The sequence below is a fragment of the Onychostruthus taczanowskii genome, unplaced genomic scaffold (genome assembly GCF_017590055.1).
Source record: "Onychostruthus taczanowskii isolate IOZ18803 unplaced genomic scaffold, ASM1759005v1 scaffold68, whole genome shotgun sequence".
NCBI classification, from domain to species: domain Eukaryota; kingdom Metazoa; phylum Chordata; class Aves; order Passeriformes; family Passeridae; genus Onychostruthus; species Onychostruthus taczanowskii.
In genome coordinates this window covers 1,350,680-1,494,858 of record NW_024504566.1, presented here as the reverse complement: position 1 = coordinate 1,494,858, position 144,179 = coordinate 1,350,680, and the positions used below count along the sequence as shown (strand labels likewise).

Sequence of the window (144,179 nt, the reverse complement as noted above, 5' to 3'; positions counted from 1 at the left end):
ATTCTTCTTTATTAGTGCCAAGTAGGGCATCAGAAGAGTTAAAATCATGTTTTGCAATGTTGTTCCTGTTACTGCAGTTTGTCAATGGGAAGAGGTTAAGAGAAAAGCAATAAAAGGTGAAAGAACACCAGTAAGAGGTGAAAGAGTGCTTTGGAGTTGAGATAAAGGGCCTGTAATTAAGAGTTTCATTAGTGTTCTTGAAATCTAAAAGAAACAGCCTTACTGGCAAAAATTCTTTCTGAAAGCCTGGAACACACTGAATATGACTGCAATGAGATGTAAGTTGTGTGTAGACATTGCCCATATTTTTGTGTGATGCTGAACTCAAAGGAATGCCAATGCATTTAAATTACATGACACATTCTCAAAACATCACAGTAAAAAGTTTTCAAGATGCATAGGAAAAAGGCTGCCTGTTCCTTCTCCACTAACTCTTTGCTCTCTTTTCCTTTTCTTGAGAAACGGTGATTATTTTAGCAAGCAAGAAAACAGGATGCATACCTAATTTAATATGCTCTCTAAGGTCCCAGTAAGCAAATAAGAAGGTGAAGGTTTTAACCTGCTAGGTTAAACCACTCCAGCATAGATCAGTAGTCCTTACCATTTGTCCTTTATTAAGGAGCCTTTTTGAAATTAATTGTTTTAATAAGAGTACTTTTGAGTTTGTAGGTGTTACCTCAAATCTATTACCTCTGAAGTCTTCTATTGGCACGCTATAATAGAGAGAAGACAAGATGTAATTGGTATGTATTCTGAACGCATTTTCTAAGGGCAGTCCCCATTGGCAAGTCTCATGGTACTCAAAAAGTAAGATAAACTGAACTGGTGCTGCCTTAGCAGCACTTTTGACAAAGTGGTTTACCCTTCTTATCAAGTACCTTTCATCACATTCATAATAAAAAATTGTAGCAAGAGAGTTTGAACTTTTGCCAAACACATCAAGTTAAGGACCAAGTATACTGTAAAAGCCACTGAGAGATGTGAACTTGCAGAGTTTGTATGTCTGTGGAAACTTGCCACTAAATTTGAAGTAATTTTAAAAATGTGACTTCCCTAAGGATTATATTAATTGGAGGTTGTATTAATTAAGGCAGGGATAATATGAATATAAATGGAAATTTGTAGGTTTTAATTTGTAGGTGGTACGTGGGTTTGCAAAATCCTTTTTACTGATGGTATGAAAAATGGGAAAGGAATGTGACTTGATTTTCAGATATTTAGGTTGAAAAATCAGCATTAATAGCCTGCTATATGCAGGGTATGGGATTTTTGTTTGATTTTATCACAGTAAATAGTAACTTAAGTAATAACTTGAAAAGTTAAGCAGATAAAACCTCTGGACAGTTGAAACAGGAATTTTCATGTTTAAATGCTATTAACATTGAACAAACTCATCCTAAGAGAAGGCATTCCTCCAGTCAAGGCTACAGAAGCAGGCCTATTACAGTTATTCGTGTTTATAAATAATCAAGCATCCTATCACATTTGGGTGGGTCCAGTAGTTCATGAGTTTTGAAACCATACTTCCATAACTTTCAGTTTTACCTTTTTGTTATGTAAGATAGATATTTTTCTAGTTAATTCATGTGATCCTTCAATAGTTACTTAAGAGTCTATAAACACATAATGACAAACTACCTTTGTGAGATTACCACTGTCTAAGTAAACACATGCTCTGATTTGAGAGACACCAGCTGCTGATGAATGTAATGTTTAACATGGCATGCAAATAGAGGAAGTGTTTCCATGTGAAATTAAATTATATAATAGTATGAAAGGAGTTTGTGGTCAGATTCTGTAGGGTTTTGAGCTGGGTTTTCTGGGAGTGGAGGAGATTAATTTTTGTCTAATAACTAGAATGTGGAGAGATTAACTATAGAAAGAGACACTCAATAGTCCAAGCCCAGGTTTGTGTTCCCATGTGTTCAACATCTCCTTAAAAAGGATGGTATCCACCCTGGGGGGAGAAGTTTGCTGCAGTGCTAAGAATGCTCCAAAACAGAAACACATCCTTACATCCCATGTACTGCTCCAGCTCCTTTTAACTGTGCTGATTTTGGGTTGGTTTTTGTTTGGTTTGGATTTTTTTTTTCTTTTTTTTTTTTTTTTTTTTTGGGTCACACCGATAAATCAGTAGGTGTTGAGAAGTTCTGTCAGTGAGTGAAATACTTTGTGCTGTGATTTCGAGCATCGCTTTCACAAGGGGCAGATTACAAATTGTGTGGAGGAGAGGAGCAATAAAGGGTTCAAGTGTGGAACAGAGTGCTTTGTGGCATGTAAATCTCTACAAGAGGGTAGTAAATGGTAGCTTGGTTATCTAATCGGGTACATATCTATGATGTAAATTATTTGAGAGCCAGTGACTTAACCCATCTTCACAGCTGGGGAGGGCCACTGGCAAGTCAAGGTGAATTTATCACATCCTAATATAAACAGCTAAAAGAATATAAATGCCTCTTTCAGGCAGGCAGTCCACATAATATGTCAGAGATTCACAGAATATCCTGGGCTGGAAAGGACCCACCATGACCATTAAGTCCAACTCCTAAGGCCGTCTGGGGACTAACCCCCAAACCTTGGTGTTTTTAGCACCATGTCAAACCTCCCACTACCAGCGCTGCACCTCAGACCTGTGGCCCCCAAAGCTGGCTGCCTTTGCTTTTTCCATCCCACACTGGTGTGATCTGCTGGCCTGCACAGACTCTTCTAACTGAAATTCTTATCTGTGGCACAAAATCATTGGCAGATCAGCTGTGGAGTGCAGACAGTGAATTTTCTGGGTGAACTGGAAGTTAAGAGGCTAGAACAGTTTCTTTATAGCAGGAGAACACCTTGATTAGAGACAAACTCCCAAATGCACTCACTTCAAGAAGTTTATCAGTGATCACATAAATATGTATAACAGACCCGCCCCCCCTGCAACGTTTTTTGATATCATTTAGTTAAAAAACTGTTTCAGTCTCCCCATCCCTTTCCCTGTCTTAGCTACAGGGCTCTAGACTGCTTACTTTGGATGTTGTCGTATCTTCTGTGTCTTTTCTGGAACCATGTTTAATTCTCTTACCCTGCATTTAACCTACCCACATGCAGTGCATTGACTACTTCACTTTTCAAAAATCTGTTCCACAGAAATATTTTGCCATAGAGAAAGTGAGTTTTGCCAGCATTCTTCTGAGTTTTGGGTGAGCCTGACACTCTGTTTGAGGTCACAAACTGTTGCAAAACCAAAGCTTATGCTTTTGGATCTCAAATCTTTTATAAATAGTTCAGCTAAAGTCTAACAAAAGCCTTGGCTTATAAAATCATGGGGAGAGCGAAGAGAGTTACATAAATAAAGTAAAATTTTAAAAAAAATCTTATTTGAAATACTTAAATAAATCTGGTTTTCTGGATTATTCATGGGAAAATGAGGATTCAAGTATGTTCAGGCTGGTTAACTAAAAGCCAAGATGTAAGAAATTATTGAAAATTCTTCACATTTTAAAAATTCATAGAAGTATTCTGTAGTAGGTATGAGTCTGAAACACAAGTCTTGATTTCAAAACTTTAAAAATTCTAAAGATGATGATGATGAACAAAGAAGTACTTCAGTAGCAATGAGAGTAGGGAGATTTTCTGGGAACTGTGAAAAAAGCATAGGAAACGTTAATGGCCATGAAGTAAAGGAAGGGGATAAGATTACTGTAGAGGTGTCTATAATAAAAACAAAAGATAAACAGAGAACTGGAATAGAATGAAGATGAAATGCAGAAAGTCAAGACTGCTGCTCTGTTCCATTAGTTTCATGACTCTTTTGTCTTTTATGAGAGAAGGCAGAAGAGAGATGATCAAACCCCACACAATTAAGGACAAATTTAGGGAAGAAACAGAAGTCACATAAATAAAATACTTAGGTTCTAGCATTAGAACTGCTTGAGTAGTTTGAGCAACCTTGGACATATTAAGAAACTCTTGGTTCTTAGAGACTATTTTCTGTCATGCTTTTTTATCTTCATTGTTGCTAATGATTTATCCAATGATTCTGATAACAATTAATCTCTACAGAAAAGACTTGGAGTGTGAAGTCCATTCTGAGGTTTCCTTTTTTAATAAGATCTTATTTCCTGTTCACCCTGAACCTATCCTGGCTGTATTCTTCCTTACCAACCCCAAAGGTATTATGAGGGCCATCCCTTTGCTGTTGAGGTAGATGAATATGGCATTTTCACTGCAAAAAGTGCAAATAGCTATTAAAAAGGGTGCCTTCTCCTTGAGTGGGCAACTTTATAACTCCTGATATTAGAAGCATCCACTAAAGTAATTAATGTCTGTGGGATCTGTAGGGGTTTTCATATATGAATAGTTACCAACCAGTTTCTCAATTTAAGCATTTAAAAATAGATATGTTAAAGAAAATCCAGTGCCTGGTTCATATTTCATTAATATGCTGAGTCTTGTGCCGTTCAGCATCATTACATTAGGTTTGTCCCTGGCTTGATTTCACTTCCTGCACAAAATGACAGCAAGGATGTATTGGGACCAGCCCTATGTACTTTTTTACAATAGGTCATGCATGTTCCAGCAACTAGCATTGTGTGTCTATTGGACTTCATTACTTTGTTTACGCCTTTGAAAGAAATTACTAAACATTTTTTAATTATTATAATTACAGCCTGAAAGGTTCTTTGTCTGTTCCATGTCATATATTATTTTGAGGCGAAGGGTAGAGGAGAGCAGAAGGGGAACTCATTAAAAGTCTGATTAAAATTCCATGTTGACACACCTGCAAAGAAATACATCTGATGAAATCCCACAACCTTTAAAGCAATGGGAGCCCTGAAATGAATTTCAGCAGAGCTGGAGTTTTACCCTGTTTGCAGGAGAAGAGATGCTGGGCCCAGTTCTTCACCTGGGTTTTTTGGGAAGGAGTAGAATCAGGAAACAGCAAGGGCACCAGCACCATTACAGGCTACAGTGCTGGTAAAAATGGGAAACAGCTTAAATCAGCTTGGAGATCTGGATGCTTAATCATGCAAACCCCTATGTTAATGCCAAACTTACAGATGGTTAACATGACTCCTGCATACATAATGAGACAACGAGTGATCTGACCACGTTGTCTCAAAGAAATGCCAAAAAAATTTTATGCCAGAATTTCACGTGTTCTCTTGAAATACTTCATGACTTATAGGAAGGTGATTTTGTCACATTCAGAAAATTTTTCTTTGAAACTGCTGCTGGCACTGTTTTTCACACTTCTCCTCTTTCTGCAAATACTTGAGCTGATTTGTTAATACCAGGGATTTGCTTTTGTGACTCCATTTACGAGAGGGAAAGAACTAGTTAATGTGAGAATAATTTAAAAATCACCTGCAATAGATTTTCCGTACATAAGAGCATCTTGATTTTAAGGTCAGAATCCTCTAAGTCAGGAAGTAAATGCTATTATCAAATTAAAGAGTTGTGAGAATTTCCCATTTCCTGACAGAGCAGGCAGTCAATTTCTAGCTCTTGAGTGGTTGGACCCTCCATGTGTCACTGTTCCAAGTCTGAAAAGCATTGTTCACTCTGTTCCTGAGGTTAGGGCAATTTGCAGGGGAGGAAGAAGGAAACATTTTTTGGAAGGATATTAATTTTTTTTTTTTTTTTTTTTTTTTTTTTTTTGCAAAACCTCAAAGGCCTGGAATGCCAATAGGCTGCCTAACAGAGAGTGTTTAACCATCAAAATCACAGCAGGGGCCATCAAAATTGGATTGTATGTGCCTTCGTATCAAATACGAAATTACACAGAGCAGCTCAACTCAGAATCCCAGATGGTGTTGCTCTGATAGTGCTTTGTGTGTCTTCCAGTGTGTAAGCCATAGGATTGTGTGGGTGCTGCAGAGAGCATGCAGACAGCTGATTCCTGCCTGCCTCTTGGCTGCCCACAGGATGAGACTCCAAAACAGGATACCCCTTCCAGATCACAGCCTAAAGATCCCTCTCAGAAGCTCCGTTCTGAGACATAATGCATGCCACCCTTTTTTCCCTGAGAAGCTGCATTGAAAGGAAAACATGTGTGGTGCATGAGCACACTGGAGCTGATTTTGTCTGGTACTGGATGCCTCAGTCAGCTTCCTTGGCTGCGGGGTCCCTGCCTTGGGAATGGCAAGGTGTGCACAGGCACTGTGGTGCTGCTGGGCTGTGAGCACAGGCACTGGGAGCTCCTGGCACAGTCAGGGATCCCCTCTCACTGCATGGCAAACTGCCTTGAGATTGTATCCTCTGGAAGCCTGGGTGCCATGAGGCACAGGAAGCTCATCCAGCCTGTGTTTCAGGGAAAATTCTGCTGAAAATACATCCACCACAGTGATAGTAGTGTCACTGCATATGGACATAGGTCAGGTAAGGCTTGAAGGCAGAATTAATGTGTTTTTTTAGAGCAACTCTAAAAGTATAAAAATTAGACAACCTTCAGGTACATGAGCCATTCTCCTTGTGTCCACTTCCATGAATTTCTGTAGTTTACATGGATCATCAATTTCAGCGCTAAATACTCCTCTCCAGAAAATTTCTGGCTACCCCTGCCAGTAGGACACAAGAGCGTCCATTTCTCCTTTCTGTGTCTCATATGAGAGTGAAATGGTATTTTCTGCTTTTATCCCTGGCTAAAGATCCATTTTTAACATAGTCATGCGTTCTAAATAACTTACAGCCCAAGAAGTGGAACTTGGTTCTCAAACCTTTTGCAAACCATGAGATTCCTGGCTAGGAATGCTTGTCAAGCCTTTTTTAATGAACCTGCCTGAAGTATATATTTCTCTGGGTTTTGAAGAGCTCAGAAACAGAATTTGCTTCTTGCTTTCCCTAACTTCAGCAGCAAGTGCATTTATCATTACTTGACAGAACCCTTGAGCAGTTAATGTTTTGGACTGATATTGTATGAAGGTACATTGCTTGGTTTTATGGAGATTAACTATTCAGACAAATATTTGTTCTTAAGATCTTGCAGCTTGTGATTGTTTTCTGCAATAGAATGATATGTTTTCTCTTATCACTATTTCTGATTATGTAAACAAATGAAATAAAAAAACTTCTGCGGGAATTTTTTTTTTCAACTGCTGCCCAACCTGTCTGTAGACAATTGTACACTATGTTTCCATCAAATCTCTAGCTTGAGTTTCTTGGATATTGAAAATACTGATTTTTTTTTTTTTAAATTGTTAACAGGATATTTCCAAGTTCCCAGAAAAAGATTATACGCTGCTGGGTGAAGGTGGAATCATTCTGAGTGGAGGTCAACGAGCACGGATCTCACTGGCAAGGTGAGTATTTTGCTCTTCACGTAGAGTACTGTTTCACAGACATGAAATGTATTGTGACTAAGCATTTAAATACATGTGGACTATGTCCTGCCAAATAAATATCTTCCAGATATATCAGGAACATGATTTCACTATTAGAAATATGAATTCAGCTATGTAATTTTGTTTAGGATACACCTGCATATTAATTTATTGAATTTTAAAAGTTTGATGTCAGACAAGTGCTATGGCTTAACTTAAGATGAATATTTCCCGTCCTGATGCAAGACGTCTTTGCAAATTCTGACCTCTAAGTGTAGCTTTTTATGTACTGAAGAAACCCATAGAAAGATACAAATAAATATTCCAGAATGTTTCCCTGTTATGACATTTCTTCAAAGTGGTTTATGTGTTGATCAATAACATACTGCCTGTCTGCAGGTAAATGGAGGGAAAAAAAAAAAGCAGCCATGTTCCAAAACATTTTGTGCTAACACTTTGGGCTTCTGTTTGTCATAAGAAAAAAGAAAAAATAGAAAGAAGTGACTAGTTAGTACGTATGAATAACTGCCTTGTCTGTTTGACCTTCCAATGTTAGTAAGTAATTCTGAAGGTCCACGGAACAATAACATAGGTGTTTGTCTTATAAATTAGCTATGTGTTTCAGCAGAGTCACTTAGCTATTGTGAGAAATCCAGTAATGACAGCTCTGATGTGTAAATGGCCCCATTTATTTCTGTGCCAAGTGCAAATTGTGTTGATTCCCATGCCCAGAAACACTGTGTAGAAGTAAAATCACATTATAGTGATCTGTACTGGCATCCCATGAAAGATGTGCACATCTGTGTGAGGCTAAACGATGGGATCATTAAAATAGAGGATCTTTCAGTGTGGGTTTGTGAGACTGAAGAGGCATATGGATGGTTCTGGTTTATGCAGTAAGAGGAAAGAGAAGGTGAAGATTAGGCAAAGCTTTCAAAGCACGTAACCCCAAAACAACAAAACCCACTTAGATTTTCATTTAAAATTCAACATTTACACAAACTGTTTCCTAGATGTTATGGATTATCGTGTCTGTCACTTTTCAGATGGTCGTAGCTTGTCTCCTGGAGGGTCACAGGACTTATGTATTTATTGTCAGCTGTAGAACAGTAACTTTTAAAACATTTACACGTGACTGTCTTAGATTTTGTTTGGGCTCCAGTCCAAGCAGTGTGCTACAAGGTATGTGGGTATTGAGGTGTGGGTTGCAGACGAAGCTCTGAGAAGTTAGGGGTGTCAATTTAGGTTTACAGCCCTGGGCTGTACCTAGGTAATAAACTGGTGATAATCTGGACATTATGTTCTTGGACTGGCTGCATAAACTTACCTGGTGTAGTCTGTGCAAGGTCAAGTGAAAGGAGAATCCATGACAGAAGTGATATCAACCAGCCGTCACGAGAAGCCAGTGGAGATTGCATGAGGCTGTCTTTCTTCCAGAGCACTGTCACTGCCTGCCCCTGCAACTGGGGGAAAGAAAGGACCAAGGGAAAGGCACAGTGCATGTCCTGGACTTGAGTCAGCTTGCTGGCCTGGCACCCTAAAGCCAGTAGCTTTGTAGCTACTACGTGCGACGCACAAATTATAGCAATAAAACCCTATAAACTTCTTGCTGATAAAAGCACACAGAACAGTGTGAATTTTTGTTGCTGTGCAGTCACTCCTTAATGTATGGTCAGTGAAATCCATTGCGTTACAAGATGTTTCAATAAAGTTGCTAGATTTATTAACATAATGAGCTAATATTGAGGGTTTTTTCTCTTGGTGGTTAAATACTTTCACACTGATTAACATACTTTAAAAATACATAAATTCAACTGGCTGTATTTCTTTATTAATTATACTCTGATTGATATCACATAATGATTTTCATTCTCACAGAGGAAGGCAGGGGGTTTTTTTGAACTTCCATTCAATTTTTTTTTTTTTTAAATCCTCTTAACCAGAGCTTTAGGTCTCAGTAATCCATGTCCAAGTACATACAGCTTAAGGTCCTATTTCATGTCTTCAAATTGAAAATTGTACAGCCCCATTGAAAGTGATGTTTGCAAGACATTAATACACTTTTATTTGCTCACCATTTTGTTCTAAGTACCTTTGGAATTAAGTGCTGAGACCTAAGTCTTTTCATGTATTTATTTACATATATGCAATATTCTCTCAGGCACCAGTAGGTGTTACAGTAGACATTAAACTCCCATTCAAATGGTCATTGTGCATCAATGGGGACTGTCAGATTCAGGCCATAAACAGATTTCTTTTTACACAGAGTAACCTGTGTAAAAGACAGCTTTGTTTCATTGCATCAAAATAATGGAAAACTGAGTTAGTTTGTAATGTGGCCTGCAGCAAGAAAAGGCTTAATTAAAAGATGTCTTATAAGTATATTTCATGTTAAACTTCAGCTCTTTATTGATGCTGTAGAAAGCCTATAAATTAAAAGTTTTGAGGCATTCTTCTTAAATTATGTTTATTTAAATTTATAAGAGATGCGAAAGTTAATGTCATTTCTCTTTTTTTCTGTTCAGGGCAGTGTACAAAGATGCTGATTTGTATCTCCTGGATTCTCCTTTTGGACACTTAGACATTTTTACAGAAAAAGAGATATTTGAAAGGTATTGTATGTTTTGAGAGACTGTATTTAATAATCTTGCCAAGCAGCACAAAGTAAAATGAAGGGTTTTTAATAGCAGTACAAAAATACTGAGGTAATCAAAATTATGCCTGTTGGGATGTTAATTTTTAGGGTTTCTCATAGTATTATGTTGTAGTATTATGTATATATTTTGAGTATTTTTTTGTTAGTACTAGGACAATACACTGTGTGGGAAACAAGCCTGGGCCAGGTGTGAGCATTACTGCTCCCTCTTCCATCTTAACATATTGAGCCTGCTGGAATCTTGTGCTCCCAGTGTGTGTGGCTTTATATCTGACATGTCTTTGTATCAGAAAAGCTTTCACTTTAAAACAATTACCAACTTTGTAAGTATATATATTTTTTTTACAAAAAGCTATATTTTGACTTGTTTTTCTAATAACTGAACATTGAATCACCTGAAACTGTCTGCTGATGATTGATGCAGGTTGGCCCAAGTCAGACTTTTAGCTTATCCTTTTGATGAAAACAGTAAGGACACACACAATCATCCATGAGCTTTTCAGCCACTGTAATTTTGAAGTTTTGAAATTGGAGTAATACTCTTAAGTCTCAGATCAGATCTGAGTAACCCTAAGACGAAAAGAAATACTTCATGATGAAGTGTGCTTTTTGGGTTGACCCAAACATGATTAAATTTTGCCTCTTTTTTGGTTCCTGCAATAAAGTACTCACCCTTTACACATCTCAGCTTTACCACCTCCTTTGTAGTTTGAGGAAGCACCCAAGACTGCTCATACTGGGAGCAGGGCAGGTAAAAGCAAATTGAAAGTGAAACGGATGAAATAATTTAATCATGAAAACAAAAAAGTCTAAATGTTCACACTTCCATCTTTTACAGCTGTGTGTGCAAGTTGATGGCGAATAAAACGAGGATCTTGGTTACTTCAAAACTGGAACACTTAAAGATTGCTGACAAAATATTAATCTTACATGAAGGGAGCTGCTATTTCTATGGAACATTTTCTGAACTTCAGGGTCAGCGGCCAGACTTCAGCTCAGAGCTGATGGGATTTGACTCTTTTGATCAGTTCAGCGCGGAGAGAAGAAATTCAATCCTTACTGAGACTCTCCGACGATTCTCCATTGAAGGAGAAGGCATGGGATCACGCAATGAAATAAAGAAGCAATCTTTTAAGCAAAAATCAGATTTTAACGACAAAAGGAAGAACTCCGTAATTATGAACCCCCTTAACGCCAATAGGAAGTTCTCAGTGGTGCAGAAGAACGGGATGCAGGTCAATGGGATGGACGATGGCCACAGTGAGCCAGCGGAGAGGAGGCTCTCGCTGGTGCCTGACGTGGAGCAGGGGGACATGGCTCTGCTGCGGACAGGCATGCTCAAGGCCGACCATCTGCTGCCAGGGCGCAGGAGGCAGTCCGTGCTGAACCTGATGACGAGCACCTCTGTGAGCTACGGACCAAACTTTTCCAAAAAGGGCAGTACAACGTTTCGGAAAATGTCTGTGGTGCCTCAGACAAACCTGTCTTCTGAGATAGATATCTACACCCGGCGTGTGTCTCGGGACAGTGTCCTGGACATAACTGATGAAATCAGCGAAGAGGATTTGAAGGTGTGTGTCGATTTGAATTCATCTTGGGTTTGGTTATGGTGGTGGTTTAGTGCAATATACTCCTCATCTGTTTTTCTGCTGGACTCTTTCTCTCCTAATGCAGCATTTCTCTGCAGAATATGTGTTTTGAATACTTGTGAAAAATTTTCAACTCAAGTATCATCTTGAAATCATTGAAATCCTCAAAAAAATTATATTGCTTTATTTTTGGTTCATTTTTCAGTGCTAAGTGTAGGGAATTTCAATACAAGATTTACATCTCCTGCATTCTACCTTTCAGATTACTTAGGTCAAATAAAATTTGAAACCATAACTTGGAAAAACATTGTTTTAGAGCATTTAGGTAAAATACACCTTTGAAACATTAAGGCTCATAGAAAAAATATAATACATTTGAAGTATTAGCACAGTTTTTAGAGCTGGTATTTGATCAAATTTGATAAATTTGTCAGACTGCTTAGTTCTTGTGTCCTGACACAGACAATGAATGGAAGAGTAAGCTTGATTTTACTCTGGTTTTATGGATGTGCAAAAAATTCAGAAGGTTGAGATTTATACAAAAAAACTGGACCTAATTTTTTTTTTCTTATGGTTTCAATTGGTTATGATGGACAACTTTCATTTTCAAAATGGACAGCTGATTTTCTCAGGATAAGAAAATTTTCTGGGGAACTTTCCTTGGTGGAAACAGAAGTCCAAGGAAAATTTAAATTCAAAATTTGCTGAAACACTGCCCATTTTTCCTTTTGAGCTCAACAGAAAAATAAAAAAACTCAAAATGTTTACAAATTTACTCTAAAATCACAATAATAATTCTCCATTGAAAGAAAATAGCTGTTGATTAATCATTTCTGATTCTGGTAGTGCTGGACAAATCTTAGCTTCTCTCATTGTTGTCTGAAAATTCCAAATAATCTCTTGATTGTATTTTTATATCAGTGACTCAACCAGTCAGTACCTTCCTCTCTAGCCATTATCAGCCAATTTAATGCTTCAGCTCAATTATTTGCAGTGAGTTAGCAGGAAGAATGATAGCATTGTTGTGTCAGTAATTCTCATACAGAGATATTATTAGCATTCTTACTATTATTTCACTGTTTTTTTGACAGGAGTGCTTCAGTGATGATGCTGAGAGCATGGGTACTGTTACTACATGGAATACCTATTTCAGATACGTTACTATCCACAAAAACTTGATTTTTGTTCTGATTTTGTGTGTGACTGTCTTCTTAGTTGAGGTAAGGGAATCTGTGCTTGGTGTCATGTTGCAGCAAATGATGTTTGTTCCAACTGTTCTTTGTGAAAATGGATAAAGCATCAAGACATAAGCTCTTGTATGTATCACTTACTGACAACTGCTGCTAAATTAGATTGCAGGGATTTTCTACTGCTGAGGTGAGAACTTCTTCACCAAAGTTAGAGGTTAGTAAACAGCAGCAGAAGACCCATCTTCTCAAATTATCCAGGTTATTTTCTCTATGTGGTACCATAAATAAGAATTATTGCCCTATGCAAGTCTCTTGTTCACAGGTGAATAATCTTCCATTTTTCATTTAAAATTAGCTTTGCAGAGCCTTAGGCAGTTAACAACAATAATTGCCATAATATTTTTTAATCAGCACATACATGAATTCTGGAAAATTGCTTTGAAAAATGAGTTACTATCTTTGCTCCTAGTGAAAGAAGAGTGGTGAGTAAGGCAGTGTGCTGAATGCCTGTGGTGGCAGTGAAAGATGGAAGGGGTGTTCCTGCAGCATGCAGAGAAGAATTTTCGAAGGATGGTGCAAAATACCAGAACAAGTACTGAAGAACATCTGGCTCTTTGAAGGCATTTGGCTGTTTCTCATATATCAGAAATTTTTGCTTTTTGTCTTGCCTCTCAATTCAGAAAAGCATATAGAACCTCTTAATGTTCTCTTGTATAGTAACTATCCTAAATCAAGTATTTTTTAAAGGGAAGTAACATGTTTCATAGGGAGAAATCAATGAGACAGTATTCATATATCAATTTACAAAATATGGTGACAATTTCTCTTGGTGTTTTTCAACATGAACTGAATGGAGAGAAGAATAAATTAGGAATATAGGATTATTTCCTGGTTGATTGTCAGCAAAGGGGTTTTAGCAATTCTCTGGTGAGATTCAAACTTCTAGTATCACCACAGCTGGAGAAAGATGTGACTGATGGTATTCTGAATTCACAATAATGGTATATTGCAGATGATTTAAGACCAGGGATAAATCCTGGAGCTTAGATCTAGTTTAACATACTAACTTTTAAATCAACTCCAGAAGCAAGGCAGAACTTAGATGTGTAGCTCTTCTTATCATGTAAGTTGTATTTTCATTGTTGTGGAAAATGACTATGTAAACAACAGCAGAGCTGAATGTGAGTTTTAGAGGCAAAGGAAATTTTAATTTTAAGATATATCAGATTTATTCCTGTATATTCAGCATATATTTCTAATGCTGATTGCACATTTTTGCTTTTATTTTAGACTAAACCTTTTTTAAATGTTTTGAAAAGTTTCATCTTCTAACTGAAAAAACAATCTTATGACTGAAAAAAAATCTTACATATCCATACAATTTAAAGTTTCCAATGTGACTGTCATTGAAGTAAAAGCCTATTGGTAAATGAATAGTCTAGAAGATACCCAGCTGCAGCCCAGACTTGAACAAACCTCTGTGTGTGAGCTGAAACACCATTCCAAGCGTCCAAGTGTCCTGTGCTAACAGTTTGAATCCTTCCAACTTGAGACAATGAAGAGAGGCTAGTGATGAACATCCAAGTAAATTGAAAGTGGTGGTTTTACACCCTTCAGATCTGGGTGGGACTACTGAAGAAATTCTAGAGATGCTAGTTTGGATTTTGACTAGATTGCTTTGGAAGGATTGCTTTTGAATGGATTTTTGCAGATTCCAAGATGAGTTCACACAGGTCACCATAAACCGGACATCAACTGTATTTATTTCCTAGGTTTGTGGGGTGTGTGTTGTGTAGCTCACTTAAGCAGCTCAAAACTGTGTCTCATGGATGTAATACCCAGAGACTGGGGCTGCTGAACTGCAACAAGAGCAGTTTTGGAAGGAAACACAGAGAAAGGCTTTGTGAAACTATTCTGTGACAATGCTACCTACCATCATCTTCACAGCTGAAAAAACTCCTCTCTTGTGAGGAGTCAAGATGAGAACAGGATTCTGCTGGGAGATGTAAAAATATTATTGTGAAAGAAGCCTGATTCTTACAAATACTTAAATTCAGGACTGTCATGGTCAATCTTTAGTTATTTACTGTAAGACTTGCAAAAGTTGGTGGGTCCCATAGAGAAGCCTTCAGTTATGCTTATCAGTTGGGGTATTACCACAATATATTTCTGTACCGGTGACACAAAAATATATGGGAAGAAAATTTAAAAACTGTTTCAACCCTTAGAAAAGTGATCATGGTCAGGAACAGAGCAAACTAAAATGTGATAGACTAGATGAAGAAATCCAGTATCTTGGTACAGAGGCAAGAATATATTACAGACTAAATTCTTGTTAAATGCTGAACCATCTCACAATGAAGAGTTTAATTGTACATTTTAAAAATATTGCAATAGATTATGTGGAAAGTTGTGTCAAACTAAGCAGCAAAGCAACATCAGTCAAATGAGTATATCAAATGAATACACCAGATATCAGCTAGCAAGAACAACAATGCAAAAATAATAATGTTAAAGGTATGGCATTAATATTTGAAAAGATGCCTTTGAAGATATCGAGAGACTTACTCTTCTAGAGTCATAAAAATATTAATCTTTAAAACTAAAAAATTGTTAAGGCTTACAGTTATCAGCAGGAAGACATCAGCAAGCCTTTGTCAATAGTATGGTAAAAAAGAGCACAAGAATTTCTAGAATTCAAGAATCTCTCGGGCACTTGAGAGCCTGATTGTAATACAAGTCTAAATGTAGCTTTCCTGGTGGGATGCTCTAAATTGTTTCCGTGGAGAGAGAAGCAGATATTACAAGGTTTTTGCTTTAAGCAGGTTTGACTTCCACCCATTTGCTATTCTCCCTCTAAATACAGGTATAAAGTCAATTAAAAAAAGATAAGAGAGAAAGATTACATAAAGTGATAAATCAAAATCTGACTCTGTTTTCTTTGGTCACAGGTAGCTGCTTCTCTTGGTGGGGTATGGTTTCTTCAAAAGTAAGTAGTGGTGATAATTTATTGAGAAACTGGGGTATCCCTTATATTATTTTTTTCTGTAAAGAATGAATAAATTCTGCCAGAATTCTATGTGGATAGTCACTATCTTATAGTCAACAAAATGGTTCATAGATGGATGATTTAGATACCTTGTGTAGGTGGTATCTGGTACTTCTTTATGTGCTAACAGTTGAGTGGTTTATGCCTTTTTATTGAGTACACAACAATATTTTCCTGGGTCAGCTCACTCTGGGGATGCAGGCACCTGATTATCTTCAGTACACCATGATTCAGAGGTGCTGGTAAGACTTGCTTAGGAACATTTCTGTAAGACCCCCATTTGTAACATTTCTACAGCTCATCTATGAAGAATTCCCAGAAGCGACAGCATCAGCAGTTGTAGGTTAAAATGTGCTGAGCAGCAGAAAAGACCGTGGCTTTTCTTGGTTAATGCTTTTAATCCCTGTTTTTGTCCTCCAGCAATGAGTGTGTGTGAGTATAGAAGCATTTGGTGTCATAGGTTTCACTGGAGGTGGAGTGATTTATGTTGATTTCCATCTATGTTAAGTCACTAAGGGCTTTGATTTTTATAGCCTACTTAAATAATTTTACTTCCATAGTAATTCAGTTTTTTCAAGACTTAAACTAATTTTTCAGTTTAAAAGAAGGGGGTGTACTTTCCTGGATTAGGTTAGGTTTGTCAGTGATTAAATAGGCAGCTGATTTGCAAGAGACTACCAGAGCAATTAATAATTTATATTTCGTACATTCATAACAATATTTTTAAAATACTGGAAATATCTATAACCATTAGCATAGTTTTAAAACAAATGGACACTGGAATACTGTTTGGTTTTGTTTAGTAAATAAAAGAGAAAAAGCACACAATTCCCAGTAATGCATTTATTTTTAATTTCCATCACAGGACAGCTTTGAAGGTAAATTCAACACAGTCAGAAAACAGCACCACTGACAAACCTCCTGTGATTGTCACTGACACTAGCAGCTACTACATCATTTACATCTATGTGGGTGTGGCAGATACCCTGCTTGCCATGGGAATCTTCAGAGGTTTGCCCCTCGTGCATACACTTATAACAGTGTCTAAAACTCTTCATCAAAAGATGGTGCATGCAGTTCTTCATGCACCTATGTCAACCTTCAACTCTTGGAAAGCAGGTAACTGAAATGGGAGGTGACTGACTCATCTATGCATTTAATTTCAGTTTAATTAAATTGAAATTTTCATCCTGTTAAAGGACAGTGTTACCTTCCATTTACATTTTCAGTCAAGTGGAATGTTAGAAGCTTGCCACACAGGGTAATTTGTGAATCTTTTAATGAAACTTGAATGCACTTAAGTGTGACATATTTCAGTTGTCAATTCTGATTCTGAAATATCACCCCGTAAGAAATAAATTTGGAGAAAATAAACCATTAACTGTTCTAGGCAATAAAAGTAGAATAACTTCTAAAGAATAGACTTTGTCAAAAACTGCAATAGCAAACATATTGTCAGCTATGTCGTGAGTGACAAGGAATCAGATGCGGATGATAAATAGTGCCTTTTTTATGAATAGTCCTACTAAAATGGCATAAAACATCAGTTAGTGTGAATGATGGTATGCATATTCAAATTTGGGAGTTGATATAAAGCTCATTATGTAACTGGTGCAACAAGTTCCATCTCCCATTTTACACGAAAGTCCTATATCATGTTTCTTACTGAAAAGTACTGGATCACAGGAGACACTGCTAAATGATGATACAACAATGAGCTTCTCCTTAATTTTCCCTTATATTCTTAACTTTGTTGTTACATAATCTTTAATACAGTAATTCCACTCAAAAATTAAGAACCAGGTTGTGAACCCATGCAAATGCTGATACGCAAATTACGTGTGTATCATCAGGGCCTGTTGAATGAGAGGTACTGACCTTATGTTTTGTACCTCTATTTCTGCCCCTTTTAGTTGTTTCTTTTCTTAAATTACATTTTCCTGGGTTTTTTTTCAAGAACTGAAACAGAAGTTGTGTAGCCGAATTCCTTCGGGGGGACAGAAATGTAACTCCACTAAACTGTAATGGAATTGGTTATCCTTAAAAAAAATCTTGTATTTAATATTTTGTATTCAGAAAAAGTTCTACCTTTTGTTAAATTAATAAATGTGGTATTTGGGGGGTATTAAAAGGTTTGATTTTTTTTTCCTTAATCCATAGGTGGTATGCTTAACAGATTCTCAAAAGATACTGCAGTACTGGATGATTTACTTCCACTTACAGTATTTGACTTCATTCAGGTTTGTAGAATAAAAGTTGTAACTTTTGCTGTCTTATAGCAATGTGATATTTCTGCTTTACATCTTGCAGAAGAAATCATATGAATTTTTTTTCAATCTATGTATCCACGTAGCTGCTTATCCTGTAGTTCAGCTGTATTGCTTCATTTTTGAGTGCTTGCCTCTGTGTGTACTTACCTCCACTGTTTATGCAAACCACTCTTTCTACTCAGGCTCAGAAATATTTTTGCCCTTCAGACCCCTATAGGACAAGTATCCCTGCTACTGCCCAGATTCAACTGTAAGTCATAAAGGGCATTCCTTAGTTTTTTCTGTTATCTTGGGTCAAGCTAGCTATTTTTTTAATGCTATTCTTGGATTGCATTCAGTCACTTTCATAACTTCCCTTCCTTAAGCTCTTCTGTTCCCAGTTTGCTAGCATCACCCTTAGCTTACTTCTCTTCTGTTGAATACATTATTGACTTTTCTGTTCCTTTATCTTCTATAGAAATGCCAGCTTTTTCTGGTTCCCAGAACATTTTAAAAACAGAAGCAAGTCTTTCCTGGTGTTCCTGTTTCTCTCTACATTATTAAGGTGATATACAGGCCCAGCTTAACCAACACAAACACTCTGCTGTACAGATTGCCTGTCTCCATCTGTGAATTTGCCTGCTTTACAGTCCCTACCAACATGATTGTCTGATAAAGACAGAATTTCTTTCCCTATATCTTTGTGAGGAATTGATAACTTTGACTCATGACTTCAGAGGGGCCAGTGCAGCTTGACATGAAGAGGTTCAAGTATATCACAGCTTTGCTTCATGTCATGAGGACTTGCTGAATGAGTAAACACAGACACTGGAACTCTCTGAATTAACAGTATAATCTTCAGTGTGAACAGTAGTCATTATTGTCTTTTCTGATATGATTGTTTTGTTTCAGATATTTTGGATCTGCCATGGGGGTGTTATTCCAGAAGCATTTTAATTAGTCTGTCTCTAAATTTCAAACTTTCGACAAGAAACTGACTAGTTTTTCATGGTTTCAAGAATAAGGAAAATCCTAGTATGTGGCTTTTCTATTCTGATGCCTTTCAGAGGTTTAGCTATACCCTACTGTCCCTTAGATTCACCTCTCTCTCCTCAGTCTCAGCTGCAGATGCTTCTAGACATGCATGAAAAGCTGCCCTGTCTTTCCAGATTCTTCTGCAGAATATCATTGAACCTACCCATCATCTTGAATAATTTGAAGTAATTCCTTCACAACCAATTTCTTCTGGTCCTCCATAGATTCAGACTTCCATGGACTCTGCTAAGGAACAAAGTCAGATTCCTCTGAAAGACACAGAGAAGTTATAGCTAGGACTTTTTCCTTCTGATGACTATTGAAGAGTCACAGAGTGTGGAAGGGATACGTGGACCTAGAACCTGGAACCTCTCCAGCCCCTCTGTTCTAAGCAGGTTCAGCAAGAGAGCCAAGGTCAGCTAGGGTTGCTCAAGGCCAAGCTGGGTTTTGGATAACTCCAAGTTCTCTGAGTAACACATTCCAGTATTTGACCTTCCCCATGTTAAAAGTGCTTTTTCTTATGTTTCAATGGAATTTTGTGCATTTCAGCTTGTGCCCATTGCCTCTTCCCACTGTGCGCCATTTAAAAGAATTTGGCTCAAGCACATACAGTCCACAAGAAATACTATTATTTATATAAACAGAATATATTTTAATTATATAAATATTAACAAACTGCATACACAGACACATTTATAACTTATATAAGTATAATAAACATAAAGTCATACAAAATGATGAGATCCCCCTACCCAGTTCTATCAGCCAGTCCTCATTTCTTGAAGATCCTTCCTGTGAGATGCTGCTAGCACATATGCTTGTCCCTAAGGTTTAATATAGTCTTACTCAAAAGTTCATAGTGAACTACTGAACATTCATGCCTGTGATCATGACTGGTTTCCCCTAAATTAAAAACTCCTGTTGGTTAATCAAACTGGCTGTTGCAGTCATTGTCACCCTGAACGCTTGCTGAGTTAATTCTACTACCACCTGCATTTTCCAAACTGGGAAACAGTGGGACATGTCTCCCCATCTGGCCTCTGTACCAGGGCTGAAAGCTCAGCATCTGAGGCACTGAACTGGGCTGCATGAGCCCTCTGCTGCCATTCCTCAACTATATGCCAATACAGTTGACTTGTAGTTTAGATTTTTGCTTCTGCCTTTTTAGAGAAAATATCATCTTCTGTCTAACTTCAGGCTTACTTTGGAGTTTATAACACAGATTTTCATATTCAACTTTTAGTGAAATAACTGTGGGACCAGCAGTTAGAACAGTATGACATCATGGTGACCTTTACAAAATTCGAGTAAATGACAGAAACGGGAATTCTAACAGTCACTGAGTGACTGTAATCTCAAGTAATGTGAGAACTGTATAACTTGGCTCAATATCACTTAATAGCTTATTTGCTTCTTAACAATTAGAGAGAGATACAAGTGTTATTAATTTCTGCAGTTTGAAGTAATGAGTAAACACAAATCCATTCCTGCATTGCTGCAGACCAGTGCTAAAGAACCTGCCAAGCGTAACCCACACACATCACCATTCCTTTAAGAGAAATGAGGAAAGTAGTGAAAGAACTCCTAGGATCATAAAATTGTTATGGCTGGAAGGGACATTAAAGGTCATCTAGTTCTAACCCCTCTGCAAAGGCAATGACACTTTCCATGAGATCAGGTTTCTCAGGGCCCCTTTCAACCTGGCCTTGAACAGTTCCAGGGGTGGGGCATTCACATCTTCTCTGGGCAACCTGTTCCAATGCCTCACCACCCTCCTAGTAAAGAATTTCTTCCTAATATCTAATCTAAACCTGCACTATTTTGGTTCAAATCCATTCCTCCTTTAACTAGTTCAGCTGTAATGTAATTTTTTTCATATAATGTGATGCTGTTATTGCATTGCTCAGATTTCTGATGAAAAAAAAAGTTATAGGAAACTTAGAACATGCTTACCTGTTCATAAAAGACCTCTGACTTGGAATACTGGGAATTTAAATCCTTCCTTGAATTTATGTGGATGTAGTAGCAAAAGGACCCACTGCAGGTTTCTTCCTAATGTGAAATTAGTTTTGCTTTTCATCTGTTTCTTTGCTGACTGGTCATTTGCAGTGATGTTTCAATGTTCATAATTTTGTCCCAAATTGTCCATTTTCAGTTGGTTTATGCTGCTAAGTTTGCAGCTTGAAGTAGTTGTTTAGTGTTAGAAGTAACAAAGCAGAACTTTGCTATTCTATGTACACTGGTATACTTGATTTTTTTTAGATTTAGACACAAGAAAAAAAGCAGTCTACCTGCATAAGTCTCTTCTAGAGTAAAGATTAAGACCAGATTTAGCTAAATCTGTCTGGAGCTACTGAGAATGAGGTCTTAAAATGGTAGTAGTCTCTAGCAGGTTAAAATAGATAAACTCTGAAACAATTTCGTTCCTTTTGTCATCTGACACCTTTAAACACCTTTTTATTGCTCCTGAATCCAATAATTTGTCATACCACAGATTCTCGTACAATTCATTTCCTGTCTTCTGATCAGGACAAGCAGTAGTGTAAGTTTCACGTATGAATTACAGTCCCTTGACCAAAGAAGTACAACTTCCCACTTTTTCTGATCCTCAGCAAGACTGCTTTGCCCAGAACCTGCAGGAGACTGTCACTCAGCTCCTGACAGTCTTGCACACCTAGTCCAGACAAGGCAGGGACAGCACCGGTAGGTTTGGTGGGCGGCTGCAGATATTGGAAGTGTTATTCTTACATTTTAAGTGGAGAGTGAGTGCCTAGCTGCCATTTCTTTTGTGTGGCTTCATATTTTTGAAGCCTGCAATACAGATTGTACTATAGAAAACATTTTTTCCACCTATTAGAAAAGATGGCAGCTTGTTGCAACAGGTTATGGATCTGGTCCAAGTGATTCATTATCTTTTCATGGAGGTTTGTTCTCAGCTGCAAATCTTCTTAGGTTAGCACTTTATGTTTGTTGAAACAATACGTAGTTGCCATAGGCAGGAGATTCATCACCAATCTCTAGTCTATAAAATGACAAGTTTACTGTATCAATAGTATTTTTCTTTCATTCTACAGTTAATACTGATTGTGATTGGCGCTATAACAGTAGTCTCAATATTAGAACCCTACATCTTCCTGGCATCAGTGCCTGTGATAGCAGCCTTTATTCTGTTAAGGGCATACTTCCTCCACACTTCTCAGCAGCTGAAACAACTGGAATCTGAAGGTAGGAGCAGCAAAATTGGTAGACTTTTAAATCCACAACAAATCAATTGAGAAGTGATTCACTCTTTCTACTCTTTTTTGTGTCTTCTCTTGCAAGATGACATTGTCTTTGGGAGCAGAACACATATCTCCTTAAAACCAGGGTTGTTACTGATCCAGCCAATACTGAGTGCTCTGCTGCCAAAGAACAATAAAAAAGGCCTTTTAAAAGATGGGCTTTATCACCACTGCAGCTGAAAACAAATAAAGTCCTGACATACAGTTTTCTTGAGAGTAAATGTAACTTGCAAAATTGTGGTCAGACTTGGTATGTACCCTTTCAGTTTGTTTCTTTTTAAGAAAAAATTTCAATGTATATGTCTTAATCACAAAGAGCTCTGATTTCTGAATAAGTTATTTGATTAAATTTCCTTCCTGTCCCCCATTAAGAGACTAAACTGTTTCAAATAAAATTGAAGACCTCATTTGGAAGTGTGAATTTGCTTGGCTTTGCAGCACACTGGCAGATCCTCAGCAAATCAGTCCTGAATTTTAAACAGTGGTGATCCTCTTCCCTTTTACTTAAGTGTAATTCTGGAGTTCCTCAGACCTAAATTTAAATTTCTTTGATGTTCACAGGGATCCAGCACTGGCTCACCACTTTTTATGTAATGCAAGATCTGCTTAAAATTACCATGTCACTGCAGTTGAATCTGGAGCATTAAAGTACTCTGCCAATGCTAAGAAAGCTTCATATAATGGAGTTATCAAAATCGCAGGAATTAATTTTGGCTGGGGAGGAGCAGCCTTTCTCTTGTGGCATCCTACCAGGATGCCAGGAGCTTCCCCTAGTAGATATGAGACAAATAGTTATGTGCTAACTATGAAGAATTATTGTGATCCCTTCCTGTCAATACACTGAATGCAATTTCAACCCATTCTTGCAAGGACTGCTGTTGTATATCCTTCGTTAGGATTACTTCAGTCGTGTAGTTAGCACCATATGTAAATTACTCGCTGGCAGTAGCTGCACTGCTGTGAGGTGGAGCATGGCGGGGTGTTTGTATTATATCAAAGGCATTTCCTCATGCATGTTTATGTTGTTCTAATTTAAACACTTTGCAGCTCGGAGTCCAATTTTCACCCATCTTGTTACAAGCTTGAAAGGGCTGTGGACACTGCGAGCTTTTGGGCGGCAGCCGTATTTTGAGACCTTATTTCACAAAGCTCTGAACCTACACACGGCAAACTGGTTCCTCTACCTGTCAACACTGCGCTGGTTCCAGATGAGGATAGAAATCATTTTTGTTGTCTTTTTTGTTGCTGTGGCATTTATCTCTATCATAACTACAGGTATGGTAACTTTACCCGAAAACTGAAGTGGAAGTCTGCTGGTTCTTTTTAATGGCTCAGCTTTAGAAAATTCTGAAAAAAGCTGTTGTGGAATTTAGCATACATTGCAGTCATTGATTTAAGTATGTCATAGTAGCAAACACAATTTAATTAAAGTAGAAGTAACACCATTATTGCCTGCAGTCTGATATTGTAGAGGACTCTTTAAAGGGATTAATCTGAAAATAATAACTGAAGGGACAAAACTTTCATTTTGTTGATAGCAATTGCTGTAAAATTATCTCATGAGTTTGAAACCACATTACTGTTCCAACACACTTGGGTGTTGATCACACCTGTAGAGCTCAAAGATTTTTAGTAAATAGAAGTTAATATTTCTCTCACTTGCAAATGGCTAAGACATGAAAAGCTTTAATAATCTTTTAAAGCCCACACCATTAGGAGAAATTGTCATCCAGTTCTTTAATTCCCAACCCACTGACCCATTTTCCTATGTGAAGTTTTGCAAATTCTATTCAAAATCCCCTGAAAAATGGCTCATCACTCCAGTAAACACAGTATATGAAAGAGAATCACACTATACCTTACTTATATTTGAAGTGGGGCTCAAGAGTTTCCAGGTGTAACCAGCCTCAAACAAGCAAAAATTAGGAATATGATGTCCCAAAAATGTTAATAATTCATTTATGTGGAAAAGTTCAGCTAGCGAAAACTTCAAATCCAGTTTGTTTTACTCACTATGCTTTTGTTATGTTTGGACATGGTTCTACCTCTCCAAGTTTTACCCTGAACTTTGTGTGCAGGATCTGTATGCAGTTTCAGTACTATGGTCGCTGATGAACAAGAGTCTGAAGATTTTATGGAGGAGGTTTTTAAATCTAACAATATTCAAATTTCTTTCAGCCATCCTTCAGTGTTGAAAAGGACTTATATAAGAGCTTGTAATTTATCACATATTGTACAGTTTATGAAATGATATCCTCTATTTCTTGTGGAAGGAGCTCTGGCTCTCCTTACAAAAAGAGACACCATACAAATACTTCTGTATGAAAACAGGCACTTACAGTTCTTTTGTTACTAAGGAGACTTCTAGTTCCCCTACCATTCATGGGAAATAATGTTCCCTGTTGTCCTTCTCATTTCTCACTCTGTGTCCTTAGTAGTTTGGGGTTTTAGGAAAATAATTTCTTGTGTTAGTTGTCCTGTATGTTTTACTTGAGAAAAGGAGTTAAAAAACTTTTAAAAAATATTAATATTTGTCATCTGGCCACCATTATAACCTTTACTGTTATAAATAATAGGCCCTTGGAGCAACACTAAATTTTTTTTTAATGTATCAGCTTTCATGAGGAATATTTTGCTTTTATTGCTTACTTTTATATTTACTTATGTAATGTGACATCTATAAGAAAAACAGGAGGAGGTTTATTGAAGAAAACTATATAAGGAATGGAGAAATCATAGAAAGGCATTTGGCTTAAATTTTCAATTCCATTTAACATGTAATGAGGTTAAAAATCAACAGTGTGGTAGATTAAATGCTTGTATGTATTGTATGAAGTCAAAAAGGGAAATCCCATGCTTTTAACAGCCAACAATTAAAGCTAAAAATTTTGCATCTTCATCTTTGTGAAACACTAAGGAGAATGTCCTCTATTTGTCAAAGAAGTGAAAACGTGAGCAATTTTGAATTTTAGAGTTGTTAGCTGTGTGTGGTGTTTTAGTTAGATAAGAGTAATTTCACAGACTCATGTGTGCTGAAAAAAGGAAAGTCAAATCAAGATTGCAGAGACCTGATTCTGTTTGCAGTTTAAGTACCAAGATTCTTCTGCCAAGCAAGATTGGGGTTTCTAACGAATTCAGCACCAAAGCCAAGTGTTAAACTATGATTTAGCTCTTAGTCCCTTTTATGATTAACAAATCCATGTTTTCTCCATGAAGTAAAAGAGGCAAGAGTAGGAATATGCATCTTAAGATACACATGTTCATTTTCTGATTTTGAATGGCTTTTTATTTGCACAGAAATTGAATTGTGTTTTTCTCTCCACAGGTGAAGGACCAGGTACAGCTGGAATTATTCTTACTTTAGCTATGAACATCATGGGAACCTTGCAGTGGGCAGTAAACTCAAGCATAGATGTTGATAGTTTGGTAAGCAAAAAATGCACAGCGCTGTGCTTTCTTTTGAGGAATTGCCTTATTTTGTTGATTATGATTGTGCAGTGAATTATCTTCAGAGTTGAATATTATGCAGATGCATCAGAAAAGTTTCTCTCATACCTTTAGTAGCACACTGCTGGCTTTGGGATGGCACAAACTGTATTTTTCCATGATCAGAAGTTTTTCTGGCCTGGAATAGGCAACAGCAAATACTTGCACTTGAGGATTCAGATTGCAGATGTAGCAGTGATAGGAAAACCTTGAAAAGGCTTGGGGTTGTTATATTTCCTGTATTTATATATATAAAATATACCTTCCTTGGTAGGAAGCTTTGTACAACAGATCACAATGAATGTTTTTGAGATCCTTTCCCTTATCATCAATAGTGATTTAAAAATCTGTCCTTGACTTCCCTGGCAGTCTTTTTCTGGTTTTATGTAAAATGCTCTCTGACATAAGACTTTGCAGTCATGCATAATTTTCATAGGTAGGACTGGGTTTAAAATAGAGCATTTAATGAGGTTAGCTTCTCAGCACCTCTTGAGATATATGAAGCAGACAGGAAACTCATAAAATAATATGTTTGTTCTTACATTTTTCATCATACATTAGCTCAAATGTATGAAAATTTTAGTTTTTATTTTAAAATTTAATAGTTACTGATCTCTTTCCAATTCATTCATTCTAGGATTTATTTTAGACAGAATTTGTGTAACAAAATACCGTAGTCTTATAAACCAAAAAATACTTCTGAGAAAAAAGATCTCCCACATCCTGTCTTAGCCATTCTGAACCCTAAATCAGCTTCTCGAGCCCAACCATTTCAGCATTGGAAAACAAAATTTTACAGCAGATTTCAGAGTCCTTTAAATCCTGATTAATTGAAATTAATTGTCATATAAAAATATATAATTGGGGCAGACGGTGACAGTGAAGCAATATTCACAAGTTTAACATTATTTTTTTAAAATAAATTATTCAACTAGATTCACCCTGAGGGAAATCATTAAGAGCCTCAGAACAAGGAATTAACCACTTACAGCATCTAAGCTCTTGTTTGCACATGTGACTGCTGATAGCTGAGGAAGCTGATGGCCATTCAGCAGCATTTCCCATCCACCAAATATTTTATGTTCACTCCTTCTTTGCTTTGTTATGAACAGCCTGTCTGGAAGGGCAAGCACTTTGTGAAAGGGCTTCATTGCTGTAATTGCAAGACCTGCTGAATAGTAGTTACATGACTAAAAATGAAACAAAATGTGATGTTGGTAAATCACAGAATTTTTAGGGTTGGGAGGGACCTCTGGAGATCCTCTTGTCCAACTCTCCTGACAAGGCAGGGTCACCTAGAGCAGGTGACACAGGAACTCCCCACAGGTGGGGTTTGAATGTCTCAAGGGAGGGAGACTCCACGACCTCCCTGGGCAGCCTGTTCCTGTGCTCTGTCATCCTCAAAGTGAAAAAGTTCTTCCTTACGTTGAGGTGAAACATTTTGTGGTTTAGTTTATAGGCACTGCTCGTCATTCTGTCACTGGGCACCACTGAGAAGAGCCTGACACGATCCAGCTGACAGCGCCTTCGAGATATTTATATGCATTCATGTGATCCCCTCTCAGTGGTCTCTAGACTAAACAGGCTCAGCTGCTGCAGTGTCTCCTCATAAAAGAAATGCTCCAGACCCCAAATAACCTTTGTGGCCCTCATTGGACCCTCTGCAGTAGCTCTTTGTCTCTCTTGTGCTGAGGAGCCCAGAACTGAGTACAGCGCTCCAGGTGTCGCCTCCCCGGGCCAAGCAGAGGGGCCGGAGCACCTGCTGGCCACACTCCTCCCGATGCAGCCCAGGTTACCACGGGCCCTCCTGGCCTCAAGGGCACACTTGAGGTCAACTTGGCATCTGCCAAGACTCCCAGGTCCCTTCTCTGTACAGATTCTCTCTAGTAGGTCAGCCCCCCCAAAACCACAACAGCAACAAACATGTTAATTCACTTCGCTCTCATTTGTAGACTCCATCCCCTGTAAGGCAGAATGTGATAACTTTAAATATAAAAATCTGTATAAAAATAATATATGCATATTACATGGCTTAATACAAACTTAAGGTGTTTCACAAGAGCAACAGGAAGTCCTGCTGTAGGATTCAGAGGGTGCTGCACACAATAGTGCTTCAATAAAGGTGAACTTCCCCTTTTTAAAAGTGTTAATATGTCATCTATTAGCAGCAATAAGAAAGTAACTCTCTTTCCCTTGGAAAGGGAGTCTCAAGTTGCTCTAGACATTTCTGAATACTTTGCTCTGAATTAAGACAAAGGACTGCGCTGGAGCACTGGTTATGTTATGTGTTACATTGAATTACTGACAGCCTTCTAAAGTCCATGCGGTTATAGAATGGATCCTCTGGATAACTGCTCATCCTCATGACATGAACTTTTAGGTATTCCAGAGGAGACACTAATAGATATTGCTGGCAGGATGGTTTTCTTGACACTCAAAAGCTGTTCCTGTGCACAAGTAGACAAAAATAGCTTAATGGTGTCAAGATAATAAAACTGCTTCACTGGGTGATACAGATGTAATATTTCCTACTTTGTAGTCTCTGCATTTAGCACTTCCGTCATCAAAGTATTTTACAATTATTTGGCCAAAGATGTTTTGCAGAGGGTTGCCTGACTTAGTAGCCTATTTAGTTATACTCTATTTTTCTCTCTAGAGGTAGTTTGAAGCTCCCCACAGGACCAGAGTGACTAGAACTGACACATCTCCAGATGTCTCCAGTTACAGATACGCACACACCGCTCTAGTTGACACCACTCTTGCCCTTCCTTAAGCAGCTATAATATCTGTGTTTACAAGCCTGCAGACAAGCATGCCTGAGTGAATAGCACATTTGTACATTTGTAGGTAGCAGTCTTTGGTTGTCATATAAACTGGAGTTTTCTGCCAGTGGTTGAAAGCCACATCCAAAGGAGTAGCTGGCCAAACAGATGGGTAGGTGGCAAATTTGACTTTATTCCACACAATCTCCATCTTGAGCTTTCCATGACACTGGCACACAGATTGAAGAAATCTGAGTTCCTAGGTTGGTTTTTATTTCTACATACATAGATACTGTATTTGAAGCAATTTTTTTGTACGCGTTTGGCTTCAAATTAAGAATCCCTATTGTCTCTTAATAGTCCATAATGGTTTAATGGTTTTGGCATTTCATTCTCTACAGCCAGCCCTGATACTTTGTCTGCTCTGCCTTTATTTGAAAACAAACAACCCCCTATATCCCCCTTCCTCCCCTCCAAACATATGTGGTCACTCTGACAGCTATCCATTACTTAATGTAATGCTACAAATTAGGTTAGATTTATTGTTTCCCTTTGATCATTTCTGCTAATATCCCTTTAGTTGGTTTTCAGTCTTTTTCTTCCTATCCTTCTAGGCAGTCTTGTGGTGTTTTGCATTTTTTTTCCTTCATAAGGAAACAGAAAATAATTATTTTTTTTCGGTAAGTGCTGCTTTCATAGATAAGCATTAGCTAGTCCCAGTGGGCTATTTCAATGCTTTCTAACCTCTTTTTTCACTGATGTATATCCTGCAGCAGCAGTGCTTCAGCTGTGAAGGAGAGTTCCTTTTATCAGGGAAACAGAAAATGCCATGCTTTTACTGTTGCCAAGATTACTTATATAAGGAGATACAAAAATAATCTCCCAAGGAGATATTAAAACCCAACGTGCTAAATGTCACAGTGTGCCTCACCCTGTACATCAGGGATGCTGAAGAATTAAAGTAATATAGAGTAAAGAAAATGATCAAATTTAAAATCACAGCTGTGAAAAAGAATGGTGTTTTTACAGATTATTTTTAACTTTTTTTTTTTTTTTTTTTTTAATCTAGGACATGATCTTAATACAGCTGTGAAAAAGAATGGTATTTTTACAGATTATTTTTAACTTTTTTTTTTTTTTTTTTTTTAATCTAGGACATGATCTTAATATGGTTTTTACTTATGTTGGTAGGAAATCTGAGAACACTTAAACACAAGTTTGACTGTAAAATCTGCATCAGAATGGCAGTCCTCAAAGTGAGGTGTTTGCCTTCTGGAAAGAAACATAATGAAGAAAATTCTTTAGAACCTTCTCTTTTCTGCCTGCTTGCACAGCAGTGTGAAAAAGAGAAGAAAAAAAAAATCAGTAAAATTTTTAAATGAGCTAGGTATTTCATTTTTGCAGTTCAGAAGAGAAGCATACATCCTATAAATGCATCCAATATGTAATAGCAGATGATGTGGAACCTCAGTAAAACCATAAGTTCTGCCTACAGAGCCAGTTTTGGCAGTGACCTCATGCACAAGAGTTTTTACAACATGAACCATTGGAGCAATCTCTCACAGATCCCCCAGCTGCACAGTGCACTTTCCAAGCAGTGTGTTTGTGAGGAGGTGATGTCTGGCAACACAGCCATTGAATACCGTGTGTGTCTGGTCTGAAGAGGGTGATTGCTCTCTTTTCAGTAGAAGATAGCAAAGAGCCTGATTAAATTAATTCTCTTAGCTTACTTGTGAAAGAATTACTTCTTCCACCTTCTGGAAATATGAATTATATAATTATGTAATGAATTCTCCTTTAAAGTTAAGAAGAGTTTAAGTGATATTAATGAGGAAATAATTAAAAGAAGTTGCAGTGCTATTAAAATCTCAGCAAAATACAATTAAGCAAGGCTAAAAATAGTGTACTATGCTATAGACTTAGGGATGAAAATAGTAAATATACTCCTTTATTCAAAAGTACTAGTCAAAGAACACAAAGATAGCTGGCACAGTTCTGATGGAAATAATGGATAAGAAACTTGCTGTCACCTGTCCTATACCTGTCATTATGAATGACAGAACATTTCTACCTCTGAAAGGAAGAATGGATATTTTTGTCAAATGTTCCTGACATGCTACATTCTGCCCAGATTTAAATCATAATTCAAGCTATAGAACAAGGAATTCAGAATTGATTTAAAATTACTAAACTGTCTAAAATACATAACTGATGAGTCTGTCAGGGTAGCTAGGACATTGGGATGAAATTTTCTTTTGTAGAGAAAGGCTTTTCACCCAGCTGGCTTCACAGCAGACATTGGACAGTGTGTAGTGGTACGGCCCCTTGGGCAGTTGTGGGGAATCTCTGCCCATATAAACATTCACAGCTCTTGATGAAAACAAGAAAGATCTGCATTTCTAAAATGACTGTATTTCTATAAAGTGAAGATTTATGAAAACAAAGGTACTACAAACACCAATTAAAATAACTACATGGTTCTCATTGTGGAACTTACTATTGACAGTCAGGCAGGGAGAAAATTGTCAACCTGATCCAAGGTCTTCCTGTTTGTATCACCAAAGAGAGCTGGCATGTATACATGAACTTGATGATGACCATGATTTTCCATCTTGCACAGTGGTTGACATGGAAATAAGAATTGATAGGCTTGTGTGTTAGCATGCTTTTTAGAACTTCTGTCACAATTGTTTTTCAAGATGCTGAGATATAAGCTATGATCCCAGCATTCCTTTGCATTTGCTTCCACATAGAAAATCTGCCTAACAGCATTTCAATTGGGACTGAAGAGCAAAAAGGAATTGTATCTAATATATAAACTAAAAGCACTTTTCAGAAAAAATATAAAACCAGTAAAACAAAGATGTACAAAGGGTTTTCCATGATACCATTAAACAGAAATCTATTTCTGACAATACAGATTAGAGAACAAATGTTGTTTACTGGAACAAGCTTTTGTAAAACAAGGAATCTAATTAATTTATTAGTTGGAATGGGGCACTTAGGTACCTGAATGAAAAGGGAAGTCATGTCTTCTTCAAGTAAGGAGCTGAAACTTTTTTTCTGAACAGGAGAAAAATAGGAACATTTTGAAGACTCTTGGTCTGCCAGCATGAACAATATTCTCTGATAGTATGTTAGGAATTACAGCCTCTACAGAATGGACTTTAATGTTAACCCAAACAAGCTGCGTGTTGGAGATCAAGGAGCAGATAGATAACAGAAACTTGACAAAATCAGAGTTAGGCTTGCAAATGGCTCAAAAGCTGGATAAATACTTGATCTTAATTTTCACTAAAAAGGCAGTGCTTAATCTGTGGACATAAAAGTGGAACAGAAGGTAGAAATGGGATTTATAATATCTGAGGTAGAAATTACATGCAAACCAGCTAGAATCCTGGTCTCCCTAAACTGTACAGCTTGTGGAGGGACACATACCTGTGAGTCAGTCTATCTAAAATCAGAATCTTCAGCTAGGGGTGATTTGGTTCTGCAGCTGGACATTTCACTTAAACTTGTGCAAACAGACTGGAGCAATGCCATCCATACCAGGTAGAGCAGACCTCACATCCAAGTGTTGAGGAAGAACTGGCCAGGAAGCTGGAAATCTTATAATGGCCACTTCAAATAAACGAGCAGGCAGTGGTGGTGGCATGTGATAAAATAACAACCGTCAATTTTTTGTTGAGAAGGAGAAATGAGAAGTCATTGATACCACCATCAGTTTGTTAGTGTGACAGCAACAGTCTTTAGAAACCATTTTTAAGAATTAATTAAAAATGTGATGCTTACAGATTAGAATTACTTAGGTTTGCTGACATTAGGGCTGCATCACACTACCCTCATAGTTGTGAGGGATGATATATTTTCTGGACACAAGTAATGTAATAGATCTCATTTGCCTTCAGGAAAGCATTGGTTGTGGCTCTGTTTCAGGAATTATATAAATGAAGGCTATCAGGATTATTACAAGAACTGTAAACTAGTTAATGAGTTGGCCAGAAAGGAAATTACATTAAGCTGTAAGTATTAACCTGTAGGGAGGCTACTCAACAAAGATTAGATTGCTGACTAAGCTCATTTTAATCTTTTTTAAATGCTCTCAATAAAGTAAAAGAGTGTTGAAGAAATCCATCAATGACACAAAGCTGAAAGGCAGTGTTGGTATAAAGGATCCTGGGAGTTTAAATGTATTAGATAACCTCAAATGGCAGATATTAAATAGATTCCAGTAACAAAAGCACAAAGGCTTGGATTTATGGACTGCTAAGAATAACCTCAGTTGTAAGCGAGGATCTTAGTTAGAAAAGGATAAATTGGAGGAAAGCTTGGCTGACCACCCCCCACTCAAAGGCTGACTGTAAGATATGCCTGCAAAGAAAATAGTGTATGATCCTAGCATGGGTTAATGCAGATATTCCTAGTATAGATAGGGAAGTAACAAAATATTTGTATAATGTCCTGGTAAAATATCATCCAAAATTCTGTGTGCATTCTGGTCAGACAGGAAAGCCTGATTTGAACTGGGGAGTTTGGAGAACATATATTATGAAAGAGGCTTAAACCTGGATTTTCTTTAGTCCTGGAGAACAAAGGGTGATAGGACCTAAGGTGTCCCTCCATAAATGAATGGGGAAAGCAGCTAGCAAAAGGAGCTCTTTATATTTTAAAATTAAGACGGTTATAACAGCAAACTTGTCCATAAAGTAAAAAATATGTTTTCTGACCACCTGATCAGTGAAGTTGTAGTGAAGGAGATTAATTATTCATTGACCCTTGACCCATTTAATAAAAAGATCAGGAGGATCCTTTCTAGTCCCATGTTTCTTTGAAAATGCACCAAGACTGCTACTAGCAACTTTGGTCTAAAGTTCACAAACTACAAGGTTTTATTATTTCACCTGATGTTACAATTACTGATAAAAAATTCATTATCATGGAAATTCCTACAATTTTTTTTAAACTATAATTACTCATAAATACTCAAATGTTAGTGTTTAATGATTGTTCCTTTTTTACTTAAAGCTACTGCTTTGCATTTTTCAAGTCCCATGCAGTCTACTGATCTTTGGAGATCAGTCATTATTCAAAGAACTTCAGGTTTTGGGCAACCCCATACCTTCCTGTAGGAAAGAGTTTAAGTGAGCCATGCTGTTTTTATGATTATACTTTGTTTTCATAGATACAAGTCATCACTTTTCAAAACACAATTTTTAAAATAGAAAGAGCCACAATGTCCATTTAAAAAGGAAGCAAGAGGAATCACATGTTGGACCAAAGTCAGTAGCAGAAGTGCTATGGAATCTAGAGCTCTAGAGGAGAAGCAACCTACCTTTGAAAAATATACCACAATAAAGTTTTGGGTTACTCATGACAGTAGCTAACAGAAAAAAAGATTCACTGTTCTGGCTAGGAATTTGTAACAATTTAATTTCATTTGTTTTGATAGTTTAGTATGAATTACAATTAGAACACCGTTTGTTTTGATTTGCAGATGCGGTCTGTCGGACGAATATTTAAATTCATTGACATGCCAACAGAAGAGACAAAAAGCATTAAGCCACAGAAGAATAATCAGTTTTCAGATGCCCTTGTAATTGAAAACAAGCACGTGAAGGAAGAGAAGAACTGGCCATCTGGGGGCCAAATGACTGTGAAAGACCTTACAGCCAAATACGGTGAAGGTGGAGCTGCTGTACTAGAAAACATTTCCTTTTCAATAAGTTCAGGGCAGAGGGTAAGACACTGTTTTATTGTGGTTTTTTCTGACTTCTATTAAGCTTAAGTATAAAATTGCCATAAACCTATTCAATGCCTAAAAAAGATTTTGAATCCTGCAAGGTTTCCTAAATGAAATTGTTGCAAAACAAAATATCTTCTAAACTAACTGAAGAACAGAAATGACTTAGGATAAAATACACGTGCAACACTTTCCCAAGCTGTACTCCTGTGCATGAAATTCTGCTGCAGTGGAGAGGGAAGCTGGCTGGTGAATGCAGGTGCTGGGGGCAGCCTGACCCGGCGGGGCAGGGCACAAAGGAACACGGCCAAGGGAAACGCACCGCTGGCTCCGGCGGCTGGAGGGTGCAGGTGCCGTCTCACCCATTCCATGAGGGCTCTGCACCACCCTGAATTATTGCACTGCAGACCGTAAACAGCTCTATTCTTTACAGGATTGACAAACCTCTCTAACCTTCACATGTGTTTGGGGCTGCGTTTAGGAAAGGGCTTTAGCTTCAGGACAGCATTTAGGTAGAAGTTTAACACTTTGCTTCAAGCAAAGGCTAAAGGCCCATCCTTGGTGGAATGGGAAGAAGGGCTTGTGATTTCCTGAGCTGAAGGCACACACAGGAAGCGGAGATTTTAACTGTCCCAAGTAAATGAGAAAACAGGGTCAGTGACAGCTCCCTGGCCTTGACATAGGCACATATTCACTCCTAATTTGGATAGCACCAGTCTCTGCCAGGTTTGGTAGGTTTGTCTTGGTTTACATGAACTAATGTTTCATCTACTAAGTTTGAGGACATTAAAATTTTGAACCCAGAGTTATGACTTCCTCTAGCACAATCCTGAAGGCACTCTGCCTTTGAAAGAGGGATACCTGTGATTCCTGGAACATCAAGATGCAGGTACTGCTGCAGCCTGGTAGATTTACTTCCTGGAAGATCCCTTGAAGCAGTGGAGTAAGGAAAAGGAAAGACACTTTTGTACTGTACAGAGAGGGTGGAGAGCAGTAAAAACAAAAATCCTTTTCTCAAGGGCTGTGGTTCAAGTTTGGTGATCAACCCTCAGATGCTCCTTAAACTGGAAAGAATTTGCCTCTACTGCTTAGGTAGTACACCAAGAAGGAACAGGAGTTCTCCTCTGCTGAGGGATGGAATGGGATGGAATAATCATCTAGTCCCACTACCTCACCACTTAATAGCTGTCCAGAAGTTAAAATGTGTTATCAAGAGCCTTTAAGACTTACAGGCTTGGGGCATCAATCACCTCTCTAGGAAGCCTGTTCCAGTGTTTAAACACCATCTTAGTAAAGAAATGCTTCCTAATATCCAGCAGCTTCAAACCACTTCCACATGCTCTCTCACTGGATCCCAGGGATAAGAGATCAGTTGCCCCTCAGCCTCCTCTCCAAAGTAGACAATCCCATGTTCCTGTCCACTCATCACAGGACGTTCCTTCCAGCCCTTTCACCAGTTTTGTTGCCCTCCTCTGGATGTATTCACTCACCCTCACATCCTTCTTAAGCTGTGGAGCCCAGAACTGCACACAGCACTCCCAGTGAGGCTGCTCCAAAGCTGAATAGAGTGGGACAGTCACCCCTTTTTCCCAGCTGGTGCTGATGCTGTGTTTGATCACCCAGGATGGGGATTGCCCTCTTGGCTGCCCGGGCACACAGAGCTGACTCACGTTGATCCTGCTGGCAGCCAGCCCCCTCAGATCCCTGTCTGCAGGGCTGCTCTGCAGCCATTCCTCTCCCAGTTTATACTTGTGCCTGGCAGTGCTCCATCCCAGGTGCAGAATCTGACATTTGGATTGTTAAATTGTAATTAAGTACTGCCCAGTGTTCCAAACTATTTAGATTTCTCTGCAAGGCCTTGTGTCCTCAAGAGAGTCAACAGCATTTCCCAGTTTGGTATCTTCAGCAGCTTTGCTAATGGTGCATTTGACTCCTGCATCCAGATCATTGCTGAATATGTGGAAGAGAGCTGTCCTTAGGACTGAGCCCTGAGGAGTACTGCTAATGACAGTCACCAGCCAGACGCAGCCCTGTTCACTACAAGCCTTCAGCCATTCTTCAGTATGGTCACACTACAAAAGCAGCCCACACTCAGGCATTGTTAGCTGTGTAAACCCAGATGTTGGAAAAAAAGCAGCATCTTGGAGTTTGTTGGTGGTTACTGTAGATATTTGCTTGTTCTTGGCATAGGTCGGTTCCCCTACAAGGGAAACACAACTTTAAACAAACCCCAAAACCTGTATTATTATGTTTCTCCACACCTTAGGGATAAGGAAAATCAGCATCAACTGGGAAGGCTGAGGAATTGCACAGATGCTTAGAGGTGTCCAATGGGATGATTGCTGTAACCACTGCCTCTGCCCCAAGCTACCCCACTAATCAGAGTTAGGCCCTTTATTTTCAATCATATGAGAATGGAGTAGCTTACTATGGTAATCCAAATGCACTCCCTACTTATTTTTTGATTTCTGGATGTGATTTTGTTGATGAGGACTTCATGGCAAAGTGAAGGGAAAAGAGCTGGGCTGATCAGTGCAAGATAATAACCAAGAAAATTTGTGACCTTCAGCTTAAGAAGGCTATCAGATTTTTCATCCAGTTAATTCTAACAAAACAAAGAAGAGTCTGCCCAGTGTTTGATTCCACCCTTGCTGTAGGCTTTTATCATTCCCACATAAATGACATTTGCTATCCCATTGAGATCCATCTGGACTGCTCTCCACTTCTGAGACCTCTAAGGTTTTTGCCTTAGTCTATGATTAATATGTGAAAAGTATTACATGTTTGCTCTTATGATGTGCATTGCAGGTGGGTCTTTTAGGAAGAACAGGCTCAGGAAAAAGCACTTTACTTTTTGCATTTTTAAGACTGTTGAATACGGAAGGGGATATCCAGATTGATGGAGTCTCCTGGAACACGGTCAGTGTGCAGCAATGGAGAAAAGCATTTGGAGTGATTCCTCAGGTAATGAGATTATTGAATATTTATGTGCCTTTATTTTCATTGGTTCTGTAGCTGTATGCACATAGTTGCTTTTAAAATGTTCCTTATTGTATGCTGAGAAACAAAAACCCCACAGATTTTGTGAAAAGGGGAGTGGCATGGATGGGTGGAAGGATGCAATGATTCACAGCAAACTGCATTTTTAGGGTTTTCTTGCTGCTCCCACAAGAACTCTTCTAGAAATGGGAAGGTACAGCATGCTCAAACAGAAGTGTTCAGAGCCTGCTTATCCCTGCCTCTCTGAGACAGTTTGCATTTTGATTCAGGATCAGATACTTTGCCACCTCAAGAAAAAAAATACAGTCAGTGTTCTCAGCTGCTGTTTTCTGGAGCTCTATATCACATATGGTTAACATGTGGATACTGCACATTGTGTGTTTTCCCTGGCAGACTGGTAGCAAACATGTAAACCTAGGGCTCCTGAGTCTCTTGCCAATGTTCCTGCCCCTGGACAGCATCTCACATCGGTTACAGCTGTGGATTATCTGTCTGAAAAATGAACATTATTGTCTGCATACAGTAACACTAAAATGTGATTGCTCACTGTAAGGGTACAAACGAAAACTGACGGAATGTGATTGCTCACTGTAAGGGTACAAACAAAAACTGATGGAATGAACAGCAGAATTTTAACTTTTTTATACTTTTGATGTCTATCCTTACCAACAACACTGATACATGAGTAACACATATTGGCCATCTCTTCTTTGACAGTTATACATCAGATAGTTCTTCAGTTTCCAAACATGCACAATCTCCTCCATAACAGTATTCATTCCTTTGGAAGTCCTGTGACTGTGGCAGACTAATTCAAGTAACACTTGATGGCAATCTTACCAATGAGTCGCTCGTCATGTCAGGCGGCAGGGGGAGACCGACTGCAGATCAGCCTGCCACACTGAGGGGCCATGCAGCCTGTCCTGCCTTTATCCACCCATCCTTGAGGGTAGCTACTAGCCCCAGAGACTGAAAAATATGCTTTGATTCTCAATCGCCTTGGATGATCTCCTCCTTGACACACCCACAAAGGAATAGGCTGATCAAGGCGGCCATGCAACCCCTTTTAACTGTTGGCTGTCAAACCCTAACTGTGCAATTCCCTCCATCCTGTCCCCACAGTAAAGCTGTTTCCATCTTGTTGCTGTAAAGATTTCGTTTGTTCCCTGATAATTTCCCATCTGAAGAAGGTGGTTATTGTCTTAGAAATCTGGTGGTTTCATGTGTAGTATGCTGTTGTTGCAGTGACTACATGAGGCACTTTAAAATAGTTGGAGAGACTCTGGGACAGACAGACAGTTTAACATAAAAATTATCTAAGTTTTACATCTTAGGTCACTGTTTTAAAAGACACTGAAATATTCATGCTGGAAGAAAAATGGCCTTGATTTTGCAAACACAAGGAGGACTCAGAATTCAATTTTTCTGTGAGATGATCAGTTTTGATAGCTTCCCTTTCAAATATGTTATTCCATAGCAGCCCAAGTGCTATTTATTTAGAGTAGGCATACAAAGAAGGCACAAGACTCTTTTCTTTGTGCATTTCATGCTCTGAAATTTTCTAGAGGCAGAAATTTTTTAGCACTTTGACCTTGTCAGAACTGACCCTTTCTTCTCTGCCACATTACACCCTTAACAGACCAAGCCTAACAGAGCGGTGTTGAGTCCACGGCTTGCATTCATTTCTTACCTGAGCTCTGCCAGTCACACACTGCCTGCTGAGCTGAGGCTTGCTTGGCAAGCTGCCATTTGATACCTGACCTCTTGTCACCATTTCTATCTTCTCTTCAACATTTTCATATCTATCTATTCCTTTAAACTTTTATTTCTTTATAAATAGAAAGGACTGCTGGTTCAGTTCTGCAGAGTGATTGTTGCTTGCGAGTATGAAAAAATGTCCCCCATTCAGATCAAGGCAGCTGTGCAGTGAATTGCTGTAGCTGCTTGTATTTAGTTTGGAGGACAGACCATATGTGCTATACAGCAGTCATCTGATGCATGGTTGTATAGCATGAAGGATGCTTTTACCAGAAAGGTATGTCTGCACTGGAAAATTGTCCTATGCAGCCAAGTATAAATTTCTGTATTGGAAGGGGCTGCCTTATCTCTTCCACAGTCATCTTTTTGTCTAAGCCTTTTGCCCTTTGAGATGTGGTTGCCCACCAGAATTTCTGTGTTCCGTCTTCAGCTGTCCTTGGGAATGCATGGACTGAGAAGAAATCTGAGTGCTTGGTAACAAGTAGCTTCATTGTCCCAGTGAAAATATGAGGGATAATTCTCATAGCACTCATCACCTGAGCACTCACCATAGAGTCACTAACGGTATGGAAAATATCATTCTGCAGCCATCAGCAAAAGGCAAGAGACATTTATTACATGAGCATATAACTTGCTCTTCTGCTAGTGAGGTGCATTGTTAGTTCATTGTTAAAATTACACATTTAGCTCACATTTGGAAGTCCCTGATACATGGATCAATGTCAAAAAATCTCAGCCCTCCATTCTCTGTAAGGTCATGAGAGTTGCCAGCCTGTTTGCATGCTTCAGCTCACAGCACTTGTCCCAAAGCCTTGGCAAAGAACTGCACATTATGCCTCAAAAGTTCCCACATTCAGAACAAAATGAAGTTTTCAGCAGCACTTTCCCAGCAGGAAAGAGAAATTGCATATGCCACCCTGCCTTTCCCAGCAGAACAAAGGGAGCCTTTTGTTCTTTGCCATTCACCTAAAGCTTCAGAATAAAAAAAAAAGGTGCCTTTCCTTTCCTGGGAGCAACACTCTCCTACAGCAACACCTGGATATTCACTGTCTCCAGGAGAGGCTTCGCCAACAAAAGGAGAATGGAGCTCTATCTGATGCATGCTTCCTCCTGAAAATTTTCCAACACTCTCCTTCTCTTCTTTAACCCTAAGTTTCCCAATTTAGTAGAAAATAAATGCTTTTCCACTTCAGTGGGAACCTCACTGAAGCACAGCCACATAGCACACACAGAGTCCCAAGACTCTGTGGTCTGCTCCATGCAGGCTGTGCTGGAATGACTGCAGGTGGTCAGGGATCACACTGAGCAGAAGCAAAGGTAAACCCCTTGTTTCTTTCAGTGTCTCAAATCTGGCTGTCATGCCTTGTAGAGGTGTGAAGGGTTAAATCATATAAAATATATTTCCTGAAGCACCCACAAGCAAGTTCCTTGCTGTAGCTTCTCACAGCCTGCCCAACACTGCTCTTGTCATTCTCCCAAAAACAACTGCTCCACTGACACCAAGCTGTACTTTTGCACCCATTATCTCTTCTTCCTGGACAGGCCTTTCTGACAATTCTGCAGGTATTTGCCCGCCACATTTCTAGAGTGAGGATTTCCAGCTGCATTTGGTTTCAACACCGTAAGGCTTTCTTACATGAGTCCGCATGCAGATTGCATCCTGAAGTATTTAATGGAGTCAGATTGAGGACATGCCTTCAGAAATTTGTCTTGGAATGGAGAACAGGAGACCTGCAGTTGATTTCCAGTTAAAACAAGTGATAAGACACCTGAAACCCATGAGGTGCTGCTAGCTCCGAGGAAGGGGATGACTTCTGATGTTTTATTTAGTGTTATTCCATGCATCCTAGTGGATCTCACACTGTTTTCTACATGCAAATACTCCATATAGAGTTAAAATCGAGCTTAACATGGAGAACAAGTTTTCTAGAGTTTGCAGGACAGCCAGCCGACAAAAAAAAAAAAAAAAAAAAAAAAAAAAAAAAAAAAATTGTTTTGCTCCTTTATTTTACTGAAGAAGTGAAATTTTGCAACTTTTAGCTTTGTAGTTCCAGTTCTTCAGCAGTTATCACATTCTGTTCATTGTATATGTCTGTCTCTGTCTGTCTGTCTGTCTCCAGCTCTATGTCTCATTTTCTCATACCCTTCAGGCCTGCTTACTTTTGGAGGTCATGGCTGCTTTTGGTGTGCCAGCACACTCCAGCCTGGTGCAGCTGCTGAGCAGGGCCACTTCCCAAGTGCTCCCACAGAGGGTCCTGCAGGGCACTGGGATGAGTCAGCACCACCATAGCCAGGAGTGTCTGCTGCATCAGACCCGTGCACAGAGCAACTGGGGACCTTAATTAACAACCCCACATGCTCATGCTCATTTTGGGCACTGTATAGTTTGTTTTCTACATCATGGGTTCAGTGTTGCCAGAGGCACAGCACTTATATTTACCAGTAAGCTCTATGGGAGGCAGATGTTTTGGCATCTTCAAGGGAGAATGTTACAGAACTGGTCCCAGAAACCTTTCAGGTTTTTATTGTTTCTGTGCTCTTATTCTTATGTCAATGTCAAGTCCCTAAAGGACAGTTATGAAAACAAATCCTCTAACTTTGCATCTAGTGCTAAAGCATTCACACAGTAACTTGATTTTACTTCATGTTGATATTGCTGCTATAACACAGGCAAAGCAGAGGAGGCTACAAGGAGGTCATGCTGCTGTTACTCCTGACTTCTCCATGCATGGAGCTGCTGCCTGGCTCCAGCTGATGTTACATTTGTCCTCCAGCCCTGGGGCATGTGGGAAGAAGGTCCATGGGTCTTGCTGAGGACCTGCACACAGGTTGCAGCATCAGCAATTCACAGCCAGGATACTCTTACTTCTTAGCAGCCTCTTGTCAGCTGATCCTTAACTCTTCTGTAAGCATTTCCTTAGGTACCCTGGGGTCTTGATTCTCCACATAACACATAAATTGCTTAGGAATCTTATTGCCACAGACACCAATACACAGAGGCTGTAGCCACTAATGGGGATTAATGCCCTTCAGAAGGGATGATTTTCAATATTTGGGGTGCTCAGAACATAAACACGACCATATTTATGTTTCCAAATGTTTTGCTTGTGGGTGGATGTCAGGTCTAAGAAATTGTTTGTTGTATAATCACACCCACTGTTATCCTGTGGGAATTTGAACAAGTGACCAAGAAGGAAATTATTCCAGATTTGCTGCCCGTCTACCCAGCCATCCACTCACTTTTCCAATGCTCTCCTTATTTCTTCTTCCACATGTATGAACAATGTAAGTCCTTCATATTCACTTTTGGGTGTTTTTGTTTCATTTAGACTTCAAGTTTTTAAGAATGTGGAGAGATTTGTTTCTGCTTCTCTTCAAGCAGACTCTTAACTGCCCAGGTGACTCATATGGTATTTACTTAAGTGAACCCTATATGGTTTCTAATGAGTTAGGAGGAAGGAGGTGTTGAAATGCAGAGAGAAGTACCAGAATTTAGGACAATGAAATGTTTACTTTGTGGGGATGAAAAACCAACCCTGCTTTTGGGAATAGCTTGCTTTTAGTGCCCTGCTTCTTAAAAGCACAGTTCTTAGAAATAGCAGCAGCTTCAGAGGAATATTGTACCCCTTATTGCTCTGCCTGGTGCACTTCAGCAGGAATGTTATTCAGCCCTATCTTCTTCAGAACTGGTTTGTTCAGTTAACTATTCTTTAGCACTGAGAAATGAAAACGTGCATTCCATTAGTTAAATGTATGGGGCTCGCAGTGTGAGCAAACCCACGTCTGACACTGTTTCCACAGCATTGCTGTTTCCACCACACCCACTCCTTGGAAGAACCTAATCCTGCTGCAAATATGTCACCCCACTCACGCCACCTAACCAGCGCAGGGCATGGGAAAAGGACTGTGCTGTACTTCACCTGAACTTTCACTGTTTTTAACAATAACAATTATAAGGGAAAGAGTCTACTCTTTCCCTGTTGTCTCTACAAAAATTACTTCAGTGATTAATTTTTAGCTGAGTGTGGTTCTGCAGCTCTGTCAGTCTGTTGTTTGCCATGTGTTGAAGGTATCATTGCACTTAAATCCACCCCATTGAGTGTGCAGCACCACAGCGCAGCTGCTTCTCTCCTCTGGTTTCTCAAATTAGTTATTTCCTTCTCTTTTACACCAAATATGTTGGCAATGGCGTGCATATATTAATATAGCAAATTAATTAATGTAATGTAATTTATTTTCCTTTGCAATGTTTACACTTTTAATTAATCATAATTAAATGATTAATGTAAATGTGTGTACAAATCACTTTGAATTCTGATGAAAGAATACCAAGTTCCCAGGTTGGGTCAGATGGAAATTGTGGTAGACAGGCCAAACTCTGGGACAGCACTTGCTCAGTGTATTCTCTCTGTTGTTTTCTGCTGGTGCAGCTAGTCCTTCACTGCTTTTGGTAGTGTTTGACTACCAAGACTCCAGGAACTTGCATCGCTGTGAATCACTGGCATTTCAACATATTTTCTCTAAATAAATACTTTGTTTAGAAAGACGGGAGAAAACAATTGTCTCAATTTTTTCCCCTTGGTATTTGTTGTGTACGTACACAGAAAGAGCAAGCAAATGGTAATATTTCTCAACAAGACAAATTCTTTGAGACCAAGTTCTTCCCACTACAAGCAGTGGGTGTACCTTACAGCATAGAAAAAAACAGTTTCTGAAATGTTGTACAGCCTCAGTGTCCCTTGAAGAATCTAATTTCTCTCAGAATCCGCCCCATGTAAAGAGAGATTCAACAAATATTTAATTTTGTCTGAGTCACTGCTTCTTGAGCTACAAAACGTGTATCTAAGGTGTGATGGCCGAAACCTGCTTGCCTGAACTGATGGGGAAAGCAGAACGGAGCAGTAAACTTCACTTGGAGAAGGTTCTGAGCGCCAGGAAATGTGCATCCTCCCCAGCTCCTGCAGCGGGAGCCGGCACAGCCCGCGGGGTCCGGCGGGAACGCTCACGGAGCGGGCTGTGACAGTGGGACAGGGAAAGGACATCTTTAGAGGTGGCACTGGGACACGGTGAAATGCCAAGGAACAGAATGATGTTGAGATGTGTGTTTGGCTACAATTTATTAGAAAAAGAAATTCATTGATGAAAACCAACTTTGGACGATGTCCCTTTATTTTGACAAATAGTTTTTCCTCTCTAAGCAAAATTGTGGAAACATGCACTTTAGGTTGATAATTTTCTTTTGGTATGTTTGACTATGTTTCACATAGCCAAGAATCAAAAATAGTTTAAAAACATTTATTTCAAAATGAAAATGCAGGAAATGTTTTATTCTGAAAACTGCTGAAATCTGGGGTTTGCTGGTTTTCAGAAAAGTTTGGCTATGATTTTATTAAAACAATTGCCAAAATCTTAATATATAAACATTTTCAAAATCACTTTTTTTGGAAAAGTATTTAAAAAAAATAGTAACCTGCAGTTAGATCTATCTGGTAATTGCAGAAGCTTATTCTTTTGTATGTATGCTTGATAATTTCCAATGCTTTATACAATGTTTCAGGTTATCTATCTATCTGTGTCTGTATGTCTTTTTTCTTGCAGAAAGTGTTCATATTTTCTGGAAGTTTTCGGATGAATTTGGATCCTTATGGGCAGTGGAATGATGAAGAAATATGGAAAGTTGCAGAGGAGGTAAAGCTGTTCAGTGTTATTTGTCTCCCTCTGGTGATGTCGTTACAGCAGGGTGCAGTGTAGGCCTAACGATTGTCATATTTTACATTTATGTAGAATCTTGGGAAACAAGTGCAGGGGAAAGGTCATGCTGTGCTGCAAACCATATCTATTATGTTTTATATAAATAGTCAGTTCAATTCTCAGGCCAATGGGAAGCAGGTTGAGAGGAGCTCTCTCTGACAAGGCATTCAGGCTTTTGTTCTGCTTGTGTCATGGAGCTTTCTGTGCCATGGAAAATAAGAGTCATGGAATGTTAGAATTCCAAACCTGAAGGTTGTCTTCCAATATTTTGTTGAGGTTTCAACAACATTTTTTTTTTCTAATTCCCAAGCTTAGGGGCCAGATTCTCTTTCCATGTTGCACTGGTGCCACACGTTGCAGTTGTCAGGTGCCACCTCTTGGCTCTGACAGTGCTTCGTGGGCTGCAGAGGTGTCTGTAATGCCCAGGAAAAGTCAGGTGAGCATTACAGGAGGGAAGGGGCTGCAGCCCAGAAAGTGGGTACCTTTTCCCAAGGTACAGATGACCAAATTGATACAGATCTAACCATACCCTGGTGGTGCCACTTTCCTTCATTACAAGTTTCAAGTATCAAAAAATGCTTACAGGTGTGGGACTTAATCTGAAATCTTCCTCCTTTCCCATCCAGGAGGTTAACTCTGTCTCTGCTTTCTTTCTGGGGTTTTTCTAATTTCTTCCTTATATTTGAAAAGGAGGAAAGCAGACACGTTCTGTGAGTAATTTACTGTCAAATGAAAATGCCATGACATTTTTGTTTAGACGGTGTGACAGCAGCTTTTCAGACAGCCCTAGTGGAGGCAACAGCACGCTCAGTGCTATTTCTCTGCTTCTCTAAGGCTCAGGAAAAAATTCAGTGCGGATCAATATCCTCTTTCTTGAAGCAGATAAGCTCTCCTGCTTTGGAGGATTGTTTCCACTGTGTGTTTGAATTGAGCTTGGGATTTTAAAGAGCTAAACCTCGTTTACAATGGCATGAAAAAAATTTTATTTTGAAGTGTTTATCATTAAGGAGTTGGGCAAATCTGTATTTGATACTGGGGTTTTCACTGCACAGGCAAGAATGCAAAGCAAATAAAAAAAAGAAAGAGCTGTAATGCTTTTTACTAGGAGTGATTGGATTGTTTACCAAGTTCATGCTCTTGAAGTCTGGCTCGGCAGTGAGTCAGTGTAACTTTGGGAGCACTGCACAGAAGCGAGCTGTCAGCTTATTCCAGACCCATGTTGACTGCTGAGGATTTAGAGGATCCTCCTGAGATCAGCCTCAGCTTTTTACACTCCTTGTAATCAACTGCAGAGAACAAGGCCTTGCCTGATGTTGCATTTTTTATTGCCCCCATATTTCAGCACCTGAATCTATCAGACTTGTGAGCTTAAGTCTTACTTCTGCAGTCAGCTGTCTGAACCCCACGGGTACATGGAGCGACCTTGTGCAGCTTTAAGAAGAAAGGACCTTCTCCATCCATTGAATGCAAAATCTCATTAAGGACACAATGTGTGTTCAAAAGAGATAGAGGAACAAAACACTGCCTTAATTTGCATAAAATTTAAAGCATGAGCTTTTCAGAAACACAACACATATACCCATATACCACAGTTTAATATTGTTTCCATGCAAAGTGAAAACGCTTTGTAGGAGTTCCGATTTTTTGTTTTCCCTGGGATGCAAATTAGTTGCAGATCAGTAATAGTTAAGAAATTCAAAGGAGGTGGCCTTTATAAATTTCTGGAGCTTCATTACATTTTTTGTAGTGTTTTATAGAGCTATGCCACTCACATATATTTCCTAGTTTTCATATTTTGTAAAAATGTCCCTTGAAACTCGGCTGATCAGGCCATGGACCACAGTTGGTTTGGATCTATGGAAGATGGAAAGCTTTGCTGGGAGGTGTAAATCTCCCAAGGAGAGTAAACAGGAGCACTGGAAGAAACAGTCAGAAAACACCTCCTGGGCTGGACGCTGATTTCTGGTCCAAAGGCAGCAGCTTCATTTGGCATGGGCACACCTTCTAAACTCTGTCACCAGTGCCAGAGGGAAGCCCCTCATGCCTTTAGTATAACCAAAGTGCACAAGACCTTTGGGGCAGCAAAAGGAGCACCTGGAAACACTGTCAGAGCTGTAGAGACAGCGGCCATGGTGACTGGTGTTACGTTTTGTTGCTATAATGTAGCATATAAATTTTGGTCATTTATTTTTAGCAACCAAAGTGGCCTGTTTTCCTTTCAAAAATCACTTTCTGTAGCATGTACGATGACGTAAATGATTACCACAGTCACCAATAATTATGTCTTGCTAACTTTTTGTGTCTTTTTTTTTCTCTGGCAGGTTGGGCTGAAGTCTGTAATAGAGCAATTTCCAGGCAAGCTTGATTTTGTTCTTGTGGATGGAGGCTGTGTCCTCAGTCATGGCCACAAACAGCTGATGTGCCTTGCCCGGTCAGTTCTCAGCAAAGCTAAAATCTTGCTGCTCGATGAACCAAGTGCTCACCTGGACCCTGTGTATGTTTTGTTCATTTGTTCAGTTTTCTAATAATGGAATAAGAAAACCATCTAAAGAGATCTTTTGTAACTTGTCTGGCCTATTACTAAAGCTAAATTCAGTAATGCATGTTGGTAATTCTGGGTCAGTGAAGCGTGGTTACAAGCCTTACTCTATGGCTGATAGGTACTTTGACAGCAGAGATGCAGCTGAGGCGCCGCAGAGCTGTGTGCCTGCTGGAAGCTCTACAACCCACAGCCAGGCTGTTAGACACGTGTGTTATGGGCCTGTGCAGTTATGGGCATGCACATTGCATTGTTTGTTTGCCTTTCAGAACTTCCCAAGTGATCAGGAAGACCCTGAAGCATGCGTTTGCCAACTGCACGGTGATACTCTCTGAGCACAGGCTGGAGGCAATGCTGGAATGCCAGAGATTTTTGGTGAGCGTTTCTCATAGGATCACTTACTGCTCTCTCACTACATTTGATGAACATGCAAAACACACTAAGTGGAAATGATGATGTTTTCTGGATTGATGGGGGTCATTCAGGGCAGCTGAGCAACCTACCCACTGGCAGAACTGCAGCAGGCTCCTGTTTGCTCCTTCACCTGATCTGTGACAGACATCTGTGTTCAGATGAGCTGGGTCATGTTCTGGAGGAGCAAGAAGGAAAGTTTCAACCAGAAGGAAAGCTGTGTAGGCTATCCAGCTGCTGATCCAGGTGCCTTATATTTTTGATTGGCTAAGGAGATTCAGAAAAATCTCAGGATCTCACAGAGTTTTACAATTGCAAATGCAGAACCTGCTGCACTTGAGCAATAGGAGGCTGCCTGGGAAAGAGAAGTTTCCTAGTATGTGATGATCAGAATTGCTGATTTCTTTCAACAAGCCACGTAAATATTCCTTTCATGTGTAATCAAGGGGACAAATTACTGGAGTCCTGGGGTATTTCCTTTGTTACATAAAAATGGTTAGTAAAGAAAAAGCAAGTTATGTAAATTGTTCTTAAAAAAAAGGTTATTCTCTCTGCATTTTTTTCACTCTTCTGTGAGAGGGCATCTAAATTTTATTAGCAGAGTGAAACACGGGTGCATTAGCACAGCAGGAGGAGCAGTGCCTGGAGTTAAAGCAGGCTAGTCAGTAGGCAGGTTGTACATTCTTTTGGATGTGCTGCTCCTCGGTGTGTGCTGGATTCAGCCTCACCCCCAGCAGGCAGGCAGCCTCACCTCTGAAAAGGCTTCCCAGCCTCCAGATCACATTTTAGCAACAGAGATGCTAAAAGTTCTCTCCTGTCAGACCTGTGTCCTTACCAGAGATGTGCTGACATTGCAGTGCCAGCGAAGGAGCCTGATTTTTCCTTGGCTCCTGCCTGACTGGCACAACCCTACAGGGTAAACTTGTCTCCTTCAAACAGAGGTGAGCAGTACTTCCTTGTTTAGTGAGAAGAAAGCAAAGAAAGACTGGCACCTTGCTGGCAGCCTTCTCTCTTTACTTGTGATAGAAAAATTAATGCTTCCTTAACTGGGCGGTCTAGCAGTGCCAGAGAAACACCAAGGTACTGGGAGACTTCAATAAAGGGACTCAGAGATAAAACCAAGTCACAAGGAGAAACCAGCCAGTGCAGCAGCACTTTGTAATTTGGGCAATAGGCACCTTTTCTACACGTTCAAATTTTAATGCATGTTTTTGTGGTTTTAATTAGAAACTGCAGACTAGAAATTAGAAATTGCAAATTGGGCTTTTTCTGTTAGAAGATGTTTGCCATGTCTTCATGTCTCTTCCCTGCTCCATTAGTTGCATTAGCTGAATTCTGTCAGCACTGCTCATCTAACAGAGTGATGTTTCTCCAGGTAATTGAGGACAATAAACTGAGGCAGTACGAATCCATTCAGAAGCTGCTGAACGAGAAGAGCTCCTTCAGGCAGGCCATCAGCCATGCTGAACGCCTTAAGCTACTGCCAGCACACCACAGAAACTCCAGCAAACGTAAACCCCGACCCCAAATCACTGCCTTGCAGGAGGAGACGGAGGAAGAAGTGCAGGAGACAAGACTGTGAGATGCTGTGTAGAGACCTTTGTGGAGTGAATGGTCAGCAGTGCCCCATCGTGACAGGACCAGCACTTCTGAAGCTGCCTCAGCCATGCACAAATTCAGCCTTCCAGGAGGTGTTTACTGAAGCGGCCACATGAGATTGTGGGAATTGCTTCCCTTCTGTGGTTAATGGTGTGCAAGTTAGCACATTCTTTGAGGTTTTGCCACTTATAGTGGTGAAACCAGATTTCCTTTGGAAAGCTGCTCTGATTGGATACAAACGAGATGGCAAGCAGAAGTAACCTGCCTAGCCTGACGTAATTGTTTCAGAAAACTTTTAGAAATGTTCTTGCTGGGGTGAGAGGACTAGACAACAGGAAGAATGTGAAAAAAAAATCAAATCTGGGTGGAAAATAGAAAAATCAGTATGTAAAAAACTTCTGTGGATTCACTTCCTGCAACTGAATTAAGGGACAATATCAGCAAGGCACACAGAAAACTTCCTCCTCTTTGTTTTCCATGCAGCGACTGTAATTTCAGCTTAGCAGGAAAGGCCAAATGCCACATGCATAGGTGAAAATGAAGGAAGAGAGGATATTGTCTTGGAGGCCAATCAACATCTGTCATGTCTCCACAGTGAAGGGAAAATTGGTATTTCCTCTTAAAACCTAGGAGACTGTTAACCTGACCCTGCACACCCTCACAATGGATGAGTGCAGGCTGACATCAGTATCTAGCAAAAGGTAGGACTCCTGACAGTGGATCTGTAATAGTCAGTGTAGGTCTGGCATCTTTATATGTGTTCTACTTTGGCCTAATGAAAAAAAAAAAGGGGGACGAAACCTCTCAGAAGTAGACTTTAATAATGAAATTAATTTTTATACTCTTCTGGTTTGCAGTTTTATTATGGAACTGAATGTTCTCTAGGATATTTTATTTATTTTAATATTGTCGCAAACTTTTGCTAAGGAAATGATGTATTTTAAGAGTGATTATGTACTATAAAGAAAAATATATTTGTACAAAAAGTTTTATATTTGGATTGTTGCAGGGATATTTTGCTACTAGACTTTGATGTCTCATTATGCTAGAGCTGTTGAAAACGAGGGCAGCCCCAGAGTTTGGCCAGGTACTGTCCAATGCTGTTTTTGTGCACTAAAGTATTCTAGTGATATATAGGTGTTTTAGATTGTTTTTTTCTTTAAATAAATTTTTAAAAAGAGAAACTGCCTTGTACGACACATTACAGCCCCCCTTGCCCCCCCTTAATGGGACAAGCACTGTGGACCGATTCTGCTGCTTCCACTTCAGTCACTGCTGCCTATGAAAACCACGGCGGTAGTTTTCAGCAGCCGCGGGCTCTCCTCGCCGCAGGCTGCGGCTGTCGCGGCTGCCCGGGCGGCACTAGGTGGTGCTGCGGGCCTCGAGCGCTGCGGCGCGGCCTGCGCTCGGCCCCGGCTCCCCCTCAGCGCTCGGCCCGGCAGCGGCCAAGAGCAGCACAGGCAAGGCTTGGACTAAACTCCTTCAGGCTTGGACTAAACTCCTTCAGGCTTGGACTAAACTCCTTCAGGCTTGGACTAAACTCCTTCAGGCGTCCTGGGGCAGCAGCTGGCCTGGGCTGCCTCCGGCTGGGCGCTGGTGCTGCTCAGGGCGCCGCTGGGTCTGGCGGATCCTGCAGGCCCTGGGGCTCGCTCTGGAGCTGCTCACCCTGCTTCACGCTCGTTTCCCTCCAGCTCTGGCCCCCACTGTATACTTTCTGGCCTTCATTACACATTTACTTTGCAAATATTGGCGGTTTTTTTCCCCTGCCCTGTCCCTCATACTGTACTTTTATGCTTGTCTATCTTCTACCACTTACCTGGGTCTCTTTCCTTTCTTTCCGTGGGGGACACCTTGCGACGCCTGATTTTCTCCACAAAGCAATACCTCTTGCTCACAGAGCATTCTGGATACCCTTGTGTCTCAATTTTGCCATGTCACTGTTTCTTTGCCACTAAGCTGTGCTTGATTTACAACAATGGAAAACCAACTTCCTTGAGGTATCATCACTTCTGAATTCCATCTCTACTCCCCTTATCCTCTCAAACTGTTCACCTCACACTGTTTGTCCATTTTCTGACATAGTCAGTTCTCCATTTGTACAAGTCTTTACAGAGTACGTGGCCAAGGCTGGCTGGGAGGCCAGGGCTGCTGAAGTGTGGCCAAGTCCAAGGAGGCGTGCCAAGGGTCGCTCTTGTTCAGGATGTTACTCAGAGTTACAGCAGACACACCAAGTGGGGGAGTTTGTAATCTAAATAAACAAGATGATCAGAAAGATCAGCAGAAAAGAACAACTGTCATTTGAACTAGTGCATGCTTCAGAGCTTGTGAAACTGTTCATGTTTTGTGTGGTTGCCAGAGTTAGAAGGTGGTAGGTAAGCTGGATTCAGCAGAGGACACATTTCAGGAAAGAAAAAGATAAATACACCAGGAGCATGTAGCGGATGGGACATATGGAAGCTGCTGATACAAACACTCAAAAGGAGGATTTTGAAGGAAAAAGTAAATCAGTTGACTGATTGCCTCCACCCTGGGCTACAACACTCACCAAAACAGCTTCTGCCATCAGTGCCCAGCTACCACCATCACACTGCCAGTCCCAAAGAGCCCAGGCAAGATGCTGCCCTCTCAGGGCAGCTGAGAGAAGAGTGTGCTATTTGTTTGAGTCCCAGAGCACTGCTTCAGCTCCTTTGGAGTTCAGGCTGGGGCAGGAGGTAAGTTAGTACCAGCCTCCATGAGGAGGATGACACAGCCTCTCCTTCCCAACACAGGTTGAGAAGAGCACGTTACCTTCTAAAGTAAGTGTTGTACTTTCTGTCAGGGGTAACAGCTCCCAGGGATGTTTGCCTGGAACTAATCTGGGAAGTTGCACATGCTATTCGTGATGGAAAATGGAGCACAAGAGGGAAAGGAGAAAATAAAAAAGAAGAAAATGAGCCCATAAACAGTGGAAGAACAAACAACAACCTTCATAAACACAGGCTTAGCATTACTTAAGGAAATTTTTCTTCTCATGTGCTTTGCTTTGCATGCATTTGATAAAACAGAACAGACTCTTACCAGAGCACTTTGTCATTAAAACCACCTATACAGAAAGGTGGGTGTGTGCAACACACAGCCAAAGAGAAGAGCGTGCTGACTGTAATACTACATGTGGAGATTTAATTTTGCAGCCTGCTAACAAAAAACATTGAAAGAGACTCTGCAGCTGTACTTAAGTACAGTGGAGAAGGGTGGCTACGCTGCTAGTACAGCACTAAGAAGCTCTTGGGAGAGCAAAGGCTAAGCAAGGATAGCCTAAACAAACTTGAACTATGCACACTTACCCATTTTCATAAATCTTATATACAAAATAACTACACAAAGTAACTTGATAATTGTCATTAGCGGGAACTGCTCAGTATCTCACTGGAGTCAAGCCTGCTAGTCTGACAAACAACTTTGTTTTCACAGTTGCTTAACTGGTGTCTTACCAGCTGTGCTTTATTCCTTCAATATCTGTTTCCAAAGTCTTTCTTAAAATCCACCTCCTCCAGTTCCACAAGCCTCAAATCTCTTAGGCTGTTACATCAGTGCTGCTAAACACCTGATGGCATCTATACTTTTTGAATTCTATCTACCCTGTTTAAGCAACAGGCTTAAGTTACTTCTTAGTAATTTCAGGCCTTTTAAAGCATTTTTCTGTATAATAATTTCAAAACTACATAATTTGTTCCATTTTATTTACCTAAAAAATGATGATTATTTTTTTCCTCATTTCTCTATTACAGATTTGGTATTTTAGGTCTATGATTACTTGGCTATGATTTAACATTTGGAAAAAAACCCACACCACTTTAGAACTGACGTACAGTTGTTCACTAATGGACCATTAGTTGCTGTCTAAAAACATCTTGCAAATTAGGCAATACAATGCAATACAGTAATACGTTTCCTTTACAAACCCCCATGTTCTCTAAAACCAATTTCCTGTTCCTTAGTATAAACAATATTTATACTAAGTTCATTCCCCAGGGCTCACTTCATCCTCAAAACACAACCCTTGTAAAACGCAGCCAGAGGTTTCCGAGTGACGCTACAGCCTAGTAGCACCATTCCTTGTGCTCCCTTAAAGTCACTTCTTCAAGTTTCTTGAAGAACAGCCCACTTAGTAATTCTCAAGTCTCTTACCTATGGTTTCATCACCATAAACATCACTTTGGCCAGAGTTATGACCTAGAAAGTGATCCTTCATCCTTTCTTCAAGCATCTTCCACCACCAGATGTTGTTTTGCTTCTCCAGTTCTACTGGAAAGTTGAAGGGTTTTGGATGTCTTTTGTAAATCACTTGAGCTGTATTACAGGAAGAGATGTGCCTCAGGCCTGCTGGTTCTGCTGTTGCTGATGAATGTTGCTGCCTTTGCTGAATGATGGAGAAGGTTTCTTCATAGTTTCAAGTCTGGGGTTCATGCTCAGCAACCCAAAAAAAAAAGGCAAATATTGTCCGATAGATTCAGACGTTCACTTAAGGAATTCACTTAAGGAACACAGTGCATGTTCTTGCCAAGAAATAAGACCCATTGGAGAGATTCTGAAAGCTTTTTATTTTCAGGACTGGCTTGAAGTGACGAGCTGGAATGTTTAGTACTTACCAGAGTAGATGGATGAGGAGTATCTTTCATGTTTCTCTGGTTGAAGACATTGAGATGTGTATAAAGAATGTAGTGTAGTCAGATGAGGGCTAAATTAAAAGTCTTTCACTGCCCCAGTGGCCTGTCAAATGGATTCACCAGTTGAAGCTTCCCTGTACTTTCTGAGATACTCCTCCATGGAGATGGGGTCTCTCTCTTCATTCACTGCTTTCAAAGTTACAGGGTAATAGCTGGGAGCACATGCAGCATGGATGGGTGTGGCCCACCACAGCACACTCCAATCCTCTCTGCTTGAGACATAGAAAGCAAGGAAGAGAAAGGATTTTGCCCATTACAAACCCAAAGTGAGAGTAGCTGGTATGACAAATCACTCCTGAGGAGTGCTGTTTGTAGCATCACAGGAATAACCTGAAGACAGAGCGAAACCCTGAGCTCATGAACAGAGCCTGACCTTGCTTCAGCACAAGCTATCACAAACCAAGTGATAAGCCAGCAGAGAAGCCAGCATGCCTACAGCAAACTGTGTCATGGTTTTGTGGTGTTCACTCTTTGAGGGCAGGGACTGTTGTGGCCTAACAGGAGAGATTAACAACACTTACTGCAGAACAGAACCACCAGTTAGGAGATCTACAACATACTGTGAGATTAAAGCTGCAGGGAGATCACAGACTGTGTTGAACTGACAAACAAACAAAATGACAGCAGACAGAAGTCACAAAGGTGAAAGATGCAGATAGAGACTTTAGGACAGCAGGCTGAAAAGGAAGGATAATGAGGGCATTGAAAGGCAATGCTAAGTTTAGCAAGAGACCTAACTTTCACACCACGACCCAAGTTACTCTGTCCTCTGCAGATTTTCATCCACAGTACAGTACTGATTAGTTTTTACTCTCACAGACAATATGCAGTTTTAAAATATGCCTCAAAGCATGCTTTGGGACACTGCCCAGTATCTTTCCACACAGAAGATACTGTGAGAAGATACTCCACACTGTTAACTCTTGATCTAAATAAAGTGTGACATTTCCAAGGTGTATTTTAAATGCGGAACAAACCTGGCTTAGAAGCATTCAGGGTTTTTCTTATCTTATAGCTCTTAAAAAAAAAAAAAAGAAGTGTTATTACAAATTCTGATGTTGAAATTTATGTGATCCTTACAAATAGTGTCTTCCACTTGTGTTCCTCCTTGGCCATGAAATCCATACCTGAGCTTCTCACACAAGCTACCACATCACTGCTCGCTGCTTCAGCACATCAGGGATCCTACTTGCTGAGACTCACTGCTCCGACCTGCAGTGCTTAGCAGCTGACTCATTCTGCTAAGAACCACCAGCAAAAGCAGCATCCATTTTTCAGCACAAAAATAAATAAAAAAAGTAAAAGTCGTTCTCTAGAGAAATGATCTGTATTTGGTTACACATTACTATCACAGCAAACTGAAGTCTTAGTGAAACAGCAATTGCCTAAAACCAAGGTACTTTCTAAATATACTGTGCAGGAAATGATTTCAGAAATAAGCTTCTACTTCAATATCTATAGAGCCAACACACACAAACTCAAAGAAAGACAATATGCCATACAAAGATTTTATTGACATGAGTCTGGGATAACTGTTTTATATACAAAGGCAAAGTGTCAGGAAACAGTTAATCCTTTCCTCCTCCAGGCTTATTTTGAGAAAAATGCGCTTTTGGATATTAGAGGCATATCACTGTCCAAATTCTCCAAACCATCTCCCACTAACCCAGCAGAAGGCATCTAAATCTGATCTTCAGAAAAATCTGCACTTTCCCCTGCCTAACAGGTGAGTTATCTTGACAGCAGACATTTCCACATTCCTACAATTCACAAGGATGTAACTGCAACTATTGTAGAAAGAGGCTGGGGAAATATGCCCTGCATAGCAACTGTCCCTCATGGGAACATGATCTACCTCAGTGGTGGAGAGAAAAATGACAAAGAATTAATTTTAACTGCAACTCAAGTATCATTTTATAGCAATTACATCTTAAATCCACAACAGAAATTGATAATTACATAGTAACTCATTGCTACTCCATTATCTTGGATAATACTGTAGAGTTAAGCTTTTGCTCAAATTCCTTGTCAGTAAAATCTGTTTCTGTAAAACACTTCTATTTCTTGGATGCTTTTAAAACACTAATGAAGCATATAAAAGTTTTTACAGTATACAAGAAAAACTAAGTTAATAAATGATCACATTTTCTTCAATTCTATCAAAGAGTAAGAGTCTGAGAAAAATAACTTTTGTTGCATTTTAATTTCTCAATCTCTTTCCTTTTTTAAGAGATGAAAGTTATAAAGGAAATTCATTACATTTTAGATGAAGAGAAGCTTGAGAAAAACAAAATCACAATTCAGCAGGCAAATGATGATGATGAAATCAAAGTATTTAATATGGCTTGTAGCTGAAAGTAATCGATCTGCAATTCCAAACATTTCAGTTATTGCCACATTCACTAATTTTTTATTAAGTGAAGATAAAATGTCCTTAAAATGCATGAACAATAGCTTTAAGCCATTGTTATATATATTGTGCAACTCATCTGAATGCAGGTTAACATGTGAACTTAATAGAATATATTTATGTACAGTATATATACAAACAGAATCCTGTGGTAGGTACCCCTGAATATTATCATTTAAATAAGTAATTTTCATATTAAAAGAAGAAAAAACCCAACCATCTATGGAGGAGGCAAAATGACCATTTCTGAACTTTAAATCAATATAATTTCCAGCTGATGTACATAGAAATAAAACTGTGGTCCTGTACAAACTTTACATTACAGGGTAACAGTTTGTTTTTAAAAAATATTTACATATTTAAGTACTTGGTTCTTTGCAATAGAGATTATATGAACACAAAAATTGTAAGATAGGCAGGTTTATTTATTGGATTTTTCTATTTGTTCTTTTTTGTGCAAATTCCAAATCTGTCTTTTTGTGTTATTATCTGCCTCTATTTGCCTTGTATTACTGCTGCTGCTTTTTTTTAGTATTCTGAGAAGGCTGGGTGACTTTGCTTCTAGGAACAGGAAGAAAAGATTTAACTCTTGAAACACCCAACTCTGTCTTTGATTTACTGTTGCTGCTTTCCACAATTTGACTGCTGCTGAGAGGATGCACTCCATCCTAGAAATAAAGGAAAAAAAAGCATTTGTATATAAATATCACTATTTGACATGGCTGTGTTGTGTTTCCTTCATTTCGGCCAACATCTTCCCAGAAAAATGTTTTTTTATATTCTGTATAAAAGTTTTGACCAAGTTTTCCACAAACCTCCCAAGTATTTAAGCTTGTCTACTTGCAAGTCAATATAGTAATGCCTTCTGTTGTTAGCAGGAATTTTTAAAGAAAAAAATCACTAGGAGAAATGTACAGTAGGAACAGGTAGGTAAACTGACTTAGCCAATTATCCAGGCATCACTGCAGTGTGAAGCTCTGATTTGGGATGCCTGAATGTGTTTAGAGAAATATTCAAAAGGAGTACACCTACTTTGGATCTGCAAGGTTAAAATTATTTCTTTTAGTGGAGACTATTCTATGGATTTAAAGTAAAATTACAAAAAGTACTCTGACTTTCTGAATTATTTGGATATGAAGAAAAATGATTGCAAAGCTGTTAAATCATGTGACCCTGAGACTGGCTCAGCTGGTCAGAGCATGGTGCTGATTACAGCAAGGTTGTGGGCTCAGTCCTTGTATGGGTCATTCACTCAAAAGCTGGACTCAAAAATCCTTGTGGGCCCCTTCCAATTCAGAATATTTGGTGGTCTGTGAAAGTCAGCTCTTTTAATGCTAAGGTGTGCTACTTAATCCAGTTTCAGGGATTTCACTGTATCAGCAGAAAATGGTATCTCTATAAAACAATTTACTGCAGTCAGATAAAACATGAGGATTGGTCTCCAAAAGACCCATATCAAAGGAACACAGAGGGCCTGGTAAGGGAACACAGACCACAGATTATGCCCTGGCTAAGATTAATTGAGCTCAGAAGCCCTCTTGATGTTCACAAACACAAAGAACAAAAAAGAAAAGGGAAAAAAATGTAATAACAGAGAAAACATAATTTTCCAAGCAGGACGTAATTTCATCTTTGTATTTAGTAGTGATGGTAGCGCCCACAAACATTAATAAAAATTTCTGAAAAGAAGATGATAGTAGACTTACTATCTCTTCCAATAATATTCAGCTTATCTTCCCACTCTGAAAGTACTCTGAAGTTACTGAAGTTTATTTACATCTATAACATAGCAAGATGACTGTATATTTCAGCAAATAGTCAGGTCAAAAATAGGAACTGAATACCCCTAAAAAAATGCTATTCTTCACAAAATTTGGTAATATCATGTCTTCTCAATATTTTTGCCTGTGAGAGCTTTGACATCAGAGCAACCAGCAATTTTACATCAAGAATTTTAAAAGTGGTGCTTTTGCAAACTTACCGAATGACATTAATTGAGAGGAAACAACAAACCCAGGTTTTATTTATCTTCATATCTGATGGAAATAACTTGTAATGTCAAAAATACTTGGCCTGGGGAGATGGCTTTATGTAGAAAGCCAAAACTGAAAGCAAATACATCCATTGTTTTAATAAATCTTTAGCTTCTATTAAGACACATGAAAGAAACTTGGCATGGTAGTCTAGCAAGTTTCCTAAGAATTATGATGGTTTTTCTTGTAATAAACAGGGCACTAATTGTTAGGATCCAATCAGAAATTCAGATTTGGAGAAACTCAAGACACCTTTCCTATCCTACTGTAGAACTCACTTCACCTACCTTTTGTGCTGTTGTTTTATTTGGGTTAGTACCACTTGCTGAAAATACAGGAATGTTCTGGGAGTTACTAAACACCAGTAACTCATCCTTAGAATCTGCAATCTAAAAAAAGATAAGGAAATGGTGATTTTTTTAGTTATTCACAGAGATTATGTTTACATTTGCCAATTATTGGAGGCTTGATTTTATTTTCATTGTTTCTGTACAATGCAATGTCATAAATATCCAAAGAACAATTAAAATATCTCTTTACTCTTGAGTGCATTTTTAGAAGATGAGAGATGGAGATTTCATATCAACTACAATCAGAGGAAGATTAAACATGCAGTTCCAGAGTAATACTTCTCAGTGGAGCTTAAGGGCAGTATCCCATCAAATTTTACCCAGCCCCCAGGAACATCAGAGAAAGGAATGATCGCTTTCTCTTTCTCCTGCCATGTTTCTTCCCTACTATTTTTCCTTCCCTTTATTCTATTTTTCCTGACCAGAAAGTAACAGACAGAGCCTGCTCAAGATGCTGTCCTCACTGAAAACTAGGTATTTTATCCTGGGGCAAGCTGATCCAATTCAATTCTGCAACTGCAAAAGTATTCAATCCCAACCCAGTGAAGGAAGCAGGAACATATTCGAGTGAAAGGGCAAATTAAAGAGCAGAAGTACTTTTTCTGTTGGCATCCTGAAATTACATCACACAAAGAAAGCATGTAACAGCACCCTTAGTTCTGCAAGGCTCTACTAGGCATCTGGGGAATTAACAACAGAAATTCCAGCCAAGGATGGTTCCACCCATGGTGAGGAAACTGAACAAAAGAGTTGACATCTATCTCCTTCCTTATCTAACCCGTATTTCCTTGAATTGTCATCAGCAAGCAATTATACTTTGCATGTTATTAAACACAATTTTAAGTTGGTTACCATTTATTTAAGCACATCCCATTCTTTTAAGGATAGCTACAGAAAATCCCTGCTAATTGACTAGTGATTAGCTTGCCAGCTTGGTGCATGTGACTCATGCATGTACTGTAAATACTTTACGAAAAACAATCCAAACCAAAACACTATAATAAAGGGTTTCAATAAACAGGTTGAAAAATCTTCCCAAACACAATATTTTTTTTTTAATAAAAACTTGGTTGTCTTCTAAGAATAAACAGAATACTTAATAAAGCAAAACTAATGGAAGCGGTGTTCAGGGAAATCCTAGAGGATGTCATGCACAGCCTAACTGGGCAATAGCCTAAGACTGACTCTATCCATGTTTCAAAAGATGTGGAACAGCTGCTCCAGTGTGAACACAGCCTGCTGTCACAGGCATCCACATCAGCTGTGCTAGGAGGAAAGATGAAAAAGAATAAATAGCTTGAGCCACAGGGAAAGCTGCATGGTATCAGTATAAAAGGAAAAATGAGAGAGATCCACAGCTCCACACTCAGCCTCAACATGTCTCCCATAAACACCCACAATATAGAATTTAGCCCAAAACCATGAGCCTTGTAAGCATCCTTCACCCACTTTTGCCACTGTTAAAGAACTAGGCCAATCCACCCCCTTCCTTGGGGCAGTAAACTGTATTTTGCCTATGGAACAGAGGAGCTTTGAGCCAGTTCTGTGAAGGCTGATGGGATTGTATTAAAGAAACCAAATATTCAATGCATATTAAGGAAAACTTTCTATGTCTTTAAGCCTACACAACAGTTTCCCACTGGGAGCAATGACAGCATCAAACATAACAAGGGAACGGTAATGCAGGGATGGCTGTTCTCAGGGAAGTGGTCACTGACAGTTCAAGAAGCATTTGGAAAATGCTCTCAGGAACATGACGTGACTCTTGGTGTGATCCTGTGCAGAGCCAGGTGTTGGATTCCAATGATCCTTGTGTGTCCCTTCCAACTCAGGCTATTCTGTCATTCTATGGAAATTTCATCCTTCATTGCAAAATCTTTACATGAAAAATTGGTCAAGGTGTAATTTAAAATAGTGTATGTTAAACCAGAACACTTACCCTCAAATGTATCATATATTAGTTGACTTTGGCTTATTCCCAAATAATTGAATAATTTTCTTCAGTTCAAGCAGGGCTTGTAAATCAATAATTTATTTTAAACACATAAAAAACAACTGAATATGGTAATGTAGTGAATTATTTAAAAGCCTTGTGTTTACCTTGCTTATATCAGGCTCAGATTTGCTGGAACACATGCTTTGAAGTTCCTGCACAAGATCTACTTCATCATCAGAACCAACAGACAGCCTTTGCTCTAGATTTAATTTTCTCAAATGATCCTTCTCTGAAGATCTGGTTAAAAAAACCCAAACAAACAATCAGAGAGAACATTTACATTAAGCTATTATACAGAATTCAAAAATAAATATTATAGGCACCTCAAAAACAGTAATTTTTTTCCAAATGATCTTTACTACTACAAACAATACCAAAGTAACATCTGACAAACTGACAGCAGTAGTTGTCATTAATTATCTCATAATAGATCTTTCTATACAAATTCTCTCTATTCTGAAAATCTAACAAAGGATTCCTCTTTCTAGTATTTTCAGACTCCTCTCTTTTTAAGATGCAGCAATCAATTTCATTCCACTCTACTTTTTGGAAATAATTCCAAACACTTAAAAAAACCTCTGGCGTACTGGAAGCATAAATATTCTATTTTCTCTGTGCCTGTGAATAAGATAGAACTGAGGTTGCAGACTGAAGTCTCAAATGCAGTTCCCTCTAGCTAATTCATACATTTTCTCAGGGAAATTCTGTATCAGTGGAACTAAAATGCATGTACTGTTCCATCTTGAATTGCCATTCAGCAAGCTGAAATAGCCAGAGGAGTTTTTAAAATATAATGCCAGTTGATAAAAGCATACGGTCAACTTTTCAGGGCAGAGTAAGTGTTACATAATATTCTTAAGTCATAGACTATTCTGTTACATAAAAAGACATGTATTGCTGCAAGGCTTCAAATAAAGAAATGGATTCTAAAATTATACCAAAGTATATAAATTTTATTTCCTCTCAGAAATGAAAATTATAAAAATACTTCCTTTCTTCAGATATGGGACCAAAACATTACCAAAAAAACTACAGATCTATTAATTATAGTGTGCTGCTTTACAACAGAATGCCATAATCTTTATTTTTTGCTAAGTGTCACAAATACCAGAAATAAAAACTTACTTTGTGGTGAGAGAAGCTCTTTTCTTACAGTTTGGTTGCAACACAGTCTTCGATTTTATACCTGCACAAAAGAGAGATTGACTTGTTAGTGTGTTACCATGTGTGTTGTTTTCTTTATTCTAAAATCTATGATAAACAGGGAAAATGTGTTCCTATTTACTAACTAATTACATCAACAGGGTTGGTCAAAGATCAGAATACATCCCTTGAAAGTGTTCAGGGGAGCATAAGGAACTGCTGAAATGGCAAATAGGGGATGGGTTGTCTAAGCTTTTGTGAAAGATAGGACATGAGGTTTCTGTGTTAGGCATTTGAACAATCCTTACTGGTTCTTCCCAAGAGAAATTTCTTGTCAACAAGAAAATATTTAAATTTGCTTTATGAGATAAAATTAAACAATTTACCTTTACTGGAAACAGCAACAGCATTTGATTCCAAACAGAAGACTACTAAACTTAATTGACTGTTCCATTTTAACTTATATTCACAGATATTAACTGGATTCCAAGAACATTCTCAGGTACAAAATACAACATCAACCATCCCACTTCAGGTTATGTTCATTATTTCTTAAATCCTCTTAGTGGGATTAGATAAATTCACAATTCAAAGAGAGAACTGGCAATCAGGACATTAGAGTTGCAGTCAGAAACAGCAGACTTCTTTCTGAACAAGGGCTGAATAAATGAATAGCTCATTTTAGTGCTGCAAAGTAGCAAGCATCAAGTATTTTGGTTCTTTGTATATGAGGTAATTGAGGCTAGAATCTTACTCCTCCTAAAATATGTGTGTGTGTGTGTGTGTGTGTGTGTGTGTGTGTGAGCCTTCTCTCTCTTCCTAAATCCTAAATCTTCCCTCTGAAGTAGTCACCTTTATTTTCAGAAAGCAAGTTTTTTTTCCCCTGGAAGTTTTTCTGTTTTATATTGTATTTAGTTACAATAATACTAAGTTTTCCTTCTAGAAAAGGAAATTTAGAATTCTTCTGAAGTCTCCTTTAGAAGAATTATGTTGCTTCTGAATATATGCATACATTATCTCTAATAATGTGTCTCTAATAATCCATACATTATCTGTGTAATAAACTGCTTATTATATGACTTATGACCTTGAGGTGAAAAGAATTTTCAAAAGCATCAGCCACTAATAACTTCCACATTTATACAGATGCATAAACTCACTTGTACAAAGCCCCCTTTATCAAGCAACATACTGAAGATGATTGAAAATCTTACAGTATCTGTGACTACACACCATTATTTACATTTATTTTTTGCAATTGAAGTGAAAATCAATTCAAAATCTTCAATTTACACCCAAAGATCTCTTTCTTCCACTACATGGCTTCTAGATTATTCTACTCAATTTTTCTAGTAAGACTGAAAAAGGGATGCATGATCTGGGGAGGAATGTATTTATTTATTGCTACCTGGATTCACTTGGTAGTGATTATTGTAGTGAAATTATAAAGTAAGGAAACTCAAAAAAATATGTATATTGTAAATTTGGAGCAAATCTAAGGAGTACCAATAAAGTAATGAACCTTTCTCTCATCTGGCGTTGGAGAAGAGACTGATTCAGTGTCATTCCATACAGTCAGAGGTGGAACCACTGCTTCTAATTGCACCATCTGAGCCAATGCCTGCCTCATTATTAGGCAACAGAAAGGGCATTAGAACAACCAAACTTACTTAGGACACCTCACAGTCACAAAGAAGTAGTTTTTGGGAGAATGTTTTACTGGTGAACATAAATATAAGTGCAATTTAATTGAAAAATTTTAATTCATTATGTAGGAGAAATGTTTGATTTGCATCTACACTGTTTAACCCCCCACAAATTTCAGAACTGAAAATGAAAAGCTTTATTTACCTTCAGTATTTGTCTCCTGCTTATTCCATGACTGGGAGGACAAATGGCCTGACTTTTTGCGAGGACTTGTGCTCACTTTTCTCCAAGAAGCATTCTCACCTTTTTTCTTACCGCAATTTTTGTAGCTCGAAGCCACAGACAAAGGAAAATTTCCTCCCTTAAAATCTGCTATATAATTATCTAGCTCTGAAACAAAAGTAAAACAGTGTTAAGAAGAACTGATTGTTGCAAATGGTTCTTGGAGTACCTTAGACAACTACTTAGTTTAATGACAGCAAATGCTTTTAACCCCACCACCTCCCTTCAGAAGTACAGCTGTGTTTTGTGCAAGTTTTAAAAATGGAAGGAAGCAGTCAAAAGCTCCAGTTCAGCAATGTACAACTACTTGGCTTTCAGACAGTTCACTCTTACCTGGTCTGGGTAGAGGACAGCCATGCAAAACAGCTTTATTTAGCAAGATACTGAGAGCAGCTTTAACAACAGCCTGTTGCCCTTGGCTAGGACTTTTTTTGGCTATTGCTTGTCCTGGTACAGATGGTCTTTTCACAGAGGCTCTGGAGAGTATGGCTTCTTGTACTCTGGGAGCTATCACAGCATTCCATAGCTTGGACATCCACCTGTGGTACAAAACCAATCCTTTAATTTCAAAAGCAATTATCAAAACCTGTGATTTTATACTTTGGGAACATATTAGATTTTGCATTTTAAAGAAGAATCCCATTTCAGAGAGGGACTGATTTTATTTAAGGAAGGGTTTACTTGTTGTTTTATATTAAACTGTTTGATCTAAATTTCTTTATCTTGCCTTGACAGAATTACCACCAGATGCACTTCCTCCTTCAGATAAAGACTATAAAACATCCTTTTCATTTTAAGGCTAAAAAATGTCCCAGAAAGTATATACAATTTTTTTTTTTAAGTGCATGGCGAAATTTCCATGCTTGCAGGTGTTAATTCCTAGCCTATTTGCTGCCAGCATGGAAAAAAGGAGGCATTCACTTATGGTTGTACCCCTTCCAGTATTCTTCAACTTCCAAACTTGTCCAGTTTACAAGATATTTCTATTCATACAGCTGCTTTGCTCTTACTCCTCTTTTGTTTATTTGATCTATGGTGAACTGTGTTTCCAGGATGCTGTGCATATTCCAGATTGTCTGGTTTACAGACTGGGTCTGATTTTTTAATTCAAAATTTGATTAAAGAGTCTTCTGGGACTTTTGCTTTTTTTAAGAGACAAGCATTAAGTTGTATTAGCAAAGAAGTGAAAAATTTTGGTTAGGGAGAAAGAAATGCCCTTTCTCATAATTTAGGAGTTCTCTGGGGATAAAGGCTAGAAATTTCAGACTTAGGGCTCAGCTCACATCTACAGAGACACTGAGACAATATTTATTTAGATCAACTCCAACTCTTTTTTTATTCTTATACCCTCTTACTGGAGGAAGATTGTAAGATTGGGTCAGATGGTTTGTATTAAAGGTCTGTAAGAAATTATAGGCTATCATGCTGTGTTCAGCTTTGCAGAAATCCATTCAGAAAACATGAAGGCTAAAATGTCTGTTTGACTTAAATGGATGATTTTGCTGGATACTTTGATACACTGAAGCCATCATTACCTGAAGTATTATGATGGCTTTTTGGGGTTTTTTTTCCATTTTTTAAAAAAGTTAGAATGCATGAGTTATTTGAAAGATGTATTATTTGTCAGTTGTGAAGCATAAGATTGAGCTTTTATGATATATAAATGCTCAAAGTGCTTTTATAAACTTGATGAAGTGACATTACTTAGAAAAATAATTAGTAGAGTTGTTAAAATACAATGTAAAATGTGAATTGCAGGTGGTCCTTGAAGGACCTTGAATCTTCCTTAGCATAATGTTGTAGATATTATTCCATATAGTTACAGTCTGTTTCTGCTAGCTAAGCTACCAAAATAAACAATTGCTTGTATTTTAGTCATAAAGAACTCTCTTTTCAATTTCTGCCTATGTCAGCTTTCAACATTTTGCAATACTGCCAGTATAAATGGTCAGAAATGAAGACTGCGAAGATAAAATTAATTGAGGCCATTCTAATCTAACAAATAACAGTGGATGGGCATGCTCTCTAAATAAAATTCCATCCTGGTATTTAAATTCAATTTTAAGTTTCTGCTCATCTTGATCAAGCCCCCCATTCTTTGATATAGCTGATACTTAGGAAAGGTAAAACACACCCCTGCCCCTCAAAAAGGGCTGGAAAGTGAGTCATTCCTGTTGGTACATCATCTTCAGTTCCCTAAACCTAAACCAAGAAAAAATGGAGTTACAATTTTCTTCATTTATTCACTCTACTCACCAAAATAGGTGAAGCTACATGAGACACGCAGCAGGAAACAATTTCCTGTCACACGCTCTCTGCCTGCCCTGCTGCTGCTTCCTCTTGTCTCATGCTAACACTGAGCCCAGACTGAACCCAATTTGTAGATAGCTGTCTGCTGTCCTGATAAATTGGACTGACTCAGAGAAGCTTTACAAAATGCAAAAAGCAGCAGAATAGCACAGTGGAGAGGAGGGGCAAGAGGAAAGGAGTGGTTAATTAGACTGAAATAACAGCAATCAGTGAGCTGCTAATTAAAAGTTATTAATTACATGACCACACTGTTAGCCATCATGCTTCTAAACTAAAAGTGCCCAGTAAGACCTCACTGGAGCTGTGCTTTTCAATTGTTTATTAGTGGACAAAAAGTACATTAAAATGAAAAGTCAGATGGCATATGACTAAAATAAAAGGCATTTTAGTGCTGTACTCAAAATAAAGCACTGTGAAACCAGTCAAAGTTACACTGAGAAGAAATCACGACTCAGAAATGTATAACTAAGATATCTAAAGAATAGTTTTTCTGTCCTCTATTAATGCCACTGTAATAAATAAATTATTAAAACATTTCAGAGGACATGATTCAAAAGGAAGATGGGAGATAGATGCATGGTCTGCTTTATTCTTTTTTTATTTCCCAGCACCCATACAATTTCAAGTCAATCTTATGTCCACATTTAGACTTTGATAATTACTCTGAAGATTAGTATCTAATCTGTACTTGTCAAGAATAAAAAGGAAAAAAATCCCAGCAAAATGTATCAAGATCTGCAGACAGAACATGAAATCAGACAGCCTCTGCACATGCTAAGCAAAGGCCCCTCCCTCATGTGTTAAGCAGAGGCTCCTGGAAGAAGGGTCAGCAAAAGAGAAACAAGTCAGAGAAGGAGTAGAAGGGGTGACCTGACTGCTGAGAAAAGTTATGTCACATCTCCAGAAATCAATGTTATACTTCAGCTCTGAGTAAGTCTGAATCTTAATTAGAGGCTCATTACCTTTTTGATACAGCCAAAAAATATCTTAGTGTGAAATTAATATAATTTAAAATTCTACAATTATTTCTTTTATCATTTGCTAGCATATGGAGTTGGAATGTGACGAGATTTTTATGCAACTGTAGGCAAGAAAAGCCAAAATTTCCATTATTTTTTAATGCTACTGGCCTGCTAGCCATATGTGTAACTAAACTTATATACTAAACTAACTAAACTTATTGACCAGCACTGAACTCACCATGCTGCCCTACTTACTAAGATATCTCTAAACTGTATGTATGTATGTTTTTTAATTATACCACATATTTAAAAGTGTGAGAACTCATTCTCCAAACTTCCTTTATATAAAAACTCAAAAGAGAGTTTACCAACTTTTCTTGAATCTTTTAACCTCTGTGTCAGAAAATAAATGAAAGATCACAAGAAGACTGACTTTGGTGCAGTGTTAGACACCCTTTTCCCACTTGTGTCCTTCAGAATTGCCTTTCTAGTAACTAAATAGTCAACAGAATTTTAAACCTTTCAACAATTTCAATTAAAATGCTTTTTTAAGGTTCCTGAGTCAGTGGAGTTTTGGGAGAAACACAACCACTACATTTGTGGTAAGCATCTAGCTGGCACTGAACAGCATCAAACAGGAAACAAAAATCTTACTTGACTGTTGCTTGGCTGTGCCCTGGCACCACAGGACAGGAGAAGAAATGCTTTGGCCCCATCAGTGCTTCAGGTGCTCCCAGACGTGATAAGCAAGAGTTCAGCTGGTGCCAAACAGCAAGAATCCAGTCTATGATCTTGCACACAGGATCACATGGAGGAGGTACTTTGCCTCTGAACTGCAGGGAGAAAAGATGTTTGACATGGCATAAGACCAGAACTAAAAACACTTTCCTTGAAACTCCAGGAAGGCTTGGTTTTTGTTTTTTTTTTCATTGCATGTGTTGCTATTAAAAGATCAGGAGCAGTCAAGAACAGGTCAAAGGTTTTTATAGAATATATTGACATTTTGCTGTATTAAAACTTATCTTCCCAACTACACTTCAACAGATATATCCTTATCAATAAACTGACATGCTTTTACTTTCTTGTGGGAAATTAAGGCAGAAATTTTGGTAGCAGTGGTTTTCTACAGTGTTTCAGATTAGGATTACAAGAGATATGTACCATATACAATGCAATGTACATGATACAAATAAGGCATTATGAAAAAATGCCCAATTGCACTGAACAGGAATATCTGATCCAGACATATGCCCAGTGGATTTCCATATTGATTTTAGATCTAGTAGCAGTGAAGAAAAGATGTCTTCCTCTAAGACTTGTGTTTTTAGTCTGCCTTGTTAAGGGCAAATTATTTAGTGCCAGAAAAATCTCCTGTTTCCTCTGACTTCATATTACAGTCTTTCATCATCCTAATCCTAGGATTATCCTCTGTAACAATTTAAATTAAAGGAAGCATTAAAAGATGCACCAGGGATAGCAAATGACAGCATTGAAGCCAGAGCCTCTTGATAGACTCTATAGGTGAACTTAAAGTAGAAAAACATTAAAACTGTTCCCATATAACCTAATGGTTCAAACTAACAGGAAAAGAGCTTTTCACCTGAACACATGAATATTTTACAGCACAAACAAGGTATCATAATACAGAGCAATGATCTTTGAAATAGTCTGTGGTTCTAACAATACATGTGTTTCTACTTTGCTTTAGAGTTTTGCAACAGATTATCTTTCTTTTATTTTTGACTTTGCAATCCACTATTTTAAGTCCTGTACCAACTGGCATTTGAGTTTACATATGGCACATGAATTTCAAAAAACGTGCTACCGCACTGGGCATTTCAATATTTAATTAGGGAAGATAGATACAGGAAGACACATGGCTCTTTTTCTCCAAATAGCCACCATCTGCATCGAGAAAAATTGAACTTAATGAGAATACTACCCAAATTCTGTTCAACTTCAGTCAGAGGTAGAAGCCTATTACATAGTCACATTCTAACCTGTTACACTAAGGATTTCTTTCAAGCCCAAAAAAATAGCCTGAAAATGACATCTGTTATGTGATGCTGCAAGTTCTTCTAGCCAAACCAGTTTGGCAGAGTAAGTCTGATGCAGCCTTTGACTATGAACAAAGGCTATTTTTGACTATGAACAAGTCATAACTTAAAAAAACTTAATTTAAGAAAAGTAGTCTATTAAGAGTTTCATAGATTTCTCATGATTCTTTTTTTTCTATTCTGTATTCTCGTTCTTGCAATTAAAGAATACTTAGGAGTGTTTCTAAATTTCCTCATTATCCTGGCTGAAATGTTCAAATACCACCCATTTCCTCTGCAGGATCTCTTTGAATCAGTAAGCTTTTATAGATGAGAACTGTGGCAAAGGGTACAGGAGATGACATCCTCAAGGACAACCAAGACACATCCAGCTGAACATTCAAAACTGACAGTAGGTCTTGTTGTCGCACAACAGGACTCTTTATTACTGGTAGTTTTTTCTATTCCTAGAACAATCTCCCTTTTTAAGCCTGTCCAAAACTGCTGCCAAGATTATTTTCCTTTGCAGCTGTTTTGACTAAACTCTCTCTGCCAATGTCTAACAGTGCCTGACTGCTGGTAATAGCTGCTATCACACTCAAATGGTATTCCAAATAACTTTTGAAAGTCCACTATTCCTCTTTTACCTACATCTTTATTTTCATTTCCCATTTTTGTTTATTTATTAATTTAAAACAGACTTCCCATCTTTATTTTCTTTCGGACTTTTGTTTCAGCTTCAGCAGATCTATTAGCTCAAAACAACTTTTCTAATTATATAATTTGCCCCTCTTTTGATCTGAAAATCATGGAAAATATTTTTCTGCTTAAAACTTAGACAAAACACATATCTGACTATTGTATTTTAGATATTGAGAATAAATTCTTTGAAGAAGAGACTATGTATCTTTGTTGTACTGATTTTTAGTATAATTCTCAGAAGAATGAAAGAAGATGTTGAAAAAATTACTGAAGGATGTTTCATGCAGTTGACAGGCAAGTAGCCACAGTATCACCATTTGCAACCAACCAATTAGCTATGACCACACACTGGTCTGTGAGGCTAAGCACAACATTTCCAGATACACAGCCTGTATCTTCCCAGAAATGAATGCTTTTTTTCCTGAAACAAGTTATCTGCTCTGCTTTTGGCATTACCATCATACATATTTCACAGACCTGATGATGAACATAACTGTTGAAGGCGATTCGAGTTCTTACCTTGTTTATTACTTTTCTCCTTAACATCCTCTGAAGCAATCCTCGCATTGGCTCCCCATCCCACCTAAGCTGAACCCAGCGGAAATGCTGCTGAACCAGCAGGTCAGAGCCATGAAGATGGCACTTTGCGACGGTCCCCAGTAAAAAGCAGTTCTCATGAAAGTAAAAAGCACCAGAAACTCCATTTGCTAAAAAGGAACCATAAAACACTTAACTGAAATAATTAAAGCCTTGACATGATTTCTTACAGAAGCAAAAAGCAGTGACATAATTAGAAAGGAAAAACAACCCACAAAACACCACAAATTAGCTAAAAAATATGGTATCTTTGTAAAGGGGACAACTGTTTACAATAAAATATAAAAACTGAACAAATTACATTTTTCTCCTGATCCCTATTTGTCATATATTACAATAAAACTGTACTGTAGTAAAAACATCTCTGCAAACCAAATTCTTTAAATACCTCTTTGAATAGTGCAGGGATTTTCTGAACTCCGATTCTCAAGAGGTGCTAGAAAATCTCCGAGTAATTCAGATAAAGAAGCTCTCTCCAGATTTTCTAAAATCACAATTGTTGTCTTGTTTGCAGGAGGCTGTTTCACTGGGATCAGACAAGCTGAAATACAAAAATCCCATTAATGTATACTTAGGAAGATTTACTTATATTTATATATACAGAATTTACTGCTACTAGTGTAACAAAAGATTTTTTTTTTCCATTTTAACTTGTTTACAGGCCACACAGACTGGATAATAAGTTTAAAATTGGAAGCATAAAATCAAATAATAGAAAGAATATCATAATGTATATTAAGAAAAAAATTGAAGGCTATGATTAAAATAAATTCCTGAAATGGCTATAATAGGATCTTCATAGGTAGGAAAGATTTCAGTACATTGAATATAAATACAACAGAAAAGATAAGGAAGACCTCTTTAAACATTTCTATCATTTACTGTACTACATGTTAAACTTTTAACATCTACTCTTTATAACATGTAGTGACAAAAGGTTTAAGAATAGTCCACGTTTGTAAGAAACTTTATCATTCTATGAGATAGTAGCAAACTTCTATGAGAAGTAGGCAATCTTCTCTTCCAAACTTCCTTCAATATCTTTAAGAATCACTCAAATAATCAGAGCTAGTATGAGGCAAACCCAGTAGCACCTGAACCTAAAAAGTATTAAAATGACATCTCTGTATTTTTTAACATTTTAAATATTTTCCTTTAATTTTCCTGATTTTAACATCTTACCACTTAAAAAATACACAGCTTTGCAAGAGTTCTTGCAACACTGAATCCCAGGCGAATGCTTCTGTAACACATACATAAATATAAACACTTATCTTGACTATTCTGTGCCCTGCAGTTTCATGACCTTTTGAAGGTGGTACTAACAACAGTCATTAATAAGGCAAAACTTACAGCAACTGACTGTACCTGATCATTGCTATTTAGTTGTGGTTTCCTGACTATTACTGCCCTCTTTTACTAAGAGGCTACAGCTTGAAAGGAGGGAGGACAGGTACCCTCCCTGTGTCTGATGGATTCATTTAGAGGAGAAATGCTCACAGGAAAGGAGATGCAGCAGAACAGCGGGGAAAGAAGATGGCAGAAAAATGAGAGACACAACTAGAAGCAACATACTGAACTGCAAAACCAGACTACTAAAAAGAGTGTGTTGCTGACACAGAAGAGCATCCAAAAGAAGCAGCTTTCCTAAGAGACAGTGGCCAGTAAACAAACCAAACTACAAATGACATTCTTGCCTCCAGGCCTAGCACCAGGGCCTGGCAGACTTCTGACTAAATGGTCTCTTCTCTCCCACCAATCCCATGGCACTGAAAGTGACATGTGGGAATAATCACTGGCACACGCTATCCTGGGAACTGTAACCAGGATTTCCTTAGAGGAAAAAACTGCCACAGACTGAAGTTACACCAGGCAGTATGAGAACAAACAGAACAGAGCACTGCACAGCCTGATAGGATGGCTCTGCTTTTGTTCATGAGCACTCACAGCAGATCTTCAGTTCTGATTCAGTAGATCTGAACCAAAGCAATCAACTTTTAAAGGATCACAAACAAGGGGAAAAAAGAATGAGACAGAAGTTGGTGTTTAAAACAACTAGTTTTACTGAGACGGCATGAACTTCTGATAGAACTCCTTATTGGGAGCTCTGTTATGCTCAGCTCTCCCTCAGTTTAGACTCACACAATTGGTCCCAAGCACCTGAAAAACTATGGGTTCCATTAAAATATGCCATCCACTTTGCAAAATGGTTTTACGTATTTCTTTACTTTGCACCGTTAAAACTTTTCCTACAAATAACCAAAACTAGTCTTTCTGACATAATCTTACCATTGCTGATGAACAGTTCTGCAAGTTGCTCCTTGGAGAAACCAGCATCCACTTCGACTTTAACAATCTCACATGTAGATCCTGCAGCCACTTGCTTTTGCTGTGTTGAAAATTTATATATTTGGTGAAATAGTGAAAACTCTGGTTTATGGACTAATTCACTTGATGTGTTTGTGCAAATACCTTTATGCAGGCTGCTATCTGATATGCTATGTAATCTTGCAAACTTCCTTCTGGACCATGGAAAATGACATTACGGTATTGTTCAACCTACAGACAGATAAACATAAATATTTATTTCATAAAGAAATTATTCTTGGAAGTTCAGACTTGGATTTTTTTTTTTTAACCTACGTGACACAATCAGCACCTAAAAGACAAAATTGTTTGATTTGCACTACTGGAGTTGATAATCCTTACTATACTAGTTTCAAAGTAGATATTATTTGCATACAACATATTTGAAATATATTGATACATTTATATCCTACTTTGTAGAACTACTAGCAAGGTATTTTGTTACAACAGACTTTAAAACTTAAAACAGTCATCTGGAAGAATAAATTTAGTAATCGAAAATATTTTCTTGATCTTGAATTAATATATATATAACAGAATGATGCCAAAATCATCAATTTAAGTCACTACTAAGTTAAGGATTAAGATTGAGAACTTCATTTGCAGTAGAAATGTGAAATACTGATCATGTTATCAGTATGGTAAAACAATTATTTTTTAATCTGTTTTACCTCTAAAATGTCCTATCTCTGCAATCTCTTGGCAATATGGCTGAATACAGCAGAAACCTGTGGCAAATTCTCCTGACAACATAAAACACTATCCAAGGACACAGCAGAAACTAATTTTGATTTTATGCAGTGTTATCTATGAAAGTTATCTCATATTAGTCTATTATTCTTACATTTTGTGGTATTAAATAAGGTGTGTTACAGGAGATTTCTACATAAGCTAGTAATAAAATTCATGTTTCAAATAATTGCTTATGTGAATGTCATTCTAATTTACCTTCTCCTCAAAAAGTGGAACAAAATAACTTTGGAAAGCAATTAAGACATCAGAGAGCTTTTAATATATTTTTAAGCAATTCAGTTTATCAGAGAGCAGCTATTTAAAGAAGAAAGTTAATGCCCTCACAAGACTAAAGTTAAGAGTAAATTCAGGGGGAACTTTATTTTAAAACAGCTTTCATCCCATTTCATTTTTTTACAAGTATTGACGTTCTTTCAGAGAAAAAACTCCCAATTTTAGTCAACACTATTCCAGAAGTATTTTGACAAACAAGTAGCATGCAGAGAGAAGCTAGCTTATTACTGACCAGGCGGAGATAATTCTGAAGTGTCTGAAGAGGGATCATGGATGCATAAGTCACACTGTTTAAACAGCCTTCTTGAGGTCCTTAAAATGAGACATACAAATAACTTTGGTAAGTTTCTCATGTTTACATGCATGTATGACTGATACATATGATTTTCATGCAGTGTTCTACGGTGACCTTTTATAATTAGAGGCTACACAAATTAAAATGCTGAATAAATGAAAGACATTTATCTAGCACCATAGATTCATGGGTAACCATGACATAAGCAGTATATATACTACTATATGGCTGAAAAAGGTAGTAAGACTTTTATGTGCAACATATTTTCTGGCACAGAAAATCCAGAAAAATGTTGTAGATACTTTAAAATCTAGTTAAACAACTAAACAGATATGATGTCTCTGAGAATCAAGCAACACTAAAGAACAAAATCAGTAGCAAATGACTCTCAAATGATGTATTTCATATGGAGAGTCTTAACATTCAAAACTGAAAAATTATGACTTGAAAATTACCAAACAAAAACACTGTGATATGCTCAGCTCTATTGTTCTTCAAAAAGTCCCATGGTGGCTGGGAAAAAATCTGACCTGTTGACCATGTAATGTTTCCTGTGAAAAAAAAAGGAGATATTCCTTGTATGTATATAAAGTATCCTACACTCAAGCATATTCACTTGCTTACAAAGATTAAGTGCACACACTGACAAATTTGACAAACAAACCAGTCCCATCTATGAGATGTACTAAATCATGCTATTATTTGATATACAACTGAAGTTACTTGTGTCTTCTGCCAGATGAGACACAAGTTAATCAGCTAGCCTATCTTTTTATCTTTACACATAAAATAGAGTAAAACAGAATAATTTGCCCACTCTAACGTGACCAGGGTTCAGTTTTGCTAATGGGAAGGTGAAGAAGGAATGAGATTTAAGATGAAGTACATGGATTTTCAGAAACCTATACAACTGTTACTAAGACCACCACATTTTGGCCAATTTTGCATAATTTTAAAGATTTCTTTTTTATACCTTGCTAAGTGAAGTTACATAAAACAGTAGTTCTGTTTACCTATGCTGGTGATTTACAGTCTGTATTTACTGTATATTCTGGATGTACTGTAAAGAAGCAATGTGGGCTTTGAATTGTTTTTGTAGGACCACACAATATCCTGAGTTGAAAAGGACTCACAAGGATCATCAAAGTCAAACCCCTGGCTCTGCACAGGACATCCCAAGAGTCACATGTACCTGAGAGCATTGCATAAATGTTTCTTGAACTCTGTCAGGCTGGTGCTGTGACCACTTCCCTGGGGATCCTGTTCCACTGTCCAAATACCCTCTGGTCAAGAACCTTTTTCTAATATCCAACCTAAACCTTCCCTGACAGAACTTCAGGCCATTCCCTCAAGTCCTGTCACTGGTCACCACAGGAAAAGATCAGTGCCTGCCCCTCCTCTTCTCCTCATGAGGAAGCTGTGACTGCAGTGAGCTCTCCCCTCAGTCTCCTCCAGGCTGAACAGACCAAGTGACCTCAGCCACTCCTCACACGGCTTCCCCTCAAGGCCTTTCACCATCCTCATGTCTCCTTTGGACACTCCCTAATTGCTTTTCTTATATTGTGGCATCCAAAACCGCACACAGCACTCAGGGTGAGAACTTAGTTTCACCTGACATACAGATTTCTCCTCTGGAATACCAGAAGTACTAAAAGATTAATTAACATAGGGCCTCATAAGCTCCAAGATTATATTAAAGTGCATAATTAATTGTTTCATACACACAGCTAAAAGTAAGGAATGCTTTCATGACAGCACTGTTCAAAGTTTAATTTCTAGTATTAGTCTTTCTTAGTCTGTGCTTTAAAAGATGCGGTGATTCAAAGACATTTTTATCTTACATAGAAGATTTCACAAAGTTGAGAACTCCCCGAAAGTTTTGCTTTTATCATTAACACCAATGTTGATACCTAGTTTGACAGAAAATATACTGCTTGCACTGAGGCCAATGTTGGATTCTGCAGCACTATTAAATGACAGATCTTCTAGGCTCCTCCATCCATCAGAAGCGATTGCTTGGAAATGATTTGTCACCGCCTGACTCACTGCTTTTGAAAAATCATCCCATGACGTCTGCTTGCGGATATTTAAAGCACATATTGTATCAAATTCCTCTGTACCACAATGGACTGGTTCAACGCCACTGACTGAAATCCTTACAGGTACATTAAGAGCATCTGTTGAAAAACAAAACACCAACTATGAGAAAAACTGTAAAACTCAAAATAATCCCATTATTATCAACCAATAACATCCAGTATTACCAAGGAAAGCTACAAAATCAGAGCAGTGATGAAAATACCAAGGCATCTGTAATTTTTTACAAAAAACAGTTCAGTATTATTATGCTTAAATAATAGGAAACAAGACAAAATTTACTTAATCTTATATTTCCTCTTTATAGAATAATTACTTATAAATTAAGACAGATGGTAGGCAATGTCTTAATTTTTCAGTTTATTGTGTTTATGTTAGGTAGGAAATAATTTTCTGGCACTAGTGCACAAATGGAAAACACAGCTGAGCTAAACATCTTTAAATAAAAAGCTAAGAGCTAAGACAGAAAATGCACTTGAAAGGGTATATTTTATTTGCTACAGAGTAAATTGACAAAATGTTAAAAAAGGAAATTTATATTCACATTCTAGAAACTATGAAGTATTTTACATCTTGCTCTTTGGAATACAACTCAACAGAAGCAGCAGTCTCTGGAGATCATTTAGATGACTAAAAATGAAATAAAAAAACCCTATCTTCTAATTTTCATGATGAACAATATGTTTCAGAAATTATTAAAATTAAATTTTAGAAAGTACACCATACAAAACAACCCATATCAGATGATTATGATGTCTTGCAACATGATCTTTGTTTCCCTTTTGTGTCCAGAAGCCAGATCTTCAGCTGACACAAACCAATGAAATTTTCCTGATGTCAGAAAAGTTCTGATTTAAACCCACTAGCCTACCAATGGGAAAAGACTACTCAGAGGCATCCTTCAGATGTGGAATTGTGAGAATGCATCAAAGGCTTGCCCTTCTGATGGCTGGACCTCAGGGAAATGAGCAGACTGTAAGGAGTACAGAGGGCTCTCCACAAGGAAACAGGCCCCTAGGACAGAGGCACAGAATATGCCTAAACTAAATGCATGTGAGCTCTAAGGCATAGCTGGCAATCCTGGCCCCAGTGTTTCAGATCTGTCGGAGCACAGATCCTCCTGTCCCTACAGCAGAAATCTTACTGGAGTGTGAGGAAGGTAGAGGATGGTACACAGACACCTTATCCAAAAATGTAGTCTTGGCTTAAGGTGTAAAGAAGAAGAGAAGGGGAGGCCAAAGGTTCTGACCGGATAAAAGCTGTTGGATTCATTACAAGCATGACCAGAGACAAAGGGTGCTAAGACTGATGGAAATAATACAAGCATTAATTTAACAGGCTGCAGATTCAGCCATCAGAAATTTGTTTCAGTCTGATAAAGATGACTATGGAGGAGTGTCTATTAGAAAGTGAGTTGTATTCCCTTCTGAACCTGCAGTAAAATGGTAAGAACTGGGATTTAAAACAGCTGAAGAGGAAAATCAGAAGCAGCAGACAGAAAAATTCCTCAATTTGTTGATAACCAGTGAACTTAACTACCCACATCCCTATATCCCACAAGACAAACACAAAAAAGGAGTGAAAAAATGGAGAGCATACAGATCTACAAATGCCATAATTCTAACCATGCAGAGAAATATAGGTATTTTTCTCTGTATATATAGATACAGATATATCTAGATTGATATAGTGATATAAAAACCACAAAACTAGTGAGAGGATGAATTAAGTTTTGTCTCAAGAAATACACAGATGAGCCTGCTCTACTGAATTTTGAGAAAACTTACAGACAAGGAAGAAGACAACAGGTTTCAACAGAAGAGCAATCTTCTCACAGAAGTTACTGATGCTGGAAAAAAGAAGTTCTTTGATGTTGTCTCTAAGACATAGTTGAAGAATCAAACAATAATCCCCTCACCAGTAAGTGACAAAATATGCTCTAAAAAGAGATTCAGATATGACTAGATGATATCTTAGCCGGAGGGAATTTGACAGCTACTCACCACTAAGTGACTATTTCTGCAAGAATTTGAAGAAAAGCTAAGAGGAGAGCAATAGCTTTTGAAAAAGTAATTGCTAATATTAAATTCAGAAATTTAAAAGAGTATGGGCATTTGCAAATGTGCAGTTTGTACCATCTTTTTGAATGGTTTAGAAAAAAGACATGAGGAACTTAATAACCTCCAACACAATTTTATCATATGCTTTAGCAAAATTTGGAGAATAGAAACTTGATAGATCAAAGTAACTTAATATTGTGGTGCCAAAAAAGTGACAACTACCCTTTTCATATTCTCATTTTTGCCCCACAAGTTCTTTACTAAAAACATTTTTATGTAGTGCTGATAGCATTTACTTACTTAAGTTTTCTAGGAGATGTTTGCAATCATCAGTAGCAACATCATGCAATGTTCGATTACACTTATCTTTTCTCTCAGCCTCTAGTCCACCATGGCTACAAAGGATTTCTAGACAGTTCTGCAAAGGTAGGAACTGTATTATTTACTTGTCCATTTGCTGCACTAAAGCATTCTACCAATATGCAGTTAGATTCCTAATTAAAATTCTTACACATGCATTTCCAAAGACAATCAGCTACAGAGTTTCTATAGATAAAATGATGTTTCTCACAGAGTTGAAAGCCAGGTGTAAAAATATTTTATAGCAGACTTTAAAGTCTCAAATAATGACTATAAAAAAGCAGAACACATAGAGCCAGGGTTCTACAGTCTCTAAGCATCAAGTGCTGATTAGCTGAATTAAGAAATTCTTACATCTGGCCACTAGTTTAGGTATTGATAAGGAGACAGAAACACACCTATTATTCTGGTTTGAACATCTTGGACTCAATGTTCAAGCAACACTAAATAAGCAATTCTAAATCTTAATACAGACTAATAAATGAATCTATTTAGGTAACAATCCATAAAATCAGTTTTCACTTTGTAATTCACCAAGCAGGAGTTTCCATTGTGACTGACACCAGAGTGGGACAGGTGAAAAAAAGGAATAATTTTAAAATCATCTTGCAAGCCTCTTCTTTGGCAGAATTTCTGCAAGCAGAAACCTGAAATTTTGCAAGCATTGTAGGAATGTAGTGATATAAAAATGCATTTTTATTAAGTCAGAGCACAAACATCTTGTGGATGACAACATGATGCCCTCTAAAAATGTCATATGCTCAACAAAAGGAAAAATCATTGAAATTAGGAACAAGCTACTAGTATTTAAATTTGCTAAGTGTGCTACAGTATGGTTAGATTGATAGAATCATACTGTAACATGAAAAAATATTCACTATATAGATCCTCCCAAATATATGTGGGATAAAAAAGTTCTCATAAAACTACATTCAAATTGGTTGATCAACAATCAGAAAAAGGAGCAAGTCCTTGTTTCTAATGACCATCATTCTGCAATAATACACGCGGCCTCCAGGAAAGCTTTTCTACCTCAGATATGCTTTTAACGACACATCCACATAGCAAAAAAAGAGAAACCAATGGAAATTATGCTACTTAATACTGTATTGATAATGTTTGGGGTTAACCATAGTAGAGAAACCAAACCTTAAAAACACAGAGAAACAGCTACTGAGTATTTTGATGCGGAATAGTGGCTAGTTGCAGGTTGACATAGTGTTACCTATTTTGTAGCTGTTCTACAGAAACTTTTGTCAGCGTATCTGACATCCTCAGACCTTTCATAAATACAGCAGTCACTCAAGGTCTATCTGCCTGTGAGGTGAAGTTTTACCAGGCTGTAGTTATAGCACCTATAAGTACTTCAAAAATATGTTTATCTCACTAAGTTTGCCAGAAGGCTATGAAGCAGAAAAAAACACATATTTTCTTCACAGGTTAGTTTGTTAACACTATCTCTCAAATAGAAGCAATGAATAGCAGAACAGCAGAAGGCTTAGGACTGAACTGTGAGGCTGAAAATGGGAATTAAAGCAGGAAGAAGTGGGACAGAACAAAGAAGTCAAGCTATTTCCTTAGTAAATGAGGATTTTTGTTGTCTCTGCTGCCTATGAAATAACAGCTAAGATAACTGCTAAGTCCTAGCAGAATTAATCTATAAAGAATGGCCCCTACCTATCTTGAAACAAGAGGATGCAAGTGTCAGCACTGCTTATATGCAGCTATCATGCACTGGAATAAATGACATGCAGTGTGCTTAAAGGATTAGAGAATGAAGTCAAAGTGTTAACAGCACTTAGAGATTGCTATTAAACTTTTTTAGCTTTTAAATATCCCAAACATATCTCAAATTGATAAATGCATCAAATCAAATACAATTTTATAGTCTGCAACATCAAAACCAGGAATCAGATTGCCAGCTGTATATCACCTTCCTCACCTAAGAGACTCCCCTCAACCCCAAATGGAGATCCTATTAAACCGTTGACTTGGAATGCGCTTAGAAACTCAAACCCAGGAGTTATTAATGAAAGAACACGAAGACTTCCAGTGTCAGACCTTTCAGAGAGTTCACTAGTCAAAGCAGTTTTAGACAGAAAATGAAACCTAGATTCTAAGTTCCTGAGGATTATATTATTGCAGAAAGAGCCAAGATAGTGCACATTATTTAGGTATTTGCAGACTACAGCAAGTATCTTAAACTCCATCTAAATTTGTAAGAGTGGAAACTGGAATGAGAATCTGCATCTGCCTAACAGACATTGGTAATGGAACACTGACTCTGTAATGAAAAATGTTGAGTAAGCAGTGGCTGTCCCTAAAAAAACTCCTAACCTTAACTGAATCTTAAATCCTTGTCTATTTTGAGCACATCTATTTTGAATGTAAATTTATCAGGGAAAAAAGCAAACATAATGAAGGTATTGAACTAGGCATGTAAACACAAGCTGATTTTTGAAGTCTTGGACTGTATTTTCTTAAAATTCACTCTTCTGTGTTTAGCACCTTCTATTTTCTTACTGGGTACAAATTTTACAGTGAGATCTGACTGACAGCTACCATATAAAAAGAAGTCCTTTAAATGGTCAGTGTTACAAGTGTATAGCTTCTGATGTCAAGAAGTGATATTAAATTTCCAGAAATCCTCCTGTCTGTCATCAGTAGGGCCTGTCAGGTCATCCTGCATGTCATCAGTTATCCCAACCTCATAAAAATATTTCATTGCCTGCTAAAAATGCTGCCCAAATTAACAAATTAAACAATGCATGTCTGCAGAAATCTAGTTCTCAAATTTCTTCTTCTCCCCTCCTTCACAGAGGAAAAATTTTTCCTAGTGAAATTATCTCCATCTAATATCTATAAGCACATGATATCCAAGGAATTGGCATTCAGGGTGGGGGATTCATTTCACCTTAACTTTGAAAATCTCAAGTAATGATGTTTCCTCTTTTTACTAATGTCCCATAAGAGGTAGACATTTAAATATGATAATTCACTCCATTTGACACCTGGATTCTGGGACAAATTGTCCACTGGAGGTCTATCTCTGTCTCTGTTAAATCAAGTTGGCCTATATACTACATATAGGCCAACTATATATAAAGTTGTAATTCTTCAAAGATAAAAGAAAAGGATTTATTTTGCCTAAATTCTATCAGGTTTCTGTAACTTGTTCCATGGACTAACCTTAAAGCCTTTTGATGCTGCTATATGGGCAGCAGTCCAACCCTCTTTGTCAGCATGGTTGATGAGATCTGCAGAAACAACAGGCTTTACTCTACTGCTATAGTCATCTTCTCTCTTCTCCAAATCAGAGTAGTCTAAAGTAGGCTCTGCATCCAGCAAACAGTTCCCATTGTTCGGCTCTCCACAGTACATAAGGAGCTTGAGACTTTCAACATTACCAGAATCCACTGCTGCGTGAATTGGTGACCAGCCATCCTAAAAAAGAAACCACAATAAAGAAGCACACTGCCACCAAACACATAGAAAATTGTTTGCAGACTCTATATCAGCAAAGAATCTGAATGGAAAGCTCTGTCTGGAAATTAAGAAGACAAGCAAGAGTGACATAATAATCCTTTGGGAAAACAGAGTTGCTTGCAGGTGTTTTGGGTGGAAGAAAGGGAAGAAAATGTAGAAGAAAAAATGTTACAGCTTTCTCCATGGATAGTCCAACAGATAAAATCTTCAAAATTTTTAGAAGAGTCTAAGTGATACAGGGCTTACATGCTGTTAGTAAACTGCTTCCTTCCTTGCATCAAACAAAAATGATTCCAACTATCAATATTGTTTCATGTTGCATTAATCCATTTATTAGCCAGTTTCACAGTTTTGACATCACAACTTTCTCTCATTCCAAGTTAAATATATTTACTTTTCCAGTTGCAAAATAAATTAATGATAAAAGATTTAGTGTAATAATGACAGGAGGAGTAGAATGTTCTGTGAAGCTACTACTCTTTGTGCTGTATTTTGGAACAGTCTATAACACACATTTATTGTCATAAGAATCTACAGACATCATAGTTATAAAAAAACTTTAGAAAGCACCTGAAAAAGGCAATTATGTATACACTAATTTTGAGACAGTCCTCCTTCCCTTCTCCTCCAGATATGACTTTTTTTCGGCCGTATTCTGCCATTTGTGATATAAGAGACTCTACAATACTGGCAAGGAAGTTTTGGGGTGTTGTCCCTTCAAGAACAAAAATAAAGCACCCTAACATAAAAAGTGGAAGCATTTTACAAATCCAATGCTGGAGAAAAGTTGTAGCAAATTGCCAATGGAATCTGAAATATGTAAAATGGTATGCAAGTCACATAATTTAGGAGATTTTAGACAAGATACAGTTAAAAAAACCCCAGAAAGTATTATGAAAGTAACAAAATACTAATTTCAAATTATATGGTTTATTTCAGCTTTAAAGAAAAGTTTAAATAAATATTTTAATGTCAATATTCAGTACTATACAAGGTACTGTAACTTTACAAACTATTTTAACTTACACTGGTTTTTATTGTTCGATCTGCTCCACCTTCCAACAATAGTTTAATACAATCGTTATTTCCATTTTTACAGGCCAGGTACAAAGGCGTCTGTCCTCTTTCAGCAGCATGGTTAATGTCAGCCTGATACATAATTAATAATTCTGCACATCTACAGCAAACAATAAAGCAATAAAATTGTCTTATGTTAGACATGCAATGCCTCTTTATAACTTAAGACATTTAAATATTTTAAATAAAGTATTGATTTTACAGATACGGATCTAGCTGTGATCAACCCATATACACAAGTATAAATTATATATAAGTATAAATTTTGTACATTGGTATAAAGACAGGCAACTTCAAACATGTAAATCTTAAACTACTGTAGCTGCATTTAAAAATTGTGAATATAAACCACTCAATTTCACAAGACTGATAAAAACTTGATGATAGCTGCTTAAGAAAAACATTCAGCTGAGCAAAAAAAGAGAAACATTTCCGACTACTGATATTTAAAACAGAATTGAAAAGGGGAAAAATGAAATAATTAGCTTTACCAACAAAATAGACACTCATCTAGGGAAGTAACCTGGTGGAGGCAGCAAAAGGGCTATGGCAGTACCTACCATTCAGTAGGTACCAGAATGGAGGCCAATCTAAGGGATGGCTTGGGTGCATTGCTAGCAGCTACTGGGCTGTGGAGGATGGACGATTAGATGGAGTGCTGAAGAGCAATTCACTTGGGGCTGGCATTCAGATCCAACCTCCTGTACTTCCTCGCAACCCTGTAGCTGCAGGTCCATTTTTTTCCCCAGTTCTTGTGCCAGAGCTGGCTACCTTTCCCATCCCCAACCTAGATATTCAACAACTCTTAAGACCCTGCAAAAATCCTAATGCCAGTCAATTCACTCTGCAGTTCAAACAAGCACTGTTAACAAAGATAAGTTCCCAGCTCTCCAGCTTGATATTTATGAGTCCATTAAAACAGAAAGCATATCAACAATAAAGCCTCAAAGCAGTTAGTGCAATGCCAAATAATAATTGATTAAGAGACCATACTGTAACAAAATATACTGTGACAAAATATTTAAACCAGTGTAAGGTATATATATACCTTAGAATATAAGAATATTAGTAACTATATATAAAATATATCAGATTCTTATAAAATAAGAATCTTAGAATATAAGAATATAAGTAACTATATACTAAAAAATCACAAGCATGTAAGAAAATTGTTTTTGATACGTTTTTGTCCAGTCAGAAAATCACTTAAGTCCAAGGTAAAATGCACAATTTTAGAGAAGAGTAAAACATATGGCATTGATATGAATTACTTATCTGTGCTTTCCAGAAATGCTCAACTGAACCAAAAAAAAAAAAAAAAAAAAAAGAAAGAAAAAAAAAGTTCTGCCTTAACAAACGTTAGCCATACAATATATCCTACATCCTAACCATACAGTCACAAAGTCATCTTAAGAAAGGTTCACAACAAGACACTTCCATAGAGCAATTCAATATTGTTTTAAGTCTGCTAGGTTAGAAATATCTGGTTTGATACTTTACATTGTATTTTGTGAATCTTGAAAAGCTACATCGACTTTCCACCTCAAGTTCAGGGTCATCGTGGCCTAGACCACATGGGAAATGATTCTGGAAGTTTCTTCTCATAAAATTATCTCCTGGACCATCTTTAAAAAATAGTATTTTTTTTTCTGACTACATAACTAGGGTTAGAACAACAATATTGCCTTGGCTCAGCAACAAGGTTAATGAAGATGTCACAGGGGACTAGTTATCAACTCTATGACAGACACCTACTGTGCAACTGAGAGCAGTTTAGTGCTGTCATTAACCCCACATTAGGAGACAGACAATACTGTTGCCCCAAATTCTACCTACTACAGATTTTTTTTTCTGTGCTTGAACTTTGAAAAGGCAACAAATCAAAAAGCCTGAACCATTTGTAGTTTTTCTGACATTTTGGGCTAGCCCTATCATTCCATGCTCAATTTTGCCATTCAGTTCATGTTCAGTATCTAAAAAAGTAAAAGCAAAAAATATGTTTAGGGATAACATATTACATAAGTAAGTCTAAGGCAAAAAGAATATAAAGTCTGCATTACCACAACACAGCAGATGATACATAGCAAAGTGTTGTGAGGGTAAGTCAAGGAAATAAACAACTTCCTATTTAAATGAAGTATGAAGATATTTATTTTAGTGAGAGAATATGAACACAAAAAAAATTAAACCTTAAAAAACCCTTGTTTTGTTGTGTAAGGTATTTGATTATATATATCACTCAGGAGAAAACTCAGATGGTCATTTGCCTCTGAATAGGATATTCATAGTTTTCTATGGCTAAAAATAATCAGTGGAAAACTAATTTCCTTCTTCCTTTCTCTGTTAAACCTATACTATGGCTGATAACTCAAAGAAAATTAAGAAATTCAGTGGTATGATTGCTCATGTAGACCAGCATACCACATTGTAATTGCTAAGAATACATGTTCAGCAACCTTAAGAGCTGAAATTGGAAAGAAAACAAATAGAAAATATTAAAATCAGAATGGCATAAGAATATGAATTTAAGTAGATGCTTTCAATAAATTATAGTTAAGTCTATTTATACATAAGAATGGAACTATAATGTAATGAAAACATACACAGTGTAAAGATAATACAAAATTGAGTAACAACTGACATGCAAAATCTTAAAGGCTTCACTTACTTGACATGTCCCTGAGCAACTGCTGAACACAAGGGTGTAAAGCCATTTTTATCAGCAGCATCAACTTGTGCTTCTGCAGCCAGCAGCAATCTCACACAATCTATAAATGGAGCAGAACCATGGAATGAGTCAACAAGATAAGCATTAAAATTGCCAGTGGCTAAAGTCTGCTCAAGGGGCAACAATCAGCCAGTCTTTTTGACTACACATCACACCTGAGGGGACTGAAATAAAAGCTCAAGAAGAAGTTTGCAGGAGAGAGATGAGAATTGCCTCCCAGGGGCATCACTATTCTGCAAAAAGGGCTTGGGTTGGGTTCTGCTGGCATTCAAATACATGCCCACTGCAGGCAACTCCCACAGTATTAGCTATTTTACCTACCAAGTGGGGAATGTGACTTATCCAGGAGTCCCTAAAGGCATCACTGCCTACTGGCAGTTGTGACAAATATGACAGCCACAGGGGAGATGTTCACAAGCCACACAGACCTCAAGCAACACACTGGCCAGTCCTATTTTAGGGCACTGACTTGTGATTGCAATGACAAAATAAGCTGAAATACTCAAAACTCCCAAAACCATTCCCATTCATATATTTCCAAAACCACATGCTAAAAATAGTACTAGCCTGATTCCATCATCCCTACAGCTAATTTAAGATAATTAATTACATAGTAATTAGACTGCTTTTCATCCACAAATTGGAATATCATTTGATGCAATTAAATTTGAAGAAAACAGTTGATCTGCTTCTCATTCTTGAAATTGGCTTCAGACCAAAATAAAACAAGTCTTTTGTAATTGAAACTACTACTTGGAAAATAAGCTCAGCTACAACACCAATTACAAACTCCTGATCTGATTTCTGAGCAAGCTTAGTGCATGCTCTTCTGGCATTCAGTAAAATCCTGAAGCCAAGTTTTGTTAGTGATAGATATCAGAACCAAACACATATTAAGAAAGACTTGGATATCAGAAAAATATATTAAGAACTACTTATAAATCTGACTAGTCTACACCATTCTTCAACATATTTAGTCCTGTTACAATTTTTTCAAATACTAATGACAGATGTTGTGGAGTTGATTGAATAAAGAATTTAAAAATAGGAAACAAGATTTTAAAACACTCAATTGTTATTTTGTGAATTAGGATTCTTTAATTTTGAAGTAATCTGATGTGAAATTTTTTTCATTGTAAAGTTGGTTATAAAGTTGGTAAGTTACCAGGACTTGACCTGTAAATTTTTTTAAGTCATAAAGAAGCTCTCTGTTAACTAACTTACCAAGTCCTTCCAATTGTAAGACAGCACCACTTAAAATAAAATTGTATCTTCATTCACTTTTTAACACAAAAATACTCTGCTAAGAATGATCTTTTTTTTTCTTCCTTCCATTGTCAACCCGGTCCTATATTAAATTATTAACTTGAAAATACAGATTCCTTCTTGACATCCTAAGATACTTCTAAAGTTTATGAGGGATGTTGAAAAGATTTTCATCTAGAAGTTTCAAGTATTTGGCTGGAATACTCTGCTGTTTATTCATAAAGCATATGTTAGCCATGCAAAAGCCATGAACACACAGAACAAGACTACCTGTCTAGAAAGGCATGGTTAATTCACACTTATTGATTGGCAGATCATTCAGGTGGTAGGTTATGTCTGTATAAATGCTGTTTCTGATGAAGTTTATCTCTGTGAAAATACTGCTTCTGAAAACATCTTTTTCTTCTCAGGGATAAGTGTGACCATGAGGAAATACAGCTACTTGCATAAGGCAGAACATGTGAGCCAGTAAGCTCCACATGGCCTGTTCTGGTGGCATATAAAGTAAAAGAGCAATTATCTCCAAGATGCCTGGGTCTTCTGGATGGATTTCTTACTGGGATTTGGAGAAGGGTAATTTGGATCAGACCAGGCTCATTCACTCCAGTTCACTCTGGTCTGCCATAAAAGTAATAAGCAGTGGGGAGTACTGGATGGAAGGGCAGGCACTAGACAGACATTGGTGCCACTAAGTTATAAGTTTTGGTCATAACAAAAGCAAAACATGGAAGGAAATTAAGATAAACACCTGGAGATTTTACTGCTCTCCACCACAGCTGGGTAGTTAGTTCGTCCAGAGTGATGGCAAACATCATGCAGATACATCCGTGGCTTGACAAAGCTGACTCCGTGTAGCTGTATGTCTCTGCACCTCACTCCTTTCTACACATCATTCCAGTTTTTTTCTATCAATCAGGGTGCCACAGCCTCCAAATACTCAGGATAGAAGAGAATCAATTACACCGTAAATGCATATGATTAGCAAATAGCTGAGTCCAAAGGATACTATTTTCTCCATATCTCTCAGGTTCAGGAACTCTTACTTTCATTCTGTCCTTCTCCACCTCTTTGTGGTGGAGAATGGTCACGATTTGCAACATCATACAGCTATGCAGATCTATTAGCTAAGAGAACTACTGTTACTGTTCTGTGCACAATAGACCCAAAGTGGTTCCTTCTTTGCTAATGGTAAAACGAGGACAGACTGACAAGACAGTCTGTTCAGCTATCCCAATCTAGTGGTTAAATCATGAAATTAACAGTTTCCTCACGTCCATTCAAATACAAAGAAATTGTGTATTTTTAGGGTGAAGTTCTCTCTCTCAGACCTACAGAATTAGGGACAGTATGTATTGGAAACAAAGCATCTGCTATTAACTTCATGTGCTGGAAAAACCCTCTGCTGCAGCTCTCAAAAGGCAACTGTTTCCAAACAGGAAAGCTACACATTTTGCTGTTAGGACAGATCAGACAGAATATTTCAGTGCTCTTTTCTTCTGTAACTCAAATTTTTTCTACAGAATGGGCTAAGATCATGTAACAGCTGCTTGCCACCATGATTACAATGTGCTCTACCACACTCTAGTTAACTAGACATCTCAAATACTGTATTTCTTCACTGAAAATGTGTGGGAATCATTCAGTTTCCATTCTTCCCAGCATCTCCAAAACATGGTTTTTCTGAAGGGAAGTACTCATTATGCTTGCTTTTATCAGTTCTAAAGTTAGTCTTTTCTTTTCGTGAAATCTTCTCCAGGAGAAATAGGAAAATCTGGTTAGTTGACTTAGAAATCTCAAAATCCATTTAGTCACTAAATCCACTTTAAAAATATTCTCAATAAATTAAATCATGGTGTGACCACCCACCAGTGTAGGCTTGTGTCAAGTCTTATGGTTAGACTGAATGATCTTAAGGGTCTTTTCCAATCTAAGTGACTGTGTGATTCTACAGGAAAAAAACCAAAACAACAGAAACTTACCATTGACAACACAACTCAACACATTGAAAAATTTGAACAATAAATTATTTTATCCTGAAAATGACAAAATGACAGCAGTATCATTTCTTTCTACCTGGCTAGTTAAGAAGAGGTATTAGAAAGGACTTTTAAAAAGATTTATTCCTATACATCCATTCTTAAGCCTATATTATTGAAGTAAACTTGTTTTTAAAAGTCTTCACTTTGAATTGCTACATATATCCATTCATTTGAGAACAAACTACAAGTAATGAAAAAGGATTATATATATATTATTATGTATTACATATATATTATTATATAATAAGCACAAAAATCTTTCTCCAAAAATTTTACAGATCTATACCTTTCAATTTTCATATAATTTATTAAGGAGACATCAACACTGCTGTTGTGTGATTCTCTTATTCAGAGTTCATACAATGAATTTAGTTTCTGAAACATGATGATTTGTACAACCAAGTGTTTTAACATCCTGTCAACTATAAATAGAAGAGCAAAACCATAACTTCTGTAATACAGTTTTTATCTCAAAAAATAAAATATACTAAACAATTACAGGGTGCATATGCATATGTTTGTTTTTATTATTGTGTTTGCAGAATTCTGTCAAGTGTCTTTCTTATTTGAAATTTTGACAATGAAACAAGGACCCAAATTGCCTTTGCTGTCAGTAGGAGCTGCTCAGTAACTGAAAATCATTTGCTTTGATGCAATTTTAGAATACAAGATGAATAAAGAAGAATTGGGTCAACTATGGTCTCCCACAATCATTAGCAATGATAACTGCATGTAAGCCTAGAAGAATTGATCAAACATCCGTTCAGTGAGGGGAGAATAATAAATCCACACAATATAATTAACTTGGATTCTTAATACTGCAGATAAGTTGAAAAAAGGAAAAAATCACCCAAGGGAAAAAAAGTACTTTTTCACTATCTTAAAGGTTTGGCAACAGGAAAGAAACTCGGGTGAAAAGGCCCAGATGTTTCTACAAAAAAAAACCCAAAAAACCAAAACAAACAAACAAACAAAAAAAAAAAACAACAAAAAAAACCAAAAAAAAACCCAAAAAAAAAAAAACCCCAAACCAAAACAAAACAAAAAAACCCCAAAAAAACTCCCAAAAAAACTCCCAACAAAACAAACCAAAAACCCATAGCACCTAGGAAGCAAAGACAAAATACACCATTTTGAGCAAAATGAAAACTCCTCCTACCCTATGCTTGCAGCAAAATTAACCCTGAACATGTGAGAAAAATGTACAATATCTGCTTAGCTGCAGACTTTGTATCCTAACTTTAGTTTTATTTTTAAAATATTTCAAAAGAATTATGAAATAGCCTATGTACTATCTGGAACACGGGATCAGGGGTTTGTAATTGTGTCACTAATAAATATTGCATTAAATAAAACCACAAAGTACTCTTGAAAGCAGTGCCTTTAATGGGACTATGTTCCACCTTCTACTCTGAAATAAAATTTTGACTTTACTAAAAATTAATAGAATATTTGCCGTTGGTATTGCTGGATTTCATCTTTAGTGTCCGAAACAGCATAGTGATATCACTTGCAATACAAGAATCTGGAGGTTTTTATGTAGGTAGAAAAAGCTATAGGAATGTGCACTGGACTTTTAAAACAAACTGCTGTTTGAGAGCCTTGTGTTAAGTCTGAAAATTATTGCAAGAAGTTTGTATCCATGAAACTCATATCTGTTAGTAACATGCTGCATTTCATAAATATATTCATAAAATATGAAGACTGACTGTTGAAAGGCTCAGAAATGCTACTTCCTAAATACAGAGGAAGGCTGGGGTCATGGGGAAAGAAAAAAGATACCTTTTAGTTTTCTCAGGAGAGCCTAGGTAACAAATGAAGGCTATTTCATTTAGTTCGAAAGTAAAGACAGTTCATTTTATTTCCCAAGTAACACACTATTCTGACACTAGCATTTTCACTGCTGCTGCAGAAGATCAAAACCCTGATGACCACCTATTCTTTGCTGCTTACTCCCTGTAGAGGAAAGTTCTTTCTTTCAAGCTCCTATTGCTACAGAAGATCTTTAGTGTTTCACAGAATATGGAGTGACAATATCTGGTAGCTTTTTATATGAAGGGAGTGGAGAACTAGAATGGATGTTCCTGCAGAATGCTACCATTTTTTTTCATTTCAAGAAGCACTGCTTATACATATGCTATAGTATGATTTTGGTCATATAATCTATATATCCCACTTTCAATTTCACATTTTTAAGAAGAATGCATTTGACCTAATTGAATATTAAACTTATGAAGTAAGCTTTCACTAGTTTACATGGATGCCATACTGGATCTTAGTATTATTTACCTGTATGTCCATTCGTAGCAGCAGAATACAAGGCAGAATAGCCATCTTCACAAGAGTAATTAATGTCCAGTCCTTCTTCATTAAGCAGCATTGATAATAAAGTGACATTTCCCTGGGCAGCAGCTTGGTGAAGAAGGGTGGGCCTGCCACCCAGGGGGACAGGACCACCACTTGTTAACAAAGGGGTTAGGGAGGAAGACCAGCCTGCGAGTTAAAGCAACAGAAGTTAGAGACACATAAATAAGCCCTGCATTTTCTGTGTTCTTTTAGTGCTAAAAAGTATCTTCAAAATGACTGCATTTGTTAGTTTAGCAAAAGTTTTGTGATGGCACTTTGTCTACACCTTAGAAGGTATTCTGAAAATAAAACCTGTATTAAGGGGTGACACTTGTTAATACAAATGAACAGGACCTCACTACAAAAGGTCAATGTGAAACTTGTGAATGGTAGTAGCATCTGGATGTCCCAAAAAAAAAATTATATTATCAAAGCTAACAGACGTTTTAGACAAGTTTTAAATTATTTGCAATATGCTAGGAATATTTTTTTAAGTATCCATAGAAAAGTTTTCAAAACTAAGTACTTATTTTCATATATAATTTTATCCTCCTTCGTGCAAACTTCAGTATTTATATATTTGGTATTTATATAACTCATGTGTAGTTATAAAGATAAATTGCATAGAGAGCCCTTATTGACTTCAGGTGCCTTTCAATAAGTTTGAAAAAACATGTAGAAATCATTTACACAAATAATAGAGAAAAAATATATTTATTATTGAACTCTCCATTAAGATAATGTTCCTTTTACTCAGTGATACTTAAACATTATAAAATGCTCCAGTGGGAATGAATAACAGGTTATACAAAATTAATGTATGAAGGCTTTCAAGTCACTCCATTAACAAAGAATATTCAATCCAAATCTCTGAAAGCTTAGGAGTTGTGGTTAAATGTTCTGTTTATTACTTATCAGCTTTAGTAGGGACTTTGTTAAGAATATGAAGTTTGCTTCATAAGGCATGGAATATTTTATACATCCTTCCTTGAGCAAAGACTGCAAGAGAAAATACACATTGTATTTATCTCTTGAATAAATAACTTTGTCTTCTGTAGCCACAAATAGGCTACTATATGAGGCTGAAATTTTTGCCTCAACAAAGCAAGTTGAGGCAGCTTTTAATGCAGTTTGCAATGCCTGAGACTGAAGAAGAGCTGCAGGGCATTAGCTTCAGTTCCGTTCAAGCTGGTAAGTGCTATCCAACATCTTGAACTGGATGGTAGTACTGTGGCAGTAGCAGTACCATGCTGGGATGGTCTGCTCCATATTTTGGAAAAGAAAATGAAATACAGAAATTGCCAACAGAATTCTACAGAAACAATGGCCTGGGTACCTTGTAAGATCTCGATACATTTTAATTAACATCAAGACTTACACAAGAATTCATCATCTGAGCAATACCAATGAAGAATACATAATTTGATTCCAGTTTAAAAAAACTCAAAACAACAAAAAAATGATTGGAGTATTTTAAATTTGTCAATTTAAATTAAGTTTACTAGTGAAGTATCTAAACATATAAACATATGTTTAGTATTTTCCCATTTAGTTTAGTTTTAGTATTATTAGCTTATTAAACTTTTTTTATATTCACTGTAAGAAGCCATTGCTGCAGCTATGAAATTACCTTATAAATCCAAATTTAAGCCAAAAAAAATTGTAAAATTAACTTTATACATCTTCTTACAACTTCAATTTTGAAGCCACCTTCTAACTATTAATACTCTTAGTAATACTTACTTCTCCAATACTTTTAGTCAGAGGGGTTTGAGGGTTTCTGAAGTTTATAAAAAAACCCAATAATATACAAAGTTAACTCTATCCTTTAAGTGGCAAAAAAATACATTATCTTCAACTTCCACCATTTGAGAACAGTTAATTCTTACAAAACTCCCTAAGGTCGAAAGAAAAACTTGTAGTATTCCTTTTCATTGTGAAAATGGTTTTATTTTTCCAGCCTTTTGTTATTCTTTGAAACTAACTGTGCTGCAGCTGTTGCTATATATATATCAATGTTTTCCAAATAGCACTTGTGTAGTTTTTACTGTCTTCTTGTGGTAGTTAACTGATAGTGGATATTGCCAAGGTGGCACTACCATCACTAAAATTGTTTATCCAAGTAACACTGGAATTTTGGTAATATGAATAGTATTTTGGGTTTCCTTTCCTTTTAAACAAAAATGCAATTTTTGATGTAGTTTATTTGCTTATTTGTTTGCTTGCTCTTGGGGCATCATTAAGAGAAATGCCAAAATGAAAGGAATTTTTTAATGTCCCATCTTAATTTATATTTCAGCTCCTTGAAAAATATGTTCTTGCAATTCAGTGATGAAATTAATTATACTAGGTTCGCATTAAATGAAAACTTTCTACTGATAAAGACACAAAAAAACCTCCCCATAAATATAACTTTACATTCTATTATCAATGAGAAGCAGTACAATAAAATTCAATTCATCCAACAAAATGCATCAACATTAGAAGATACCAATAAATAAGGGACATCATTACAGACTCAAAAAGTTAGGAAATGTGATGCATCTGTGAAAGCTTGTAGGGCATGCAGTGATGAAGGGCAGAGGGACAGACAAAAACAGCTACTGGCATCAGCTTCAGAATGTGAGATGGTTAATTTCAGAGCCCAGATCAGTCCTTCCCCCCCCCCCCCCCCCCCCCCACCACACACACTTTTATCTTCAAAGCCAATTGTAAAGAGAGAATAAATCAATCATTATAGAAATGAGAAAAAAAAAAAATTCATTCAAGAGTGCCACAGAAAGCACAAAAGTAAGAAGAAAGTGAAAGCAGAAATCCCAGGGATATGGTAATCCAAACGCCTACATTTGTTTCCATTTTGAAGTCTTACAGCCATTGAACTGCAGAAATCCAAACAGAGCAGAAGCATTTTGGCACCGATTCAAAGGCTGCTGAAGTTAATGAAAACACTGCCACAGATTTTGAATCAGGCCATAAATGTTCATTGTAATGGCTCTATGTGCAGTCTGCTTAACATTAATAATGAAGGCCCACGTCTTTTCCTAGCAGAGATGGAAAGAGCAACACGTGGTACAGTAGCCATCTCTAAAAGAAGATACAATCACATTACTTCAGCAGAATGCCTAAGCGACAGGGAACAGAGCTCCCATTTTAAGTTTGCTCTGAAGAGTTCCTTTCCCTAGAACCAAGACACTCCCTTAATGAAAATCAGGCTGTTGATATGTTCCTAAATCAATATGAGCTCACCAGGAAACTCCATTAAAATTAATAAATATAATACTTTAGTGATTAGGTTATTATCAATTCTTCTGACTCCACAGTAAGAAGAAAGAAGTATGAATTTACTGACCAACAAAAAAGTATAAAAATGAAGGATTCTGTCAATGTCCATTAATATGTTAAAAATTTTTGTCACTGTTGTTAAAAAGATAAAAAACATTCGGATTGAAGCTCACTACTTATTATACAATAAAATGAATAAGATTTAACCATGCTCTGCTTTAACTGAATGTAAAAATGAAATTCTAAACATTTTCTGAAAAAAGTAAATAAAGCATATTAAAATCAACGAGATAATTAATAAAACTAACTGATTCTGTGCTAGAGGACATACAAATGCAGATATGGGAAGGAGGTTTCAGCAGTACTTGTAGTTTGTTAGATTTTTGTCACCTCAGAGAAAATCATACTTAAAAAAGAAGCTGAAAAAGGGAATAAGTGGCATGACTTCAGGTACTACTGACCACATTATCTTAACAAAACCAGTGTTAAAAATTTTGGGTTATCTTTCTATTTCCATATATATTTATAAAATCTATTATTTTTCTTAGCATATAATTTTGAAGGAAATATTTTCCATACTTGCATAATATCCATTGCTCTAAATTTAGTTAGTTATGCAGTTTGCTAGAACACTTGGCCAAAATAGATTAAATTCCCTTAAAAACATAAAGAAAATGAGATTGAAGAATAAGTGCAATTAAATATAAGCATTATTTTGGGCAGAACTCAAATAACCTCCTGAATATTTAGTGAATATTACAGGTAAAGTTATTAAGGTTCTTTGAGCTGTTACGTTGCCAGTAAAGGAGATACTAAAATAACATCTCTATATTAATAAAATAAAATAAAATAGCATACAGCTAAGTAGAGTTTAAGCAATCTTTCTTAGCGAACTTTGGATCATGTTTCCTATCTGCAATTGCAAATATTCCTGAAGAATAGTGTCACTTACAAAGTACTACGATGAAATGTTCAGAGCAAGGTTTACAATGGAATTAAATCAACAAGTATTTCCATGCCTCCTCAAAAAAAGTGAAGGGAGTTAGAGAAAAAAAGCAATCTTAAAAATTAAAGAAATCTAACAATTTTTGACAAAAAAGTCCTCTCTTTGAGAATTTTCTCTGAGAATGGTCACACATTTCATAAGAAACGCAAATTAAGTATTTGGGGCAGAGTCTGATTGAAAAGAATGACTGTTCTCCTTAGAAAAAAGTTAATACCTCAAAGCATGAATTAAAGCAAAACAATACATGAAATTATGAAGAAAAGCACTGGTAATTTAATTTTTAAGGTATGAGATTTATTCTTCTAAAGAATAATCAATAACTACCTAAAGTGATTACCAATTATTGGATAAATAACCTAATACTAAATGTTACATACACCTAATTCATGCTGATAGGATTTGTGGAAGACAATCTCTTGCTTACAAAAACTACTCAATTGGAAGCTGACTTTTCCAGTAATTTGTTCTATGTTCATAAAATCTTGGATTTTTTTTTTTAAGAATTTTAAAATTTTTATGGAGCCTAGTAGCACTTGAAGGCAAATTAAGTTTGAAAAATATTTGAAATACTCGAAGACTAATAATCCACCTGACGTGGCAATCTGACTCATCTTGGAACATGAATTTAAGATGAAAATTCAGGACATCCATATGAAAAACAGCAAATTAATAGACAGTCATCAAATCCCAATGTTGTTGACTTTGAGGAGCAGAAGACAAACAGAAGGATAAGATTTCTGAGTTCATACTTTTATGGCACAGTTCAGAAAGGAGAGAGGATTCTGACAGTATAGTGTGACAACCAAATGTTAAAAGGATTACTAGGTTACTCCTGATACATGTAGAAAGTCTTCAGTGAAGTGGAATGACAATATATATTGCTTAATCACAGGAAACTTGGAATCTCCTCACACAATTTTGCCACACACTGTTACTGGAGTGGCTTCCCCAGGACTGGTGCTTGAGTTCAACTCCCTTATTAGCTAGTGGTGCAGCTACCAAGAGAAAGTGGTTGGTTATGTGTTGGAAGCAGATCAGCTGCGTAGGGCTTTTATGCCCTACAGATGATGATGCAGGAACTAGAGTTATGAGGGACTGCAGTACCATAACTGAACTAGCTGTTGAAAGTTTGAGACAATTCAAACATTCTTCAATGCTGATGAAGGTCTAAAGTGTTCCATAACTGAGTGTTCTTTTTTTTTTTCACCGCACTGCAAGTCAGCTAAAGAGGAGCTTATACCTAATGTTCTAGTGCTACTGATCCCAGCAGGGAAATATGTTGGTAAAAAGCTTTATAGGAGATCTACATTTCACTGAGACATAGATCAGTATTGTCTTTATTCACTTTAATGCCATCAAGAAGATTCCCTGAAGCTGGTGGCACATTAGACACACCAGTAAGTCCCCACCAAAATGCAAAATGAGTAGCAGATACACACATTGACTCCAGACTTAAGATAATCAACAGTTAGATTTTAACTTTCCAACAGCAAACTTGTGTCTGTACCTGTTGAAGTAAACCTGTGACATGCCATGCATGAGCATTATCAAAGCCTACAACCAAAAAAAGAACTATAGAAAAACAGAAATAAAAATGAAACATATTCTATAGGCATGTAATGATAAATAGGAAACTGCGCTGTTATACAGGCAATTACATGTCTTAATGTGCAACCATCTGCTGCCATAGCAGAATACCACAGCTCCAGCTATCCCCTATTCTTTAAAAGATTCACACAAAATTGAGATACATAGTCCATGGAAGGTCCCCTGAAGAGGTCATATTCAAAACATCATTTCGGACTGAGAAAGCATTTTGAAGTCCAAAATACTAGCATTAACCAAAAAACAAATTTAAAAAAAAATTAAAGGAATTTGTTTAATATACTCTAATCTGCAGCTCACTTACTTTAAACATTAGTCCTCTTTAAAAAAAGCCTTCCGTATGAAGACTTCCTTGAGGAAGCAACCTTATTTACAACATTACTAAATCAGCGAAAGAATTCCCATATCCCTGGAATGTGGAAAAAAATTTAAAATTAAAATTCTAGCTTTTAGAAAGTAAGAAAGATAAAGTTACAAAATAAATAAAGCAAACAAGACATATAAGAAAACCAAAACATTGTTTTTGAGGGAGACAGTTTGTAGCATATCAATCCCTTTACCTGATGCTGTTACCAGGAGGCTGTCTGAATCACATGGTCTACAGGATGAAGCACTAACAGGGTTTATGGAGGAGCTACAGGCAATGGTGGTGGGAATGACAAAGGAATTTTCTGAACATGCAGGTTGGTTCAGTCCAGGAAAGTGGGAAGGCCAGGCACCCACCTGAGATGAGGCTATGGCTGGTATGGCACAGCCTGCAGGTGCCACAGATAAATCTATAGCAGGTTTTGGTGGCAGCTGAGGTGAGGACTTAGAAATAATTTCCTCATTTATTACCCTGATTCCTTGTGGTGAACTTGAAAGAGGTGAGGTCATGGTTTTGTTGTCAGTTTTTGCACTTGTATTTGGGGATCGATTACTATCCATTAAAACTTTAAGCTGTGGGTGTGGTGGAGAAGGAGCTTGTGAAAGCCCTGGTTTTTTAGGAGGAATAGGTGGAGGGTTTCCTCTGTCAATTCTTGATACACTTGGAGTTTTTAAAGTAATTTTACCAACTGGGGTGTAAGTGCCAACTTCCACTGAATGCGAGGTCCCTGGCCGCGACTGAGCGCTACTCTGAGGGCTTGTAAATCTTGAAAGAGCTTGGGTAACAGTATTCCGAGCTGCCTGTTTGGCAACAAGGTTGTCACGACTAGTAGGGGATACATCCCTTGAGGGAGGGCTTTGGGTTGTGTTTCCATTTTGGTCTTGATCATTTGTATTTGCCTGAAACCTAAATCTAGCTGCTTGGACTCGTGGATTTAGGCCTGGATGGCCAGTAGTGTTGGCAGATGGTGAATGCAAAGTGTGTATAGATGAAGAGAGTGAGGAATTCTGAGCTGTGGCAGTTGGTGTGGTAGGGGTGCAAAGGGAATTACTATTTGAAAAAGGGGAAGTGCTACTTGATAAATCAGGGGATGAGCCTGTACTTGGTCCATTTTCTTCAATTCTGTTTTGATTCTGTGCAAGAACAGGAGTTGTGGGAGGGACAAGTTCACTAGATGAAGATTGCCTATCAATGACAGGCTTCACAAATGCTGCATTGGTACACACATTCATTTTTGTATTGCCAGACACTAGTGAGCTCACTGTAGAAGGCTTTACAGAGACAGTCAAAGGCAACTTCTTAGCATTTTCTATGCTACTGTCCATCATTACAGTCTCTGTTTGACAAGCAACAGTTCTTGAACTTGGCTCTTCTGTTTCAACCGAAATAGAAACAAGACTCCTATCGCTATTCTTCTGAGAAAGATTAGCTTTACTTTCATTCTCCTTTTTTAATTGCTCAATCATTTTGATCATTTTATCTCTTTCTTCTCTGAGGTCACTGGTGTGTGTTTCCTCTTTGTGAAGTTTGGCACGCAACTGCTCTCTCTCTGTGTCAAACTCAGACAGCTGCTTTTCCATTTGAGCTTCCATTTGTGTACTCCTTTGTTTCTCAGCTGCAAGAAACTCCTCCAATTCAGTAGCCTTTTTCTTTTCCTCTTCAAATTTTGACATAACTTCTTCCAGTTTCTGGGCTTCTTCTACAATTCTGCCAGACAACTGCTTACACTCTTTCACTAGCATCAATACTACATGTTTATTCTTTCCACGTTCTTCTTCAAGGCGAGCAGATAGCTTTTTGTGCTCCAGCTCAAGATTCTGTAACTGACATTTTTCCATTTCCAACTGTAAGAAGACAGAAAATAATTCTCACTAACAATTCTCATTTCATAATAACCTAGTATTAACCTGACACTGATATTTTAATCTTTGAGAGTATCACTAAAATGAACCCAGGAGGGTGATTTGTGATATCTAACATAAGTGCATATAATCTTACACAAGCAAAAGAAAGAGAGAGCCATCTCGGTAGAGCTGTTTAGAAACTGAGTAAACTCTTTAAATTTCCTTCGTTGACAAGAGAGAGACTCTCCAAAGTGGTTAAATGTTTGTGATTCCTGAGTGATGGAGCTACCTGTTCTCCAAAAATTTGACATAAGACATAACATAAAGTCATCTCAGTAAAGGAACCAAACACAAGTAAGAGATGAGCTTTGCAAAAAATCTTTGAGGACAGAAATGACAGGGTTAGGTTTTATCTCTTCCTCCACCTGAAAGGAGATTAAGTCCATCATGAATATAACTGGTATGCTGTATCAGGTTTTAACATTTATAAATAAGACAACTTTTTGGCACAGGCAGAAATATTTCCCTGTACTTACTAATAGTAAAAATTCTCATTGACATCAGTGATGTATAAGCTACTATTTCTAAAATGCAGATAACAGATAAAAATAATTCTCCCTTTATTCATATAGCCATTGACTCTAATTCATTTTGCCTACTGCTTACGCTTTTATTCACAGAACCTCTTCTAGAAAAGCACTGCAAGAATATGATAATACACCATTTTATAAAACACCTATGAGGAAGAAATCACTGTGGGAAATGATGCCTACATTTTAAACATCATCTTGGTTTCAAATACTTCAAAACCTGTTTAGCAGCACAGGGGCTGCACACTAGGGTTTTAGAGCTTAATACCAGATTGACATTCTGCACAATGCTTTTGACAAAACAACACCCACCCTTTCTTAGAAATGGTATCACAGACTTATAGAATGGTTTAGATTGGAAGGGGACCTTGAAGTTCCAATCACTCTGCCACAGGCAGGCACACCCTCCGCTAGACCAGGCTGCCCAAAGCCCCAGTGCTAAACATATGAAAAATAAGGTATGGTATTATCAGTCCTTGCTAAACAAACTGCATCAGCAGTAATATCTCTTCAGTTCTGTTAAAGGAAATACAGCTGCAAATTAAATTAACAAAATATCATAATGACACTGTACTTAGGAATGGTCCAAGCATAGTTTACAAGTGAAAAAAACCCCTTATTTTCCTCAATTATTTCACTGTGTTTTCAAAGGATATAGCATTTGCATGGTTCACTTGAATTTCAAAACAAGAGGAGCATCCAGCCATTTCTTTTCTTTGTTAAAATAGGTACAAAGATAGTGAGAAATGTATACAATTTCTAAAGCTTGGAGATGTATAAATATTATAGTGAAAATATTTTTTGTCAAACTTTCTATACTTTACTATTCTGCTATTTTGTTTTCAGATGAGCTTCTCATTCTATAAATTAAGTGTTGTGAAATTATATTACTTCCAAATAATTACAAACAGATTTTAATATTTAACTGGCATGAAATCAGCTTACCGTACTATTATAATACCTTATTTGTAAGCATTGCATCTAAAGGATGGCTCCCTAATAAAAATGTAAATCCTCTATTTTATTTCAATATACAAAAGCAGCACTATTTTCTCATTTTACATTGTCTCATCTGTCTCCCTCTTCCTCCCTGTTGCTCTTTGGCAGCATCATCTCAAATAGGGAAAAGCATCTGAATATTTACATGGTATTTTTCCCTTTAGATGACAGATTTGGAACTAGCTGCAATTATTTATGAGTTTACAAACTAACTAGAATCTGATTTTTGCAAAATGTACTATATGCTTACACTGTATCATATCAGTAATAGAAACACCTGAAAATTAGTCCAAGAAGGATTTGAAAAGGGGTAAAAAAGGATACTGAGAAAAAAATATCATGTCTCACAAACAATTAACCAGCAAAGCCCTTCAGAGGTGAGAGCTTGGCTTGCATAATTTAGTGAAAAACAGACTGAGAGAGAATCTAACAGCTACATCCTTTTGAAGGGCCCTTGCAGTGATGACAAGAGTAAAATTGATCTTGGTAATGGCAAGTGGGGCTCCATAATAACAGGTTACAGAAAAGAAAAGTTGCCTTTTGAGAGGCTCAGTCTCAGAAAAAAAGTTCTTCACAAGGACACCAGTGCAGAAAATATGCAGTATTGCCATTCCTGGGGATTTTCATGACTAAGCAAGACAAATTCACAGATGACCAGATGTACTGATGATGATAATCTGCTTTAAGCACAAGGTTAGAATAAATTACACCAACAGGCCTTTTTCAACCCACGCTTGCCTTTCTTTGAGCATGCATCCCAATACTAACTCCTCTGCAAACTCTCAACAAATGAAGAACTGTCATTTTGATCTGTTTTGTGTTCCCAGGAAAACTCAAAATTAATTTTCACAGCAGCTCCAAGAAAAGCATTCGAAGAGATGGAAGAGCATGGAGACTTAACACAAAGCAGATGACATCTGAGAGTAAGATGTTTGTATGTGGTAAGCCTTACAGTCCTTTGTGCACCTCCTTGATTTTTCTACATGCTGGTATATTTTTATGCCTTGTGATCAAATGAAAATTTTATTCATAGAATACTTTTGAGGTGATTTTATTCACAGATACCAAGTTTCCCCCCCGGAATAAGAGCTCACTCTGAGTCTGTTTAAAGTTCAGTAATACCCAGAGAAAATAAACACAGCTGGACACAGACTTGATTATTTGGAGTGGGACAGTGAACCAATTCCAAACACGAAGATAGAGGCATCACACATTTAGAGAAGGAGGAACCACTCTTGGAGGGAGGGGCAGCAGCTGGCTTGTATTTAGGTTACATTTGCCTAGGCTGTTTTTTTTCTCACACTGCGTCACCCTACCTTGTTGAACATTTTTTGAAGTCCCTCAAAACACCTTCATTACCCTCTTCAATAGAAGGATTTGAGATGAAGAACAGACAAAAAAAATGTGGCATGGATGGAAGGTGAAACACTGAATGAAAGGTTTGTGAATGCATGGAGATGTCTGAGAGATACATCATCTGTTTCCAAGGAGTTTAAGAGTGTCTTGTACAAATAGCATTTCTAATGGAGCTTAGATGACAAAGGTGTAATTCAGTAGACAGTCATGTACACAGCTGCTCAACACCATGTAGTTTGTTTTCAAATCCTTAAAATTAAGATTTAAATTAAAAAAGCTGATGTATTCCTCTAGGAAGGAAAAGACAAAAGCATCCTTTCTTGTACAAACAGACCTACAGATACAGACTTTGGTAAAAAAAGAAAAAAAAAGGACAAGATTTGAGTTTACATATTAATATATTGATATATTCTTAATATGTGAGCCCATCTTAGGTGCATGTATCTGTCCATATAATAAAAGCCAGAGATAAATGAAGAATTTAGGTACAAAAAGAGACCTGTGGCCATGCACTGAAACAATAAACTAATTCCACTGTCCTGGCAGATGTGTCAAGGTTTCTCCCAATATCCTTTTTCAGTCAGAACAAGTAAGCTTGCTTGCCCTTTCCTATTTTTATATTTACTGAAAAAGCTTATGAGAAAGAAATTTAATACTTAAGAGTTCTCAAAAACAAGTGTGACATACATATAATAGTTCACTTCACATTAAACTGTTTGAAGACTTACATATCATAGTGATATCCTTTTTTTTTAATCTGTTTTCCTAAAGTCTTAACAGAGCAACGATGCTTAAACTAAACTAAACAACAGAGCTAAAATAACAACAAAATATTTGCTGGTTTAATTTAAGCATGTATTTCCAGCAACTTCGAGGACTTCTGCATGCATGTTTTTTCCCAAAGAGCAATCATTACCAAAATCAATTTTATGTCAATTGTCTTAGACTGTTTGTTGTTTGGGGGTTTTTAAGTCAATGTAAAACTGCCACCAAAAACCTGTATCACAGCAGTAAAAGACATTTCTATCCATCTTATATGCAGTGAAGATAATTAAACACAGAGAGCATTTTTTTTAATTTATTCAAAAATACTTTGTTTAGATTAGTACTTTATATGACTGTTTCATCTCTTTCCTCTCAGAAACCCCTCTCCAACATATTAATATTTAGCTATGTTTAAAAAATGTATGGCTTACATACTGGTGAAACACATGTCACCAATCATTCACTAACAAAATGACATTGTTTTATCTTCAATCTGGCACTTTTTTCTGCAACATAATTGTTCCAAAATTATTTTATTTTTACACTAAATGTTCTAAATATGCAAAAACGTCATTTTAGAGGTTATAAAATATTTTTACTGCTTTATGAAATAGAGCCACCTAATATAAAAATGAAATAAATTATTTACTTTATTCAGGTTAGAATAAAAATAGGTTCTTAAGGCTTCAACAGTATTGGTTTAAAAATATCTTGTGATGATGCTCAGTTCACACTGAGCTATCTACTTATATATCCACTGTATCAAGTTGCACCAGTTATATTTAATTTTTTTCCATAAATAGAGCTAAATTCACAGAACAAATGAAGTGTGCATACAAAATATCACCAGAAAACCAGCACCTCACCCTATATGAAAATTAAGTGGCAACATTTGAACACTTGTAATGTTAATCAAGACAAAGATGCAAATTAAAAATGTGACATGAAAGAACAAATTGGGAGAGGGAAAAGGAAAAAGTCAATAGCAGGATACCTTCTTTTGTCTGTTTTCAGCAGCAGCCAACTGAGCTGACATTCTTTCTTGCATTTTCCTGCAGTGAGCCATAACAGCTTCTAAAATGGACAGAGGGTTCATGCATATTGGCTTCTTTTCTTTATCAGCAGCACCTGCCTCAAAGTCTCTTTGAAGAGCCAGAAATGGGTCGCTCAGATTAAATCTTCCATATCGCTCCTGGATAAAAACCTCTTTGAGCCGGGCCTAACAAAAAAAAAAAAAAAAAACAACAAAAAAACCAAACTAAAACCAGAGAAATAAAATGCATTCTTTGAAGTACATCCACACATAGAAGAAATTTACACTACAGGGAAAGCAATATACGTCATTTAAGGTTTTAAAATATTTTCTTTAGGTATTCATTTACAACCTCTGAAAAAAAATATGCCTCAAAAAATCAGAAAAACACCCACAGTGCAGAGAAACACTGTCAAGAAAGAGAAATAATAAAAAAATAGAGAAAAACATTTCTCTGCAACTTGATTCAAATTCTGTTTTGAACAATAATAAAAAAAAAAACAAAAAAAACCAAACCAAAACAAAACAAAAATCAGTTCTGAGATACAAAAGAGGAGAACACTTACCCAGTGGGTTAGCACATCATTTGGAAAGCTTGAAGTTAAAATTTCAACATATGAAAAGTTCATGAATGATAACACACATTTCAGGGCACGAAAAAATAAAGAGGAATGTAAGAACTGTGTTAGAAAAACCCCTCAAAGACTAAGTACAAATTACATACCTTAATGAATGCACAACTTTTTTCTATATATTGTCAACAAAATTGAAATGTCATCATAAATGATAATTTGTCTGGAAGAGAAACAAGTGTGCCTACATATTCTGATGCTTGAAATACTTCTAGTTTGTTTATCATTAAAATAGTAAAAATGGAAAATCTTTATTAAAAAGACCAGGTCTTTGGAATATAGCTTCAGAAAAAGCTGACAGAGTTCACTCAGACCTAAAGTTTAGTTTGGCTTAAAAGTCAGGTAATGACTGGTTGAAGAGATAAAAATAAAGAATCTAATTATTTTTTATAAAGTGCCTTGCAAGTAACCCCCAATTAGTCTAATCATTCTAGTATTTTAATCCCTTAATTTATAAGTTATAATATAAAAAAGCTACTTCCAAAGGGAATATTACAGGCGTAGGAGGAGGGACTGTGTTTGTAATTTGTGGTTTTATAAGATGAAGTTACAGGACAGTATGTACCTTAGGAATTCAATCTTCATGGAAAGGAAACCATCAAAACCAAACGCCTTACCATGAATGGATTACATTGCTAATTAGCCAAGCAAGATGATAAATCCAAACAGGTTAAAAATTTAAATAGAGGGATGCACCATCTATCTATAAATTATCAACAACTTAAATGTGACTTAGTTTATATAAAGTGAGACATCAAAGTAAAGGAAAAAACAGATGTAGCAGGTCTGCTGTAAGTCCAAAAAGAAGACCACCAAGAGCCCTCATTGTTAAATCCAAAGAAAAAGCCAAGATGATTAACTGACCGTAGAGGCAAAGGCATAACCTGTGCCTTTATGGAAAGAGATTGCCAACCAGTGAAATGATGAGTATTTTCAATTTTTTTCTATGACCCATGACCAGCTGTCCTCTTGGCACATACTAAATGCATGAAATATGAATGTATTCTTTGAAATGTTTTCTAACATGTGCAGCAATTAATAGAGCAGGGCAGAAAGACTCAGTGTGCACCTGCCAAAATTGCAAGACGACCGGGGTTCAGATTCATTAACCAAGAAAAGGATGAAACTATATAGTAGGGATGAGCTCCATCTGAATGAAAATCAAAACCAGAATTAAAGTGGCTATAGGAAAATGTAGAAGGTAAACACTTTGGAAAAACCAATAGGTCTCAAACAGCACATGGTTTGGGCTGACAGACTGGCTGAAGCCATAACTGCATAACCTCAAGCACAGGGGAAAGCAGACTGGCAACTCTCAAACCACAGACAGCAAAGTCATCTAGAGATGCTTCCAACTCAAAGGTGAATGAAATGTCTATTGAAACAAATGCTTCCGTGTCTTTATACAAGGACTATAAATATAAAATACAATAACTGGATGATTTCATGGGATGAAAATATATGATTTAAAAAGAAAGTACTAGAATAAAAGACAAAGCAAAAACTTGGTAGAAAGGGAGAGGATGAGTATTTTCCCAAAACTTAGGCACAAAGTGACAGAAGGACAAACTAGGCTTGAGTTTTTTTACAGGATTCCTCTAGCCACTAAAGAATACTTCTGTCCCTTTGCAAATAACTTAAGTACATCAGATGGGAGAAATAGAAATGTTAGAATTTTTTTCTCTTATATTATCTTTCTTTACTGAATTTCATGTCATAAGAGTTAGTAGCAATATCACAATATCTGTTTTTCAGGAAAGTCATTATCTGTGGAATATGCAGTCTAAAATCATACTCCTTTAATAAAGTGTCTGTGTATTTGGTGGTTGTGTTAAAGCAGCATTAGCACTGTCTCATATATAACTTCAATTGCACAGCAATATATAGAGAAAATAACATTCAAACTATTTATTTGTGAATAATTAAGTGAATTAATTTTCAAACACAACATTTTTAAAAATAGAACATGCACCTGCTATAGGAGGCCATCAGGACTACTGTATTGTGAAAGGTGCTATATGAATTTATAAACTGTCAGCTTCAGTTTTCTGCACATACTCATTTGCTCAGAAATGAACCTTTAAATGGAAGGACTGAGATTGGAAGTATTTAGAAGTATGATAAGATGTCCATGGGAAATGATATCTTTTCAGCCTATGGCAGTGGTACACAAAATCATGACTTAAGATTTGAGGTAAACCCTCCAAGAGGTAACTGCCAATGACAAGTCACAGTAGACATAAACAAATCAAAACAAAATATATAAAACCAAAGACAAAATCCCTTTAAACAGTTAATGCATGAAATTCACTAAAGCAATAGCGCAAAAGATTAAACTTACTTACAACAGCTTTTTAATTCAGTCAGTAAGAACATCACATTTACATAGAACTTTTAAATCTTTTCACAAGATCTGAAACATTAAACAAGGAGACTAAAATAAAGCCAATATTTAAAAAAAATAAACTTCAAAGTTTTTTATGGATGATCTGCAACATTATGTTAGATCAAGGATGCACTACCAAAAAAACAGATCTGAAAAAGATCTTCAATGTTTTAATTTTGATCATTTCAAAAACGATCAAAAGGTACAACACAGTTCCTCTTCAAGGAAGAGCTTAGTAGAAGTAGGACTTTTCAGTGTGAAACAGAGACAATCAGGGAGAAAGGTGCTTGAGGTTTACAGGCTGACAGGACAAGTGTCGCTTGTCCCATGATCTAAGGAGGGAAATTTGAGTTGGACACAAATTATTTTCACTGCGAGCAGCTGAACACCAGAACATGTTTCCCAGGGAAAACAGGTAACATCTATCATTGGAAGATTTCCCAAGATAGACTGGATAAATCCAACTGCAACTCAATCCATGTTTGACCATACCCCTGCTTTAAGAAGACTGGACTGAATGATCTCTCCAGGTGCCTTTACACTTACATTACTGCATAATTAGTGATTTCTTCTGGAGCTGTCATGTATTTACTTATTTGTTTGTTTGTTTGTTTTAGCTTGTAGATGCTGGTAATCTTGTCAAGTAACAAATGACAAAAATGAGTTCTCAGTGGAAGGAAAAAAATCAGATATTGGTAGAACAAGTCTTACGTCTTGCTTTGGATCAAGACAATACTTTTTATGACCTGGGAAACAGAACTTTAAGTCTGGGACATTTCAAAAATAAAAAATCAGTACTAAAAAATCCCTAGGGATTATGCAGCTATACAATACAAGGGGAAGGTTTATTCTCAAATTTTCTCTCCTAAGTCTGTAGCCAACAAGAATCTGAAGGATCGGGCTGTTACGATAAACTGCTTCTTTCAAAGACTCTTTCAGGGAGCCTGTCTCCTACTACATACAGCAAGACGCCTCATTCATCCTGCACCAACCTTTTTCAAGTTACCTCAAGCTATCTGCAAGCTACCTCATGGAAATTTTCACTTCTTAACTTGACCTTTTTACAGTCACTGACCCCATTGATCAACTGGAAAATGAAGATTGGTAGTGGGGTGCACAGGGAGAGAACAAAATGAAAATGGCTTGTGGATAAAGCTGCAAATCCTGTGTAAGAACTGGTTTGTAACTATTTGTTTCTTGCGTTCCACTTCAGAAGAAAACAAAAATTTATTTTCAGTAACCAAACAGAGAATTATGAAGTCTAATTAGACTTTTTCCACCTGTTATTGAAACATGAATGTAAGGGGTCAAGGAGGTCTTCAAATAGTATACCTATTACTGTGGACTCACAGCTAAAAGCATAAAGCTAATGTATATGACAAATAAGCCAAATAATGAAACCAAAAAAATTAATCACATAAGCTACATTATTCGTTTTATATCCTTAATAATTTATGTTGATATTAGTTGCATACATTCATTAAAATAAGTTTTCATAATTAGCAACATATAAGCCCCAAAGCTTTTAAAGTTAATGCAGTATTTTCCCCCCTATGTATCTCAGAGCTTCCTCTTCATTTACCTGCCAAGTTAAGAGAGCTCAGCAGTTCCAAATCTTCCATACAACCGATGATAAACATCAAAAATAGGACTGCATGTCCTACGCTGCTGGGGAACAACGGAACTGAATTAAAGCTGCCCCAGAACCCTTAAATAAAATTTCCTTCCTTTCAAGAGCATTTGTTGTTCTGATTAATTTCCTTTTCTACATTTACGATAATTGTTTCAACAGATGTTGATAGGTTCATATTAATATTTTCTCTTGACATATGAATGAGGGAGTGGTAAAAAGTTTTCTAAAACTAACCAGCACAGAAGAGGAGCAGTAAAAGCTTATTTTATATATTATGTTAAAGATGAGGGTGAGTTCTTCATTTTAAATAAAATTAAAATGGTAATTGATTTTTTTAAAGAGGAAGATGTCTGAAAGAGAACATGTTTATAAATCTTCTTCAGTGAAATTATATAGTTTCTTTAAGTGACTTTTTTGTAGCTATTCAATTAAGCAAAAGAGAATGAGTATATCAATGAGTATATACTCACAATAAAAGTAGTACTTTCAGATACACCTGTAAAATATCAGACTGGAGGATATAATGCCTTTCTATGATGAGTTAAGAACAAGTCTTTAAAGAATGCTAGCAATTTTCATACACAGTTGAGTTTGGGGGCTTTGTTAGTTTTTTTAGTTGCCTTTTTTTTTAATGCAGATGTAAATGAATGTTTTCAAAGTATCATAAGATGCCACTTCCATATGAAGTTGTATAGGAAAAATTTAAAATGGAAATGTAAACATCAGTGACTGATGAAATAGTATCTTGCAGCATGATTTCTGTCAATGACCACATGATGCTCAATATCTCCTTATAATTTTAACTGCAGTCTAAATTCCTTTCTTCAGCACAGTGACAGTGAATATCTATGCAGTGAATACCCATGCATGTAGTGAATACCCATACCCTTTTCTTAGGGGTCTAACTCCATAAAAGGAGAGTATCATCCAATGGCACCAATTATTATTACCACAATATTGATAAGTAGCACAACCTCCTTCTTTTTCTCCCTGTTACTAGACAAAAACCTCCATGAAAAGAAGAGTACAGGCAGACATGACAGACAGACATATGCTTCCAATTCTTCATTATCAATTTTCTCCCTTAGAGTACTGAAAACTCACTATTTTGAGGATGCAGATTTTAAAAGGCTAAGATCAGTTACTAACAGATCAGTCCCAATAAGAAAAAAAGCAACACAGTGAATATAAAACATTCTTCACTTCACACAATGTAAAAGGTGAAATTTAAGCCTTGCACTAAGTTTCTAAATGAGGAAGAAGAAAAAGTTCAAGTCATGAAACAACATGTGGTTTTGATTGAGAAGAGCCATCTAGATATTCCATATAAAGACTACACTAGACCTATTTTATGACAGCTTTGTTGTCTGGTGTTTAAACACTTGAAAATTATAGGCCAATATTTTGTCAGGAAATATCACTCTGATTATCTAACCGCCCAGACATTTATTTCTGAAAATAATACAGATTTTCATACTGAGTGTCAGCTGATAGAAGAGACTTGAGCTCTCTGGTTACTTTAAATAACCATTTGTCATCTAGACTTTTTTTGCATGTTCAAATTTATAGCTGAAATTCATGCAAATCAATTCATAATTCTTTGCATGGAAATCTGTCAGAAATTCTTCTGAAGTGCTGAAGGAAATCTGACTTCATCTTAACCGAAATAGAGCACTTTAACCTTCATGTTTAGCAGCTGAAAACAAAGCTTCTTCAGCTCAGTAACAAAACATACCAAATACACAACACTAAAACTTTTACTAAATCAATCTGTGTTTCTGTTTGAATACTGATATCTTTATATTTTCAAGCTATCAAAATCTCAGTTAAGATACCCTCCCACATTACCGCATGGCAATTAAACTATTACCATGCTTTACGTATTTTAATTAAAAAGTATGCAAGTTATGTATTTACAATGCCATCATCAGGCAGAGTCATCACGGCTTCACAAAGGGAAAGGGCTGTTAAACTAGTTCCATATCCTTCTGTGCAAAGTCAACCACCTCACGGATGAAGGGAAGGCAGTGGATGTAGTTTTCCTGGATTTTAGTAAGGCTTTTGATACTGTCCCTCACGGTATCCTTCCTTCTGGACAAGTTCTCCAGCACTCTATGGAATCAGTAGGTTCAGAGTGCATTGGGTGAAGGCTGAAGGCTTGTAGTGAACAGGGCTGCGTCTGGCTGGTGACTGTCATTAGCAGTACTCCTCAGGGCTCAGTCCTAAGGACAGCTCTCTTCCACATATTCAGCAATGATCTGGATGCAGGAGTCAAATGCACCATTAGCAAAGCTGCTGAAGATACCAAACTGGGAAATGCTGTTGACTCTCTTGAGGACAGGAGCAGCCCTGCAGACAGAGATCTGAGGGGGATGGCTGCCAGCAGGATCAACGTGAGTCGGCCAGGTGTCAGCTGTGAGTCAGCTGCCCGGCAGCCAAGAGGGCAAACCCCATCCTGGGTGATCAAACACAGCATCAGCACCAGCTGGGCAAAAGGGGTGACTGTCCCACTCTATTCAGCTTTGGAGCAGCCTCACTGGGAGTGCTGTGTGCAGTTCTGGGCTCCACAGCTTAAGAAGGATGTGAAGAGGAGGGCAACAAAGCTGGTGAAAGGGCTCAAGTGAATGTCCTGTGAGGGGGGCAAGGACTCTGGGCTTACCAGATCTGGAGAAAAGGACACTGAGTGGTGACGTCATTGCTGTATACAGCTTTCCCAGGATGGGAAGGGGAGAGGGAGGGGTTACTCTCTCTCCCTGAAATCCAGTCAGAGGGTACACAGGAGTGGTTCGAAGTTGCACTAGGAGAGGCTAAGACTGGACATTAGGAAGCATTTCTTTACTAAGATGGTGTTTAAACAATGGAACAGGCTTCCTGTAGAGGTCATCAATGCCCCAAGCCTGTCAGTGTTCAAGAGGCATTTGGACAATGCTCTTGAAAACACACTTTATTTTTTGGCCAGCACTGAAGTGGGTCAGGCAGCTGGACTAGATAATTATTATTCGTACCCCTTTCAACTGAAGTAGTCTCTCCTATTCACATCATAGATTTGAGATAGATTATGAGATTTCAGTGTTTTCAAATTATTTTTAATATTCACTGGAAGGTAAATTGTGAGAGCAATATGTATTACCTCCAAGAAGAATTTAATTATTGATACTACCCATAGCGAAGAAGATGAATGAGCAAATACATTTTACTAAATTATTTTGATTGACAGGAAGGCACATTTTAAAGTAAACAACACTGGATTTTACATTTTGGATTTTATGCTGTTTGTTAAAACTTCAAAGCAATTTTTCAGCTGGAACTCTTTTAACAGCATTACAGTTAGCAGTTTTAAAATTGTCATGCAACAGCTTATATCTCCACAATACGTAGCTAAAATTTTACTTTGCTACCTCAGTGCTAATTCACCATAATCACTGTTGCTCTATATTCTCAAATTTTTCATTTACTAATAAAAATGGAACTCTGTCTGTAGGAAGAGACCTAGTGGTAAGTATTTTTACTACACTGCCAGAGCTTCTAAAACCTATGCCTCTCTCTGTGACAGCAGCACATAGACCTGTCCACCAGTCAGAACAGCATCAAAATGGAATGGGAGGGAGAAATGCCTGGGAACATACACACCCAAGCACAACAAAGGTAATTGAAGCTGTGTATTTTGAAAGGTGTTGAAAAGGACCGCAATCAAATCTCTTGTCTTATTCACAATTATTTTTTACAGATTATTACTGTATTTTTTTTGGGAAGAACCAAGAACAAACCTTATACATTTCTTCTTCAGCAACACTAACATGAAGAGACACACAAAACAAGGAAAAAAGTTATGTACTCCTTTGCACTTGAGCACTGTTGTCAGTGAAACTACCTTTACCATTTATTGGCATAGGGAAAATCTGTTCCCTAGATAACCGATGACCCAGTTACATTTCTCATTGTCAGCAACGTGGGTAATGATGGCAAACAGATAAAACATTTCAAATAAGTCACATCTGTATAATTCACAAAGATCACAGAAATGGAGAAACAGATTAACATGATGTAATATTTTATTATTGTTGTTAATGTGTGCATCTGTCTCTACCCACTAGTTTATGTTGAATGCAGAAAGATCAAACAAGGGTAGGAGAAATCAAGTGGGAAAAGCAAAACGATTATCCAAATAAAAAAATCAGCAGAATACTTCCAGGTAAATTGGAAGGATACTTCCAGGATCATGCCTGCCAACAATAAAGATATTGAGATCTTATGTGAAAAACAAAAGGAGACTATGATCAATTTAACAGTCACTGCTGGAACGAAGAGTGAAAATGCTGTTTGCAATGCAAGGCCACAGAGTTTTCACACTAGAAAACAAGCCTCATAGTTTCATACTTGTGTTCTCCAGCTTCAGGAGAGCCTGGAATAACGGTATTCACCTGAGCAGTGAAGCAGCACAGGTATAGGACTGATTTAAGATGGTTTGGGAAAAGCTTAATGTCCCCCTTTGGTAAACAGCAAATAACTACCACAAAAAGTGATTTAACATGACTGAAAACTTATTTTGTCAATAAATATTAGAAGTGGCCTTTATATGTGTCAAAATAGCAGGATCACTCAGATCATCAGTTACTTAGTCCAGGGATTGCTCCTGTCACAAGCCCAACATCTTTCGGAAAAGTGAGACTTGATTCCGTTCATAACAAAGTGTACACTTACAAAATTACTACTACAAAACATAAATGTAAGTAAATATAACACAATATAAACTAACCATGATCAAATAGGGGCCAATCAAAATCTGAACATTAAGGCTGTAATAAACAACACCATTTCAATTAGGTTCAAAGAGCACACTTCATTACTCTAAAACTTGAAATGAGCAGACGTAGAAACAGCTTCAAACTAATTACTATAAAAAATAATTTCATCCAGTAACTAATCTGAAGTTTATCCCTATTTCATACTTTCCTTGAAATCAGCTTGCAGTAGTGAAATACTAGTTTTTGATTGACCCATCCAGAAAAGTACACTAAACTCTTATTAGGAAAGCAGAAATTCTAAGCATAACCAGACACATTGGACAGGTAAGGACAAACTATATTTAAGAGAAGAGAAAATGGATACACAACCATCATTAAATTCAATAAACCAAAAGTAGTTAACAGATAAGCAAAGACATAATATGCAGAGATGAGCAAGGACAATCTGCAGATAATTAGCTCCCAAAAATGTATTACAAATTAATTTTATGCAAAGAAATGACAATATGCAAAAATGACAATGCAAATAAGGCATTATCTGACTTCCATTTCATGGTTCACTTCTGCCACCAAGACCGACAACTGCCATCATACTGTCTACAACAATAACTTTCTGTTACACACGGTTTAACATCTTCTGCTCCTCCTTCTACAGTTACCATTTTTTTCCAAGACACCTGCCTAAAAAACAGGCTGCCTTACTGGCTGCCAGCAACCTCCAAAGCCACCTTCTGTGTGCTGTTACTCCATTCTGGATTCACAAGATTCATATGCATAGGAGAAATGCGAATTCACATTTTAGATTCCCAACTTAGAACAATTACTGCAGGTAAGGGTCTACAATTTATAGTATTTGTAGCTCCCTTTGACAGATTAAACTTAATATACGTGTAATTTTTCTCCCTATCAGTCAATTTGAGAGCAACTAAATTACAAGGATTCATTCCATTTTTCCTGATATCTCTCAGATTTCTTACCTTCTCACCCCAAAGTTTAAGTCTCATAGTACAATTCTTGCTGACTTTGTGCAGTAGTTCAGGATAAAAAACTTTATTCATACACAATTGACAGTTAATGTGTTGGTAATAACTCTATTTTAAAATGTTTAACTTCCGGTGTACAGACAAAACCAAGTATCACCCCACGACAAGATGCAAAAGACAACAAATAACATTTAAAGGAGATGGAAACTCTAACTGATAAATCTAATTTTTTTAACCCAAAATCTCAGCCTACAGTAGGCAAAAGTCTGTCTTGGCCAACTGAAGGAAGCCCTTTAGCTAGACAGGACTCTGGCAAGCAGGCAGGTCAAAGTAGGCAAGTACAGCTTGCAAGTACCTACAGCTCTCCTTGCAATTTTTTTTTTTCCCCAAGGAACAGCCTATACATTACTGAAAATGCAGCTGAGCATGAAAGGCCACACATTTTGCAAAGAAACTCCAGTATCATTCCCAATTACCCACCAACAATCTAACGTAATTACACAGTATACTCTTGTGATAAACTATGATAAACTCAGGGTGTCTTAAATATGGTTTGATCTATACATATACTTACTGAATTACAAAAGTCATATAGAAATACACCTACTTTTGCCAGTTATCATCAAAACAGTTCATGTTTTCAATGAGATTAAAATAAAACTATACTGCTCAGTGTTTAATCATTGTGGGTCAAAATTTAAAGACAAGTTTACCAATAAAAGCCTTCCACAATGCACATCTCAGGACTTGAAAGCAAGCTAGCTTAAGCAAAAAATGCAATCCACCCTTTGGGAAGAAAAATACTCAGTGAAGAAAAAGACTCCATGTGCCTGTGGTCCTGCTTTTTTGGAAGAAAAAACAAGTCTTACTTAGGACTAGTTGCTGTCAGTTCAGCTGACACAGTCCAAGAGTAGTCTGTGAGGCAAATCAAAGCAAAGTTAGGTAGAGACAAAGGGGACAGTTTCTTCAAAAGCGTGTTCTTAATCAGAATGCTAAGGTAGGTTCACTCAAGCAGTTCGTTCACACACACTCAACAGATATGTAAAAAATGGCCTTTATCATTATGAACTCCAATACTTGTAAGCTACCCATAATTTCTGAAAAAAATCTCATCATTCTAAAACAAGTGAGCCTTCTGTGATCCTCCCTTTGGGAAGGCTTGTGTTAAAATACTGAATTTCCCATGCAATTCAGTATACACTGATACCCCAGTAATTCTAAAATGATTATCAGGAGAGCTGGAACCTGAAAACTGGCATTCAACATTCTCTGCATTAGCTATGTCAAAGAAACATTGTGCAAGTCTACACAATAATCACTATTCTCTCTTAAAAGCTATTTATCCTTATTTTTAAATCTTGCATTTTTAGACTGCAAGATTTTTAAATAAAGCTAATAGAATGGGTCACTAAAGTTGAATGTGAGTATGAAGTATTGTTACAGGATGCATTAATTTCTGTCTTTTGACCTACCTATTTCATGACATTAATATTTGTACCTTCATTAGAAAATTTTTCAAAAACTCATATACTTTTGCTAGGGCAAATCACAAATTATCTTACATGGATTTCTACTTTGACATAATACAGAAACTATTATTTATTTGTAGCTCCATTGATTAAGCTGCACACCTGTCAAAATGCTTAGATTCAGGGAGAAAAAAATCAGCCAGAACTAGTTTCTACAGCAGTGACTTTCTTCTTATGATCTTTTTATAAATTTAGATAATCTAACTCAAATTCTCTGAGCAGTCAAATTAGCAAAATCTGACTTTCCCTAACTCTGTACTCCACAATTCCTATACAGTACTCAACAAAGGACAGCACAAATCTCTGCCTTCCCTTCTAAGGCCCTAACAACAGTACCAATTTTGTTACTCAGCTGCCTGGTTTTATGGCACTACCTATTTTTGAAATGCTTAACATTTTGTCAGATTTTTCAGAAACTGGGTGAAAGATTAAACAGATATTGGTACAAACACACACAGAGAAAACAAGCTTTCATGTCTTAGGAAGTTACAGAAAAAATTAAATGCAGTAGGGCTTTCCAGCACTGAAGAAACACCTACAACCAAGTTCATGTTGCCATTCATATATTGTCTTCCTGACTCAGCCAGCACATATACAGAATCTGTTGATTTGGAGCTCACTTAAGCTCAGAAAAAAGCTCACTGATACTGCAGTCAAATTTAATTAACCAAAAATATATCCACTGTTGGTATTGGCAGTTCTTTTAGACATTTTTTAAAATTCACTAGTGATTCTTCTCAACAACGAATTAGAGTTGTTTAAATCCATACAATGTGGTATATTAAAAAATCTAGTTTGGTAAGAATTTGCCTTTTTTCTGTTCACATTAAATAATGTATACCATAGAAGCAAGCATACATATCAATTTACCATTTACCACCTAATGAAATCTACATAAGCAAATAAATGTATTTTTACAATAAACAGAAATCCCAACTGAATGGGGCTTTAAAATTTTAGATGAAAAATAACATACAAATGATTTAACTTTGTGAGACAATTACCACAAAAAGCAGTATTTAGCATTTACAATTCTATTCTTGATAGCTATTACTACCACATTGATTCCTCATATGAGGGTCAATGCACTTCAAAAAAATCCTCTAGAAAATAAACCACAGCAACCACTTTTTGTCTGGGGGGGAAAAAAAAAAACCCAACAAATGAACGCTGTATCTGACATCACAGTTGTGGGAGGCCAGACCTGTGCTTTGATTATATAGCCACATTACCTGCACATTAGGAATAAATTATCCTCTTATTACAGGCAGACAGCTTGTTTGGATAATTGAGACAGGTGGAGGCAGCAGCTATAGTTAAATCTCCCTCCATTTTTAACTATATGGACACTCAATAGCAATTAATCAGCAAGTTATTTCTCATCAATGGAATCATTTCAGTGATTTAAATGTTAATCTGAATCTAATTTTAATTGCAGCACAACCATGATTATGAAGCTACTAAAATACAGAAATTACAGACTCAAAAAAAGAGAAATCATGTTAGTCACTTGGTGTAGTGGTTATACAAAATCAGAGCACTAATGAGAAAGATTTACACAAAGATCCTTTGAGGTGAATCCTGATGCTCTTCTCCACAGCAAATTAACTTATGACTTGGAGAATAAACCTGGAAATTTGACTCTAAGCATCTCGAAGGTCTACTTTTTCAAGTCTGTTGGTTTTTAAAGGGCTGTCCAGCAACTTAAATTGCCCTGATTGATAATTACTGTAACTATTTCACACAGCAATCAGCTGTGCATATTATAAAGGAACAACAATGTATTGTGGAAATGTGGAAGTAAACAGATGACATCTGCATATTTCTTAGAAATTTCTTCTTGAAGTTTTGGTTGGTTTTGTTTCAAAAGTGATCTTCAAGGTGTCTAAAATTTATATAAAATCCAATGGAAACTCTACAGCACATGATGAATAAAAGGCACAATAAAAAGAGTTAATTGTTATATGTGACATCGGGTTTGATTCTTTCTAATTTGATTCTTTATCATGTGGCACAAATTCCATCGCCTTAATAAAAATCAACACTTTACTAACTAACCTTATCTTCCTTCCCCATCCCAGCCCCCAGGATGACCATTTAATTTAACAAGGTTTCTTCACATAATCGCAAACTGCTGGCCTTTCACTTAAGAGGAAAGGAAAAATACACATTCTCTACTACAGTTTTGTAAATTATCAAGCACTGATCTATCATAGAAACTGGGCTTTGAAACAGCCCTGAACTACTAGTAGGATTACAGAAAACTCACAACAAGCCAACTCCTCCAACACACAAAAACACACACGAACTTCGACTAATTTTGAAACAGACCATCATCTCTTTTTCAAATAATGTTAGTCTTTTCCCTTATATGAAAACAAATTCCTTCTGGCTTTAAGGATATGCAAACTATGTATACCTGCTTGTTGCAGCAAATCAAAGTACCAAATCTGACACGATTCCACTGGAATTTTCTTGTTATACATTTTATATTTGGCTAGCTAGTTGTTTATTTTATAGCGTGCTGCTTGGAGAATCCAGATGCTAACACTGCTGACTTGTGGCCTCCCAGCTAAGAAGCCAGAAGATCCAAAAGTATCATACTACAACATATCAGCCTCCAGTTCTTCAGCAGGTATGGCTTCCAAGTTTCCCAGTACTAGTACTGCTAACCAGGCAAGCTGCCAGGAAGATTTGAGTTACACACAGAGTTTGTTTACGGAAAGCAGAAATTGAGATGCAGGAGAAGAAAACCACAAAAAAACAACGAAACAAAAATATCCCACCCTCCCAACTTTCAACATTTAAATATCTTATGTGAAACCGAGCTACTTTGAATATTTATCTGTGTTAATCATCAAAACCCACTGTATACATACTAGCCATTTCACCAGGTGCATCTGAATTTGATATAGACTTTTTTCTCCTGGGACTGCACTATGCTGAATATTTAATGTTTTCTATCATTAAATGTTTACTGCATTTTCCCCCCCTTTTTTCTCCATTTTGATCCATTTCAATATATACTTTTTTATATGCAGTGTAGTAGCTTGTTCCTGAATATTTACTATAAAAAATGGACTGAATATTCTATTTGCATTCCTTCAAAGGTAGAAGAGAAAAAGAAAAAAAAAAAAAAAAGAAGAGATTCTGGATGTGCTGTGCACACTATTTTCACTTTTACAAAACTTTTCTTGGCAGACAGGGAAAATAAATACCTAGTCCAGGAAAATGAGCGAAATTGTGAAGCAGCTAGATTAAAAGGCAGTACATTTCAACATATGCATATAACTGAAGGTCAAACACAAAATAACTTCAAAGTGCAGTAATACTCCAGAAAAATATTGCTTCTAGTATCTTATTTTCATTACAAAATGATAATTACATTTCACGAGAGATTTATACCTATAAAGGCTTCACTTATTAATTCATGTACATCAATGACAGCTACTTTAAAGCTCCATTTGCAACAGGTCATCTGAAGACATCACAAAACAACTTAAAACTGAATAAAAAATGCATTTACAATTGTTACTGTGACACTTCAAGTGGAAAATGTTCCCCCACTACTTGATAATCATTATACACACTATTAAAAATTAGCACTAGATGTATTTTATTACATTAAGGTTTTGTTTTACAATACTTTTAATACTTTGAAGAGTACAATTCCCCTTATTCAAGTTATAAATATTTTTAAACCATATAATACTGTTTTTACCCAAACCTGCAATTTTTTTGGCAGCTCTATTAAATTTTATTTTGTTCCACATCAACATTGAAATCAACATGGTAATTTAAAAAATAATATTTTAATTAAAGTAGTTATGTATGCACATTTCCAATAAACTAAGCTGCCTTTCAGATTGCAGTCTTCTGAAGCAGAAAACTAACCTTCACATGTGCCTAACAGTAAAAATCGAACCAAATACTTGCAAATGCTGTTAAGAGCATCTATCTTATATTTCAACTTTTATTTAAAAAGGCAAACAAACAAAAAAGGCATAAAAATATTTCCCTAAATGGATATGATCACCTGATTTTTGTCCCTACTTCCATCTCACTGAAAATGAAAGCACTGAATAGAGTGTATGACTGAGTATAGCCCATCAGAACAAATTACAAGTGGACTGAATTTTTCTTTGAAGTTATTCCTTCCTTTCACAAATAACAGACTTTAGAATATAAAGTAATTTAAAGAGCAAGCAATATCACAGATTTTTCACTTATTTGTTTGAAATTTTGTTGGTATTTTAGACCAAAATTACATAGAATTACCAAATGGCTACAACTAAACAAGAACATATGTTGGGATTACTGAGATTTAGTCAACTAAAACTTTAAAAATCACAATTTACTCCTCCACTAACAATATTCTATGTACAGTATAAAGAAAGTGGCAAAAGAGAATTTCAAAAAAAGCCTAAAAGCAAATGACAACAACCAAATAACTTACCCGCAAGGCTTCGATCACAAGGTCTCGTGCTTCTAGTTCTCCTTCCATGACACTCAAAAGCATTCGCAGTTCTGGCTTGCTCAGGTTATCCACATCAAACTCTCCTGTCTGTAAGAAACAAAACACTGATGAGCACACTGACTACAATAGTTACTGTAATTTTGAAACACAGATGTGTCAGCATTCATCTACAGTTGTTAAAAGTTGGTATTTTTATTTGTACTATATAAAGTAAAAATTAATAGCAGATAGTCTGATTATTTTAAGTGAAGAAATTAAAGCCCTCACATATTACATTGTTTCAAATTGTTGCAAGGGATCAGTCCTGCAATGTCTTGTGAATGACAAAGGTGAAATGGCAAAGCGGCTAACTTTGTGACTTTGTTCCCTTGTGCAGCTTCACAGAGGCTGAAACAATTGAACAGATGTGAAACAGCACTACAGAGAGGAAGGCAAGAGAGGGGAAAAGGATCTCAACCACCTAAGGCACCTGTGCAAACAGCTACCAAATTACCATCACACACTGGGCTGAATGTGAACTTCTGAAAGACAATCTGTGAAAAGACATGAAGTCTTATGTGCATGCTTTATTTGCAGTCTCATTTGTTTGGCTGGAGGGAACAGTTCAGGTTTAAGAGGCACTAACATTCTTTGCAGCAGTGTCTTTCCACTCCACAGTTACTAAGAACGGTGTAGGTCTGACTGCCACCCTGAGCAAGACAGGAGAATGAGTTTATGCTGATGAATAAAACCATTGAGCACATACTCAGCATATACTGCGAATATCAGCATGGTCTCAGTAAAACCAAATTCACCTCACAAACTGCTACAGTTCTGCAACAATGTCAACAGGCACATGGTAAAATGGATAAATGGATCACTAATGTATTTGAATTTTCCAGAGGTTTCGGACAAGGTTCTGTATCCAATATTATGCAAAAAGTCCTATCCAAATGTATAGGAATAAAAGACATTTCATGGATAGGAAACAAACGTCATGGGTAACAACTCTCCAAGATGGAAACAGGTAAGCAGGGGGCACCTCTGGGACCAGCCTTATTCAAGTTCTTCATCAATAACCTGGAAAAAGGATAGAGAAGTGGCAGAGACAGCTGTTTCATGTGAAAGCTGGCACATAATTCTTCACTTACAGGTGAACAAACTCCTTTTACTGCTATATAAACCCCCCCCTGGTTAACCCACATCTCAAGTACTGCATAAAGTCTTCATCTAAAAAGTGAAGAATTGGCTAACTAAAAGAATGAAGAGAAAAGGAGTAACTACTATATGAGAAAACACTACAAAGATGGAAGTCTTGATTTTGGAGGTGTGGTGAGGAAAATGTTATAATATTCACAAAATCACAAAGGTAGATAAAATTAATACAAATCTGTTTTTCAACATCCACAATGCTAACACAACTAGGCACTTAATGAATTTAGAAGGGGATTACTTTCAGGGAGAGAAAAAAAAATATTCCATGTGCTGGATTCAGCTGCCCAGATTGGATTTTCAATATGTTATTATTCCCTGTAAGGTACACTAGACTCTTAGCTATGATGTAGATGTGTTTACTAGAAAGCCCTGCAAACACTCAGCTATCTTCAGCATAAAGTAATCTGTTGCCAAATTAGGTGAGCCATGTATGTGGGACATACTGTATTTCCCCCAAAGCACATACAATCTTAACGTTCAGCTACTCAGGAACTTCAGTAGAGAAAAATCCAATAAAGATTAAGGCAAGTACCATTTCTACTTTTTCAAAGCTAGAGGATGGCAGAACAGTTGTTCTTCCCTCAGGCTAGAAGGCCATAGATCTGAAATACCCAAAAGCTGGATCTGTGTTAGTATTACTGTGTTACACTTTTACTTTGCAGTTAAAACACACAGAGGTGCACAAATGGCTAGTGAGAACTGTGTGCCAGAGCTTTAGCTATTTACAAGCAATGTATGTTGGCTTGAGTTTCCTCATTTAGGTGAGTAACACAGATCAACCTCCCTGCACAAGCAGGGCCATCCCAGAGCACCCGGCACAGGATTATGTCCAGACAGATCCTGAATATCTCCAGTGAGGGAGACTCTACAACCCCTCTGGGCAACCTGTTCCAGTGTTGTCACTAGCACAGTAAGGAAGTTCTTCCTCATATTCAGGTGCAACTTCGTGTGCAGCAGGTTCTGCCCGTTGCCTCTCCTACAACCGCTCAGTACCACTCAGCACAGCCAGGGCTCTTGGCACCCTCCCTTCAGACACTGATAAACATGGATTAGGTCCCCTCTCAGCCGTCTCTTCTGAAGGCTGAAAAATTCCCTCAGTTTGTCCTTATAAGAAATGGTCCAGTCACCCTATTTCTATTAAGCATAACTGTTTTGAAGATGGGGCCATCCATTCTAACCAGAACTTTAGCCTGAACAACAGTTATCTTCTATTTTTGCTGCCTGAGTCAACTATTCCTGCAATCCGAAAAATAGCTCTTACTCTCCATACTAATGAATCAAGTACAACTTGATTTCTCTGAAACAACTGGTTTCTCTGAAGGCTTTTTTTCCAATATATGCTGCAGCAGCCTCTCACAGGGCTCCTCACAATTCCATATAATGCTCACTGACCTAAGGACACATATAAAATGAAAAGTCACTAAACTTATACAGCTCCTCATGTAATCTAGTGTCAGTAGAGTAGATTTTACCTTACTGGCTGCAGCAGTTTTCACACTTGGCACTTCTAATTACTAAATTGAATTCAGTCAGATACAAGAACCACATATCCACCATCCTTCTGTGAACCGCTTCACAAAACCTAGTACTTCAAGGATAGGAATTGGTATCTTCATACAACTTCTTTTATACTGGAGAATAAAGTCTCCATTTTTCAGATGGAAAATTAATGCAGAGATATTTTTTTCTAAAAATAGAAAGCAAGCAATAGAGGGGCATCCACAAAAGTACAGTACACATATAAAGGCAGATCTTTGTCAAAAGACTGTCCATCACAGGTGAAACACCTAATATCTGCATCTAATATCTCAGTCGCTCCTGAGACATAAGTGAAAACATTCTTAACAAACCAGAGACAGTCTTCAACATATTGTGATACAGTGATGAGATTTTTAACTAAGCATCTGATTAAGCAATTACACAAATTTTGTTCAAGTGTATACCTTGAACTAGAATATAAGAAAAGACAGCAAAAACTAGCAGTTAAGTGTGCTCTCTGGTAATTGATGGTTAGATATAAATAAACATAAAGAAACTTTAACAAAAAGACATTCCAACAAGATATTAAAATTATTTTTTATATTTTTGATTTTAAAAACATGAAATAAGAACTAGCAAAACCACTTCACATCTAAACAACTCTAGAATATGAGGCTAAAAATCCATTTACCCAAGCATCTTGTCCTCAAAAGCAGCCAATAAGGGATGCCTTGAAATCAAGACCAGAACAAAACAAGCCCATAATGATACTTCCCAGAAATACTCTCTCAACCCCTAGCAATTTTCAGCTTGTTCACCTTCTGAGCCAGAAATTGTAATTTTGCATATAGCAGCCCTCAGCTGACATATCTGTTGTGAATCTGCCCCCTTGCTCTTTGAATCTTTATGTAATTTTGGCATCCACAGCATTCCACAGCACAACTACACATTTTGTGTAGAACCACCACCTTTATTGTCAGTTACTTCTGTCTGATGCCTTCTCATTTTGAAGTATGAAACTGTCCACAATCAACCAGAAGAGACACATACAGAGAAAAATGCTTTTTAGGGTGAAAGAGAATACCATGATTTTTCTGGTCTTGTTTATCAGTAATTTTATGCTCACTGAGGCTTTTTGTTCTCCCAACTTTATTTGACAAATTCTGAAATTGGAATGACTACTTTTTTCCAGTACTTTAGTGTCATCTTCAACTTGTTCACTACGGATAAGCAAAATCGAATCCATTCACACAGGATAAGAGGGTGTGTGGCAGTCACTGAAGATGCTACCATGTCTTCTCCCCATACAAATCTCTGAATCAGCACTCACGGAGCTGCAACATACCCCAGCTGGACCAAAATACATGGTTTAAACATCTGAAATATTCTCAAACATGGTTGTAAAAATGTCTTAAAGACTTGAACAGATAAAGCATGCGATGAAATAAAACTATCCTCCCTCTTAAACACTCAGTGCCATCTTCTGGGGATCAAGATGTTAGTCACGGCAGGCTTGCTCCAAGTTCTTATTCAGATGCAGCACTGTTAGGCCAAGTCATAGAAAAAACTGCTGGTTAGATCTAGAAAAATAATCTTCCTAACATCTTCCAGTGAAGCACTAAGTCTTAGATCTCAAGAAAATAGAGACTGCTTTAGTAGCTCGTGGCTTACGTGTCACCTGGGGTTTTGCTACAATACTTGTGGCAGAGTGCCAGGTTGTAAAACTTTAACCATCAACTTAACAACTATGTAACCAAGCCAGCCATTGTATTGGTTTTATAACAGAGATATGGGAATATGTTGCCCTAGAAGATATTCTGTATATACAACCAAAATACAAGAGAACTTTTTCCTCTACCTCTTTCAGATTTCAAAATGTTTGTTTTATTTGGTCTATAAGAATAAAGTACCTGAAAAACACTACTTCAGTTCTCTCTGTCTCCAAACTGCACATTATTCTTCCAGATCAGTTTTGTAAGGGCTGTATGTTGCCTGGCAGCAAGTGCACCAACAATGGAGCAAACTGCTAATTAGCTAAAACTCATCCAACTACCTGCATGTGCATTACAAAAACCATACAGGCAAAATGACAACAACATTGCTAAAGAACAAAATAAGCTCTGACAAGCCAAAAGGAAGAAAAATCCATCAAGTTCTGAACAAGAGAAGGACTACTCAGAACAGCAGTGATCAAACTGGAAAGGCATTTTCCAGCCTCCATTGCATTTGGAAAAGATAGAAAGAAGATTAAATTTGAAGGTCACCATGAGGCACGGAAAAGAATGGAGTCTTTCCCACGTGCAAAGCAATGTAGAGTAGAAATGATAAAAGTCTTTACAGTTAAATGCATCACACCACTCTCTCAAAAAAAACCAAAAACCAAACCAAACAAAACAAAAACCACCAAAGCCCCACAAACACCAAAAAACAAAACAAAACAAAACAACCCCAAAATTGTGAGAGATTGGTAGTGCTAATAGTTTGGTTTTGCTGACATGGCCCAGTGGATGGTACTGGCAACCTCAGGAACTAAAAGTGCTGTTCATTCTGCTATCGCAGCAACTGTTACAAACTCTGCTGCCTTCAGCAGAAGCTGGAAGAGACAGGTAAAGTGTAAAAGCCACAACTTAGTACTTTCCCTAAACATAAGACAGGCAAAAAACAAATCAGCTCTGAATTAATCACAAATGACCATAGGAAACAAGCTCCTTCTTGCTCAGAAAGCTTTTTAAAAGATGGAGCTGGGTAATAATCCAGGACTTGGGGAAGAAACCTGAGGAGCATAACTGAGGGCTGGAAGGGCAGGACTGAGGTGGGGAGAAGTATAAAAATAGTGTACAAGAAAACACACAGGGAAAAGCTGTCAAAAGTATAAAAAAAAAAAAGTATTTTCAGAAGGGAAGGGAAAGGTACATATCTACATTTATTACATTTTTAAACTTGAGTTCTCATCAATACACAGCAGAATCCTTTTGAGGATTCACATAGCAGAGTTCCCAGATAAGGTTCTAAAAATTAAAAAGGTTTGCTACTACTTATTAGGCCACACAAAATAAACTTCTACTATATATAGAAGATATACATATATATGATGGCCCCACATCTGCCAGACCGGTGAAACAACTGCACCAGAGAAACACAACCATGGCTTGTATGTTTTACAACACCAAGTATGTTTCCCAGGTACAACTCATCAAGTAAAAATATCTATTTTCACTAATTCTCTTTAGTTTCCTATAGAGAACTACTTATTATGATTTGAAATGTCCCAGGAATGAGAGACAGCTTTTCTGGGACAGGCAGATTTGATACAGAACTTAGGGGAATCATCCATGCCAACTGGACTAGTAGCAGAGGTCCAGCTGGGATGCCCCAGGGTATCACACATGGGCCACAAAGGTGAAAACCTAAAGGTGTGAGTTGTCTGTATGTATGCAAGTGAGGTACCTAATGGTACCAGCTACGCAAGCCAGGTACCTGATGTCCCTTTATTTTCAATGGAGTAGAATCAGTCCAGTAAAACAAACAAAAAAGCTATTCAGCTAACCACCAGCAGAACTATTTGCCCATGGCTCCACTGACTGTAATGGGATATTAAATATTGTGCATACACATAGACTAAATTTAAGTGTTTTGAACCCAATTCACACCTTTACCCAAACCTTCAAAAGCCAGCTGCCTAAGTCACTTCACTCAAAACCAGTGAAGTTCACAAACCTGTTTCTAAAACAGGTTATTCCTTCTAGCCACTTACTTCACTCCACCAACTATAAAAGGAAGTGGGTATGTGGTTAAATGAATCATAGCCCTTTTCTAATAAAGAAAACTGCAAACAGAGAGACTGTTAAAAGAAGTGGTTATAATATCCACATAGTATTCATGAGTACTTCAGGGAAAACCACAGTTTATTGCTTTGCCTATGGAAGGCTTGTTCTTTAGTCTGAAACTAGGGTAAGAATCTGTAACCCCCTGCTTCACCAGAAATTATCTGATGCAAAAATACATGTCCATTTCCCACCACATCCAAGATGAACCTCAGAAGATATAACCTTTAGGAAATTTTCTTAGTAACAGAAACAGGTATGAATGCAGACAAATATCTTTCAAGGAAAAGCAATGTCATTGAATTTGCTCCCCAACTAATATGGAATTTTTTTTCTGAAGAGAATATCATTTGATGTTAACATTCAAGACTCACAAAATTTCATAGTCATACCTAAGGGATCATGAGGGTACTGTATATGAATTTAATTATAATATCCATTAGCTCAATGACTTTTATTAGATTGTTCACCACAAGAAGCTACCCACTTATTCTGCCCTCCTCAAGCACACCTCCCCAGCTTTCTGGGTTTATCAGAAGGTTTTCTTTAAACGGTGTGGGGGAGGTTTTGGTTAGCTATTGTGGGCTTTCTTGGCTTCAGCCAACAGCAAAACTTTTAACAGTTTCAGCAATAACCACAAATATACCTCAGAGCTGGGAAATTTTTTTTGGAAACAACAACAAAAATATCTCAAACATCCAGCCCCCAACCCCTACAAAATTACTAGGGACACTGACCTTTATACATACCCAGATATTGTCACAGCTGTTAAAACATTCCTGCAATCTATTAAAAGCCACAAAGATACTTCATCATTTTTTAGTTCAGTGCAAGTTACGCTTCTATAAAGACTGAGACCCACAAATGTTCTATAATAATGTTTAAATTCTTAGATTTAATGGGCAATTTCTGTTCAGCAAGTTGCTTTCAAGTAAGTCACTTGTAAGGCAATTAGTAAATGATTAAATACAGATATAGGTACACACTGTTGAAGCTCTATCTGTTTTCCAGAATTTTACACCTTACTTTGTGCTATGAGAGAACCAAAACACAATGCCCAAGAAAGCTTTAACTCGTGTATGACTTGTACATACCAGTACATCGTCCCTAAGCCTACTTGGCAGCTTCTGGTTTATATGTTCAAGGATTATACAGGTGTTTTAAATCAATTGTTCCTTTTCTTGGGTAGAAGTAGGTGCACAACCAGACTGCAAAGTGCTGTCCCAATTTCCATCTCTATTCCTATCTTGGTATATCCCCTTTGAGGCCAAAACAATGCTTTCACAAATGAAGTTAAAGCAGTTGGGAAAACAACAGCACTTACTGCATCCATCAGCTTTACACCTCCCATGTCACTTTCACACATCTGGCTCAGAATTTTCACCTCTGCACTTCACCTCTAATGACAGACAGTGTGACAGTCCACACTTGGAAGAGAAAGGAACATTTACAAAGTGGACTGCATTCAGTGGCTTTCTTTTCTCATCCACAAACATCTTCACAACACAGGCAGAGAAGATGTGCTGCAGGTTGTGGAGCAGAAGGCATAGAAAAGGCAGTGCTGTAGTTTGGAGAAGGGGGAGGAGAGGAAGAAAGGAGGTTTGAAGTATCACTGCAAGATGGATCGAGACCAATCTCTCACCGCAGAGAAGCAGAACTACAACAGACAGAACTGTGCTGTCTCTGCATGTCACCTACAGGCTGAAACACAATGGCATCACGCATCTGACTAGAAGACAATAACTCCTCTGAATGATAATGCAACACTGAAACTTGTAATCAGATGAAAACAGGGTTGCTAATGGTCCTTTTGTAAGTGACCATTTTCTAGGATGTAATCTCTTGGAAGAGATACAGTCTTTGCTGTCCAAGGCTATGGTCTCATTTTTTACTCCTTGCAGTAGTTTTCAGATAAGAATCTTTCCAACTGATCTAAGTCAGCCTATATAATTTATATGATCAAGCCATAATTTAACATTTCACTATATTGACCAGAATGGCAGTTCTACTAATATTCTTACAGATCTATAAATACTGAATACACCAAGCTAGGCATAAAATACCTCACAATGTCACCACAAAGTATCATGGAATTTCTCTCAGTTTATACTTTTTTAAAATGTTGACAGTTTTTAATGTAGTGTAACTTTTTTGTACTGTTACATGACCCAAGCAACCCAGAGTGATCCTCTGGGGTATGCCCCCATTCTCAGTGCAATTTTGTAGCAACATCCTTACTCACTCTAGTGGAGTCAAGATTCCACTCTATCAACATCCACTACATGTACAGCTTTCCAGACAGCAGAAGGTACTGTCTTTGAGGAGAAAATAACATTTATGCTTTTGATTATTGGTCAAGCAAAATCAAAACCAAAAATTTTACCCAATAATTTCAACAGACTTCATGTTTGATATAACAGGCTTTGTTAAATCTACACCGAAGCTAAAGTGTGTGACAAGCCAACCCTCTCTGCACAGCAGGCTGATGTTCAATGTATCAACAAAAAGACTGTCAAATTGGATTATTTCTTGCTATTATATAGTCATTATTGGTAGACATTAGGCAGATGGAAGTAATTCAAAGATGTTTTAAAACACACACATATGTTTTCTCTCAATTCCAGTCCAAGTTGCATCAACACAATTTCAGTGACTTCAGTGCAATCATGCTGAGCAGGTATGAAAAAGGACCAGAACCACTCCCCTGCCATTTTTGCCTGTCATCCTTACCACCATAAAAATAACAGTATTTTGTGGGAAATAAGTGATGGGCTCACCAAATGCTGTGCTTTATCCTAGGAAACTCAGAATAACAAGACTGTCAGCTTTGCTCCTAAATGTAACACAGTATAGAACAGTCTCGGCTTTTCCAGTCAAACTCCCTGGTGAATATAAAGCACTTCCCTCCCCTTTCTACAGTGCTTCTAAGAACAGCAGAAAAACTCTTTATTTTCCAGTGATGTTATTTATAGTGTATCAAGACACAAGAACAGTATTTAGTATCTAGATACCCTATTGTACTGTCCTGTGTCACACACCTTCTGCTTACAGCATAAAACTTACACATCAACACATTACTAATACAAATACTGTTTCTTCAGAAAAAGCTCAGAAAAGCTCACAGCTTTTTACAGCACCATTTGTGCAATCAGAATTCTGAGAACTAAAAGAAAAAAAAAATAGAACAAAACTAAAAGCCAAAAAACTGTACCGAAAACAATATTTTGTTATAAGTTGAAGTTTAGTGTGACTTATAAAATAGTCATCTGAATGATTATGGTCATCCAAAAAGTAAGCCAGATGATCCAATTCATAATTCTGTATCTCTAGTTTAAAGACAGAAAATAAAAGCTATTCATACTAACCCTTCAAAATAATTATTTAGGTTTTATAAAAGCATTTTAAAAAATCATTGCACAGAGGTTTTCTTTTTATTTTTGCTGTACAAGAGAAAATTAATCAACAATAAAATGTTTGTACTGGTAAGGAAAAAAAAACATAAAAGGAAAATTAATGACTGAAGGCAAATTAAAAAGGAAAGCAATAATTTTAAAATATTTTGTTATTTCTCAAGTATAGCTATTATTTTTGTTAGGGAGAAACACACAGTTTACATCCTAGCATCTCTTCACTTTTAAAAACATATTTTAAAATGAGTGTGCAGTGGAGAACTAGCCCTCCTACCTTTCACAATGAGAACACCAAATTGCATGAATGGCTTATACTCCATTGCCTAACAATGCAATATTGAAGTGCTACTTGATTACAGGCTACTTGTTTGATATTTTAAAACTGAAAATTAAGGCAGTATAAATATCAATATACTAAAATATTTAGTACAAATAATTTTGATGAAAATCTGGGCTTTAAAGTATTTAAGCTTGTTTTTAGTAATTCTTACCTTAATTTTATCGTTATATCGTTGTTTTAATAGACAGTGATGTTATAAATATGCACTGCATAAGGTTTGTTTTTTTAAAGGAAAACTGAATTTCCACAACACTGCAGATTTTGAGACACACAAGGACAATTACGTACAGTTGGACCAAGGTTTCAGATAACTAGTGCATGTTTGGAAGTAAACGAGATAATAACAAATAAAATTTCAGAGAAACTAGTGCCCCTAGCTTCGGGAGTCATCGCCTTCAGGAACGATCCCAACCAGAACGGGCGGCACCGCGGTTTTACTGCCGTGAACTTCGCATGTGGCTACGAGGCCGAGCAGCTCCAGCCTGACTCTGGACCTGCGGCTGTCGGCCAGCCGAGCACCTAGGGCTGGCTCGCCCGGGAAGTCCCCAGACAGGCTGGACCACGCCAGGTCTGGGATGCAGCGGGAGAGGGAGAGCCGCCGGGCTGCCAGAGGTCTGCCAGAGCAGGGGCGAGGAGCCGCGGCCCAGCAGAGGCGCAGCCCGCCCGAGAAGACGAGCCTTGCAGCCTTGCCTGGGGGCGTGTGGAGCCGGAGAGAGGAGCCCAGCGCCGGCCCAGGGGAGCGCAGCCTCCCCCTGACACCGCTTTAACCATCGGCTGGCACCGCACAGCATCCCTCCGTCTCCCTCCCAGCCGCCTCACCCACCCGCAGAGAGGACACGCCGGCAGGGAGGGCGTTCTGCTCGGCTTTTGAGGATATTTTAAGCGGGGAGCCAGATCCTGCCCCTGGGAGACAAGACGTCTCCACACACCGGGCGCTCGGGACGGGGGAAAAGGACGTTGCCTCTGCGCCGAAAACGCCTCACGAGAGGCAGGCGAAAGCCAAGCGCCTTGCGGGCCCGGCAAAGGATTAAAGAGCAACATTTCCCCCCGCCCCGGTCTGACAGGTCCCGCCGCCCCAGCCGCTGTCAGCACCTCAGCCGGCCCGGAGAGCCGGAGCGCAGCCCCCTCGCTGTGCGAGGCAGCGGGAAAAGGGCGGTGGGTGCGGGAGAGGCGAGATGGGGAGCGGAGCCCCCCTCCATGCCCCTCACCGGCGGCGCACGCCGTTCCCCGAGCCGGAGCAGCGGGAAGGAACAATGGGGGCGAGAACCCACCGCCCCCGCTGAGGGAAGAGGGAGAGCCGCAGGGAGGGAGACCCCGCGCCTCTCCCTGTTCTTGCCCGGGGCGGGACGGTGCCCGGCCGCGGGGGGTCCCACAGCGAACCCGTCCCACCCCGGGGGACAAGGAGGGCGGAGGGACGGAGCGGCGGAGGAAGGTCTCCAGGCACCGCTTCGTCCCAACCCTACGGGGAAACCCTCCTCGCCGCGGTTGGAACGCACCCCCCTCTCCCGCCAGGCCGATTACCGCTGCCGTGGCCGCCGAGTCCTCCCGCCCGCCGGAGCCCGGCTCGCCGATCGCTCCCTCCGTCGCCATCTTCCCGCTGTATCGGCTCCGGCGCGGAGCGCGGTACGGAGCCGAGTGGCGGAGCCGCCGCCGCCAGGCGCTTAACCCGCTCCCCGCCGGCAGCGATCCCGCCGGGAACGAGGGCGCTTAACCCCTGCGGCGCCGCGCAGGTGGGGCTGCCGAGCCGAGCCGAGCCGCCCCCTGCGCCGGCAGAGGCGAGCGACTCCCGCCGCCGGGCGCTCGGGCTTCCCCACCCACCCGCTCCCCGTCCTCCATACGGCGGCCCGGAGACAGGCGGAGGGGGGAGCGGGACCTCGCCGCGGGCGGCCGGCGAGCAATGGTGGCTGAGGGGAGTGTCCCCGCTACCGCGCTACCCGGGCCCCACGCACGCATCGCTCTCCTCCCTATCCACCCCCGTGGTGTAGCAGCAGGAGAAGGAAAGAAAAGGCTGTGGATGGGACGAAAAAATAGGGAGTTGCAGTGGGTTGGCTTACCTGATCCGTGAGACCTTTAAACCAACTGAAGTCTTTGAGGGAAGGGCAACTGTGTCTCTTCCTTTCTGGGGGTGCTGACTGAAGGAGTCACCTCTCCCTCCCTCTCCCTTGTGGAGAGGTTTGGGGGAACATTCTGCTGCCAGCAATGCTTGACTGGCTTCTTTTCAAGGCATGTTTTCAGACCTTGTGTGAAGGTGGACACTCAGCCAGGCCCAGTGTGTTGGCACCTCTCAGACGCGGTGCTGGAGGCCATCCTGACCTGGGGGTGCCCTTTGCCATTCCAGGTGGGTACTGAAGCCAAATCCTATTCAGGATTCCTTCCACAGGAAGGTTTTGGCAGCTGAGCTGAACCCACTGCTACAAAGGCTCAATGTTCCCCGCCCAGGAGCACCCGGCACTGCCCCTCTCCAGGGGATGTTCCTCACGGTCTTGCTGTACTGCTTTGCCCCGCCAATGGGAACCTACATCAAAACAAATCTAAATGTACTGCCCTGTGGAACCAACTTGTCTATTATAAGCTGCATTTGCAACACTGTTTACTCTGTAGCCGCACAGAACTTCCACCAACAGCAGGCTCGTTTGAGCCTTGCCAGGCTCCTGCTTTCACAAGGCCGCCTCAAGTCTGCTGAACTAAATCCCTTGACACCAGGACCAGAAATGGGCCGATGCCTTGATCAAAGACAGCACGTTCTTCTATGCATGCTGTACCTAAGGATGGAAGTAAACTCATACATTAAATTTTTCTCCTTTACATCACCAGAAGGGGAAGTGTGATTAGTAGAATAAACTCCAATTGTAAGGTAAATGCACACTGAACAGAGCAAGAAGAAAGCAGTGTAATAGGATCCACTACAGGGTACATAAAATCCAGTTAAACAGATGTTTTCTGGTTTTCTTGTTTTTTCTTTGTCCTTAAAAATGAGCTCTCCTACTCAAGTTTTACATTTTTATAACTATAGTGTGTGCTCACATCCCTTCTATCACTGAATCTAAGCTACACTGATGACACATAGCCTAAAAAAACTTGTTTTTCTCGGTTCTCAGCACTCTAACACCATTTAACTTGTTTAGGACAAATTGTTGCTTGCCTTCTTTATTGACAGCAAAGTCACATACATTACTCATAATTATTATTTATATAAATTTGGAAGATTATTTGGTGCTTTGCCTTCAAGAAACACAACAAAAGTAATTTGTTTCCTATGAACTCTGCCATACTCTTCTCTAAAATGGATTAAAATACTGAAGTTTTTAAAATTGCTTGAGGATATCTTTTCTCTTACTGACTCCTTTCTACCATTATCATTGCCAGTATTTCCGTATTGCATTAGAATCATCTGCTGTCCCTCACAGTTATTTGTCTCTGAGTTGGTGCAAAGCATGAACACAACACATTGTGTAAATACTATTTTTTAACGCCATATATGTCAGAGCAATGATGTGGCAAAGACTGCACCATTTATCTCTTGCTCTGCTGAGATCATAAACTGGTTTAGCTGATATTTTATCAATTACCAAGTGTGCATTTATCAAAATAACAATGAATATTATATTAGTCATAGCTTGCCATTTCAGACTTGAGAACTGATCTCTCTTTCCTCATCTAAAGACAAATTTAGAATGATTTCTGAGAGAGATGGAAGTGTTCAATCTTAGCCAGCAAAACAATTAATAGAATAGATGGACCAGCAACACTTCAGTTGAAAGCCTATCTCCAGACAACTAATATCCAGAATATCATCCAAATGCTGGAAGTAGTTTGACCTGCTGTTGTGGTCAAAAAGATGACAGACATGCTTTTGAAGGAGGAGTAATCTATGTTTTTGCTTTATGTCATGAAATGAATCATCACAACATTTTGAAAATATTACTGATGTTTGTAATCGTATGAGACTATACTGCATGTTTGTGTTTTCTTCGATCTTTCCCCTAACAACAGCGACAAGGCTTATGGGTGGCATGAGAGCACTAAAATCCAAATTAGATATTGCCAGTCACTACTGGGAGTAGATTCTTGTGCTGCACAGCAACCACAGTGTCATCAGTGATGGTGGTATGGTCCAAATATCTCTGAGGTTTTGCTGCATGAAGAACACCTTTTTACTGGGGATCATCTTCAAAGCAGAAGATGTTTTTTTCCTTGATTGTTCCTACATCACTGGACAAGGTCTTAGTTATTCTCTGGTTATTTTTCTTATGCTGCTGACATCCTCTCTCAGACCTGGCTCAAAACCCACAGTAATACAGCATCTACACACATTACGAATGACTTCAAAGAGAGGGGCAGCAAGACTTCATGACCGCTGTCATAGTGCACGGTCATTTCTATGCCTTCATTACACAGGGCAAAACAGCTCTTTAATGCATGTCTAAGCCAGAGCCCTTCTAGGAGAAGAAACTGCCTTTGCTTTTACAGACAATTTTATCACTACAGTGAGGCAAAGGAGTTGCTGCTCTCAGAGGAAGGTGCTCATTGTTTTACCATTAGCATGTAGCTGGCAAACTGAATGCAATTAACTATTTTTTTGCTGTTCTGATTTTGTTTGTCCTGAGTAACATAAAGAAAATCCTGAGTCTAGGAGCAGGCCTTAAGCGTATTTCTTTCCTAGGATTAGAGAGCTGACACAAAGCAGTGGAACCTTACAGGATGCAGCTGCTGAACTAAATGGTGCTTATTCCCTCCATTAGCACACAACTGCAGTGACAAAAAGTGCCTCCCTTGGATTTATATTGACAGGGAAGCAAATTGTGTGTCTCAATTGTACTATGTATTAGGTATTATGTATTATGGCTTTCCTGCCTTGCAAGTAACCATTTGCATGGGAAAACAAACAAACAAAAAAGTGTAAAATAGTATTTTATTTGCCTTCATAAACAAACAAAAAGCCTGTGTCTGAATTTAAAGCAAGGAGGAGATTGTTGAAACCCCAAGATAAATTTTTGCAGAATATTAGATTTCTGAGAAAAAGTAATTAATCACTGTATCATCAAAATCTTTCCAAAGGTCATCCCAGTGAAAACTTAAGACATTTCTTCCGTCACCCTCATCTAGGACTCATCAAGTCAAGCCAAACAACATAATTCAAATATTGCACTGATTCCCTCTTAGGAAACTTTGGTTTTGGAGACCTATATGCAATACAGAGCACACAGAAAACTCTGAGCCATTGAGTTGGGTTTTGTGAAGAAGGGCTTGCTTTCTCAGAAAGATATCACACCACTGTCCAGGTGAAATTCAATAGCAAAAGAGACAATATTGTAGAGGGCATGTTGGCTGCTTCTGGGAATGTTAAAGTAACATAAAGAAGAAAGGTGAAAAGGGGGCAAAGTCAAAGCATTGAGAACAAAATAGAATCTCCAGTAGGCATTCAAAGAAGAGATGCTTTAATTGACTATGCTGAAGGAGCACAATTAATAAAGAAAGTGTTGGGCTGATTGATTTGTGAGCATAAATTCAACAGTGTTGAATATTACTATGAACTAGTGATGTGATTCAACTGACTGGAGTGTTGAAAACTGTCTACAATCTGCTTAGAAAGGGACAAGTGCAAAAAAAAAAAAAAAAACCAAAAAAAAAAAAACCAAACCTATCAAAATAGAATGGTCTGTGTGTCAGCATTACTGACACTTCAGGAAAGGTTATTTGAATGTTTATGTGCTGTGTTTTAATGTTTAAAACATAACATGAAGTATTTAGTGCCTACTGCAAACCTCACATCATACTAAAGAACAAAATGGCAATATCCTCAAGTATCTTGCACAAAGGAAGAGACAGCGGCTATCACTGAGGCTTTGCTTTGAACAACATCATTTTGCCATTACTGTAACATCCTGTAAATAGCTAAAAATTATGGGTGACAATTCAAAAAGTTAACCTTGAGCAGAAGGATTCTAAATGAGACATCCTTTTAACTCAAGAAGAGGAGAAGCTCACTCCAACTGGAATCTAAAATTTTAGTGTTTGCTGTGCCTAAGTTCTGGAAATCTGAGCCCAGAATGGAATCTGGAAACTAAAAATAGGTACAGCTTATGAATTTGAAACATTTATTTTAGAGAAGTCTTGAAGTCTGTGTTATGCAAAAAGATCACACACTGATTTTCATGGAGTTGAAATACATAAGCTTTCTTATGAGGAAGAAAAAAATCAATAACTGATTTGCTGTCAAGACAAAAAAGGAGAGTGTACAGCTTTCTAAATAACAGAAAGGTATAGAACAGGTAAAATTATCAAACTGGAAATGTATTAAAATGTTCAGAAAAGTTAAAATCTATATCCTATTTCTCTCTTTCATTCATTTTCTCTTACTGGTGGGTACCAGTAAAGAATGTGAGGGAGATGCAGAAACGTTTTCTAACTGGAGCAATAAAGGTGCAGGAATCAAGAATTCTCAGAACCAGTTTCCCTGAGCAGGCATGATGACTAATATTCTTCTATAGGCATCAGTACTTCCAAGCAAAAACCCCACTATTTTTTTCTGGACATGAGAGAAATGCTTGCTGCTGTGATCATATTGGCTGCAGTGGCAGGAGGCAGGAGAATTCATGCTGCAACTGCCAGACATGGAAGAGTCTGTTCCTCTACTGGCGGGATTTATGCAGTGATCTGCAGTGCTGGGAAGTGCACTACCTCATTTTGGAATTTAACTCTTTGTTCATGAATCACCACACCATGAAATTAATATTTTTCAGCGACTATTAAATCACTTTATTACAGAATCTATCTTTTAAAATTTTTTCTCTTTTTTTTTTTTTTTTAATGATCCATTGATTTCTAAGCCTACTGTTTTAGCTTTTGCTTATTTTCATTATACAAAAGGTTAATTTTGAAATTACCTTATGCTGCTGACATCTTATGAATAAAACTGGATCACTAAATACCCCCCTGTAAAGATGAAGCTGTACCACTACAAAATGGACCACTGTATCCCCAAAAAAACTCACTTGGAATCAGAATGATAGTGCACATAGTGGAGGCTGTTGTCCCTGCCAAACCCTACCGTTCTGAGATCTCACTGTGAGCACACGGCTGTGTTCAGGATTGCAGCACATGAAACAGCTTCAAGAAGACTTTTACTCTGTAATTGTAGAAATAAAACTGCAAGGGAGGTTAATCAACTCATTGCCAAGAAGGATGACTCTCAGGAAGGTGGTAACTACCTTAGCACTTAGATAGAACACCTATGTCGGTAATGAAATATTTTTCATTGGTAATGAAATATTTTTCGCATTGAAATGCTCCACTAGGGAAAAATTCCATTGCTAATGAAGCACTCCACTAGGGAAAAATTCCCTTGCTAATAACACAAAACTGCTTCAATAGGTTGTTATCTCCATCACTGAATTGAAGAACCACAGCTCTGAATTGTAGAACCAGCTCCTGTGCTGATGACACAGAACAGAAATTATTGTACTGAGGAGTTAACTCCCATCTGGAAAACAAGCATTTGCTGGAAAAGAGGAACAAATTTGTTTGCCTGTAGGAAAGTGATGACTTACTCACTGATGTAACTCAACCTTTGCAATGTAACTTTATTTATACTCTCAAAGTTGAAAAACAATCTTATGAAAAGACAAGAGATGTGTGTGTGTGTGTGTGTGTGTGTGTGTGTGTGTGTGTGTTCCATGAACTAAAGTGATCATATTGCCAAGACTAATAGTGACCTGAACTGAAGGTAGGCAACTCATGTGTAAGTCTGTGGTTCAAGCTTATGGGTAACAGAAAACCTGATGAATGTTTTAATCAGGGGGATAAAAATCAATAAGACAGACTGATTGTGAAATAATAAGTAAAAAAGGCAAAATTTAAATTCATGTGGCACCCTGAATGTGTGCAAAATTCACTTATTTACATGTAAATGAGGCAGACAGAGGAAAAACAATGAGCAGGAGAAAGATAACCCTGACTAGTCTTTCCTGTCAAGCACATGCATTTTTCAATATGCAACTGCACTGAAATCTTTAAGTCAGGGATTAGGGATTCTGCCTTTGCTGTAATGTTTGAATTCTGGATATCCATAAGATTATCTTTCATTAGAATTTTGCTCAGCATGTCCCTCAAGATTGAGATGTCACTCAGATTGTGTGGGATTGATCCCCAGTGTGTCATGTGCCTACCTTACTGGGAATTAAGTGGGAAAGAAATTAAAAGGATGAGTATGAACTGGCTTTGTTGCAAAAATAAAAAGAGTTTTTAGGCTCCTGAGTTTCATCATCTCCCAAGTTTCATCAATAGATTATGGGGACTCTTGCCCTTTGTGCCTTGACAATTTCCTCTGAGATTTCAAGACTGAGCATGAATTCTAAGCCAAAGCTCTACAGAAGATCTACTGTAACCAGACATCTGTATGAATATGACTTTACAAAACATCTTGGGAGGCTGAATAATCTTGCTGCAGGACAAAGGCAGAAAAAAAAAAAAAGTCAGTGGATTTGGACTGAGGAATATTTACATAATATTTGATCTTTGTTATTTTAAAACAGCTACAAAATATGAGTCATAGAAATCTAGGACTGGATTGCCAGTTAGTCTAACATCTTCCTGATTCTAGAACACATATTACACAGTCCTGTTAATAAAATGATCACTTTAACATCAAAATTTTATTGCATTTATTTCACTATTCAAATAATGCTGAATGTGTTAGGATTAAACTATATAAATTCTGCAAAATTTCTGAAAAAATTAAATATGTCCTGTTGCTGGTCACTTTTTCTTAAAGGGTTATAAAATAACCACAATATCTTTCTGAGTCTTATTATATTTGGGGTGTTATTTTAAAGCAAAAGCAAAGATAAAGAGAAGATCATTGACTTGGTAAGGACCACAGAGTCTGGAAATTAACTGAGAAGGGAAATCTTGCTTCCTTCCAGCCTCCTTCTCTTATTGAAGTGAATATCTGAGTAAATATATACATTTAATGAAATGAGATTTAGATGTCCATTTGCCAAGATAAAGAGATTCAACTGGAAATGAACTGGTACTTTAAAAAATTGCACTGTCAAGAAAGAATGCTTTTACAGCAGAGGAAGACTTCATTTCAGAGAAGTTTGTGCTACTCTGTACTGTAGACGCTCTTGAGATACAACCGTATTTGTGAAAAAACACAACACAAATACTTTTTTAAATGTAATGGATAGTTTGTCCAAAAAACATTTGATTGTGAAAAACATCAGAACAACATCCTGTCAGAGATGGACAACTATTCCAATAAGAAGTAGAAATGAATCCACAAAAACACTTCTTTTGAAAACAAATTGTTTTGGCAGATAACAAGAGGATATTGGTAGTATTTCTGAAGGTAAAAGCCATTCCAGAGTATAAAAATCTAAGCATGTGCATTTAGCTTCTGTTTATTCTTTGAAAAGGCTTTTCAGAAATGTGACCTCTTAAGGAAGTTTTGTTTTGCAGATCACTCTAGAAACAAGCAGAACAGAGCAGCAGCCTAGAACAAAGCTGCTCCTCGCTCATAGCAGTGTACAGGGATTGCTCCCCTGCCTTCACTTGAGGCCCTTAGGAATCCTACAGGATGCTGGTTGCTAGGCAACGCCCAAAGCTGTGGTGTATATAGCACTAGGTATTAATTATTGTCATGGGCCTTTTCCATGGAAGATCCTGAAAAGATGCAATTAGACACATCATAGGATGAGTAGTTTTTCATTCTGATGGACAAGCATTATTAATCTGTAGAAAATTCACAATTTGATAAATTGTTCAAAGGTGACTGACTGTGCCAAGCCTAATATTTGCTTTTTGTTGTGATGCTGTTTCGTAATTGCAACAAAGGGATTTGAACAGCAATACGGTTACAGTAAGCTGTTTAAAGGTGCTGAACTAGAATATAATATTACTTCATTTGTTTCCCTCATTAAAGTGCTTAGCTCTTAACTGATCTTTACTGGCATTTTATTTTGAGTAGTTTAGGTCAGTAGTTGAGCAAAAAAAGAAAGCCTTAGAACATGAAAGCAGTAAAATAAAATATTTAATAGCAGATGCATGTGGCAACAGAGAAATAGAAATAAGCAACCCAAGAAATTAAGTCTTGTGAAAGAGGCAAGTTTTAGTCTGGTAGTGTCTACCACGAGATAAGTTTCTGCATATCATTGATAACACTGGCTTGTATTTATGGGAAGGGAGAGCCGCTCTTCCTTCTCTAGCATTACCTATCTAGCTAGTCATTACAAGCATAACGAGGTATATTTGTGGTACATTCCACTTTCAAGGGGATGAATACTGAGAATGGTTATACACCATGAAATTAAATGGAGTAGCCAAGAAGTTACTCCAGTTACTGCAAAGGAAAATGGAAGTCACATTAAGGAAAGTCATTACTGGAGGTGAAAACATAAACAGCAGCATATTGGAAATTCCTGTGACGTGACAGTGACAAATTGTAACCAATGTCCAAGAAAATAAATTACTGTCTAGTAATTTATTACTAGTAAAATAGTGCTAGTTATTTTCCAGTTGAAGAAAGAAAATGAGACTGTGGGTGGAGAGGCTCAAAGAGACACTAATAAGAGGTTGTGTGACTGAAAATCTTTGTGCAGACAAGGATGCCCTCTCCCACATCTTGGATACACTGATACTTGTTCAGAAGGAGCATGAAATGTAGCAAAGGGGAACAGAAACAATTCGGATTATGTGACCTGTAGATGCAGCACATGTTGGAGGATAAAAACTGACTCTGTTTCCTGAGCTGTGTCCTTTTAGATGGATATGTGGCAGAAAACTGCCATGAATACGGATGTTGGAAAATTTGCCATGAGATGCTTCAGAAATTGGAACTGGTCAGACTGGTAATGTGCTTCTTCAAATACCCATAGAGCATGCTAGCCAGCAAACTTATGACGTAGGCCACAAAAATGTTAAATTGGAAAATGACTGAACCTTTTCCTTTTCCAGTGAAGAAGTCCAGACATTAAATTTTAATCAAATGAGGGCAGAAGGCATGCAAATTTCACAGCTACCTCCATACCTGTTCTCAGCTCCAAAACATTATTGCATGCTTGTTGAGGCCACTAACTGTTTTTCTTTTCACTGCTTCCAACTGGAAAGATATGAGGAGCAGAAATTTCATTCAAAATGTTCATACACAACTGAGACAAAATTAGACAAAGACAAAACTTTGGTCATTCACAGTGATAAATTTTCTTCTTTGAAAGCTGGACTAAGATCATCTGAACCCTGTTTTTCAAGCATTGTATCTTACTAATAGTATGTGTACTTTTAAATTAAATTAAGAGCTATGCTAGGGAAATCAGTTATTTTTAAAATGAAAAGTTTGTTCCACAAAGGCACACTGGAGGCAGAGAAATGAAGAAATTAAATTAGTGTTCCTAAAAAAGAAAACTGACATACTGTAATTTTACAATGAATTTTATAATGAATGTCAATGCATATGTTGGAACATCCTATTGTTCAAACAGATTTAGGAATATCTGTTTTTCAGCAGAGATTTTCCTTTGATAGCACTTCCATAGCAGGTGGATTTGCTGTCACTGCCGTGTTCTGAGGAGCCAAGATGTACTGCAAGATAGCAACCACAAATTCCAGGTGGGCTCAGGATATGCGTCTGTGCTAGAGCCCAACCAATACAGTTTGTTTATATGACGGAATTCACACAGCAACCTACAAATCAGCGTGACTCACGTCCTGTCTTATTTGTAATACTGATTTTTGACTACAAGCTGCAATCTTATGAATCTTCATGACAACCTCCTCCTCTTTCTTGATGTGTGTTAGATCAATGTGTTTGTCTTTTCTCTCACTCTTCTGATTTGAAACATTAGATAAATGAACATGGTATTTATATGTATTGATTTTCTCTATTTTTCTTATATTTTGGGGTATTACTTTGAATTACTTTGCTCCATTTCTAGTCATTTGATACAGCGAAATGAGCCTGAGGTTATTTCCTGCTATATGTCTTGTTTACTTCCTTAATTTTTTGTTAGAAATAGCTTGTATTTGTTTTATGATTCTTTGATCAGTACTTTTCATTAGTCAGCTATTGTATTTAGTTACATACTCTAACTAAAATCATCATCTCATTTCCATTTCAGTGTCTGTCTGTGATAGCGTTATGCTTAATTATGTTGTCTTCAGCAATGTTTTCTCCCAGACCCAGATCTGTAAAGAAACCTGTTGCCTCATTGCCCAGCAAGGTAGAAGCTGGCTTTGGAGGTGCCCAAATCCAGCAGCAAAGTCACCTTGGGTTAGGAATTTACAGTTATGAACTTGTTTTTTTTTTGAAAGAGAGGTCAGGAGCAGGGCTTTTTAAGATTTGATACTTCAGTCCCATTTTGTTGATATGAAGTTCAGAGAACCTGAACACATACTGTTCTAAGTGTAGAGAGATATCACCTTCTTTTGTATCCTTGAAGTTTGTCAGAGTTAGTGTAATAAAATGTTGTGTTTAGTGGGGACCAGACTCTTGGGTGTTGTACAAAATAAACAACCAAAAGAATGAACTGCCAATGCATGCCAGCTGCATGCGTACTGACTCTGACCTGCAATTTTCTTAAACCCAGAACAGTATTTTTCAGTGACCTATTAGAAAACAAAACAAAACAAAGCAAAAGAGAAGCAACCTAATGAAAAAACTATCAAACATTTCAATTCAGTGTTCCATGGTACTGTGAAATAAGGACTTAAACCACTTGTCCCTCAGGTGCACTTTTTCTTGCACTTTTTCTGAAGGTTAACCTGTTATTTAACAAAAAGAAACATTCATGTACAGCTTAGCAGCAATATTACAAGAGGAAAGATATAATTTCTTCTAAGAGCTGAGAGGCGCACAAATGCAAATGATAACTCCTACCCGCCCTGAAAATCCTGAAATAAATATTTTTTTTTCTTGTCAGAAATGTTGCTTTGAGATGAGGCCTTGTAAAGTCCTTAATTGTGTTTCTAATGGAGGTACCTTT

The 144,179-nt window shown here is 37.6% G+C and overlaps 2 protein-coding genes across 4 annotated transcripts in view; one reads left to right on the top strand and one right to left on the bottom strand.

The window, feature by feature from the left end:
* The window catches only part of CFTR (CF transmembrane conductance regulator), an 86,087-nt gene extending 35,849 nt beyond the window's left edge, over nucleotides 1-50,238 (top strand). For all 3 annotated transcript variants that reach the window (XM_041421071.1, XM_041421070.1, XM_041421072.1), the window contains 16 exons: nucleotides 7,189-7,283; nucleotides 9,830-9,916; nucleotides 10,799-11,531; nucleotides 12,641-12,769; nucleotides 15,691-15,728; nucleotides 16,654-16,907; nucleotides 17,949-18,028; nucleotides 22,147-22,297; nucleotides 23,401-23,628; nucleotides 25,679-25,779; nucleotides 34,096-34,338; nucleotides 37,150-37,305; nucleotides 44,698-44,787; nucleotides 47,172-47,344; nucleotides 47,659-47,764; nucleotides 49,176-50,238. In XM_041421071.1, coding sequence (XP_041277005.1) covers nucleotides 7,189-7,283; nucleotides 9,830-9,916; nucleotides 10,799-11,531; nucleotides 12,641-12,769; nucleotides 15,691-15,728; nucleotides 16,654-16,907; nucleotides 17,949-18,028; nucleotides 22,147-22,297; nucleotides 23,401-23,628; nucleotides 25,679-25,779; nucleotides 34,096-34,338; nucleotides 37,150-37,305; nucleotides 44,698-44,787; nucleotides 47,172-47,344; nucleotides 47,659-47,764; nucleotides 49,176-49,382 — 2,871 coding nt within the window. In that variant the 3' untranslated portion in view covers nucleotides 49,383-50,238. The remainder of the gene's footprint in view (nucleotides 1-7,188; nucleotides 7,284-9,829; nucleotides 9,917-10,798; nucleotides 11,532-12,640; nucleotides 12,770-15,690; nucleotides 15,729-16,653; nucleotides 16,908-17,948; nucleotides 18,029-22,146; nucleotides 22,298-23,400; nucleotides 23,629-25,678; nucleotides 25,780-34,095; nucleotides 34,339-37,149; nucleotides 37,306-44,697; nucleotides 44,788-47,171; nucleotides 47,345-47,658; nucleotides 47,765-49,175) is intronic.
* Nucleotides 50,239-55,599: 5,361 nt separating this feature from the next.
* CTTNBP2 (cortactin binding protein 2) lies at nucleotides 55,600-133,107 on the bottom strand. Its single transcript, XM_041421020.1, has 23 exons — nucleotides 132,721-133,107; nucleotides 120,932-121,039; nucleotides 104,529-104,753; nucleotides 98,174-99,824; nucleotides 91,664-91,867; nucleotides 86,010-86,109; nucleotides 83,291-83,441; nucleotides 81,968-82,222; nucleotides 78,719-78,836; nucleotides 76,172-76,438; nucleotides 74,717-74,812; nucleotides 74,199-74,278; nucleotides 73,046-73,132; nucleotides 72,863-72,962; nucleotides 70,962-71,114; nucleotides 70,496-70,683; nucleotides 67,893-68,071; nucleotides 64,300-64,505; nucleotides 63,889-64,074; nucleotides 62,020-62,080; nucleotides 60,999-61,131; nucleotides 58,836-58,937; nucleotides 55,600-57,183 (listed from the first exon to the last, which is right to left on the bottom strand). Exons 1-23 carry the CDS (start codon nucleotides 132,787-132,789, stop codon nucleotides 57,025-57,027), a joined length of 4,878 nt encoding a protein of 1,625 aa, XP_041276954.1. The 5' UTR covers nucleotides 132,790-133,107; the 3' UTR covers nucleotides 55,600-57,024.
* Nucleotides 133,108-144,179: the final 11,072 nt, after the last annotated feature.

Coding starts and splice junctions, on each gene's coding strand:
- CTTNBP2 (XM_041421020.1), bottom strand. CDS start 132,789: ATGGCGACGGAGGGAGCGATCGGCGAGCCGGGCTCCGGCGGGCGGGAG. Junction 68,072..70,495: donor GGAGAAAAGTAATAAACAAG/GTAAGAACTCGA, acceptor TTCTCCCTGCAG/TTCAGAGGCAAAGTACCTCC. Junction 62,081..63,888: donor GCAGGAGACAAATACTGAAG/GTAAATAAAGCT, acceptor TCTTTTGTGCAG/GTATAAAATCGAAGACTGTG.